Here is a 144,179-nt window from a genome sequence, read left to right as displayed (position 1 = left end):
GAGTACTTCAAAGTGCTTTACAGGCCAAAAGAAGTCATTATTGTTTTCTGTAGACGTCAGCGTTTCTGTAGAACACCTCGACGCATTTTACTGCCAATAGAAGACCCTTCAGTTTTTTGTTGTCCATGAATCACTCAGAGGTCCTCTATTGTCTATACTATTGTATATAATATAAAAATATTGTGTATAATATGCAGGCCGAGAAAAGTCCCTTAGGCCTGCTTTTGTTTATGGATGAAGGCCCTGAGATCTTAAATTGTCCGTTAAAAACTCTGAGCTCTTCAAGTGTCTAAAGAAGGCTCTGAGATTTTTTATTGCTCATTGATGGCCTTTGAGATTTGTTATTTTCTATAGACCATCGGGGATCCTTAAAGCCCTGAAGGAGCTGGGGTCTTCGATTGGTCTATCGGTACGTTAGGTCTTCTATTGTCTATAGAGGTGCCAAAGGGCTTCTATTGTCCATAGAAGGCCCTGAGGTATTTCTATTGTTCGTAGAATACCTTAAGGTCTTCTATTGGCCATAGAAGACTTTGATGTATTTTATTGTTCATAGAAGATCCTGAGGTCTCATATTTTCAATAGAAACTCTAAGAAGACTTTGATGTTTTTTATTGTCCATAAAAGATCCTGAGATCTCATATTTTCAATAGAAGCTCTGAGATCCACTCTTCATAGAAGACTCGAAGGTTCTATTGCCCATAGAAGACCTTGAGGTCTTATATTGCCTCTAGAAGACTCTGAGGTCTTCTATTGACCATAGAAGATCTTGAGGCCATCCATTGACCATAGAAGATCCTTAGATCTTCTATTATCCACATAAGACCCTAAGGTCTTCTTTTATTCGTAAAAGAACATGATGTCTTCTACTGACCATCGAAGACTTTGATGTCTTTTATTGTCCATAGAAGACCCTGATGCTTTCTAGGCTCCATGAAACACCTTGAATTCTCATATTTACAATAGAAGACGCTGAGGTCTTCTTGTGTCCATAGAATACCTTGAAGTCTTCTAGTATTCATAGAATATTCTAAGGTCTTCTATTCTCCATAGAAGGTTCTGTGGTCTTCTATTGACCTATGGCTCACTAAAGACCCAGAGGTCTTCTGGTATCCATAGAATACCCAGAGGTCGTCTACAGACTATAGATGACCCTGAGATCTTCCATTGATCTATTGATCACTAAAGACCCAGAGGTCTTCCGGTATCCATAGAAGACCCTGAGGTTTTCTAGTATCTATACAAGACCCTTAGGTCTTCTAGTATCCGTAGAAGACTCTGAGGACTTTTAGTGTTCATAGAAGACCTTGAGGTCTTCTATTCTCCAAGAAGACCCTGAGGACTTTTAGTGTTCATAGAAGACCTTGAGGTCTTCTATTCTCCAAGAAGACCCTGTGGAGATATAATGTCTATAGAAGACCCTGAGGTCTGAGATCTCCATATAAGGTCCTGAGGTCTTCTGTTGTCCATAGAAGGTCTTCTGAGGTCTTATATTGATCTATTGCTCACAAAAGACCGTGAGGTTCTATGGCATCCATAGAAGACGCTAAGGTCTTCTAGTATTAAAGAAGACCCTGAGGCCTTCTAGTATCCATAGAAGACCCTGAGGCCTTCTAGTATCCATAGAAGACCCTCAGTTCTCCTAGTATCCATAGAAGACCATAAAAGAGGCACTTATATTATTGACAGAAGAGATTGGGTCCTCCTAATGTCCGAGAAGTCCTTAAGTTTTCCAGAGTCCATAGAAGACTCTGTGGTCTTCGAGTGTAAAAACAAAATGTGTTCTTTTTAGTTGTCGGTAAATGACCCAAAGATCTTCTATTATCCATACCTAAAAAGATTCTGACGTCTTCCTTTTTCTATATGATTCTCAATTTTTGCAACCTCAAAGATCCATTTCTCTAGAGTAGAACTGCGCTGTATGGTTGCTACTTCTACAGGCCAGCTACCGTATGTTGTAACGACTTATCGAGGTTATCTACTCTATGTAGTTGTGACCTCTGCAGGACAGCTACTCTACAGCGTAATGACCTCGGAGATCAGTTTCTCTAGAGTAGAACTGCTCTGTGTGGTTACTACTTCTACAAGCCAGCTACTGTATGTTTTAACGACTTCACGAGGTCATCTACTCTATATAGCTGTGGTCTCTGCAGGACAGCAACTCTACAGCGTAATGACGTTAGGAGTCCAGCTACTGTGTTCAATAGTGACCTCTGAATTCTGAAGTCTTTTTACAGTAACTGCTTCGGGAGGCCAGGTTCTCTGTAAAGTAGTAGCGTTTGGAGGCCATCAACTGTATATAGCAGAGGACTCTGAGGACCACTTTCTCTAATATTAGTGGCGTTTGAAGGTCAGCATTGAGGTCGGGGGCACATGCTTTATTTAGAATTGGCCTATTAGGTCCGATACCCTTATATAGTCTTTTGAAGTCAATTATACTATACTGGTGGCCTCTGATGCCCCATAAGTCTGTAGGAGTTAACTCTAGGGCTAACTTATCTATGGAAAATGGCTTCTGAGGCCAGCTAATATATGTAAAATAGGTAGAGACATCTCAGGCCAGCTATTCTATATTGGAGGCCTCTGCGAAACCAAGTTCTTAAAATAATGGTCTTCATGGACCCCTTAAGACATTGTCACTAATAAAATGGGTTAAGAAAATCTCACTTGTTTTGGTAGCTTTTATCACTTACTGTAACAAAAAATACTATCAAAATGTAAAAGACAAATTTGTCGATAAGATTTGGTAAATTGAATTCCGTAAACAAACAACTTTCAACTCTTCACAATGCCAATCATGTTAACTGATTGGAAAATGAAAAACTTGTATCAGCTCCTGCTGCTGGTGTTGTTCTATTCCATGCCGATGGAACAACCACCGGCATAGATATCACCATAATCAGCAGCAGTAGTGTCGCACTACACGTCATCATTAGAGAACACAAAACATGAATATAATAAAAATCTGATATCTACCTACGTGAGATTAAAGTTAGACAAAAAAAATTCCACATACAACAACAACATATACTTGAAAGACCATCGAATAAGAAATAACCAAGAACAACAACAAACAGTTCAACAACTTTTACTTGGTAACCATATTATGGAAATGTTGTCAGATCACAATCTAAAGACACGATCCCCAATTGGCGCTGGTGGTGGCGGTTTTTCCCTCCAAACTGGTGTAAGCAAGCGGTTATGTGAAGGTGTGGGTGTATAATTTAATTTCATTCCGCCGTTGAGCACTTTTCAAGATTATAACTGACATATAAAAACTCATAAAAATTACGAAAATCACAAACATCTAAAAAAAAGACACACTAAATGTCCGCCCAAAAAAGCCGTATTTAGCTATTTTAAGTACTCAAAGCTGAATAAGGTGGGGGGAGATTGTCCAAATGTGTAGCATTAAAGAATTATGACTGGCTCGGATTTAATGAGAGCAGACAATGTTTGAAGTCGGAACTGCATTAAGGCGCTAATGTGAATATCTTGTGTCAGCAGACAAGATAGCTGACTACGGAGGGGTGGGGAGGGGAGCGGTGGTAATGGGTTTTCCTAGCTTGTCACTTTGTCATATTTAGTGTGGCGGAAGTCAATCATAAAAATAAACTTTATATTTTGACATTAATTGCACACGCACATAACGTAAAAGTGCATGTTGTAGCTGTTCGTTTTTTTGTTTTTGTTGTAGCAAAAATGTAATGCGCCGGCGCAAATGTTTAAATGGCGTTTAATGGATTGCAGGGATGCCATATTTGGAAAATTAAATGAAAAATGTTTTAAATATTAAAAGTTGGGATTGAGCAATTTAATCCGGTAATGAAAAGTCAAAAGTCGGACGGGGCCGACTATATGATACCCTACACCACTGTGCATGTTTGGTAGAGCTCCCGTAACAAAAGAATTTATTTGAAGCAGATCATACCATCTATCAAGATTTGGGTTTTAGAGCAGTTATAGTTTGGTTTCAGAGGGAATATGGAATATGGGAGGCATATCCAAATCTGAATTGATTTTCACTAAACTTGACGGAGACATTTTCATCTTTTATACCAAATAACATTTCTATAGAGTTCATGATATATATTAAAAAAGCATATATCGGAGCCGAGTTCCATAAAATGGAAACGTACTTCGCGAAATTCACTCCATTTTGGCTGATATTAGCCATTATTTGTACAATAAACCTCAAATGGGATTAATAATACATATGGGAGCTATATCGAAATCGTAGCCGTTTTCCATAAAATTTGGCAATGGTATTTCTGAGTTCGATAAGATATCTGGTACCAAAAATCATTGTTGTCGAATGCGCAACGAATGTGAGGGGCTTAAGGACCAAATCGGATGAAACATATATATGGGACCTATAGCAACATCCGAACCGATTTCCTCCGAATTCGATGCACATGCTTCTAGCCTGAATTCGGTCGGATGTATCAAATTTCACGACTTTTGGACAGATATGGGCCATTTGGTGCACAATTAATTCAAAATCGATTGAGGATATATATGGGAACTATACGTATATCTGAACCGATCTTGATAAAATTTGGCAGAGGTATTTCTGAGATGTATCTGATATCTGGTACCAAATATCATTGTTGTCGAATACATATTACGAAAATGAGAGACTTAAATACCAAATCGGATGAAACATATATACGGGAGCTATAGCTATATCTGAACCGATTTTCACCAAATTTGATGTATTTACTTCTCGACTGAATTCGGTCGGATGTGCCAAAACTCAAATCATTTAGACTGATCTTGGCTGTTTGGTGCACAATTAACGCGAAATGGGTTGAAGATACAGGGTGAGATAAAAAACTGCAACACAGTTAAACGCCATAGTTTTTACTTTTTTTCAATTTTTTTTGAATAAAAGCAAAAAAAGTCGGAAATAGCATCAAATTATTATGGTCACCTTTAGCACGAATTAAGGCCTTCCAACGGCCAATGAAACCATCACACCCGAATGTTGCTCTGCGGTATTTTGACCCATTTCCGGCGAAGCGTTTCCTTCAGTTGATCGACACTTTGTTATTTTTTAGTGCCAACCTTGCTTTCCAAAATACTTCAGACACAATAGTCCAACGGATTGTCATTCGGAGAATTTGGTGACCATTGTGCGCTGGAAATGAAGCGAGGAACCTCATTTTGTACCCATTCTTTGGTGGTGCGTGCTGTTGGAATGTCTAAGGTCTGTGGCCATAATGTTTGCGTGCTCAAGGCTTTAATACAACCTCCAGAATATTTTCGCGATAATATTCGGCATTTATTCTGATGCCACGGTCGATTAATGCGAGCGGAGAACGACCATCAGCTCTTATGGTGGCCCACACCATCACCATGGCCGGCGCTTGAGTTCTGGTGGCCAACCGAAGGTGCACATTTTCAGCTGACCTCTTTGGCAAGTAAATACGATCATTGTGTTTGTTTACAAACTGCTGGAAAATGAATGTTTTCTCATCGGAGAAAACCAAATTCGGCAGTTCACCACTTTCGGCCGAGCGAAGCAACTCTTTAGCTCTTTTGAGTCTATTTTCTTTCTGATGCGATGTAAGTTCTTGCACTTTTTGGAATTTTAATGGCTTTACCCCGAGCACATTTTTCAATGTTAGCGATATGTTCAACTTACGAGGCATTTTTCGGTCACTGCGACGCGGGCTTCAATCAAATTGCTTATTTACTTTTCGAACCATTTCTGCTGATGTTGCTGTTTTCTTTCGTCCACTTCCTTGACGTCGGGCTACGCTACCAGTATCCCGATAACGATCGATGGTACGAGACACACAGAAGATTTATTCACATTTAAATGCTGGAGTGCTCTATCGATAGCCGCTTGTGGTTTTCCAGCCAAATATAAAGAAATCACAATATCACGCTTGAATTCCATCACGAATAATTTTTTTTCTGGAAAATTCTCATTAAAATGCTTTTGTACACTTGTAAACAATATAATCAGCTGTCACTGGAATAATTTTAACAGCTGTCGGACTAGTGGCTTAGAAATGACAGCAGTCTGAAGTTGGTTGCAGTTTTTTCATCTCACACTGTAAATGCGACCTGCATTTTGTTCACAAGAATACATGGACGGACGGACAGACGGAAGAATTGACGCAGAAAGTGATTCTATGAAGATCCTCAAAAGTAACTATAGGCCTATCTCGCTTCCTACTCCTACTGACAGATATTAGCCATTTGGTGCACAATTAATACGAAATCGGTTGAAGATATATATGGGAGCTATATCTAAATGTAAACCGATTCTTACCAATTTCAACAGGGTTCGTCTTTGATATTTCATCCCAACCGGATAACAAATGCGACCTTCATTTTGTTCACAAAAATACATGGACGGACGGACAGACATGCAAGAATTGACGCAGAAAGTGATTCTATGAAGATCCTTAAAAGTAACTATGGGTCTATCTTGCTTCCTTCTCCATGTTACAATCTGATGCACAAAGACATAATACCTTTACCACCATGTGGAGTAGGGTATGAAAAGGTCTAACATAAATTGTTGGAATGAATCTAAAATATAAAGGAGGACTTTTCGCTAAAGAAGTAGCAGGAACTTCCTAGTCTTTAAATATCTCATTATGGAGTCCACAATTTAGTCCAAACTTTGAAAATATCGAAATATAAGCAATTGTCGTATTGAACATATGCAGAGGGAATATATTTGTCTTCCAACAGGTCAAAACTGATAACAAAAATAGGATCTGTTCTTGCCTTGAATAAAACATAACGCAAACAAAGATACTTGCTAATATCAAATCATTTCTTTAGAAGTGTTTCTTACCTAAAACTCCCTTCAAATCGGCTTCCCAACAGTGTCGCCATGGCAACCCATTTTGAAATAACAGCCAAACTTCATTTCTGGGTTTTATGCAAAAACCGAAAAAAACTAAACACCACAACGTACAAACTTTGTCTATTTACGATCACACTTCTTCGGTGAGTGCGCACTTGAGCACGGCCTACACGTAAATGCAATGTTGGCCCGGTTGGTGGTTTCTGCCCAGGTTGAACGCGGCGTTTTATCACGGTACCGCCATCAAATTCAAACTTCAAACAGATAAAAATATGCGCCACAAATAAATGTTAAGCGGTGTTATTTTGCGCTTTTTTTATAATTTTTGTATGGTTGTTGTTATTTTCAAATAACCAAAAACTTGAACTGAGAAAAAAAACACGAGTAACCAGAAATTCATAAAACAGCCAAGTTCAATTAACATCGAGCCAGCAACAACAACAAAAAGTACAAACATTTTTTTATGAAGTTTATTTTTAAATACTTCCCACATCATTGTAGAAAAGCCGCTTCGCTATTGACCATAAAAATGTGAACAATTTTTTTTTGTTTTTTGTTGACTTCGGTCGCCACAAATTGTTGAACCATAACCATCGGCGTCGTCACAGTTGATGTTGGAAAAAAAAAACGGGGAAGCATTTGGCAATTGAACACAAGAGGGAACAAATCCAACGAAAAAAAGGGGAAGTCATTGGCCAGAGGGAGCGATGGTGGTACATGGCCCGAAAATAATGTTAAGTGATCAAATTTGTGTGGCCTTATCTTGAATGGCTCTTAAAATTATCTGTGCCTTATTTTTTTAATGTACATAGGTATGTGTGTCCGTTTCGTTGGTATGCTGTTTGTAACAGAGAGGCAGCAAACAGCAACAGCACGAATGTATCTTTTTAAGCCATGTGTGAGTGCGTCTGATTATTGTTAGCAACATTCCATTCCTTTCGATGGGCAATTTGGTTGGTAAAGCTAGTTGCTGCTGCTGCTGCTGCCGTTGACTTTATCTCAATTGTTTTGTGCCAAATACTTGGTCATAATTATGTTGTTGTAGCTCTTTTTGTTTATTTTAGTTATTTTTGTGTGTGTGTGTGTGTGCATTTGCAAGCTTAAAGAACAATTCAACAAAGCCGTTCGAAGCATTCCAATATCGGTTGAGAACACAAAAAACGAAACTACTCCCATCTTTTTTATGCAATTGCGGTTAAGCATTCGGTTCACAGTTATCGGCATTTTTTAGTTGGCTTTTTTTGTTTTTATGGTATTCTCTTTTGTCTCTCCATTCGTGGTCCAAGCGAAATACGCACAGAAAGAGCAGAAGTCGTTAAAGCGGTATTCGTACAAAAAATTTGCATTAAATTGCAACCGCATAGCTGGCGAGCTAGTTTTCTACGAAATGGGATGGGCAGCTGGTGGTGTTTGGGTTAAAAAAAGTCCCAATTTTTTTTAGAGGTGTCTTCTAGTGTAGACATTGGTTAATAGCTTAACAATGTCGATATGTCATGTTATCTAGGGTATATATGTATGTAGGTCACAATAGTGGAATATTGATATATTGAAAATGGAAGTGGGGTTTGTGTCAGAATCGAAGCCTATTGTTTTTGGAGATGATCGCGAAATATTGAGGCGTTGAAATGGACCAAAAACAGAAAAATTTCCTGATTTTGCTGTTGCTCTACAGGCCATAATTATAAAGCAATGAAGCTACAGTTTAGGGCTGGGAAGTCTACCCAATTGGACGGTCATCGGGTAATATTTAGTGGTTAAAAAAAACATTAACTTTTATGTCAAAAAATATGAAAATTTCCACACAATAGTTTAAATACCGACCAAATCTCAAAAACATTAAGAGATCACTTCTGAACATTACAGTTATGTTGATAGGCAAGATAAAGGATATATAGCAAAATAGGTTCAATATACTATGTGAGATGAAAAAACTGCAACCAAGTTCAGACTGCTGTCATTTTTAAGCAACTCGTCCGACAGCTGTTAAAATTATTCCATTGACAGCCCATTACATTGGTCACAAGCGTACAAAAGCATTTTGGTGAGAATTTTCCAGAATAAAAGTTATTCGTGATAGAATTCCAGCGTCACAGTGTGATTTTCTTATATTTGGCTGAAAAACCACAAGTGGCTACCTTTAGAGCACTGTAGCATTTAAATGCGAATAAATCGTTTGTATCTCATACCATCGCTTGTTACCGTGATACTGGTAGCGTAGCCCAACGTCAAGGAAGTGGACGGTAGGAAACAGCAACATCAGCAGAAATAGTTCGAAAAGTAGCGAAACCCGTGTCGCAGTGGCCGAAAAATGGCTCGTGAGTTGAACATATCTCAATAATCCATTCGGCAAATATTGAACAATGAGCTCGGGGTAAAGCCATTGAAATTGCAAACACTGCAAGAACTTTCACCGCAACAGAAAGAAAACAGACTCAAAGGAGCTAAAGAGTTGCTTCGCTTGGGCGAAAGTGGTGAACTGCCGAAATTGGTTTTCTCCGGTGAGAAAACATTCGTTGTCCAGCAGTTTGTAAACAAACAAAATGACCGTGTTTACTTGCCAAAGAGGTCAGCTGTAAGTATGCACCTTCGGTTGGCCACCGGAACTCAAGCGCCGGCCATGGTGATGGTGTGGGCCGCCATAACAGCCGATGGACGCTCTCCACTCGTTTTAATTGACCGTGGCATCAGAATAAATGTCGAATATTATCGCGAAAATATTCTGGAGGGTGTATTAAAGCCTTGGCACGCAAACATTTTGGCCGCAGACCTTGGACATACCAACAGAACGCAGCACCATCGCAGTTAGCTCGCACCACCCAAGAATGGTTACGAAATGAGGTTCATCGCTTCATTTTCAGCGCACAATGGCCACCAAAATCTCCGGATACCAATCCGTTGGACCATTGTGTCTGGAGTATTTTGGAAAACAAGGTTGGCACTAAAAAATACCAAAATTTCGATCATCTCAAGCAAGCGCTTCTCCGTGAATGGGCAAAAATACCGCAGAGCAACATTCGGGCAGCGTGTGACGGTTTCATTGGCCGTTTGAAGGCCAAAGGTGACCAATTCGAACAAATCTAAACTTATTCTAATATTTGATGCTATTTCCGACATTTTTTGCTTTCATTAAATAAAATGTAAAAATTATGGCGTTTGACTTTGTTGCAGTTTTTTTATCTCACCCTCTCCTCCTTTATCCTCCTCCCATAATGGGTCAACTTTTCAGGTTTTTGGGGATTTTTTAAAGGGTTCCGGTACCAAATACCGAGTTTCTTTTAGTGCTCAGGAATTGGTTCATCACTTGATGGATGTATGGTATTTTCTTAAGCTATATATATATATATGTACGAATAACCGGGTAAGCGAGTATATCACCCCACTTAGGTGGGGTTTATGTCCGAAAAATTTTCCCATTTTGCAATTTCCCATATCCGTGCACCTAAGTTAGTAACCCCTCCAAATAATCAACTTAGACCCTAAAGAGTATATATATTCTTGATGAGCCAAAAATTAACCATGTTCTTCTGTCTAAATGCTGTAATCACGGTTACTTTAGGTATTTAATATTTTTATAATGTTAGACTTTTTGTTAACTAAAATTTATGAGATAATTTTATTTCATGTTCGGATCGGCCAATTGGCTGCCAAGATCGTGCGATTTAACGACTATACACTATTTTTTGGGGGACCTATGCTAATGTTTATGTCTATACAGATGAGTTCACTCCAACGGAATACGACACCATTGAAGAATTTATTCGTGAAGCACCGGCCGAAATGCCAGAATTTGACTAAGCGGAAGGACAATTATAATTGTTGAGGTGCAGTCGCGGTCAACATTTGTATAAAATATTTATATATACACCGTAATTTTTAAATGTTAATAATTTTTTATTTTAATTCCGCCAAATTTTGGTATTTTGACTTCTTATTATATAGAAATGCCATTAGCAAAAAATCAATAAAGATCCACGTTTTTGTACAGCTCTTCAAAATATTGGGGTCCCAGTGCATATTCTCATGGCTATATAAAAGCTTTAAAAAGTTTGGAATCTGAAACCTAATAACAACGCCGATACACTTGTCTTCTTCTGTTTTAGCTCTTCTTTTAAAAGGCATGAAGCATAATGTCAGCCAAATTACCACCACGAGAGCACTTATAGGACCATATGCTTTTAATGGAATTTTGCATGGTCAAATCAAATAGTGGCTGTACCATGTCCTTGATATCTTACGAATTTTATCTTTGGGGTCTTTAACTGACGCTGTGCTATTGACGAAGACCTGATCTTTGACATAGTCCTAAAGGAACGTTTAGGTATTATTAGAAAAACTTTTATATTTGAACAACCTTCAAAGGTACATCGTTTGAAGACCTTCCGATAGCCGGTTAATCTAAAATCACATACAAATTAACTAAATTCTCATTGACCTTAATTACGTTATCTAAGCCGCTGTAAAGTATATCAGATGATTTTGCGACTGCGTGTTACACATTTTTATAATTACTGATATCCACTTGAAAATTGGACATAAAACTCACACGTCAGTTTGTTGTTTGTTTTTAATAATTATATGACCGAAGCGGATAATTAACAAGACACCAGCAAGGTCAGGTGTAAATACATACAAATTGTTGACATTTGACCAAAACATGTCAGTTATTGATTGTAATTGTGCGATAACGTCATAAAACGACCGGCCCATCATGTTCAAAATACACTGTCTGCTATGACGGAAGGGTATTTGAGATTCGTTTATTTGGAGGCACAAACAACTTTGCCGCAAATACGTTTTAGCCTCGGTGCAGTGAAGCGAATTTTCCCCCAACCCACGTTGTTGTTGTTGTTGTCGTGATGTCGTTGGTGGAACCATATTTTACAGAAAATCACGTAAAAGCATTTATCACATTTTGTTCGTTGGCAGTTAGGTCGCCGCTAATGCCAGGGCATAAAATATAATTATACACAGTTTTTTTCTTTTTTTTGTGGAAAACGAATTGCCTTACAAAAATATGAAGAGGAAATTCCATAAATTAATTATTATGTAATGAGAGAAAAAAAAAATAACAAACTGTTGATATTCAGCACTTTGACTAATTTGGTCACAGCGGACTCCTCATTAGACCACAAAATGGATTGCCACAACATGTTTAAGTTTGTGAAGGCTAGAAGTAATGTTAGTTAAAATTTTGAATTAATTTAAAAATTACGGAGCATAGAAATGGAGTTCGATTGGGTGGTGATTAAAATGAAGTCACTTCATGAAAGTTAAAAAATATCATTCTTTTGTTATATCAGAAATTAATATAATTATGATTTTGGAAACAATTATTTCCCTTAAGTGACGTATGGAGACAATAAAGCGGATCTATGGTTGTGAAGCTAACTTCTACTTGCCCCTATATTTGTCATCCATGCATGAAGCTTGTTAATTAACATTTTTTTACTAACAAAAGCATGATTCAGTTTGACACATATTAGTTGTGTGTTTTTGAAAATAAGTCATGACTTCAAAAAAGTTCTAATTCTACTATGTGTGGTTTTGTATTTTAATCTATGTTTAAATTTGAGTCAATATTGTTGACTCAAATTTTTAAAAGCATAATTACGACATTTCAAAAAATATTCACTTGTTTATTTTTATCACTGGTAATCATTTAACGAGTATATAACATATAACCACATTTTAATTTGTAAAACAAGTAAAAAAAGCTGTAAGTTCGGCCGGGCCAAACTTTGAATACCCTCCACCATTTGGAACGAATGTGGCAATTTTCAAAAAAAATTAAATCCGTTAAAAATTCAATTAAAAACTTAAAAATACAGAATGAAGCCGTTAGGGCACATACGATGACGTGGACCTGCATAGGCAACTTTTGTCATAAGTCATTACAATATCCAAATGAGAAACTTGAAAAAATATAGGTGAATAATGTAGCTAAAATCATCAAATACCGGGAGGTACCGTTACATGGGGACTATACGAGTAGGTAAACCTGCACAGCCATTTTTCTGTCTTTGGCTTCAAATACCAAATTTGAAACAACTCCGGTGAATAATGTCGCTAAAATCATCAAAATACCGAATATAGGGAGTTTCCGTTATATGAGAGCTATACGAAGGCGTGGACCTGCACGGACAATTTTCTGTCATAGGCTGTAGCATCCATTTTGAACTTCAAATACCAAATTTAAAATATTTCCGGTAAATAATGTCACCTAAATCAGCAAAATACCGAAAATAGGGAGGTACCATTTTATTGGGGCTATACCAAAACGTGGACCTACATGGCCCAATACCAAAAGTCCTGAAGATATAATATACATAAGAGTAGAATTTTATCAACCTACTTCATTTCGATCGTAGACTTAGCTCACATTTCAAGAGAGGTACTATTTTTTAAAATGATGGCCCTTTGTGGTGGAGGTACCGGAAGGTGTAATGAAAAGTAATAATAGTTCCTTGCCCAAGTAAACATCCCTTAATTATTTCACATTTTATCATACTATTCAAAATTTTCGAGGTACCAGAAGGAGTCAACCGATTCCGTTCTCTTTCTCATCAGACCTGAGGTTGTTTAAAATGTCAGTACAAATATAACAATGTGCGAACTTTGAAAAGAATTGAGGCATAATATAAAATTTTGATCCTTTGTGGGGTATATACCAGAAGAAGTGGTCCGCAATATCCCGCCTTCATACTAGATTGGATGTTCATTTCTCATTTCTTCCCTTATGGATTTTCAAAAATTTTACTCGTTGTGGGGAAATTACGAGAAGGAGTGGTCCATGCTATCATATCTTCATACCAAAATTTGAGTCCGTTTGAAAATGTATGACAACCGATCCCCTATTTTACTTTTTATAATCCGATATTGCCCATATTCACACCTGAACTAGCATTAATACAAATATTACGATTTGTAAAGTTAGAACCTAATCGGATGATCTTTTCTCTTTGTATGAGGCCGTGCCAAATGAAAGTATACCATCTGTAGCCATATTATAGTCGAGGGTATAATTATTTTTTAATGTTTTGATTTTTTTTGGGAGAGTTACAAGAAGGAATCATCCCATATTGTCCATCCCTAAACATTACGTAAATCTGATAAATATGGACGAAATCGAATGCTCCCTTCAAGAGTTATCATGCGCTCGGACAAAAGAATAGACGGAGGGACATAGCTAGATCGATTTTTTCCAAAGACACTTAGAGTCTAAAACATTATTCCGATTAGGTACATTTTGTTTTTATAAAGTGATTTATACCTTCAGCCGCAATAAGGCTAAATTTATTGATATTGGAATAGACGAACTTGGAGAAAAATGGGATATTTTATGAGAAACATTATTTTGCAGAACTTGGTGGAACTTCCTGTACCGATATAAAATGAACATCCGATTATTTGTCTAAAAATATACACTTGTTTGTACCCTCCACCATATTATGTAGGGTATATTAACTTTGTCATTCCGTTTGTAACTCCTCGACCCAACAAAGTATATATATTCTTGATCAGCACAAAGTTCTAAGTCGATTTACCGTCTGTCTGTCTGTCCGTCTGCTGTAATCACGCTATCTTTCGAATGAATTGATATAGAAGGCTATGATTTTGCACACATGTTTATTTTTCCAGTAGGCAGGTTAAGTTCGTAAATGGGCCATATAGGTCCACGTTTTCATATAGCCCCCATATAACGGTACCTCCCGATATTCGGTATTTTGATGATTTTAGCGACATTATTCACCGGTATTGTTTCAAATTTGGCATTTGAAGTTCGAAATGGATACTACACCCTAAGACAGAAAATTGTTTGTGCAGGTCCACGTCTTCGTATAGCCCCCATATAACGGTACCTCCCAATATTCGGTATTTTGATGATTTTAGCATCATTATTCACCAGAATTGTTTCAAATTACGTATTTAGAGTTCGTTATGGGAACTACAGTCTGTGACAGAAAATTGTCTATGCAGGTCCAGGTCTTCGTATAGGCCCCATATATCAGTACCTCCCGATATTCGGTATTTTGACGATTTTAGGTAGAATACCCACCGAAATTGTTTGAGATGTGGTATTTGAAGTTCGTAATGGATGTTACAGCCTGTGACAGAAAATTGTCTATGCAGGTCCAGGTCTTCGCTACATTATTCATTATTCACCGTTTATTTCCAGTTTCCAGTTTGGAATTTGAATATTGTTATGACAAACAATGCCACGTCGTATAGACGCCAATATAACGGCTATATTATGTATTTTTAAAATTCTCTTAAATTTTTTAAGGATTTTATTTTTAGAAAATTTCCAAATTACTCCAAATGGTGGAGGGTGTTCGGGCCGGCCGAACTTACTGCTTTTTAACTTGTTCAATATTGAAATAATACATTTAATTAGAAACTTATCCACCTTAAGATGAAAGACGACTTCCTAAGAAAGACAGAAAGACATACTGTGTATTCTATCTATCGAAGATCTCTTTCAAGGAGTGTTCGCCAAACTACAATGTCAATGTTATTTGCACCTGTTAGAAAAATAAATAAGCTGGCGGGAACTTCAAAGTTTGCGACACAAGCAAAACTAAGTAAATACCCATCTTATAATGACAAAGATATACGAAAAGTGTAAACAAAATGATCCAAATAGAAAAAAATCGCAACAAAATACAAACAATTAAAATAAATTTTGTGTAAATCTTTTATTCCCCGTTAAACAAGTGGAAATAAATACGAAAATGCGTAACAAAATTAAGATATTTGCGGCGTCATTGATATGGGCCAATGAATACCAAAAAAATAAATAAATGGAAAAAACCTCAAAAATCTAAACAAAAAAAGAGGAAAAATAAAAAACAAACACTTGTTTCATATTAAGCGAACAAAGGCAATAACACAACCATATAAGACACACTGCATATGGACGAGCTATCGAACCGCAACAAAAGCTGTGGCCACCAAAAAGGGATAGACGCCGAACATCCATTTTTGATAATTGGAATTCGTATGACTGAAATAGGCGGTGTTGTGGTCCAAAAATAACCAAAACTAATGTGGGAACGCTTTGCTTTTGCTCCGCTGGTTGGGGTGGTGGCGTTTGGACGAATTTGGTTGGTATCAGAGACCTGCTCCAGTGAGAAAGTGGAATGCTCTATGAAAACATTTGGAGCATGTAATCTATCAAATGACTATTGAGACGAGTATTGATGTTAATGTTGTAATACGATTCGAAATGGAAAATTAGAAAGGCTCTCAACATTGTTGTTATTTTTTTCTTCTTCTTCTTCTTAGTTCGGTGATTAAATAGAAATTTCTCCTCGGATATTCCGCCAAATGCATTCAATCGAATGCTGGAGATTGGTAATTTGATGTGTTTGTAGTTCATAATGATGATAATGACGTTGCGAGGTTGTTGTTGTTGTTGTTGTGGCGGTGGCTACTGCAGCAACACACATACACACATGGCATATGGGGCGGATTTTAATGTTGTAGCTTTATGTAAATTACGATGTTAATGACATACAAAGCAGCAGCAACTAAAACAAACTGCTATTGTATGACTCATTTCAAACGCTAACAAAGGCTATTGTTGGAAATCGTAGTTGTGCTGGAATCCGGTTGGTCTGCAAATGACAGGAAATATATTGTGTGTGTGTGTGTTTCACATTTTATCTAGAGTCATCTCTGTAGATAAATATGAATCCATTCATCATCATCATTTTCTTAGTGCCACCTGTAGAGGCAAATGCCGTGACGTGATCAAAATAGTATTCGAACAAGTGTGATTGTGTGTGTGTAAGTCATAATGCAAATCATAAAATGATTTCATTGCAATCGGATATTTTTCTTTTTTTTAGAAATATGAGCCGTGAAAAAATCCACATAACGCTTTGCATTGATTTGTACTTAAAAGAGTTCATGTTTTTTGTGTTAACTCACGGTAATTAAGTTACCAATGAAATCGAAAGGGTGGGTTAAATTTAAACGTACAAATTTAGAAAAAAAAAAAAACAAGAAAAAAGGCAACTAAGCTCGGCCTTCACGAACTTTTAATACCCTCAACAATTTCGAAAGACCTTGCAACATTAAAAAAAAGTCCTGCTGAAGAAAACGTAGCGAAAAGTATTAAAATTCCGAATAACGAATAATGCAGTTATGTGGGGCCTATACGAAACTTGCCAAAGAAAGCGGTGCCTATTCCTAACTCCAAATATTAACTTTGAAATAGTACAGTTGAAAAATGTGGCTAAAATCAGCAAAGTACCGAAAATAAGGAAATACCTTTAATAGGGGGGTCATTGCGAGCTTCAAATACCGAATTTGAAGGCATCCCGGAATAAGTGTGACACAAATCCCCAAAATACCGAATATCTGGGGGTATTGTTATTTCGGGACTACAAGGATGTTTTCAACATACCGGGGACACAAATTGACTAAAACATCCACTTTAAATCTGCCGGTACAGTTATATGGGGATTTTGCCAAAATATGGACTTTTACGAATTGACCGTAAACATCATTTGTACTCCATTTTATGGATTTAAGTTCGAATCGGCAGAATGCCTTTCAACTTAAAATCAGTTGCCTTAAGTTCCCAAAAATGTGGGGGTTTATCATGAGCCAATACCTGCAAAAATACTGAATTTTAGTCCATTCAGTTAAGAATTGAGGTTAGATCCAAATTAAACAGAGACTATCAACATTTTTCTAATGTTTTGAACCGTTGAGGATATAGCACAAAAAGAACTGGACATAAATCGTTACTCAAATATAGCGATGAGATAAGTGTGGACTCGCCCTATTATTTGTTATACCCTCAGCCATATGGCTAGAGAGGGTTACAGGGTGAGATAAAAAATAAGTGCAACAAAGTCAAACGCCATTATTTTTAACTTTAGATTTGTTCGAATTGGTCACCTTTGGCACGAATTATGGCCTCCAAACGGCCAATGAAACCGTCACATGCTCCTCGAATGTTGATCTGCGGTATTTTGGCGCATTCCCGGCGAAGCGCTTGACACTTTGGTGTTTTTAGTGCCAACCTTGCTTTCCAAAATACTCCAGACAATATTCCAACGGATTGGTATCCGGAGGTATTGGTGGCCATTGTGCGCTGGAAATGAAGCGAGTAACCTCATCTTGTAAACATTCTTGGGTGGCGCGTGCTGAGTGCGATGGTGCTGAGTCCTGTTGGAATGTCCAAGGTCTACGTCCAAAATTTTTGCATGTCAGTCCGTCTGTACATGTATTTTAGTGAACAAAATGCAAGTTGCATTTATTATCCGATGCGATGAAATTTTCCAAAAAATATTTTTTGACCCAAGGACGAACCCTATTGAAATTGGCGATCAGATTTATATAGAGCTCCCATATATATCTTCAACCGATTTCGGGTTAATTGTGCACCAATATCAGTCCAAAAGTCTGAATTTTGGCACATCCGACAAGTGCCAAGTACAAAGCAAGTACATAAAATTTGGAGAACATCGGTTCAGATATAGCTATAGCTCCCATATATATGTTTCTTCCGATTTTTTGTTTAAGTCCCTCACATTCGTAATATGTGAGCCCAAAAACATCTCTGCCAAATTTTATCAAGATCGGTTCAGATTTTGATATAGTTCCCATATATATCTTCAACCGATTTCGGGTTAATTGTGCACCAAATGTCCAATATCAGTCCAAATTACCTGAATTTTGGCACACCCAACCGAGTTCGGCCTGGAAGCAAGTATATCATATATATAAATATAAAAGATTAAAATGTCTGCGTCAAGTTTAGTGAAAATCGTTTCAGAATTGGATATGCCTCCTATACATTAGTTCCCTCTGAAACCAAACTATAATTGCTCTAAAGCCAAATGTTGAAATAAATTCTTTTATTACGGGAGCTCTACTAAATATGCATAGTGGTGTAGGGTATCATATAGTCGGCCCCGCCCGACTTTTGACTTTCCCTTATTGGTTTAACATTCGACCTAAAAACCAATTTGCGGACGTCAGAAGACAAATAGAATCCAATGCATGTAAAATGTTATCCCCTATTTTAAAATTTGTACATTAATTGTTGCATTACCCTGTAAACGAGTGCTTTTAAGTTTAATATGTATTAAATTTCCTCAGTTTTTTTACAACAAATGTTTTTGATGTAAACTATATTTTTTTTGTTTGTTTGTTTGCTTCTTTTAATTCTGTTGCAGGTTTATTACGATTTTCCATTTGTTTTTGTTGCTTTTGTTTTCAATGAATTTTCTTGGGTGTCAGCATGCTAATTAAACAATACACAAACAGTTTATTAAAAATGCTCGACTTAATACTCGAAAACCTCAAATGCAAAAAGAGGTTACTAATTTGCCGGTAAGGCTAAATAAAAGTGGGCCCTATAATAAGCAACAGTTAAAACAGGACTCAAGTAAAAATGAAATATGTAAGGGCAAGAAGTCTTAGCACCAATAGTCTATTCAGTGCTAATTTTTAACAGTCTCATAAAAAACCAAAATTTCCACAAATAGCATTTTCTTCCCAAACCACTTTTGTGGCAATATTTCCCGTTTCAAGTTCTTAAGAACTCAGCTTGACCTTCAATTTACAAATGTTCGGGCAAATCTAATCTACTAAAAAAATATATACCTCTCGTTATAATAAGCACATTTGTATCAGGTTTATTAAAGAAGCTAGTATGAAATTAATGGACAACAATTATACAAAACTTAGTTATTATTAGATTAAGTCAACACCACCATGCTTGAAGAAGAAGAAAAAAATAATATGGCAAGAAAATATAATCACTTCAAGGGAAAAAAATTAAAGAAGCCAACAACAATTACTTGTTAATGGATTCTGAAGAAAACAAGTTAAAATTGCAAATGCCTGCGAACGGAATAAAAAATGTTTAACATTGAGAGTAATTAAATTTAATATTCACCACAATAAAAGTATGAATGAAATTCATGGAATTTGTAATTTTTAGTAACTAAATATATTTCTAGTTTTATTTTTTTTCAGGCATGTTAAATTATACACAAAAATTAACATTTACAGTCAGTGAAGACAGTCTTTGTCTAAAAATACAACAGGTATTGTGACCAAAGAAGGCACTTAAACGATCTTCTAAGAATCGTTGGCCTGCAAAAGGTATTCTACAAAGACCAGCAAAATGACATCTAGCCATAGAAGACCTGCAAAATATCTTCTAACCATATAAAAGGTATTTTAACAATAGAAATGTGATAGGTGTCATTTAGCCATAGGATATCTGTATAAGGGCTTCTAGAATACCTGTGAAAGGTCTTCTACCCACAGACCCCTAAAAATTCTTCAGAGTATGCAAGTAACTTTCAGGCCGTGACAACCTTTATGTCAGCCACAGAAGACCTGTAAAAGGTCTTCCGCCAATACGAGATCTGCAAAGAGACTTGTATCGACAGGAGACCTGTAAAAAAATATTATTTATAACCCATTGTAAGGTGGAACATTACACTGTTTAATATATTTTTATATGTGTTGGGGGTATTATAAGTTTGATTGGGCCAAAAATTATGTAACATCTCGAAATATTGGTTTCCCACATAGGAAAGTATATATGGATCTTCATATCTCGCCGAGCTGAGTCGAACTAGCTATGTATGTCCGTCCGTCCGTCTGTCCATGTTAATTTGTAATCACTCTACAGGTCGAAATTATGGCCCGATCTTCACGAAATTTAAAATGGAGATGGGGCTAGGACCAGAATAGAACCTATTGATTTTGGAGATGATAGAATAATATTTATGGGTCGAAATGGACCAAAAACTGAAAAAAATTCTGATTTTGCAGTTGCTGTACAGGTCGCAATTATAGACGAAGACGCCGAATTTAGCATGGGGCTAGAGCCTAAGGCTGGGCAGAAGTCTTCCAATTTTGGTGGTCATCGGGTAATATTTAGTGGATAAAATAGACCATAACATTTGTGTCAAATAAAATTCAAATTTTCCATTAAACCGCGAATATTTTTAATTCCGGCGAAATTACAAATAGAGGAACAGGTCAATCTTTACCGTTACGTAGATGCTGATAGTAAATATATCGAATATGTATAGCGAAATATATACAATGTATATATACAAAGGAAGGGGATGTTAGTTAGAATGCTTATATCTCAAGAATGGCTGGACCGATTTGGACAAATTTTGTTAATTCAGAATGCCCTCTTGGCATAAAAGCATAAAATCTAAAAAAATCGTATAAATTTTATTTTTATTATTTTTTCATATTTTTAATCGCATGCGAATGGATTTGGACATAAGGGGCTTCTAACATATTGTAATGTTGTAGGGTATCACATGGTCGGCCCCGCACGCCTATAGCCTTTGCTTACTTGTTCTAAATTACAGAAAAAATCCAGCAGATTATGAAAGTAGAGCTAAAAATAGATGTTACATGTATCGGAAGGGCAAGTTCTACTCACCTTGGCATATTTTAAAAATTTTGAATTTCTTGGAATCTGTTCATTATACCTTACACCACAAGGTGGTCAGGGTATTATGTCTTTGTGCATTTGTTTGTAACAGGCAAAAGGAAACGAGATAGACCCATAGTTCCTTTTAATGATCTGCATAGAATCACTTTCTGAGTTGATTTATGCATGTCAGTCCGTCTGTCCATGTATTCTTGTGAACAAAATGCAGGTCGCATTTATTATCCGATTGAGATGAAATTTTGCACAAATCATTTGTTTGGTCCAAGGACGAACCCTATTGAAATTGGAGATAATCGGTTAAAATTTATATATAGCTCCCATATATATATTCGTCCGATTTGCCTTTTATTGTGCACCAAACGTGTAATATCAGCCCTAATAGTATGGAATTTTGTACATACAACCAAATTAGGCCTGAAAATAAGTATGCCAAATTTGATCGAAATCGGTTCATATATAGCTATAGCTCCCATATATAATGTTCATCCGATTTGTTATTTTTGTCCTCCCAAGCCGTAATACGCACTCTGTAACAACAATATTTGGGGAAATATATCAAATACAGCTCAGAAATATATTTGATAAATTTTATCGAGATCGGTTCAGATTTGGATATAGCTCCCATATATATCTTTATCCGATTTCAAATTAATTGTGTACCAAATGGGCAATACAATTCCGAATTTAAAAATGCTTTGGCATATTTAGTCCCATTATAATCATAGCGTGTATGATTGAATTCTCCCATAAAAACTTGTAATTGTTATGCGGAGCTCTACTAAATTAGCAAGCGAAGGGTATCATAAAGTCGGCCCTCCCGACTTTAAGACTTTCTTTACTAGTTTTATTAAACGTTGTTTTCTTAGATTTTCATTTCTCTCATTTTAACCATCTCTAGTCTGACCATTAAAAAAAATTCTGATACATAAATTATATTTGGGAGTCTTCTCCTCGTTATGTTATGACTTCCAGATGAGGATACCAACCATTTTAAGGTATTTTGAATTTTTTTTGAAACATATTCCATCTAAGTTAGTTATAATTTGCTATTTGGGGTATTCATTAAAAATGTAAACTCTACATAAAAAATTTCGGTGTCGTCCGAAATTGGGTATTTTGAAGGGTTTTACCCCACTTCCCAAGTATATTAGTTTAAATTTAGCATTGGAGGTTCTTATTAAGAACGTCGGAAGAGATTTTTGAAATCAGTCCGCCATATATATACCCGAAGTCAGGTTCTTTCTAGATTTTGGACTCATTTTCCAACGGAATTAGCAATAACTTTATATTTGGGGTTCTCCGATTTTGGGTTTTTTAAATCGAGTAGCAAATTGTGCTCAACCAAATTTGTCTCATTGTAATATTTATATCAGACTCAGGTCAGGAGCGAAAATGAAAAATGTCGGCCATTTGAATAATATTATTTTGAATAATATCTCTCAAAAACGTGGAATTAGAGTTAGATTCTTTCAAAATATAAATATCTCGGTATCCCAGTCAATAGGGGATCTTTTGCGGAAATGACATATATCGACCCATTCTAAAGGAATATATATGTCCAAGGATGGTTTTGCATTTCGCACATGACATCTCATTCTGGTACCTCTCTCAGAAATGGTAAAAGTTTTTGATAATCATGACTTTTATGAAAGTCAAAAAAAAAAAAAGAAAAAAAAAAACCCTGATTTAAATCAGACTGCTACACAAATATTAAATCACTCTCCATGTCTGCGATCCTGTCCAAACTTGGTTGCATTTGAATAAAGCCAACTTTGGCCATTTTGAAAATGGAAAAAGCTGGTTTACTCCTCTTGAAAATATTTCTCAAAAATAATCTGAAGAGCCTATTTTTTATCCAACTTCAAATATATCTCATTACTGCCAATATGATGTTTAGTGTGAGCATGGGATATATCGGTCCACTTCCCCTGTTATCTTCTACAAAATAGACGAAATGCAGAATTAAAAATTTTATAAAAAATTGAAGGGAGTTTCGGATTTTGATGAAATTTTGCGGATCCTAATATTTGCAACAGACTTCTCAGTTGTAGGAATCGGTGATATCGACAAATTTTTACACAAATGGCTTTTGGAAAATAAATTAGTGGATCAATGTTAATAATATATTGGTCCACTTATAAGATTATTAAAACCAAATCATACCTGAGGGTCACATGTTGAGGGGACTTAAAACAAGTTAAAAAAAAATCTCGGATTTTTCAACACAAAAAATTTCGAAAAGGTAAAAAGGGGCACATTACGCAAAATGTAAATGAAAATTATAGCTGAATCCCAAACTTTGCCTAAATGCAGTGATATGAAGATTTAACTGTTTCTGTTTTGAAGAAAAAAAACATTAGTTCACTTAACCGGCGTTAGACATAACACAAATCTCAAAATATCAGATAATATCAAACTCCGTCCAAAGTCTTAAAATCGTAAAAAAAATCGAAAAACTATGGTTTGCTTAGCCGGTGTTGGATATACTCCAGAGGAAAAAATCTTAAGGTATAAATTAGGGAGGTTTTGTTATTTGTGGTCTAAATGAAGACGTGGACCTACATAGGTAATTTTCCGTGATAGGTGGTAATACCCATTACGAGCTTCTAAAGTGAAATTGGAAACAATTCCGGTCTATAATGTCTCTAAAATCGTTAAAATAGCGAATACCGAGGATATCGTTGTATGGGGGATATACCATATCTTGGACCTATATAAATAATTCTCTTCCAAGGTATACCGTACTCAGAAGGAACATCTGGTGCGGATTTTCAAAAAATTCCATTGGAAAATTTAGCTAAAATCATGAAAATATCGAATATTGGGAGTTAACTTTATATAGGGCCAGCGCTAAGACATAGACCTACATAATTTTTTGTCATAGGTTGTAGTACCCATTAGGACTTTCATATACGAAATTTAAAACAATTCCATTAAATGATGTCGCTAATATCATCAAAATATTGAAAAAGGGAGGTGTACGGAGGGAAGAATACGAAGACGTTGACCTGCATAGACAATTTTCTGTCATAGGTTGAAGTAATTGTGAAACAATTCAGGTCTATAGTGTCGCTTAAATCATCAAAATACCGAATATTGAGAGTTACTGTATGTATACGAAGACCTGCATACGCAATTTTTTGTCAGAGGCTAAAATAATCAAAATACCAAATATTGGGAGGTACGAAAACGAGGATCGACATTACCTATTTACGAACTTAACCTTCTTACTGCCAAAACACACATGTGTGCAAAATTTTATCTTTCTACCTCCATTCTTTCGAAAGAATACAACAAGGAGGCATACAGACGTCGCTAAATCGACTAAGAATTTTACGATGATCAAGAATATATCTACTTTGTTGGGTCTGACATAAGTATTTCGAGGAATTACAAATGGAATGACAAAATATACCCTCCATAGTATAGTGGAGGATTTAAAAATAGTTATTAGGAGGCAATATGTCAGCTATAACAAGGGCCTTTTGTCGATTTTTTGAAAAAAATAAATATTAGTTAGCTACAACCTCCGAACTTGTAAACCCCCCATCACATGACTTCATGTTGAAATGGTATTTCCACAAGCTTAAAATGAATTGAGTTTTTCATAAACTTCTTTAAATCAGGGTAAAAATTCTTTCATCTGGAAAAATATTTAAAAAACCCAAGACCGCAAACTGACTAATACTTTCTAAATTCTTACTTTTTTCTGATAATTTAGAGTTTAGAACATGACGAAGTTCAATATAGGCATAACGGCTTAAATTTATGCAAAATCCACCTCCATAATTAAATAATTTTGTATTCCAGCTTCATATTTACACAGCCATTGAAAACAACAAATCCAGTTAATTGATGACTTTTGAATATTTTTCGTTTGCCGTCTTCCAGCAACTGTTGACAACAAACAATACTCACCTATCCAACTTTGCTTTCTCAGCTTTGGCAAAAATCAAGCCATTATTATCCGCATACACACACACACCAGCGACAGACAGCGAACAAAACTACTACCGATTTCGAAATAACTTTAAAACTCGTCAGAAAGCGAAATGAGCGCACTTCCAGTAAGGCAGCAGCGTCGTAGTTACAAAAAAAATTTCCTCCTCCTTTATTGTTTTATAAATAATGGAGGTAGATGCGGACGCGTCGTTGTTTGATGAGGTGAGGAGGAGATGGGGTGGCGACCGCGACTATTAAGGAGACAAAAACAACAATAACTGGATTGTCGGCAAAAAAGTATCTTTCTTTGTTGTTGCGGTTGTGTTTTCGTATTTTCGGGAATTTCGTTAACACTCACACGCGATATATTCTGAGCTCACGTTTTGCAGATGTGACGACGCTATGTTCTGCTTTTCTACCTCAGAGAGCAACAATGCAACAGTAACAACAAAAAACCGACAACGTTTAATTGTTAATTTTATTTTTTTTTTCTTCAACGAATATTTACGGTTGAAGTTTATAATATTTTTTTTGTTTTACTTTTTTTCCAGATAGCCACAAAACTTGTTTTAATTCTCTTTAGTTTTACTCTTTACACTAGGTATTCGAATTGTTTATGGTTTTCGTATAGCGCAGTCCAACACGGTTCTTTTATTTATTTATGTTTTATTGTCCGCCGCACAAACTTTTTTCACTGAACTTCAAACTCGAACTCACGCAACGAAAAGTTAAACATCAACTGAATGAAAACACGGCAACAATTCAGCGTTTTTGCCAAGATCACCACCGCCAACAAACAATGCTCTCTCTGTCGTGGGGGATTCTCTTTTCACGACTCTCTCTGTTGGTGAGTGTTGCCAAAGCTCCCCTCCCCCTGAGCATCTTTCGTAGTGTTTTCTTTGAGTCGTGTGAGTTTATTATTGCTTGTTATCGTTGTTGTTGTCGTGTGGCTCCAAAGAAATGGAGAGTAAACAGGAAAAAAAGAGGCAATGATTTAAAGGTGCAAAATTTGGAAGTGTTGCTAACCCAATATTTCGTTATTCGAATTCGAAAAAAATTGAAACAAATTGAAATTGAACAAGCTGTTTTCATTTTGCCTATGGAATATAGAATTTGGTGAGGATATATTTAGATTCCCCATAATATGATGATAATAAATTAAATTTGCATCTTCTGTTCTATGACTCAACACAGACCTAATTGTTACAACCTTTAAAGAAATAGGCTCAAATCTATATATACCAAATCTGTCAAAAATTTTAAATTTTGAAAATTCAGCTGTGATTGCTTCGATTGGGCGTACATTTTGCAATATTAGGAAGGCCTGACATCCTTTACAAATGAATTTCGAATAATAGTCAAATTTGGATGGGCCTATATAGCCAACGAAAGCATGAAAATAAAATGGTCTTTAAAATCCAGTCATGGAGAAAAACATTGGGCGCCATAAGCATATATCCTGGATCTCTATAAAATGTGTGTGTTCGAGGTATACATTCATATGTATATCATTATATGGGGGCTAAACGAAGACGTGGATCTGTATGAGCAATTTTCTCTCATAGGATGTAGTACCTATTAGGAACTTCAAATTCCGAATTAGAAAAATTTTCGGTGAAAAGTGCTATCAAATCATCAAAAGAGCGAATATATTTAGATATAATATGACACTATACCAAAACTTAGACAGGGTGAGATGAAAAAACTGCAACCAACTTCAGACTGCCGTCATTTCCAAGCCACTCGTCCCCCAACTGGTAGAATTATTATATTTTATATTGTTTACAAGCGTACAAAACATTTTAATGAGAATTTTCCAAAAAAAAGTTATTCGTGATGGAATTCAAGCGAGATAGTGTGATTTCCTTATATTTGGCTGGAAAACCACAAGTGGCATTTAAATGTGAATAAATCTTTTGTTTCTCGTACCATCGCTCATTATCGTGATACTGGCAGCGTAGCCCCACGTCAAGGAAACCCGCGTAGCAGTACTTAGCACGCGCCACCCAAGAATGGTTACAAAATGATGTTCCTCGCTTTATTTCCAGCGCACAATGGCGACCAAAATCTCCGGTTACCAATCCGTTGGCCTATTGTGTCTGGAGTATTGTGGAAAACAAGGTTGGCTCTAAAAATACCAAAGTGTCGATCACCTCAAGCAAGCGCTTCACCGGGATTGGGCGGTTTCATTGGTCGTTTGAAGGCCATAATTCGTGCCAAAAGTGACCAATTTGAACAAATCTAGACTTATTCTAAAATTTGATCCTATTTCCGACATATTTTATCTTTCTTTCAATAACATTTAAAAAAAATGTTAAAATTATGGCGTTTGACTTTGTTGCAGTTTTTTTATCTCACCCTGTATTGACAGTTCTATGCAAGGATAATTTTCACATAGTGGAACACAACTCCAGCAAATTCTGGTAAAAATTGAGAAAAAACATCCATAAAAACTTTAATCTGTCGGTACAGTTAAATAGATGCTATACCAAAACTTGGACCTATATAGCCCATTTTCAATACCTAAAATCCAGCAAAACTTATACACATCTGAGTATAATTTTATCAATCTACTTCATATCGTTCGGAATATAGAGTGATCCTAATTTACAGCAAGTTCTGGTAAATATTGCGACTAAAACACCCAAAAAACCTAAAATCTGTCGGTACAGTTACATAGAGACTACACCAAAACTTGGACCTATATAGCCCAAAATATATGTACACCAAAAGTTTTGCATACTTTATACCCATCTGAGTATAATTTTATTAACCTACTTCATATTGTTCGGAAGCTAGAGTGATTTCCAAAGACAGACAGACGAACGAACCCTAAATCGACATAAAATTTTATGCTGATCAAGAATATATATCCTTTGTGAGGTCTAACATTTATATTTCGAGGTGTTACGAACAGAATGAAAAACTTAATATACCCTCCATACTATGGTGGAGGATATAAAAGGGACAATGCCAAACTGTATCATTTTCTGGATGCATTGGAAGCTTTTGCAATGTTTCTGGCTGATCTTCACTTCAAATTGTACAATTCTGCTTAGTTACGTAGTCATTGAGTCGATAAAGAGCTTCGTCTTTAAACACGAGAAGCGGCGATGAACATTCGTGACAGAGAACGCACTTTGATAGTAAAATTTTTTAATTTCGTTTTTAAGGCGACTCATGGTTAAATTATAGACAAAACTGAAGTGGTTTGACAGTGAAACAAAACACGAAACGTACTTGAGCTGTTTAAACCCGTGTTGCCAAAAAATAATATCTAAAAGTCATACTTTACAAATAGTGCCGACAAAGAACTAAGCCATGTCTACTTTGAGGGGAAACTAAGATGTCTTTTTAAATCCAGGCATGTTGTTGGGCGCCACGTTACAATATCAGATGGGGCAGATTGACGAAATTTGAAAAACACTTGAAGTTTTTTTCAAGTAGTTGTTCTGGATTCAAGAAAATGGTATTTGGGTGCCGATCAATCCTCTGTGTTGGTGCATATCTTTGAACTCTTCAAAATATGTACCGTTCCAAGGTGAATACAATATCGAGCCGCTTTTACAGTTAATGTCTTGTGGAACACTTTGTGCATCTTTTTCATTTATAAAATATCATTTAAAGGGGTTATTTTATGCCTTATATCTACAAAAGAACTTTTGAAGGCCTTTTATTTTTAGAAGATAAAACACTATACTGGGCTACTATCCGTAGGAGACCTTCTAAAAATGTTCATTATAACTACTTTAAGGATAAAATTAAATTAAATTTTAAATCTTCTGAACATTTTCATTATAACTCATTTAAGGATAACATTAAATTACATTTTAAACCCTGTCATGGAAATCATGTTAGGGCGCCACAAAAGGTATTCTCTAATAGAATACCTATAGAAGATCTTCTATCAATAAAACACTTGTAGAATATTTGAAACGATTTGTATGGATGGACAGCCAACGAAACCACAAATCTCTTTTTGGAGGAAATTAAATGGATATTTTATATCTAAATAAGAGATTGGGCGCCACAATCGTAGTTTTCGATTTCCACCATTCTATGCGCATCTCAGTAAAGGATCTAATGATTTTATAGAAACTAATGTCGCCTGAAATTTTTTTCTCATTTTGTATAGAGTTTGTATAAAGATTTTCTGCGGTGTTGACTTTATCTCTGAAAAACCCAAATTCCAAATCATAGTAAAGAATTTAAGAAAAGGTGGGTGAAAACTTACCAAGTTCCAGGTATAAGTCAAAAATTAGTATTCTAGGAAGATCTCTTCAAAAGCTTGATACGTCTGCGATTGACATATGCAAATCGTCTAAGCTTTTAATGTTATTTCGATTATGTAAAAACTAAATTTTAGGCATTACGGTCCTTAATAAAATATTTGGCTAAAATGCCAAAAAAGTCCTTAGATCGGGTGGTAAAGTCGTAAGGGCTCTATACAACAGGGCTCTATATACAATTTTGGTTATGAAATAAGATTTAGTTGACGTCTAAAGGGATTATTTCGAATAGAGACAACTGTAATAACAATCTCATACACAATATCTGTAAAATTATTTTTATAGTCACGGCGCCATCTTGTGGGGAATAGTATAACAAACATTAAACATTTTATTAACAGCTGTTAGATTACTTAACAGTCCTCATCTTTGTTTATTACAGCGGGAATTGAACTTCCGTTAAAGAAAAGTTCTTTTAAAATAATGTTCTGTTAAATGTAAATGTCTCCAAAAGTTTATTTAAAAGTTCAACTATAGAAGCTTTTATAAAAGCCACATTTATTAAAGAAAAAAGCACACTATTTACAACAGATTGTTAACTTTCAATAAAATCAAAAAGATGCTAGACATGTAGCCAACAATAAAGCACATCATAGAAAACAAAGCCAAATTAAGATTTAGCCAACCAATCATCCATTTAAAACTAAATGGCAAATTCATCTTCTTGGTCCCGGTAATTTTTTCATATTTTGTCCATGGTTAGTTCTGCATTTATGTATCGGCATCTATCTAACGTCCGAACGACCGCATTTTCTTGCAAGAAAAAAATGCAGGCCGGCTGACTTGAAGATGGGCATTTCTGGTAGTGGTTTGTTTGCAATACTCCCAGCTGTTTGCAATACGGTGTTGTTGTTGTGTGTCTATGTGTGCCCACAACCAGTGGCATTTGGCTTGTTTTGGTTCTTGTTAGTCGTCGTCGTCGTCTTCTTTTGGTCTGCAGCAAGAAGATGATTGGCGAGTTGTTATTCGTCTGCCAGCGAATTGGGATATATGTGTCAGAGCTAAATTCGAAGTATAAACAATTCAATGTAGTTTATGTGTGTTAAACGTTGTGGCACGAGTGACCCATTTTCCTTTTGTTTTTTTGCAAACGATAGCGAAATGAACGTCGACAGGGGGATAGCGATTTATAGATGCATGAGATTTTCATTAATAAATTTCATTGTGTACGCTAAATGAACTTTAAAAGGTAATATCAATGAATCATCAGCAATGTGATTAGAGTAAATGGGGATTTGAAAGGAATATTGCAGTGAATGCAAAACCCATCGAAAAGTTAATGGTAAAGTGGATACAAGGAAAATATAAAAGGATAAATTTGATTTTTACTTCATTTAGAGAACTTAATAATTTGTAACAAAACCGCCTATCATGCGAAATCTTAAATTAGGACAAAATCTCTAAACCATTTAAATTTTAATTTAAAAATTTAAATTTTTGGTATAATTTTTAATTTGAACTTATAGAAGAACTTATATGAAGGCGAAATTGGAAAATGCATGCGAGGGCATATCCTTCTCTTTAGAAGATCATATGAAGATCATATGTTTTATGAACGCGTCGCATAGTGGTGAGTGTGTGATAGTGTCTATCTGGCTTTCCTTTTCACTGCAAATTCCTGATCATTAAGCTCGTCTCGAAAGAGAAAACAAACACATAAATCATAAAACATATGATCTTCGCCTTAACAAGGCAAAACTCAAAAATTCAGCCGAGCCTGGCTGTGGGATTTGAACCGCGGACCTCTGTGTGCAGCCAACTCGAAGTTGCCGTCTCTACGTTCAGAGCCATTAACCCGTCTTCCTAAAGCAGCACTAAAACAAGTGTATGCATTGGAAGCAATGTAGTTGTTGTGGACAAAAAATCCATCACTACAAAAACAAAACTTTGCTGTGAAAAAGATCTGCCAATAGAACTTGAGTCGAACCTGGAGAGCTTCTAGTGTATAATTCGCATATGCTAATTTGCAATAAGTTCGAAATATATACTACTTTCCAGAGAACGGCCCTTGTAAGCCATCATCCACACCAAATATGCCTGATCAGCCGCTTAACCAACGGCGAAACGCGTCGCATAGTGGTGAGTGTGTGATAGTGTCTATCTGGCTTTCCTTTTCACCGCAAATTCCTGATCATTAAGCTCGTCTCGAAAGAGAAAACAAACACATAAATCATAAAACATATGATCTTCGCCTTAACAAGGCAAAACTCAAAAAATTTTTATACCCTCCACCATAGAATGGAGGGTATATTAAGTTTGTCATTCTGTTTGTAACACCTCGAAATGCATGCGAGGGCATATCCTTCTCTTTAAGATTTCAAAATATTGAATTAAAATTTTAAAAAAGCCAAAGGCACTACAATGATATTATCTTGAAAATGAAAATAAGCGGAAGGTATCGATGTATGAAGTACTATTTCAAAATCTAGACACATAAAAAAATTTTTTTTATACCCTCCACTATAGTATGGAGGGTATATTAAGTTTGTCATTCTGTTTGTAACACCTCGAAATACACATTTTAGACCCCACAAAGTATATATATTCTTGATCAGCATAAAATTCTGTAGCGATGTCCGTCCGTCTGTGGAAATCACTCTATCTTCCAAACGAATTGAAGTAGATTGATAAAATTTGACTCAAATGTATGTTATGTCTGCAGGTCTTCTGGTATTAAAAATGGGCCATGTAGGTTCACGTTTTGGTATAGCCCCCATATAACGGTACCTCCCGATATTCGGTATTTTAATGATTTTAGCGACACTATTTACCGGAATTGTTTCACATTTGCTATTTGAACTTCGTAATGGATACTACAGCTAGAACATTGTCTGTGCAGATCCACGTCTTCGTAGAGCTCCCAATTAACGGTACCTCCCGATATTCGGTATTTTGATGAATTTATCTACATTATTACTGATTTCTATCTTAAATGTTGTGAAATAAATCAGATTTCCAACAGTATACCTTCCCCAAATACTAAAGTTGTTATTGTTTAGTTATTTTCGTACTTTTTAGTAAGTATTTCCAAATCCCCTCAAGTGTCAAACCGCACAAAAATTCATTCTAATGCCAAATTTTAGATTTTCAACTAAAACCCTTACCCAAAAAACAAATTTATTACTTTTTAGTAAGTATTACCAAAACCTTTTCCAAATTGTAACCCTACATACAAACAGTGATCCTAATATCAAATTTATTCATACCTTTTTGCATATAAGTATGCATTTCCAAACAATTTTTCTGCATAACCCAATCCGACACTCAAACAGTAATCGTAATTCGAAATTTAAGGATTCTATCTCTATCTAAACATATAAGCACCAATTTTCAAAAGTACCTACATATCCCAATCCTATACTCTGACAGTAATCTTATTTCCTATTTTCAGGATACCAGCTCTATTGCTTCAGCCAAATCCAAATTGTACCAAATATAGTACACTTAAGTACAAATGTTCATAATTACGTACACCAATAGAAATCTTACTTTATAGCCCACTAAGAATCAGCCTTAAAACAGAATTTCCAGAAATACATACATTCCTCAGTCCTAGAATGCAATAATAATATTATTTCTAAATTTCAGAATTCTAGCTCTAACCTAGTTTCACCCAAATCGAAATTGTACCAAATTTAGTATTTTTTGTGCAAATTTTGAAAACTTCCTCCAAATCCAAATCTTACACTCCGCAAGAAATGCAAATTTTAAATTTCAGGTTTCCACCTCCATCCGTTCCTTCAAATTCAAATTTTACTAAATTTAGTATCGTTTTGTACTTTTGTACATCTATAATACACTCCATAAGTGACCCTCATTCCAAATTTAAGAGTTCTAGCTCAACTGATTCCTCAAATACAAAGGGTACCATATTGAGTACCTTTTGATCCGCACCGTTTTAGGAAGAATTTTCAAAAAAAAAAAAATAAATAAATAAATAAATAAATAAATAAAAAAAAACAGCCTTATCTGACCCTTTCGTACCATGAGAGACCATCACACAAAATTTCAAGATTCTAGCTTCAGTCGTTCCGTATGGTATCGGCTTGAAATACTATTGCCCAGTTTTTGGATATCAGTCCTGATTTCGATAAAGCCCTCAACTGCCCGGATCATATGATCAAACTTGAACTAGAATAAAGTCTGCCAAGTTTGAAAAAAAAACGATGCAAATTTATATATATCATCCGATTTTGAACTTGAGCTTACATAAGGTCATATGCACTCTATAGCAATGATATTAGATATAAGGGGTGATGCACAGCAGAAAAAAGTATATTCGTTAAATTTAGTTGACGTCGATTAAGATTAAGATATAACTCCATATGATTTCAAATTAAACCCGCTCTGGAGCTCTCTCCTTTTTATACTCTACACCAGGGTCAGGGTACTATGTCATTGTGCATTTGTTTGTAACGGGCAAAAGAAAACGAGATAGACCCATAGTTCCTTTTGATGATCTGCATAGAATCACATTCTGAGTCGATTTCTGCATGTCCGTTCGTCCGTCTGTCTATGTATTTTTGTAAACAAAGTACAGGTCACATTTATTGCCCGATTCAGATGCAATTTTGCACAAATCATTTGTTTGCTCCAAGGACGAACCCTATTGAAATTCGAGATAATTGATCAACATTTAGATATAGCTTCCATATATAACTTCGTCCGATTTGCCTTTTATTATGCACCAAACGCGAATATTAGCCCAAATGGGATGGAATTTGGCTCTTACGACCGAATTGAGTCTAGAAGCTAATATGTCAAGTTTGGTGAAGATCGGTTCCGATATAGCTATAACTCTCATATATATTTTTCTTCCGATTTGTTAAGCTTGTTCCCCACAGCCGTAATATGCACTCCGATATTCAGGGAAATATATCAAATACAGCTCAGAAATATCATTGGCAAATTTTGTCGAGATCGATTCAGATTTGGATATAGCTCCTATCTTATGTTATGTGCAGCTCTACTAAAGATTCAAAGTGGTGTAGGGTATCATAAAGTCGGCCCGCCCGACTTTAGGACTTTCTTTACTGGCTTAATATAATCCTTCTCGAAGTGATATCATGCACTCTATAGCAATGTTATTTGGTACGAAATATAAAAATGTCTTCGTCAAATTTAGAATTGGATATGTCTCCCACATATAAGTACCCTCTGAAACCAAATTATAACTGCTCTAAAGCCCAATGTTGATAGGTGGTATGATCTACTTAAAACAAAAATCTTTTGTTACGGGAGCTCTACTAAATTTGCATAGTGGTGTAGGGTATCATATAGTCGGCCCGCCCGACTTTTGATTTTTCCGTACTGTTTTTCTTGATTTTGGGCCGAAAGTGGCGCCCAATTTTATTGCAATCCCCTTATTTTTTAGTTGCAAATTTAGACAATTAAGCTTTTCCCCAAAGAGAAATAAACAAATGAGAAGCATGTTTTATTGGCTGTGGAGCTAGTTATATATCTTCCAGAACTACATCCTTATTCTCTGAACAGAAAAATAGATTAATATATAATAGGGTACATCCCACAATAAGTCAAATCCATGTGTAAATTCCTAGAAGTTATTGTTTATTTTATGTAGTTCTCATTAAGTTCACTTCCTTTATAAAGTGTTAAATAAAAAAAATAATTTAACATTAATAAAATATTTTCCACCGTTATAGTGTTTACAATGCTCTGGAATTTGTTCGGCATCTTTGAGTAAGAAAAAAAAAATAGTTGTACCTAACAAATTGCAACCGACGTTGCCTGTGTGAAGAAGATGCCCCATATTCGTTGCGTTGTCGGCACCATTAAATCTATGCCATCTCGACATGATGGATGTTGTTGGAAATGACCCTTTTTGTTGTTAATTTTTCCTGATTTATTTTCATTAGAAATGTGAAATGTTACAAGTTTATTTAATGTTCCATTGTCTGGGACCCTTTTCCAGCGCTCTCTCTCAAGAAAATTTCCTGTTTATTGTTTTGCTGGTGCGACAGAAGTGTGTGTGTGTGTTGCAATAGTTGTTCACCGGTTAGTAGATATTGTAGTGCAGGGCTTTGTCGTTCAGCTGCTCTTGTTTTTTGGTGTCTCATTGCTTTTATTTCGGTTGTAAGTTGCTGCTGTATTATTGTTAGACAATTGTTGTTGTTGCTGTTGTTGCATTACTGTGTGGCAAGTTGTTTTGTTGTTTTGCTTCACAATGAAACAAGTTTCCATTCTTATTCTTTGTTGTCGTCATAAACCCATGTAACTGTAGCTAAACAATGCGACGTGCATTATCGTGTTACTAACCCCATGCAGAGCTGTTGAGCTTGGCAACATTTTGGAAGTAAAGTTCTTGTTTATTTTTTTTTTTTTTTCATTTTGAAATTGTGTTTTTTTTCGGGGGTTAACTTACACTGCAACTGTTCATTTTGCTGTTGGCCAAGTTAAAACTGGTTTTAGGTTTTTCTCTCAACTGTCGCTTTGCAAATAACGAATTCCCTAGAATACGTCAATCAGCTAGTAAATTTGTATATGGATATGTGCAATACATATGCATATTCAGATTAGGGTGGATTGTATTGATATTTAAATATTAAATTCAAATAACGACTTACGGGAATAAAGCTACACGTTGTCCTATCCCGTGAATCTGCAACTTTTTTTTAACATTTTATGATAAATTGGAAGAGCGACTGTCTGAGAACGCAAACCTCTTTATTTTTTTTACCGACCAATTGGTCACTTGATTTTTTTACATATTTGCAATCTATATATTTATCAACGACTGAAGCCGGAATCTAGAATTTCATGTGGGTCAATGTTGGTAGATAGGTGTGAGATAAGGATGGGTTTTTGGATATTTGGACTATAAATGTATTACAAGTACTAAAAAGCACTATGTTTGGGAAAAGATTAAGTTTGGGAAGTAATGTTGATATAAGGTGTTTTTGGAAATGGGTTATTAATGAACCAATGGTACTAAATTTGGTAAAACTTCGAACGAAAGAAGCTGGTAATTTCAAATGTTGGTATTATTGGTCACTGCGGGTGGGGTAGGTTAAGATAAAGAGTTGGGGTTGGAAATTTGGTCAACAAACGTACGAAAGGTACTAAATGGTACGAAAAGTACTAAAATGTACCAAAATTGAGTACTTTGTTTTGGACAAACGGAATGAGTTAGAATTCTGAAATTTGGAATGAGAATTACTGATAGAGTGCAGGATAGATGTAAAAATAGAATTTTGGAAATTCCAAATTTGAGGTAACGAAAAGTTCTAAAATAGTACTAAACTTCCAAAATGGCACCATTTGGTATTATGTGAACGGAAAGAAGTAAAAACTTGAAATTTGATACGAGAATCGAGGATGGAAAGTAAATTTGATATATGAAGGCGGGTTTGGAAATATGTGCTAAGTGTAGGAACTGTACTAAATGGTACTACATTTGTAACATTTTGGTTTGGGGTGAACGGGTAAAGTTAGAATTTTAAAATTTTGTATTGGAGTCCCTGATAGTTTTAGGTTATTGATAAAGAGGTGACTTTGAAAATGTGTAGTACAAGTGCACGAAAAGTACTAAATAGTACTATATTTGGTATAATTTGGTATTGGGTAAACAGAATCTGGAATTCGGTGTTAGTGTTGCTAATCATGTGGACACATGGATGTGGCTTTGGAAGTGTGTACTGTTATTGAACGAAAAGTACTGAATCGTACTATATTTTGTAATGGGTGAATGGATTGAGATAAAATTCTGAAATTTGATATGTAGATTACTGATGGTATCAGTGTTTGAGATTTGGTGGTGGTTTGGAAATCTGTCCTATATTTTAACGAAAATGTATTAAATGGTACTAAATTTGGCACTGAGCGAAGGGATATGGCTGGAATCCTTAAATTATATATTGAGGACTTTGTTGGTATTTAGAATTGAGCTATGGAGGTGAATTTGAAAATTTGCACTATAATTATTCGAAATGTACTAAATGGTATTAATTTTGGATAACTATTTGCGGCTAGGATGATGAGATGTAGATTGTTTAGGATAAGTGTTATTAAATTTAGTTATTGTTATTAAATTTAGTATTCGATAAAAGAATAGAACTGATATTCTGGAATTTTATATCTAAGTCATTGTCCTTTGGGTTTACATATGGGGACATTGAAATAGTTTTGGGCAGAAAAATTGCATGTGGGTTCATTGTGCAATGGTTTTACTCATATTCAAAATTAAAGATTTGAAGACTAACACGAACTGTTGGAACGATTCTAAAAATTTGAGGCTGACTTTCGCTGACGAAGTAACTGGCACATGCTAGTCGTTTATGTATGTGTACATAAGAAGAAATAACTGCCACAACAGACTCATTATCTGAAATTGGCACTTTTTATAAGTTTTATTTTTAATATGAAAACCCCTCTACCCCTCGTATTGTTCTAGCATTGACCTATGTATTAGTGTGAATAACATGTCAGTGTAAAATTACAATTGCTTGACAGAGTGGAAAGGCAGCAGACAGGTCTGAAATGTAAAACAATTACCTTTCTTTTAATTTCAATTAACTGAAGCTTTTAGAATATTTCAGGTGAAGGTATGAAGAATGGTATTATATTACAGACAGGGTTGCAAATAATACATTTTATACATTTTTAAATTTTAAATAAGCAAAGAATATAGAAGACCGTGTCCGATCCTGTAATACCCTACAACACCATAATTTGCGGTAAAGTTTGTAGAACTGAAATCCTTCTGTCAATGGACGAAACCCTCAAGTTAAAGATAGCCCTATAACTACTACTTCTTCCAAATATAATTGCTCTTTTTTAATAAAGAGTCCATTTAATACTTGCAAATTGGTTCTCATGGTTTCTGATCGAATTCATGAAACAATGAACAATTTCAAGGCAATTGCTGTATATTTACGCCCTCTGTCGTTCTAACCGGAATGCAAAGAATGCTTTCAAAATTACTCCAGACACAATGGTCCAAGGGATTGGTATCCAGAGATTTTGGTGGCCATTGTGCGCTGGAATTGAAGCGAGAAACCTCATTTTGTAACCATTCTTGGGTGGCGCGTGCTGAGTCCTGTTGGAATGTCCAAAGTCTGCGGCCAAAATGTTTGCGTGCCCAAGGCTTTAATACACCCTCCAGAATATTTTCGCGATAATATTCGGCATTTATTCTGATGCCACGGTCGATTAATACGAGCGGAGAGCGACCATCGGCTATTATGGTGGTCCACACCATCATCATGGCCGGCGCTTGAGTTCTGGTGGCTAACCGAAGGTGCACATTTTCAGCTGACCTCTTTGGCAAGTAAACACTATTATTTTGTGTGTTTGCAAACTGCTGTATAACGGGGAATACCAAATTCGGCAAATACCAAATTCGGCAGTACACCACTTTCGGCCAAGCGAAGCAACTCTTCAGCTCTTTTGAGTCTATTTTCTTTCTGTTGCGGTGAAAGTTCTTGCACTTTTTGGAATTTCAATGGCTTTACCCCGAGCTTATTTTTCAATATTTTCCGAATGGAATATTGCGATATGTTCAGCTCACGAGCCATTTTTCGGCCACTGCGACGCAGGTTTCGATCAAGTCGTTTCTTTACTTTTCGAACCATTTCTGCTGAAGTTGCTGTTTCCACTTCCTTGACGTCGCGCTACGCTACCAGTATCACGGTAACGAGCGATGGTACGAGACACAAAAGATTTATTAACATTTAAATGCTGGAGTGCTCTAACTATAGCCACTTGTTGTTTTCCAGCCAAATATAAAGAAATCACACTATCACGCCAGAATTCCATCAGAAATAACTTTTTTTTCTGGAAAATGCTCACCAGAATGCTTTTGTACGCTTGTAAACAATATAATGAGCTGTCACTGAAATAATTTTAACAGCTGTCGGACGAGTGACAGCAGTCTTAAGTTGGTTGCAGTTTTTTCATCTTACGCTGTATATGAACATCCTTGAAAATCCTCGACTATGGAACTTGAGGGGTCCTAAGAAAATCTAGAAAAAATCCACACCTTCGTGTCCTGGGGAAGTCTAAAAAAAGTTTAGAAAAGTTTGGAGAAATATATAAAAATCTTTGAAAATACGCGCCTTCGAACCCTTCGGGGTTTGGAAATGTTTATAAAGTCCACGTTTTCAGGCCTAAGAGGAGTCTACATTTTTTGAAAAAGAAACACATATTCGAGCTCTAAAGTATTCTTGAAAATATATTCAAGAAGTCCACGCATTGAAGATATCTAGAAAAAAGCCTTTAAAAAATCCGCCACTTTGTGCCTTGAGGGAGTCTCCCTATTTTGGAGGAGTGTAGAAAACATTTAAATAAAAAGCCAACCCTTTGGGCCTTTTGGCCCGATAATATTATTATCAGACTAAGATCGAGTTAGGAGATGGGCAATATCGGTCCGCTCCTTCTGGTACCTCCCCCATTTTCGATTTTCTTGTAATTTTGGCCATACCAATATTTTTATCTGTATTGGATGAAGTATGAAAATTGAATACTTCAGTCGACTATATCTGGTAACTTACGCACATTTTAACATTTTCTAAAAATTATCACATATCGCATATAAAGTGAAGGAATTAGTCGATATAATCCAAACCTGACACGTCGCAATATTTATATTATATTTATTTAGGTCCTATAGGAAATCGTCAATATTGGCCCACTCCTTCGGAAGGAGGGTCGAAGGGTCGAAAATTTGAATAATCATAACAGACGTTAAAATATATTTAAAAAATCGAACATTGGCTGAAGGTATACATCTGTCGGTTAAACCCCCATCCCATAGTGTGGCGCTCAATTTTCCACTTCAGAATTTTAGCAATCGCAAAATAACCTTAAAGTAATCGCTTGTATTGTGTGGGAAAAATAAAACAAATTAAAACTGTAAAAAAAAAACAAACAATCACTCCTGATGCAGTGAATTTGTAGTTGTTGGTATGTTGTTCGGTGGGGGCAATTTATGTGGAGACAACGCCGCTAACCAACTCTACACTAGTGGCGCACAGCTAAAAACCATTCACACAAAACGGTAGCAATATTGAAAAAACCTAATGGGAGAAACAGAAAAGCTTTGCGATTGCGCACCGCTGAGAAATCTACACTAGCTATAGACGTGGAGACAAGCGGTACGCTGACTGACTGACATGCGCAAAACTTAAACCAGTTATGAGACAACTTTCATTACGTGCTGACGTTTCGAACGGATCACAACGTTTATTTGGCTGCGGGTCGTCGAGGTAAAAGCGGTTAAAATTCGGTTGTAAAGCGAATGAATATTTAACGAATTTTAGAGCGTTGTCGCCGTCGTTCTTGTAAACTGTGGCGATCTGTGTGCGTACGGGTGTGTGTCTGTGTGTGCGTTTTCAAAATTTGTGTGCTTTTCCAGCAGAGTCAGTCAGTGAGTGATTGCAACAAGAAGACATCGAAACACTTTGGCATTTGTACAAAAATTTGTTGGTGTGTTAATTGAATGTGACAGTGGCCAGTTTTCTTGTAACGTTTTTGTTGGTGTTGTTGTTGTAATTTGGGAAAGGTGTGAAAATGAAAATTTTGAAGAATTTATTTGCCTGACCGAAAACCCAAAATACTTAAAGCAGCAAACCATCGTAATTCTATTTTTGTGTGTTTTGTTGGCGTTTCCATGGGCTTTGGACCAGATAATAACGCTGCTTAAATTAAAATTAAAGCGAGGTCAGCCAGTTAAAGTTGTTGCCGCTCAGACATTGTGGTTATTGTCGTTCGGTGAATTTGTTGTTTGTTGCTGGTGGTGTTTGTCTTGTATCGCAGTGGTGTTGTTGCTGTTATTTTAATAAGCCCAGTTACTTTGTAGTTTGTACTGGTTGCTGTTGGCTATCGCCTAGTCCAGTCTATAATGCAATCGTGTTTGCAAGCTTCATGTTTTTTTACTTAAATTAATTTTTGTTTTTGTTTTGATTTTTTTTTGTGTTTGGCTAAAAAACAACACACACACGGCCGAGCCAAAAGTGAACCAACAGTGCGGTCAAGCTGTAGTAGCTGTGGCAGAAAATCGAAAAAAAAAAAACAAATACCGCCAATGTGTTGCCATATCCAGTGTCCGTGTGTAAAGAGAAAGGATTTTTATTGAATGGGTTTTCAATAACGTTTACGTTTATGGAGTCAATAATTTCTTTAAATAAAACCAAAAAACAACAACAAAAATAAAAGTTTTTGAATTCAAAATAAACCGTGTAAAAAATGTCTGTTCAACAATAATAAGCTCCAATGTGGGTTGCATTTAAAATTAATTCCATTAAATTCTCCAAAAAAAAAAAAAAACTACAGTGGAAAATATTGTGTTCTTATAAAACTCACTGTTATATAAATACTCAAAAAAAAAAAAAAACACCAAGTGCGAAATATTAAAATTCGGATTCCGGTTTGGCAGGCAAAAACAAAAAACACAGGCAAAAGTTAAACGAAATAATAATAATAAAAAAAGTTCTCGATAAATAAAAAACAAGCAAAGTGAAGTGAAGTCAACAAAATGTTACCAACTCAGCAATGAAACAAAAGACTTAAGACACAAACATGTTTGCAGTGCAATCATATGTTGGGCAAAAACAAAAGCAACCCGATCACAAACCCAAACAATAACAATAAAAAAATACAATTCACATATTTGGATATATTGCAATTTTTCAAAAATGTCCATTTCGTAACGAAGGAAAAAAACCAAACAATAAATGGATATTTTACAATTTTGTGAACCCCTAACATTATTTATGGCTATCACGGCGTGATCGCTTTATAACCAAAATTGAAGAAATTTGCATATCTCTGTTTTTTTTTTTCTGAAAAGTGTGTTTTGCGAAAAGGTCACTATTATTTTTTGTTAGATAATCTAGAAGCAACTTGGGAATGCATTAATTTAAGATTTAACATCCATTTATTAGAATGGAAGAAAGAGTTTACCCAAAAGACGCTAATAGCTTGACTTAAATATTATTTGCATATTTTTGTTGTGAGCAATTTGCTAATTAATTGCCATTTAAAAATGAAATTCCTGGAATAGAAAACCAAAATTTTTTTTGTTATTGATAAAATCATCAAAATAATTCATGGCGGGGGACACACATAACATTACCGATGGATGACTTTTGATAATTGAGGTGCCTGAAAATATTAGGGTATAAGAATCAGAAATTATCCAGTAAAGAAAGGAAAAAAAGGTGGACTATGCCAAGCATAATATAATCTAATCAAATGAAATTTAAACAGTTTTTGAATATTCAATGCATTTAAATTTAATAGAGGTAGCAATCTCTCTCCTCTTCCACGTTACTGAAATTTCGAATTACATTTTTTTTAAATTCTTGCATATAGGTACCATAGAAATATTAAATTGTAAAAACATTAATTAAAACAAGTAACCTAAGGTCGTGCGGGGCCGACCATGTGATAACCTACAACACTACAATATGTTAGAAGCCCCTTTATGGCCAAATCCATTTTGGAAGATTTCGCTTTTTAAATTATGTCACGGAGCACTGCCCAGATTCTACCCTTAGCATTTTGAATAGAGACAATTGCCCAATATTTTCCCACTCGTCGTGCTGTTAGTTGTTGTCGTTCATTTCATAGCAAAATATTATCCAATGGTCATCTAAAATGCTAGAATTCTTCCATGCCCTTAACTCTTTTCTAATGCAAAATTCCGTGTCGATTGGTTTCAATTGTAATATCAGGAAAATTGTTTTCTTTTTGATTCATTCGAACTTCTAAATATTTTGCGATTATCTCCAAAAGCAAGAGATCCCTCTGTATCTCCAAATTTAGACTCATCTATATGATTTTCTTGTCTACGATATTTGGCAATGTTCGTCAACGAAATCAGCATTAAAAAACCAGAAGTTCGCCTTTTGTGTATTTCGGATATCATCTGTAAGTAATCTTGGCATTTTTTTACACAAAAGTAGTGGCCAATTCTACCGGCTGTCCTAAACTCTAACTTCATGCGAGATTTTGTGTTCTTTGGCTTCAATTGGCGACGTGTATAACGGCTGCAAAATCAGGAACATTTTTAGTTGTTGGTCCAACCCCTAAATGTATTGCAGGCATCTTTGAAAATAATAGGCCTAGTCCTTCTGAACCTAACCCTACCCTTGTGAAATTTTTCGTGAGGATCGGACGATAATTGTAATCTGTATATAATAACCCCAACCTGTGTTGTAAGGTGAAAAAATATTACAAAATATACTGTTCAATATTATAAGTCAAACTGAAAAAATCGCATGCGATAAAAAAATATGAAAAAATAAAAAATGTCACAAAATACTACAAAATCTATATTAAACTACAAAATTATATATCTTTTATGGCAAGAAGGCATTCTGAATTGACAAAGTTTGTCAAAATCGTTCCAGCCATTCTTGAGATATAAGCATTCTAGCTAACATCCCTTTCCTTTATATATATATTATATATTCGAGTTCAACGTCTATTTGTGATTTTCACGATGACCATCCAAATAAGGAGGCTTCTGCCCAGCCCTAAGTTCTAACCCCATGCTAACTTCCGCGTCGATTGGTCAATAATTGCGACCTGTAGAGCAAATGCACATTTTTAAGTTTTTGGTCCATTTCAACCCTTATATATTATGTGATCATCTCCAAAAGCAATGGACTTCTATTCTGGCATTAGCTCCTTCTTCATTTTAAATGAAGATCGGGCCATAATTAAGACCTGTAGAGTGATTACAAATTAACATAGAGAGACGGACGGACGGACATTCATAGCTATGTCGACTCAGCTCAGCGATATAGGAAGATCCATATGTACTTTCCTATGTGGGAAACCAATATTTCGAGGTGTTACCCAATTTTTGGCCCAATCAAACTTATAATACTCCCAACGTATAGTGTTGTAAGGTATAATTAATTTGAAAACAAAATATTTTTATCCTTCTATTACCTCACCGATAAAAGGTCAACATTTCCAAAGCAAATAATTTGCCTTAAAGAAATAAAAAGGATCATCCCATTTTGTCTAAACTTTGCAAATTTGTATCGGTGCTAGGACAAGTCTGGCAAAATAGGCAATATCGGACCTCAGTTTCTCCACAAAAAGATAAATTTTGAACAAACTATACCCTTAGCCTATGTCCTTTTATTAAAATATATTTTGACTTGCATTATGATTTTTCAAATTGATGGCTCTTTATGGGTGATTTTCCGAGGAAGTGGAAAAACATGGTCGATTTCGTATCTTACCTAAGTCTGATATGAATATTACAACGTGCTATATTTGGACCATTGAGTACAGCCTTCACTTTGTATGAGATATGTGATATTTATACCCTACACCACATAGTGGTAAGGGTATTATGTTTTGGTGTATTTGTTTGTAACATGGAGAAGGAAGCGAGATAGACCCATAGTTACTTTTGAGGATCTTCATAAAACCACTTTCTGATTTGATTTATGCATTGAGCACCAAATGACCAATATCAAATGACCTCAATATTGGCACATCCGACCAATTCAGTCTAGAAGCAAAATCAAATTTGGTGAAAATCGGTCCAGATATAGCTACAGCTCCCATATACATGTTTCATCCGATTTCGGGTTAATTATGCACCAAATGGCCAATATCAAACCAAATTACCTGAATTTTGGCACATCAGACCGAATTTAGTCTAGAAGAAAGTAAATTAAATTTGGAGAGATTCGGTTCAGATATAGCTATAGCTCCCCTATATATTTGTTTTATTTGATTTGGTGTTTAAGTCCTCGCATTCGTAATATGCACTCCAAAAAAGTGATATTTGGTACCAAATATCATTTACAGCCCATAAATACTTCTGCCAAATTGTATCAAGATCAGTTCAGATTTGGATATAGCTCCCATATATATCTTAAACCGATTTCGATTTAATTGTGCACCAAACAGCCAATATCAGTGCAAATTATCTGAATTTTTGCACATCCTACCGAATTCAGTCTAGAAGCAAGTACATCAAATTTGGTGAAAATATGTTCAGATATAGCTTTAGGTCCTATATATATGTTTCATTTGATTTGGTATTTAAGTACCTGACATTCGTAATAATCATATTTGGTACCAGATATCTTATAGAGCTCGGAAATAACTTTGCAGAATTTTATCGAGATCGGCTAAGATTTGAATATAGCTCCCATATGCATCCTTAATCCGCTTTCGGGTTTATTGTGCAAATAATGGCGGGACGTACGTTTTCATTTGGTGGAAACCGGCTCCTACATATACAAGATGAGATAAAAAAACTGCAATAAAGTCAAACGCCATAATTTTTACATTTTTTTTTAAATTTTATTAAATAAGAGCAAAAATTTCGGAAATAGCATTAAATTTTAGAATAACCTTTGCCACGAATTATGGCCTTCAAACGGCCAATGAAGTGGAATTCGCTTTTGGTTTTTCATTAGGCACTTTTTCTCCGCGCCAAAAAATTCAATATAGGACCAGAATTTGCTATACCTCCATATACAAATTCCAACTTTTTTAATCGTTTGAAGCCACAATTTCCAACCAAATGAACTGAAACTTGACTTTTATAATGTGGTAAATTTTTATATAAGGAGATCTTTTTTAGAATTCTACAAGTTCTACAAGTTTGTTTGTCATTTTAAGATTTTCTCATTTTAAAAAACATTTCTACATAGTCTTGTCTATATGGTCCTATAGAAATGTCATTCATTATTTTTGATTTGTCTCATGTCCCAATACGAGTCTAATCCACATCATCACTGCAAACAGAACAAAATATAACATTGTTGTGACTTTATTACCATCATGAGATCTTCAAATACGATCTGTATGCAAATACTGTATTGTTTTTATGTTTATCAAACAATTCGAACTGTAACAAACGACAGATGTTTTTTTCTTTTTGGGTTTTGTGTTTGAAAACAAACCATTTGCGTTTGAGACATAAAATTTGAACATCTGTGTTTAATCTATTTTGTTGTTGTTTGAAATGACATGAAAGAGATATAGAAAATAATGAGTTTACAACAAGAAATGAGTTTCCAACAACAAGAGAAGAGTATGAGTGGCATAAACAAGCAAACGGTCGATACGATTTAGATATGTGAGGAAACAACTTCCAGAAGAGGTTGTAGAAGCGAAGTATGACTGTTAATAAAAAGTTAAAGGCATTTTCAACAAGAAAGAAAAGAAATAAATATGAAATAAATAAAAAAATAAATAAAAACCAACTAAAATAAAAAAAAAAAAAAATAAATAAAATAAAAAATATTGGGACTAAAAGCTTATCAAAAAAGTCTGAGATATTTAGTGAATATTTTTGGAAGTACATATTAGAAATACAAGAAACTCTATTTGTACAAAGTCATAGAACATTGTCGGTGATCTACCGACGTGAGCTAGAATTTGGAAATTTTTACATGAAGGTTACAAAAAGTAATAAAATGTGCAAATTATGTTACCCAGCGATCGGGAAAAGCTAGAACTTTTAAATTTTAGATTCTGAGTTTAAACAAGTTAAAATGCAGTTAATTTCGGCTGATCCAAAATTTGTATAACATTTGGAAGGAACTTTGAAAATTTCAAACAATTCTGTTGAAAAAATTCCTCTAAAATGATCAAAATATCGAATATACTATTTTATATGAAGTTCAGATAGAGTTTTTTCGAACGGATCCAGATGTAGCCAATTAAAACTATATGAAAGAGTTTAAAGTTCAATGTCTGAAGTATGCGAATTTCCACGTTAAATTGATGGTCGATCTAGATTATCAGGTCAAAAAAAAAAAAAAAAAAAACGCTTTACAAATAATCTTAGCCAACCATAAAATTAAGGTATTTGTACTTCTTTGGGTAGTCCCATATATTCGAAACTCCTGATTGTCTTACGTTTTTACCCTACAACACTATGTGTTTGGGGTATTATATGTTTAATTGGGCCAAAAATTATGTAACACCTCGAAGTGTTGGTCCCCGACATAGGAAACTATAATTGGATATTCATATCTCGCCGAGCTGAGTCGATCTAGCTATGTACGTCCGTCCATCAGCCCATGATAATTTGTAATTACACTACAGGTTGCAATTATGGAACGATTCTCACGAAATCGAAAATGGAGGTGGGGTTAGGGTCAGAATTGAAGCATATTGTTTTTGGAGATGATAGCAAACTATTTAGGGGTTAAAATGGACCAAAAACAGGAAAAATTCCTGCTTTTGCTGTTGATCTACAGGTAACAGATGTAGACCAAACGACGTGAAATTTAGCATGGGGCTAGATTAGGGCTGAGCAAAAGTATACCAATTTGGACAGTTGTCGGACAATATTTAGCGGGTGAAGCAGACGATAACTTTTATGTAAAAAACACAAATTTTCACCAAACAGTGAATATTTTTATCCCAGCGAAATCACAAAAAAGGGACACTTCTGACTATTGCAGTGATGCTGATAACCAATATATCGGATAATTGCAAAATAGTTACAATCTGAATGTAAAAGGAATTTATGTTAGTTATTCCGCTTATGAGTCATGAACCGCTGAACTGATTTTCAGAATACTCATCAATTTGGAATGGTCTCTTGCCAGAAAAGGATAAAATCTAAGAAAATCGCGGAAAAATAAGCCGATAAAAAAGTGAATATTTTTTGTTAATTTTTTTTTTCAATGTTTTGTCATATTTTTTTTATAGCATGCGATTTTTGCAATTTGACTTACAATTTTTAATTGTCAAATTTCTAAAGTTTTTCTACACCTCGCAACACAATGTTTTGAGGGTATTATATACAGATCGCAATTATGGTCCGATTTTGCATGGGGATAGGGTTAGGTTCAGCATTAAAACCCATTGTCTTTGAAGATTTAGGGGTTCAAATGGACCAAAAAAATTAAAAATTTCCTGATTTTGCTCTCGCTCTACAGTGATTGATTTTCACAATAGAAAACCAATCGACACAGAATTTTGCATGAGAAAAGAGCTAAGTACAGGGAAGGAGTCTAGCATTTTGGATGACCATCGGATCATATTTTGTTTTGTTTTGAATACACGACGGAGTGCGTAAATATTGGGCAAATGCCCCTGGTCAAAAAAAAAAAAAAAAAAAAACTAAGGGTAACATCTGGGCAGGGCTTTATGACATTATTTTAAAAAGGAAATCTCCAAAATGGATTTGGAAGTAAGGGGACTTCCAACATATAATAGTGTTGAAGGGTATCACATGGTGGCCTCGCCCTTACTTGTTTGTTGCTATACCCTGGAAAACAAAAGGGTATTAAAAGTTTGATTGGCCCATCAATGGTATTTGTCTCCGTCCGTCTGTTAATCTAAAAAAATTAAAGGAATAGGTTCACAATAGAAGAATATTTTATACCGAAAATTTTGCACCTCTAAAGTTAGCAATTATATGAGAATCAGACAATAATTGTAAACAAAATTAAGTTCTACAATAGATTGTAGCCAAACACTGATCACAGAGCTGAAATCTAGTTTCAACCCATGCTGAATGATATTAAACACAATGCAATTAAGCATTTCTAAAGAAAAACTTAAAACTTCCGTTTTTAATATTCCAGCCATTGTGGGACAACTAATGTTCTTTAAGAAGGAAATAAATGCTTCCACAAAATGCAGAAAAATAATAATCCGCTTAACATAGAAATATGTCCTCCAAATGTTATGTTTAATTTGCAAATTTACTTTATTTACAACTGACCGAGAGAGAGAGGGAGGGAGAGAAACGTGGAGAAAATCAAAAGACTTAAGACACAAACCTTATGTTCATTTATCACAAAAATATTCACTTCATTGGCACAGCTGCAGATTTAATAGAAAAATAATACATCATCAAGAAATAAACACGTGAGAAAATTGAAAATCAAGCCACAACAACAACAATAATTTTAAAATATTTATTTAAAGCTCCTTATGGGCATGGGGAATCTTAAATTGACTGGAAATTAATTGTATGTATGTGATGGCTATGAGATAAAAGTTAATAGAAAATTGAATGAACTTTGGGGATAAAGAGAGGGAGAGTGACAGAGAGCAAGAGAAAAGTGTTGAAAATTTGCAATTTGATGGAGATGATGGAGTAAAATCAACAAACAAATATTTGAATGCTCTCCAAAAAATAGCAACGTAAACAAACACCACCACCACCACCACAACAACATCTATAAAAACCCCATTTGTATTCAACATATATATTTATGTATGTGTGTGTTTCTTTTGCATTTGACAGATCTTTAGCTAACAACAAACAAACATATGGACTTTTGTGAAGTGTATTGTGATTATTCTCATAAACAACGAAAGAAAATAAATCTTCATTATTGTATGAAAAATCACGAATTCATCAACTGGTTACAGAGGTAAACCACAGAAAATAAAATAAAAAAATAAAAAAAAAATTAACCAAACAACAAAAAAAGAGAAGAAAAAACAACACAACCTAAAGAAAAACTGCGGGTTGTTGAAGTTTAAAATATATAAACCCAGGGCAACTGTAAACTTACTTGTCTACCAACGAAGCCAGTAATTGCATGTACCACAAACACAGCTCTATCAAACATCCAGCCAGCAGCGGATAAACACAGCTGTTATTGCAGCAGCAGCGGAGGCAACAGCAGCCATCGCTTACATAGTTCAACAACATTTGACGTGTTGCCGCGCAATATGTAGTACGTCGTCATTTGGCGCATTCAACTGAATTTACATAATTTAAAAAAAAGGAAAATAAAAACAACAATCGCCATCAACGAATATCAGCAGCAAATATTGAGGGAAGAGGAAAAATTTCACTCGATACTTTTTAATCAAAAATTTCGAATATTGAATACATTCACTGTAATCATATCATAATAACAATAGATAACGGCTCTGGGGCCCTTATGAATATGTTATTAACCCTCATATTGGCAACACTGGCACATGGTAAAAGAAAAATGTCACAAATGGTGAATAACCTTGAAATGAAGGGCAGCGAAAGAGTTGGAGGTGTATGGCTGTGGATGCTGTTGCTGATGGTCACATTGCGTGCCACAACGTGTCAAGGTAACTATTTTTCATTTTATTATTATTTATTTATTTATTTATTTTTTTTTTTTTTGAATTAAATAAGATGAAACAAACCATCTTTTCTTCAACGAAATCGGCTAAATGTTAGCGACGTTTAATTAATAATTTCTAATTTTTGTTTACATTGCTGAAATTCCTTTTTACAGATACAGGATATTTTTTATTGAGGAAATTTTAAAGACATGTAATTCTATTTTTAAAGCCCACAACACTATGTGTGGGGGTTATTATCAATTTGTTTCGATGATAAGAAAACAAACAAGTAAAAAAGCAGTAAGTACCCTCCACCATTTAGAAAGAATTTGAAATTTTTCGAAAAAGATAACATTAACATTTTAAAGATACCGAATATAGCCGTTATATTTGGGCCTGTACGACGTGCACCTACATAGGCATTGTTTGCCACAAGCCATTACCATATTCAAATTCGAAGCTTGAAATAAACGGTGAATAATGTAGCCAAAATCATCAAAATACCGTACATAGGGAGGTATCGTTAATTAGGAGCTATACGAAGACCTGGACCTGCATAGACAATTTTCTGTCACGGGCTGTAGTTTCCATTACGAACTTCAAGTATGACATCTCAAACAATTTCGTTGAGTATTGTACCTAAAATCGTCAAAATACCGAATATCGGGAGGTACTGATATATGGGGCCTATACGAAGACCTGGACCTGCAATGGCAATTTTCTGTCACAGACTGTAGTTCCCACTACGAACTCTAAATACGTAATTTGAAACTACTACGGTGAATAATGACGCTAAAATCATCAAAATACCGAATATTGGGAGGTACCGTTATATGGGGGCAAGACGTGGACCTGCATAGACAATTATCTGCCTTAGGCTATACTATCTATTTCGAACTTCAGACACCAAATTTGAAACAATTCCGGTGAATAATGTGGCTAAAATCATAAAAATACCGAATATAGGGGGGTACTGTTATATGGGGGCTATACGAAGACGTGGACTTGCACAGACAATTTTCTGTCTCAGGATGTAGTATCCATTTGAAACTTTAAACGCCAAACTTGAAGCAATTCCGGTGAACTTTTGATCCCCGGCATAGGAAACTATATTTGGATCTTCCTATCTCGACGAGCTGAGTCGATCTAGCTACGTATGTCCGTCTGTCCTTGTTATTTCCAATAAACAGCGAATATTTTTATTCCCGGCGAAATCATAAATACATTAAAATGTCATTTCTAACCGTTACATAGCGGGTACATAGAAAAATAGGTACAATCTATGTGTACAAGAAATTGGTGTAAGTTATTCCGCTTATAAGTCAAGAACGACTGATTGTGACAATTCTTACCAATTCGGAATTACCTCTTGCCAGAAAAAGATAAAATCTAAGAATATCACCCAAAAATATGGCAATAAAAAACTGAATATTTTTTGTAATTTTTTTTTCATATTTGACTGACAATTTTCAATTTCAACACTATGTTGTGGGGGTATTATATTCAGCTCGCAGTTATCGTCCGATTCTTGTGAAATTTCGCAAGCAGGTAGGTTGAAGGTCTGAAAAAAGCCAATTGTTTTAACGATGTATATTTAGGGGTCCACATGGACCATTAACATTTTCCTGATTTGGCAGTCGCTCTACGGGTCACAATTAAAAACCAATCGACGCAGAATTTTGCATGAACAACAATACGAACACGGCAGAAGTCTTGCATTTTGGAAATTGATTTTTTATGTGAAATTGCCTTGAATACCAATCTGCATGTCAGATATAGGGCAAAACAGGAGATAACATTTGTGCAGGACTATATAGCATTATGAAAAAATCGAATGAAATGGGTTCGGAATTAAGGATGTTTTCTAATATACAGGGTGAGATAAAAAAATTGCAACAAAGTCAAACGCCATAATATTTACATTTTTTTCTTAAATTTTATTGAATGAAAGCAAAAATGTCGGAAATAGCATACAATTTTAGAATAGATTTAGATTTGTTCGAATTGGTCATCTTTGGCACGAATTATGGCCTTCAAACGGCCCATGAAACCGACACACGCTGCCCGAATGTTGCTCTGCGGTATTTTGGCCCATTCCCGGTAAAGCGCTAGTTTGAGGTGATCGACACTTTGGTAATTTTTAGTGCCAACCTTGCTCTCCAAAATACTCCAGACGCAATAGTTCAACGGATTGGTATCCGGAGATTTTGGTGGCCATTGAGCGCTGGAAATGAAGCGAAGAACCCCATTTTGTAACCATCTTGGTGGCGCGTGCTGAGTGCGATGGTGCTGAGTTCTGTTGGAATATCCAAGGTCTGCGGCCAAAATGTTTGCGTATCCAAGGCTTTAATACACCCTCCAGAATATTTTCGCGATAATATTCGGAATTTATTATGATGTCTTGGTCGATTAATACGAACGGAGAGAGACCATCGGCTGTTGTGGCGGCCCACACCATCACCATAGCCGGAGCTTGAGTTTTGGTGGCCAACCGAAGGTGCACATTTTCAGCTGACCTCTTTGGCAAGTAAAAACGATCATTTTGTTTGTTTACAAACTGCTGGACAACGAATGTTTTCTCATCGGAGACAGAGAAAACCAAATTCGCCAGTTCACCAATTTCGGCCAAGCGAAACAACTCTGTAGCTCTCTTGAGTCTATTTTCTTTCTGTTGCGGTGTAAGTTCTTGCACTTTTTGGAATTTCAATGGCTTTATACCGAGCTCATTCTTCAATATATGCCGAATTGGATATTGCGACATGTTCAGCTCACGAGTCATTTTTTGGCCACTGCCACGCGGGTTTCGATCAAGTCGCTTCTTTACTTTTCCAACCCATTCTGCTGATGTTGCTGTTCACTTCTTTGACGTCAGGCTACGCTACCAATATCACGGTAATGAACGATGGTACGAGACACAAAAGATTTATTCACATTTAAATGCCGGAGTGCTCCAACGATAGCCACTTGTGGTTTTCCAGCCAAATATAAAGTGATAGTGTGATCACGTTTGAATTTCATCACGAATAACTTTTTTTCTGGAAAATTCTCACCAAAATGCTTTTGTACGCCTGTAAACAATATAATGATCTGTCACTGGAATTTTAACAGCTGTCGGACGAGTGGCTTAGAAATGACAGCAGCCTAAAGTTGGTTGCACTTTTTTCATCTCACCCTGTATGAGAAGAATATCCTCCTGTGAATCGATTTCTACTAAATTTCCCGAGGCATTTGTGCCTTTTTAATTCGGGTTTCTATTTCCCATTTACTGCACAATTAACTTGAAGTCGGATAAAGATATATATGAGAGCTATATCCAAATCTCGATTTCGGTAAAATTTGGCAAAGATATTTCTGAGCTGTATTTTATATATTTCTCTGAATATCGCAAGCAAACAAATATAACAAATCGGATGAACAATATATATGGGAGCTATAGCTATATCTGAACCGATCTTCAAATTTGGCTTACTAGTTTCTAGACTCAATTCGGTCGTAAGTGCCAAATTTCATCCCATTTGGGCAAATATTAGACATTTGGTGCACAATAAACGGTAAATCGGACGAAGTTATACATGGGAGATATATCCAAATCCGAACCGATCTCGATAAAATTTAGCAAAGGTATTTCTGAGCTGTATTTGATATATTTCTCCAAATATTGTTGTTACAGAGTGCTGCGGAGGACAAATTCAACAAATCAGATTAACAATATATATGGGAGCTATAGCTATATCTAAACCGATTTCAATCAAATTTTGCTTGCCTGTATTCAGGCCTAATCTAGTGCAAAATTTTATACAATTTGGGCTGACATTTCACGTTTGGTGCACAATATAAGGCAAATCGGAAGAAGATATTTATGGGAGCTATATCTAAATTTTGACCGATTATCCAAAATTTCATCTGGATCGGGAAAAAATGCGACCTATACCTTGTTTACAAAAATACATGGACAGACGGACGGACTCAGAATGTGATTCTATGCAGATCATCAAAAGGAACTATGGGTCTATCCCGTTTCCTCATGCCTGTTACAAACAAATGCACAAAGACATAATGACCACCTTGCGATGTAGGTTATAAATATAAATAAAGAAAAATGAAAAAGGTGAATAATTGTAATATACCAGGCTTAAGTTCTCAATTTGTACAATGAATAGCATTGATCCATTTCGATAACGGAGCGAACAGGGAAATATCAACATTTTGAAAAATACTAAATCACATAAAATGTGAATTTGGTGTCCTATTATTGTCAAACTTCGTAAACCTCTTACAAAAAATGTGATATATTGGTCCAACCTTTTGATTCCTCTTGAAAACAATCTCCTTCTTAAAGGATATATAAAATATAATCGGTTGCCCGGACTGATATTTTTTGTAAATTGTTTAAAAAATTAATTAAGACAAAAAAAAAAAAAAAAACATTTTAAAACTCCCCCACAAAATTTCTCCACACTGCATTATTTTTAAAACCATTAAAGAAGTATTTTTTGAAAATTATCATTTCATTTTCGTTTACTTTCAAAAATCGAGTCAATAAGTGTTTTAAAAGTATTCCACTTAATTTTTGCCAAACGTCTCGAAATTGAAAAGTAACACAACTTTAATGGTATATTAATTTACCAATTATAGGCAAAGCGTTCAACAATTTCGCTTTCATTATTTTGCGATACTTGTTTACTCCCCCTCCACTTATCGGCAATCTTCACACGTCACTGGGTGTAGGTTGTTGGTTGGTTTTCTTGTTTACATTGATTTTCGCATGTTCAGCAACAAAACAATTGGTTGCCAAAAAAAAAAAAAAAAAAAAAAAAAAATACATAATCTAGAAAAACACATTAAAGTATATCAGAATCAAACGGAAGTATTAACTCGTTTCACAATATCGGCTATTACTTCAGCCAACAACGAAAAAACCGCCGTAAAAAAGTTAATAAAATGAATTATAAAAACAGAAATATCTGTGATTGCCACCCTCTAATAAAAACGAGAATTGATTAGAATTTATTTATTTCATATTTCATCAAAGCAGATTGCCCCATCCGTTAATGGCTGGTGGTGTTGTTGTTTCAAAATGAAAGGAAATCCACAAATTTGTAGTTTTAATTTTTAATTGCCAAATACCGAAATCAGCTTGAAGATGATCTGGGAAAAAGAATCCACTAAAAAACCCTAAAAAAACTATTTAATCTTCAGCTGACCTTCATGGCTGGTTGAGCGGCGTTTTTTTTCGTTTTTCTTCTTCTTCTTCACAGAGAAGCCTCAAATACACCTCTTACAGCTCCCAAATTTTCACATGACGATCTCTGTGTTTTCATCGTGAATGTGCAAAAACGGAAATACATAATTTTGTCTGTTCGTTGTGTGTGCGAGCTTCTACAAAGAAGTATCAGCTACTTTATGCGTGTGTCTGTGTGTGTGTTTCCGTGCTTATTATAACCGTACCAAAAAATTATGAGAAATAGTTGTCGAAATTATTTCAAATATATTTTCATGTTTGACACATATAATTTAATTTGTAGGAAAATTATGTTTTGCCAGCAATTTAGTTAAAGCGAAACAAAAGACTTAAGACACAAGCGTGTTCTGGGCCAAACTAGTTTGGTTAGCACAATTAAGTATGGAACGTTGGGGTGTCGAAACAATGTTCGGACAGTTATGGTGGGAATACGCTTTAGAAATTTTTGTTTTTAAATGGTGAAGAAATGAATTGAAATATTCGACAAGATTCTAGCTCTAAAGACACAAAAGTCTACACCAAGGGTATAATTTTAAAGACTTTTGAGTTTCTATCAGTGACATATTCTGAGGTCCTACATTTTCCATTTTTTATATTTTATATTATAAAGCAAATTTTTCCTAGTTTTTTATACCTTCCACCATAGTATGGAGAGTATATTAAGTTTGTAATTCCGTTTGTAGCACCTCTTTATATTCTTGATCAGCATCAAATTCTATGTCGATTTAGAGATGTCTGTCCGTCTGTGTAAATCACTCAAGCTTCCAAACGAAATTAAATGAAATTTTACTTAAATGTATTATATATCTGTAGGACTTTTGGTATTGAAAATGGGCCATCTAGGTTCACTTTTTGCTATAGCCCCGATATAATGGTACCTCCCTATTTTCGGTATTTTGGTGATTTAAGCGACATAATTCACCGGAATGGTTTCAAATTTGGTATTTAGAATTCGTGATGGATACTACAGCCTATGACAAAAGTTGCGTATGCAGGCCCACGTCTTCGTATAGCCCCGATATAACGGTACCTCCTTATATTCGGTATTTTGATGATTTTAGCTACATTATTCACAGGTTTTTTTTTTCAAGTTTCGTATTTGAATATTGTAATTCGTATGGACCCCAATATAATGGCTATATTCGGCATTTTTAAGATTTTGATACAGTTTTTAAAAGATTTTAATTATTATTTTTTTTTTTGAGAATTTCCTAATTTGTTGAGGATTTCTAAATTTCCAAATTTGTTTTTGAGAATCTCCAAATGTTGGAGGCTATTTTTTCCTATTTTTTTTTTCATTTTTCATTTAGCCCCACTTCTCAACAGAATTGTTTGAAATTTGGTATTTGAGTTTCGGAATAAGACCCAAAACTGTCTAGTAAAATAATTTGGAACGGGTGCGTTTTCCACCCTCAGCCATATGAATAGAGAGGGTATATATCATTTGACACGGCCAAAACGTGTCCCATCGAATAAACGGTTTTAGACCCTAGCTCTCTTCGGACAAAATCCGTTTCAGGACATTTGCAGTCGATCTAGGGTGTCCGTCCGTCTGTCTGGCTAGTGCTCACGATAACTCTCGAAGGAAGTACCCGATTTGATAAAAACTTGTCAAACTTAGATTAAGTTCAGATATGAGCCAAATCGGCCCATTCCTTCTTGTACTTCCCTCACAAAATATCAAAATATTCAAAGAAAATAATTTACTTCATAAAAAGAGAAAAAATTATCCAATTTTAAACAGACTTTGCAAATCCCAATATTTTGGGCAGTTCTTGATCAGGGAAGAAACTGAACAATAGTCCACAATCGGTCAACATTTGGGATAATTATATCTCATATAATGTGAAATACAATTCCGATTGTCTTCAAATTTCACACATGCCAATATTTTCATAAACATAAGATCTGATGTGAAGATCGGATATACCGACCCACTTCTTCCGGTACTTCCCCCCCAAAGAGTTAAAATTTTGGATATCCATGAAGCCTATAAAAATCGAAATAAACGTCATGTTTCATTCAGACTAAGCACATCACAATATTTCCATCAACACAATATTTTTGTGAAAATTGTAGATATCGGTCCACACTCTCTGGAACCTCCCCCCCACAAAGGGTCAAAGTTTCAAAGTTTTGAATAATCATAAAATCCGAAATGAGCATCCGGTTCTCTTTATATTTCACACAACCCACTATTTCTGCTTACACAATATCTGCTATGAAAGTGGAATATATCGGTCCACTCCTTCCGGTATCTCACCCACAACAGGTCAAAATTTTGAATACCTATGAAGCTCATAAAATTCGAAATTTACATCCAATTCTATTCATACTTGGCACATTTCACTATTTCTATCAACATAAGATTTGTTATTAAAATGGTAGAGATCGGACCATTCCTTTTTGGTACCTTCCGCACAAAGGGTCAAAATTTTGAATAAAAAAATAAAATCCAAAACAAGCATCCGGTTCTCTTCATATTTCAGACATCAAATTATTTCTATTAAAACAAGATCGGCTGTGACGATAGAACACTCTTCTGGGACCTCCCCGACAACGCGAAATTAACATCCGATTCCATTCAGACTTCGTACATTTCAATATATTCACTAACACAAGATCTCTTGTAAAGATAGTTGAGATTGGACTATTTCTTCTGGTACCCCCACCCACAATGGGTCAATATTATGAATAGTTATGTCTCTCATAAAATGTGAAATAAGCATTATATTCTCTTCAAGCTTCACATATCCCAATATTTTTACTAACGAAAGTTCTGGTGTGAAAACGATAGATATCGGCCTACCTCTTCTGGTACCTCAACCACAAATGTTTACAATTTGCAACTATTATTCTCTCATAAATTGCGAAATAAGACGGTGATTCTGTTCAAACATGGTATAGCAATATATATCTCTTAGCCAGAGATCTGGTGTGAATATGAAATTTAACGGACCACTCCTTCTTGTACCTCCCCCACAAAATTTTCAAATTTTGGTTAACAATTATTTTCAAAAAAAAAAAAAAAAACTGGTTATAGATGTTTGATTTTCTTTATATTTTAAACATTCAGATATTTTTATAAGTATTAAATAAAGTGTGAAAATGAAATAATTCGGTCCACTATATCTGGTAACTCACTCACATTTCGATATTTTCCAAAAATTTACCACATTTATCATATAAATTAAAGGAAGTAGCCCATATAGTCCAAATGTGGCACGTTCTAATATTTACATTAGACTTAGATCAAATACGAAATGGAGAGTACTGGCTCACTCTCTCGGAACCACCGCTATAAAGGATTATCATAATGCAAGTCAAAATATATTTAAATAAATGAATATTGGTAGTTGGTATACATCTATCGACAAAACCGACTGTTACTTTTTAACTTATTCGTATTATCCCCATATATCGGTGCCTCTTGATATTTGGTGTTTTGATGATTTTACGACATTCTTAAATGAATTTGTTTGAAACTTGCTATTTGAAATTCGCTGGACCTAATTATAAAGCTCAACGATTTTCTTTATCCTTATATGACGATACAAACAGATATTCGGTATTTTGAGGGGTTTGAAGATATGTCATAACCTTATGGACATTCAAGATTGTTGGCAAGCAAAAAAGTAGTATAATTTGGAATGGGTACATTTTTATTACTTGTTTATATATAGTCCGTCTGTTACATTTTCCACTAAAAATCACAAGTCCAAGCTAATCAATACCTACACCCGAAGATGATTCCGTAACACTGCAATGAGTTGTAATAAAACCAAGTTTATCTGTCCACAGACACACACAAACATACAAACATACGTGATATTGCATTTCAATTTTAACGGTTGATTGCGTCAAGAAACGTACAGTTACTTTGAATGACTCGATTGACACAACCGGAGAGAAGGGAATTTAATACAAGAGGCTTGTGCTATAAATTAAAGAGAACGCTTACCGCAGCAATGAATTGTGTAATGGATGGTACGGGCTCCGATGCGGGATGATGATGATTGGTCTAATAGGAATGCTAAATAGAAAAAAGGTTTATTATTATTGGTGTCATATAACAAAATTGTAAAGCAAATACAATTGAGAAGAAGAGCAAATTGTGTTATAATTCCATAAGAAATTATTTTATGAAATAATTATACCCATATTTGAAAATACCTATGTTTATGGGCTTTTAAATTTGATTGATTTATTTTCAAAATATTGAGCAATTATTTCACAACATTTCTGCAATGTTGCGTAAAACTTTATGGCTCAACTTGATTGCGATTGCCTTTAATTGGCAATGGCGCCAATTGTATTTCCTTTTAGATCTAAAAATAAGCTGAAATGACATAATATATATTTTTTTTTGCTGGCAAACATTAATCGAAAAAAAAACTAAACCAGAAATTATTCCCATAACTACTTCAAATGTGATTTAATTGGCGTGGTTTACGATAAACGGGTGATTGTAAGGAAATGGATACAAGTTTTTGATTTTTTCATGTGAAGCCTGTGTGATTTTTATAGCCACCTTTTTGTTTGGGGAGAATATATTTAGATGTTTTGGTCCCAAAAGGGAGTAACATAACAAAATAATGGTCACCTTTTGTTATTATAATAATTGAGTTTTGTGTTTTAGAGGTGACTTAGGTATGATTGTCCATCCAAATTTTTTGGCGCATTTTTAGGTCTCTTATCAACAACAGCTGTTATTGATTTACGGGAGATTTTAATGTTTTGGGCATATTTCAAGTTCTGGTGGTATTTTCCGATAAAGTAGACCAATTTCGAAAAGATATTACATAGATGCCACTAATTTCAGTTTGCTACACAAATCACTTGGATAGGATGGTAGGTGTCAAAGTTCTCAAAAATATTTTCAAATATTTCCAAAGGTCCAAAAATTCTGTAGCAGCCTGTATACGTTCCATCCTTCTCTATAGAAATTATGGTATATTGAATTTGACATTTGTGAATATATAAATTTATGTTCAACATGAAATTCTATGTCAATACAATACAGTGCGATGAAAAAACTACAACCAACTTCAGACAGCTGTCATTTCTAAGCCACTCGTCCGACAGCTGTTAAAATTATTCCAGTGACAGCTCATTATAATGTTTACAAGCCTACAAAAGTATTTTGGTGAAATTTTTCCGGAAAAAGAGTTATTCGTGATGGAATTCAAGCGTGATAGTGTGATTTCTTTATATTTGGCTGGAAAACTGCAAGTGGCTTTCATTAGAGCACTTCAGCATTTAAATGTAAATAAATCTTTTGAGTCTCGTACCATCGCTCGTTATGGTGATACTGGTAACGTATCCCGACGTGAAGGAAGTGGACGGAAGAAAACAGCAACATCAGCAGAAATGGTTCGAAAAGTAAAGAAGCAACTTGATCGAAATGAGCGTCGCAGTGGCCAAAAAATGGCTCGTGAGCGGAACATATCGCAATATTCCATTCGGCAAATATTGAAAAATGAGCTCGGGGTAAAGCCATTGAAATTCAAAAAACTTCCACCGCAACTGAAAAAAAATAGACTCAAAAGAGCTAAAGAGTGGCTTCGCTTGGCCGAAAGTGGTGAATTGCCGAATTTGGACATTCCAACCACCATCGCACTCAACACGCGCCATCCAAGAATGGTTACAAAATGAGGGTTTTTCAGCGCAAAATGGCCACCAAAATCTCCGGATACCAATCCGTTGGACTATTGTGTCTCGAGTATTTTGGAAAGCAAGGTTGGCACTAAAAAGTACCAAAGTGTAGAGCACCTCAAGCAAGCGCTTCGCCGGGAATGGGCAAAAATACCGCACAGCAACATTCGTCTTGCGTGTGACTGTTTCATTGGCCATTTCAAGACCATAATTCGTGCCAAAGGTGAAAAGTTCGAACAAATCTAAGCTTATTCTAAATTTTGATGCTATTTCCGATTTTTTTTTGATTTCATTCAATAAAATTTAAAATAAATGTCAAAATTATGGTATTTGCTTTTGTTGCAGTTTTTTATCTCATCTCGTATAAATATATATTTGGGTGTCTAAAATGCGTATTTCAAGAAGTTTTAAACGGTATGATCAATTTAATATATGCCTCATATTTTTAAGATTCTTCACAGAAAATTTATTTTGAAGTGACTTAGAGTGACCTACCTATAAACTACCTGTTATTAAATTGGTTACAAATCCGAGTAGTTCACCAACATTAATTACAGCTGTAAGCTGGTATGCCTTGCTGCTGAGTAATGTGTAGCTTACTGATTACACAAAGGCTGAATCATTACTGCCCCGGTTAAATCGATGTTTACGAAATTCTTTTGTTTTGGGTACTGCAGTACTATCCTAATATTAAATTCTGCTGGAAAAACTGAGGAAAGATTTTTGATGTCACATCACCACTACTCGTACGTGGCAAAAATGGAAAATTGATTTTCTAATAAAATCTAATATCTTAATACTCTTATTATCACGATAGTGAAAATGGGGTAGACTGATCCAATCACTCAGGCAATTCCAGTACAAATGGTTAACATTTTGACAAAATCATAAATAACATATAAGTAAAGTGGTCTACGATGAAAGAAAATATGGTCAAACTATAATTTTGGGTAGCACATGGTATTGTGGACGTCAGTTACATTTAATCAAACAACTTCGAAAAAAAAAACCAAAACACTTAATACGTCATGTTATTCACACTTCAAAAGTTAAACACATTTTCCTTAATTACTTTCTAATACTTATCAAAATATGTTTATGAAATAAAAAAAAATGACGAAAACAATCACCAATTACACCAAAAAGTAGTTCATCCAGTTTTGCTTTCATTCAAAAAAAAAAAAAAAAATAAATAAATAAATTATCAATTGACTGTCATGTCTTTCTCTCGCTCATAAAAACGTAGCCAAAAAAAAAATACTGTTTGCGGATACGCAAAAGAAACTAACAGCCACAACACAACATTTTGAAAACATGCCACCAAATTATTGTTGTTTGAACGAAAAACAGGTTACACCACCGCTCATGGACGTCAATGACTGTAAATCCTTATGTCGCACTCGCATGCATGGGGACATACGGTGTGGAGAACATAAAAACAGAGTTTCAAAGTTTGCGAAATTTCCAGTGGGGTTGGGGGGCTCATTTGGCGAAATATACTATTGAACTTTAGATCTGGTTATTGATTCATAGTTTTCCGTTGAATGTCGAAATTTGTATTTACAGCGGGCGTTTGTCATTTTGTAAGTTATCCGAAATTCAGGTTTTGTAATTAATGTTATGAATATTAATATTTTTTGTTGGTGGTCGGAAAACCGTTGTCCAAAGGCATTGTTTGACAAGTATGGGATATGAAATGTTATGTTGTAAGTCAGTTACATTTTTATATCCTACACCATAGCATGGAGGGTATATTAAGTTTGTCATTCCGTTTGTAACACCTCGAAACTTAAATTTTAGACCCCATAAAGTATACACAGGGTGAAATGAAAAAACTCCAACCGACTTCAGACTGCTGTCATCTCCAAGCCACTCGTCCGACAGCTGTTAAAATTTTTCCAGTGACAGGTCATTATATTGTTTACAAGCGTACAAAAGCACTTTGGTGAGAATTTTCCAGAAACAAGTTATTCGTGGTGGAATTTAAGCATGGTAGTGGGATTTCTTTATATTTGGCTGTAAAACCACAGGTGGCTATCGTTAGAGAACTCCAGCATTTAAATTTGAATAAATCTTTTGTGTCTCGTACCATCGGTCTTAACTGTGATACTGGTACCATAACATATCGCAATATTCCATTCGGCAAATATTGAAAAATGAGCTCGGGGTAAAGCCATTGAAGTTCCAAAAAGTGCAAGAACTTACACAGCAACAGAAAGAAAATAGACTCAAAGGAGCTAAATAGTTGCTTCACTTGGCCGAATTTGGTTTTCTCCGATGAGAAAACAATCGTTGTCCAGCATTTTGTAAACAAACAAAATGATCGTGTTTACTTGCCAAAGAGGTCAGCTGAAAATGTGAACCTTCGGTTGGCCACCAGAACTCAAGTCAAGCCAGCCATGGTGATTGTGGGGGCCGCCATAATAACCGATGGTCGCTCTCCGTTCGTATTAAGCGACTGTGATCAGAATAAATGCCGAATATTATCGCGAGAATATTCTGTAGGGTGTATTAAAGCCTTGGGCACGCAAACATTTTGGTCGCAGACCTTGGACATTCCAACAGGACTCATCACCATCGCATTCAGCACGCGCCAACCAAGAATGGTTACAAACTAAGGTTCCTCGCTTCATTTCCAGCGCACAATGGCCACCAAAATCTCCGGATACCAATCCGTTAGACTATTGTTTCCGGAGTAGTTTGGAAAGCAAGGTTGGCACTAAAAAATACTAAAATGTCGATCACCTCAAGCAAGCGCTTCGCAGGGAATGGACTAAAATACCGCAGAGCAACATTCGGGCAGCGTGTGACGTGTTAATTGGCCGTTTGAAGGCCATAATAAAATTTAAAGAAAAATATAAAAATTGCGGCGTTTGACTTTGTTGCAGTTTTTTTATCCCTCCCTGTATAATGTTTCTATTCGAATGCAAGAGATATATAGATTTTCTATGAGAAGATTTCAGCTCTTATCGGAGTAGATCTTGAGATTTTATATGAGAGGATCTACATATCATTAATGAGAAGATCTAAAAAATTGTAAAAACTTTATAAGGAGATCCATCAATCTTCTATAAGAAAAACTACAGAATTGCTATTAGAAAACCCACAGATTTTCAAGAATTAATTAGATCCTCATATGTTTTAGAGAATATCTCCACATTTTTTGAGAAAAGATTCACAAATGAATTGATGGATATGAACTTCTCGAATATTTGCACGAATTTAAAACAACCACCAAAAATAATTCTTATTACATCAAAATATTGTTACCTGAAATCTACGAATGACCAATAACGGTAAAATCAAACAAATTTGCAATCCCGAAGTACATAAACCTGTTTGAGGGACAACATCTATCAGGTTGATGTATTAGGTTTATCTGTGTATTTATACCAGTACTCATTTGACTAATGCAAGCTTTTGTTTTTTTTTTTTGTTTTGAAAATAAAAGTTATAAAATTTAGAAGCATCCACAAACAAAACAGCGAAGGTTATTAATTAACATATTATTATGCATTTCGTTATTATGAAATACAAGTTCGAAATACAAACTTTGACATTTCTCCAAACGGGTTTTAATACCTATTTTTTCAAAATAAAACAATAGACTTTTACGTATGAATGAAGAAATGGCAAAAGAATATATTAAATTTCTTTTATGAGATGTTACACAATTTTTGGTTTATTTTTCAAAAATATTCTTTTGTTAATGTTTTTATTTATCACATAAATGCTTCCATTTAATATTGTTATAATTTTAAACAGTTGCCATTTTCATTTTTGTCATATCTTGGTTACGTTTATTTAGTTGTGGCTTTCATCCAACTTTCATGGCTTTTAAAAAGTTAAACAAATGTCTAATTACAAATTTGAAAGTATGCACAGAAAACAAAGAGCGAAAGAAAGTTGACAATGACAATGGGTTTTCGTTTAAAGCAAAAAATTAAATAATTTTATTTTATGCATTTTTTAATGTAAACTAAATAAGACTTAGTTTTGACAGTTTTTACGTCGCGAAAGAAAGAATTGCTTAAGTGTAGCTACCATGCAATAAGCATAATCTAAGGATAGAGAAAAATCAAGTATGTGAAATTGCAACTAGGGACTAGGACTGATTTCCGTCTGAATTGGCTAATATATTTGATTGAGGAATTCTGACTGGTACCATTTTTAAAGGTGATAAATATTTCTACAAAATTCTTCGTCTTCTCAAATCAGTTCCCGAACATTGAAATACAACAAGTGAAAAATCAGCAAGTTCGTACGGGTTGAAGTTTGAATACCCTCCAACTTTTGGAAATTTTCAAAAATAAAAAAATAAATTGAATAGAATAGTATTCGTTATAAATTCTGTTAAAATCTTACCGTTATTGTGGGGTTTTATACGAAGACGTGGACCTGTATTCTGTCACAGGCTATATTACCCATTTCGAAGTGCAAATACGAAATTTTCACAATTCCGGTAAATAATGTAGCTAAAATCATCATCACCGATAATTAGGGGTTCGTATAGCCCCTGCATAGAAAATTTTCTGTCACACCTGTTAGGAAACGCAAACATAAAATATGAAACAATTCCGGTGAATAATGTGGTTAAAATCATCAAAATATCGAATAAAGGGATGTCCGTTATATGGGGGCTATACGAAGACGTTGACCGACATAGCCAATTGTCAGTCACACGCTGTAGTACCCATTACGAATTATCATTACGAAATTTTAAACTATTCTGATGAACAATGTCGCCAAAAACATGAAAATAGCGAATAAAGGGAGGTATAGTTATATGGGGGCTATACCTAAACGTGGACCCATACAGCCTATTTTAATACCAAAAATCCTCAACCTACTTCAATTCGTTCGGAAACTAGATTGATTTCCACAGACAGATAGACATACGGACGGACCGTCATCGTTAAATTGACATAGAATTTTATGCTGATCAAGAATATACAGCATGATATAAAAAACTGTAACAAAGTCGAACGCCATAATTTTTACATTTTTTTAAATTTTATTGAATGAAAGCACAAAATGTCGGAAAAGCATCAAATTTTAGAATAAATTTAGGTTTGTTCGAATTGATCAGCTGTTGCACTAATTATTGCCTTCAAACGGCCAATGAAACCGTCACACGCTGCCCGAATGTTGCTCTGCGGTATTTTTGCCCTTGCGCTTGCTTGCGGTGATCGACATGTTGATATTTTTTAGTGCCAACCTTGCTTTCCAAAATACTTCAGACACAATAGTCCAACGGATTGGTATCCGGAGATTTTGGTGGCCATTGTGCTCTGGAAATGAAGCGAGGAACCTTATTTTGTAATCATTCTTGGATGGTGTGTGCTGAGTGCGATGGTGCTGAGTACTGTTGGAATGTCCAAGGTCTGCAGCCAAAATGTTTGTGTGCCCAAGGCTTTAATACAACCTCCGGAATATTTTCGCGATAATATTCGGCATTAATTCTGATGCCATGGTCGATTAATACGAGCGGAGAGCGGCCCGCACTATCACCATGGCCTGCGCTTGAGTTCTGATGGCCAACCGAGGGTGCACATTTTTAGCTGACCTCTTTGGCAAGTAAACACGATCATTTTGTTTGTTTACAAACAGCTGGACAACGAATGTTTTCTCATCGGAGAAAACCAAATTCGGCAGTTCACCACTTTCGGGTAAGCAAAGCAACTCTTTAGGTCTTTTGAGTTTATTTTCTTTCTGTCGTGGTAAGTTCTTGCATTTTTTGGAATTTCAATGACTTTACCCCGAGCTCATTTTTCAATATTTGCCGAATGGAATATTGCGATATGTTTGGCTCACGAACCATTTTCCGAACCATTTCTGCTTATGTTGCTATTTTCTTCCGTTCACTTTCTTGACGTCGGGCTACGCTACCTTTATCACGGTAACTAGCGATGGTACGAGACACGAAAGATTTATTCACATTTAAATGCTGGAGTGCTCTAACAATAGCCACTTGTGGTTTTCCAGCCAAATATCAAAAATCACACTATCACGCTTGAATTCCACCACGGATAACTTTTTTTCTGGAAAATTCTCAGCAAAATGCTTTTGTACGTTTGTAAACAATATAATGGGCTGTCAATGGAATGATTTTAAAAGCTGTCGGACGAGTGGCTAAGAAATGACAGCAGTCTGAATTTGGTTGCAGTTTTTTCATTTCACAATGTATATATGATCAAACAAGTAAAAAAGCTGTATGTTCGGCCGGGCCGATCATTGAATACCCTCCACCATTTGGAAGATTTTTGCAATTTTGCCAGAAATAAAATCCGTTAAAAATTCTGTTAAAATCTTAAAAATACCGAATATAGCCATTATATTAAAGTCTATACGACGACGTTGACCTGCACAGACAATTTTCTGTTTTAGGCTGTGGTATTCATTACGAACTCCAAATACCAAATTTGAAACAATTCCGGTGAATAATGTCGCTAAAATCATCAAAATACCGAATACTGGGAAGTACCATTATATGGGGGCTATATGAAAACGTGGACCTGCATAGACAATTTTCATTTATAGGTACCTATTACGAACTCTAAATACGTAATTTGAAACTACTCCGGTGAATAATGACGCTAAAATCATCAATATACCCAATATTGGGAGGTATCGTTATATGGGGCTATACGAAGACGTGGACCTGCACAGACAATTTTCTGTCTTAGGCCGTAGAATCCCTTTCGAACTTCAAATACCAAATTTGAAACAATTCCAGTGAATAATGTCGCTAAAATCATCAAAATACCGAATATCGGAAGGTACCGATATTTAGGGGCTATACGAAGACCTGGACCTGCATAGACAATTTTCTGTCATACACTGTAGTTCCTATTAGGAAATTCAAGCAAGAAATATAAAACAATTCCGGTAAATAATGTGGCTAAAATACCGAATATAGGGAGGTAGTGCTATTTTGGTACAATTTTCGGTTACAGGCTGTAGTACCCATTACGAATTATCATAACGAAATTTGAAACTATTCCGGTAAATATCAAAATACCGAATATAAGGAGGCACAGTTATATGGGGTATATACCCAAACGTGGACCTACATGCCCTATTTTCAATATCAAAAATCATGCAGACATAATAAAATTTGAGTAAAATTTTATCAATCTTCTGCAATTTGTTCGGAAGCCAGAGTGATTTCCACAGACGGACAGACAGACGGCTTTTGTACGCATATAAAGAATATAATGAGCTGTCACTAGAATAATTTTAACAGCTGACTAGTGGCTTAGAAATTACAGCAGTCTGAAGTTAGTTGCAGTTTTTTTCCTCGCACCCTGTATACAGGGTTGCCCATATTCGACGGACCCATCTGGCAACGCCATAACTTTTGACAGAGATGTCACATCGCTTAATGACATACCGCGTTTGAAGCGTCAGTCCAAGCAGATTTTTTCCATGAACCAATACACGCCGCGCAAGCGGCATTCATTTACATTCAACAGAAGAAGTCAATTGTGAAAACTCAACGTGCTTTTAAATCATTAAAAAATGTGAGAAGTGTGCCTTCTAAGAACACCATTAAGCGTTTATACGATAAATGTTCAACTAGTAAGGCTCTTTCTAATCCGAAGAGGCCATATAAAAGTCGACCAAGGCGATCGGCCGAGAATATCGCAGCCATACGAGCCAGTGTTGAGAGGTCCCCAAGAACATCCCAAAAACGCCGTTCTCAGCAGTTGGGCATGGCTCGGTCCACTTTACAAAGGATTATTCGCATTGATTTGCATTTGTTCCCGTACAAAATTCAATTGACGCAAAGAATGTTGCCTGCGGACAAGCCTCGTCGATTGGAATGGGCCCAAAGGGTCATGGATCCGTCGAATATGGGCAACCCTGTATTGTTACCTCCACATATTTTGATAACTTTAGCCAAATTTCTTTGCGAAAATTTTTGAATTTGATATTAAGAGTTTGTAATGGACCCTCAATAGCTATACGTGCATTTTTAGGATTTACGCCACAATTCTATCGTGTTTGTTTATAATTCAATATTTGTGTTGCATAATTCCATAAAGTGTCCCACAATCAGTGTTAATATTCTGCAGCAAATTTTATTGTTAGTATCTCAAGGAAAGAACATTTTATACTAACTATGTATCATCCCAAATTAATATAATCTAAATTTTTGGCCAGATTCCCTCGCAATAACTAAAGCTATATATTAAATTTTTCGATATATGTCTTAAAGTATTTGGGTCCCTTTGAATATGGTCAAGGCTATATAAATACCATGATCTATAGCTGAGCTAATAAATGTCATAAAATATATTAAATTTAAAAATGATGGTAGCCATTAATTTGAGTTATTTTGCTACAAAATTGGATAAAGTTTATTTTAAACTAAAGCTGTGATTTGAAAAAAAAAAAAATCGCAAAACTTTTTGCGAAATTTATGTATTAATCATGGAATCGCCTTATATGAAATATATGGATATGTAAAATAGTCTTAGTAATGGTGGCCTATCTGACGTGGGAGTTAACATTTTGATGGACAATACGTCAACAAATGAAACATTCAAATCTATTTTAAAACTCTCCAACTGTAACATGTCTGCCTCGTTTCGGACATTTTAACAATAAATTCACACCGGTTAGAAGCAAAAATTATACTTTACACAGTAATCTCCATTGTCTAGATTACTACTGAAAAAACAAACAAACACAAAAACAAATACAAATACAAAATAGAACATAAAGCTTTTGTGATTCCATCTATTCCAGAGTACAGGAAACCAGTTTTGAAAATATGAGTTATTTGCACTTCAGGTTCGCGTTGCTTTTGTTTAAATTTAATTTTTTTTCTATATTACCTAGAATCATGTGCGGAATGGAATATAAAGTGTTGTGTTTTATGCAAATAATAAAATTACCAAGAACAAAAACAAAAAGCGACTTTAATGGAAAACTGGCTTATGGCGAAAGCGCCAGCAGCTCTGTTTATTTAGAAATAAAATAAAACAAAGCACAGCAACAACAACAACAACAACAATCGCAAAACTTTGCCAACTCAAATCAGTTAGCACTTGAGTTAATTTACGTCATTGCCTGTTAAGACTTCTTACAGATATTTTATGTTTCAGATACAGCGAAATTCAGATAAATAGCAAACGATATGTGGCAGTCTGATGTTAAGCCGCTCAGACAGTTGTACTGTCATTATCGGTTTGTCAATACCCAGAACTGGATGACCTTTAAAAGTTAGTTTGAATTACATGGCATGCATGTGGAGCATTTGTATATGCATAGCACTGTGTATGTATGTGATATGATCATTTAGACCTACAGAGAGGTACTTGCAAGAAACCATTACAAAGAGTAGCATTGTAATCTTCAACGTCATCATCATTCAACTATCCATGAATATGTGCTTGCATTTCAATGTTGTAGACATTGACCAAGAATTTGAATTTGAAAATTGAAAAAAAATCCAAAAACCAAACCATGATGATGATGATCAGCTGAAATGAAACGGAAATTTGTTTACTTCGAAAAATCAATAAATCACCAATCACGTACATTTAGGTTATAGCCAAATTGTTTTTGTTGTGCTTTTGAAAAATAGATTCGGTTTTAGTGCAGATTTTTCGAATTTTGTTTTTTGGCGATTAAAACATTTTTATATACAAACTGGTTATAATCATTTGCATGGGTTTGATAATGATACTGGTTTCAGACCGATATTTATCGACTGCAGACTAATAAGTTGGTCACAGAATGAAGGTTTAAACTTGTTTGGATGATGGAGATATGATGGTTGTATTCATGCGAAATGAAAATCGCAGATTTTCTATGAGAATATCCAGAGATTTTCTATGAAAAAATTCAGAGATTTTCTACCGAGAAAATCTAGAGATTTCCTACCGAAAAAATCTAGAGATTTCCTACCGAAAAAATCCATAGATTTTTCTATCGAGAAGATCTAGAGATTTTTCTATCGAGAAGATCTGGAGATTTTCTATGAAAAAATCCAGAGATTATCTATTGAGAAAATCTGGAGATTTTCTATGAAAAAATGCAGAGATTATCTATTAAGAAAATCTAGAGATTTTCTATGAGAAAATCTACAGATTTACTGAGAAACTCAACAGTTTTTTATTGAGAAAATTTACAAATATTCTACTGAGAAACTCAACAGATTTTCTATTGAAAAATCGACGGATCTTCTATCGAAAAAAATTAACGAATTTTCTATTGAAAAAATCTAGAGATCTTCTATTGAGAAATCTTCAGATTTTCTATTGACAAAATCTAGAGAAAATCTAGATATTTGCTATGAGAAAACTACAGAGGATATCTATCATTTGATACGACTATAACGCTATTCTTCGAAATAATGGTTATAGACCCTAGGTCTGTTTGAACGAAATCCATTTCAGAGCATTTGGTGTCGATCCAGCGGTGATCGTCCATCTATCTGTCTGGTTGGTCCGAACATTAACTTTTAAACAGAGTTTTAAATTTGGTCTAAACATAATTCATCGTAATATTATCAATATTGCTCCATTCCTTGGTCCACCTTGTACCTCCCCCAAAATTACTTCAACGTCTCCATACGTAAACCCTATAAACCAACAGTGACCTTAATATCATGCTTCAGAATTTCAGCTCTATCCCTTCACCCAATACAAAATTTGTATTTGTATTTTTCAACAATTATAGTACGAATTTTCAGACCAGCTCCAACCAACAACAGAGGCCTAAATATCACATTTCGTGATTCCAGTTCAATTATTTCACCTAATACCCAATTTAGTACCACTTAGTACTTTTCGAACCATTATGGTACAAATTTTTAAAACCACCTTCATACTTTTTACACAAACACCAACAGTGACCTCAATATCAAATTTCAGTATTCGTTCACCCAATACAAAATTTTGTACATTTCGTGCAATTAAAGTACACATTTCCAAAACCACCACCATATCTGGATTTAAGATACCAACTCAAACCTTAATATCAAATTTGAGGATCCCAGCCCTACCCCTTCACCCAATTCCAAATTTAGTACCATTTAGTACTTTCCATGCAAACATAGAACGCATTTCCAAAACGACTTCTATATCTCCATTCCAGATACCAACAGATATATCTATATAAAACTTGAAAATTCCAGCCCTATCCCTTCACCCAATATCAAACTTAGTACCATTTAATATTTTGAGAAAAAAAATGGGACGCATTTCCAAACCACCGCCAAATCTCAAACGTAGATACCATCAGTAATCTTAATATGAAATTTCATTATTTTATCTTTATACCTTCACCCAATACAAAACATAGTACCATTCAGAACTTTTCGTAGAATTATAGTACACAAATCCCAACAACTTCCACGTGTAGTAAAAGACTACACATAAACAGCGACCCTAATACTAAAGTTCAGATTTTGCTCACTATCTGTTTATCCATTACCAAATTCCACTAAGTATAGTACTATTTAGTACTTTTTGTGCACTTGTAGTACACATTTCCAAAACAATCTCTTTATCACAAACCTGCCACCAACAGGGACCCCAATACAAAATTTCAAAATTCCAGCTTCATCCCCTTCAACTGTTCCAAATTTAGTACAATTTCCACATTTAGTACATACATCCTGCATTCCATCAGCGATTTTCTATTCAAATTTCAGAATTTTAGATTATTCCGTTTGTCCTATACAAATTATTCAACTTACTACGGTAGTACGAACTTCCAAAATCCAGCTTTATCAGTCTTTTCTCCATTTCATGCCACTATTATACCTAAAATTATTAAGGAAATGTCAAAAGTGGGGAGGTGTATAGTAATGTAGGGTATCATATAGTCCGCCCATAGAATACCCTACATCACTATGCCAATTTAGTAGAGCTCATGTAACAAAAAAGTTTATATTGGGAATTTATGTAAAGTAGATCATACCAACTACGAACCAACAAACATTGCTGTATAGGGCATGATATGACTTCGATAAGATTTTCGAGCAGTATCTGAGGCCGGGTATCAAATATCATTGCTATGGAGTGCATATTACGCATGTGAGGGAATTTAACTCCAAATCGGATGAAACATATATATGGCTATAGGAATATCTCAAACGATTTTCACCAAATTTGAAGTGCATGCTGATTTAGATCGGAAGTGTCACAATTCACTCCATTTGGGCTGATATTAGCCATTTGGTGTACAAAAATCTGAAATCGCATAAAGATGTATATGGGAGCTATATCCAAATCTGAACAGCTTATTTCTGAGCTGCATCTGATTTCTGGTACCAAAGATTTATATTTTGGAGTGCATATTACTCTCGTGAGGGTCTTTAGACCCCAAATCGGATATGGGAGCTATAGCTATATCAGAACCGATTTTCACCAAATTTGAAGTACTTGTTTCTTGGATAAATTCAGTTGGAATCGCCAAAATTCAGTCTATTTGAGTTGATATTAGCCATTTGGTGCACAATAAACCTGATAGCAGATAAACATGGGAGGTATATTCTGAACTGATCGGATCTCGATAAAATTTAACAGAGGTATTTTTGAGCTCCATATGTTATCTGGTACCAAATATTATTCTTGTGGAGTGCATATTTCGCATGTGAGGGACTTTAACACCAAGTCGGATGAAACATATATATGGGAACTATAGATATATCTGAGCCGATTTTTGCCCGAATTCAGGTCATTGGAATGTTATTGGCCATTTGGTGCACAAATAGCCCGATATCTGTTGAAGATATATATGGAAGCTATATCTAAATTTGAACCGATTCTCACCAATTTCAATAGGGTTCGTCTCTGGGTCAGTATAACTATAATTTCCGCTCAATCGGATAACAAATGCGACATAAATTTTGTTCACAAAATACGTGGACGGACGGACAGACGGACTGATATGCATAAACCTTCTCAGAAAGTGGTTCTATAAAGATCTTCTTCTCTATGATACAAAGAAATTCACAAAGACATATTACCCTTATCACTAGGCATGGGGCATAAAAGGTTCCTGTGCTGTACTGTGAAGATTCTGCAATTCCCGGTGGTTGGATTAAACCAAGACAGATATATTGGGTTATATTGGATTAAACCAAGACAGATATTCTAGTGAGTAAAATTACAAAAACAGATTCAGAAAATAGACTTGCTAAAAACCAAATTATTTATTTTCTTTTATTAGGAAATCACATTAGATTAAAAAAAATGTTTTCTACCTGTAGGGCTTATCATTAGTAAGCAATTTTGCTCCAATTTCGATTTAAAATTAAATCTAAGCCAGAATTTCATATAACCTGCCAAATGTATTAAACATTCTATAATTTTTTTGGCAATTCATTTCAAAAACCTCGAATCTGTTCAAATAAGTAACCAATTGAAACGAGCACATACAGATGTATGTATTTATAAAGATGTGAGCCAAAGCCTGTATTCAATAAACAATTAATACCTCCATTTCTTCTTTAGCTACCGATAAAGCTTCTAGCCTAAGGGCATTACCATTATTGAAAAGAAACTGTATAATCATTGAGCCAGATAACCAAAATAACACATCATCAACAACGACCCACATTCGTACTGACCTATACACGAATGTCTGTACTTTCGATTAATGCAGGCAGACGGAAAGACAGACAAAAAATAACAATAATTAAAATACTTTCATTTTTTACAATTTCCTTTCCAATTACTTTATTGGTTAGCGACTTCCTATAAAAGGTGGTTGGGTGTTGGTGCTCTGGGGTTCGTTGCAACCATTGCGGCAGTCTTTATATGAGGCTTGTTTCTTATTTTTTGTTGTTGTTGTAGAGAGTGAGAGTTATTTGTTATTGTTATGGCCATGCTGATATTTTACCGGTTTTTAAACTCTATCAATATTTTGTTGTAGTTGCTAATTTCCATGTGAAAAAAATATTTCACCTCAGCTCAACATAAAAGGCGACGATAATAATTTTCCACCATTAAACCGGGTGCTCACAAAAATTCTCATTGTAATGCGGGAAAATGTTGTGTTTTTTGGTTTTTTCAAACAACTCAAATAAATGTTTTAATTAAATGTTAGAGTATTTTTTTGTGTTGAAGTTGTTAAACAAGTTATTACTTAGCGCTGCCAGTGTAATTGTCGAAGACAATGTGCATTGTTTGTTGTTGTTGTAGCTGTTGGTGGTGTGTTGTAGATTTTTGTGGTTAGTATTACCAAATTGCATTTGAATGGCCGGCAAAGACAAACACAAACACCCATCTAAACAATGAAAGAAACAAACAAACATCGAATTCCAAGAACATTTTGTAACCAAGTGAGACTTAACCATGACCATTTCATGACGACTTCGGTGCGGGGTGTGAATAGTCGAAATTATGCATTGTTTGTTTCTTTTACGTGTATGCAGACATTATGAGGGTGATTTGGGAAGTGTTAGAAATTCCCGTACATAAAATGTGTTATCTGTTATATAGTCCATTTACTCAAAGAGTGTCATTGCTCAAAATGTATTTATACCCTACACCACAAGGTGGTCAGGGTATTATGTCTTTGTGCATTTGTTTGTAACAGGGAGAAGGAAGCGGGGTAGACCCATAGTTACTTTTGATGATCTTCATAGAATCGCTTTCTGAGTCGATTTATGCTTGTCAGTCAGTCAGTTCGTCCGTCCGTCTGTCCATGTATTTTTGTGAACAAAATGCAGGTCGCATTTATTATCCGCATCAGATGAATTTTTCCAAAAAATATTTTTTTGGTCCATGGACGAACCCAATTGGTGAGAATCGGTTCAAATTTAGATACAGGATTGCCCATATTCGACGGACCTTTGGGCCCTTTGGGCCCATTCCAATCGACGAGGCTTGTCCGCAGGCAACATTCTTTGCGTCAATTGAATTTCGTACGGGAACAAATGCAAATCAATGCGAATAATCCGTTGTAAAGTGGACCGAGCCATGCCCAACTGCTGAGAACGGCGTTTTTGAGATGTTCTTGGGGACCTCTCAACACTGGCTCGTACAGCAGCGATATTCTTGGCCGATCGCCTTGGTCGACTTTTATATGGCCTCTTCGGATTAGAAAGAGCCTTACCAGTCGAACATTTTTCGTATAAAAGTTTAATGTTGTTCTTAGAAGGCGCACTTCTCACATTTTTTAATGTTTTAAAAGCACGTTCAGTTTTCACAATTGACTTCTTCTGTTGAATGTAAATTTCAGAGCGCTCGCGTGGCGTGCATTGGTTCATGGAAAAAATCTGCTTGGACTAACGCTTCAAACGCGATATGTCATTAAGCGATGTGACATCTCTGTAAAAAGTTATGGTGTTGCCAGATGGGTCCGTCGAATATGGGCAACCCTGTATAGCTCCCATATATTTCCAACCAGAAAATCGTTTCACATACAGCTATAGCTCCCATATATTGGTACCAGATAACTTATGGAGCTAAAAAATACCTCTGTCCAATGTAATCGAGGTCGGATCATATTAGGATATAGCTTCCATGTATATAATTATCCGATATAAGTTTTATGTGCAAAAAATGGCTAATATCAGCCAAAATAGACTGAATTTTGGCGATTCCGACTGAATTCATCCTTGAAACAAGTACTTCAAATTTGGTGAAAATCGGTACAGATATCACTATAGCTCCCATATATATTCTTTAATCGATTTGGCCTTTAAAGTTTCTCACATGTGTAATATGCACTCCACATAAATGATATTTGTTACCGGACGTCAGATGCTCCTCGAAAATACCTCTGTAAAATGTCATCGAGATCGGATCTCATTAGTATATAACTCCCATATATATCATTATCAGATATCAAGTTTTTTGAGCAACAAATGGCTAATATCAGCCCAAATGGATTGAATTTCGGCATATTCGACCGAATTAAGTCTAGAAACAAGTACTTCAAATTTGGTGAAAATCGGTTCAGATATAGCTATAATTCCCATGTACATCTTTTATCCGATTTTGTATTACAGTCCCTCAAATGCGTAATATGCACTTCAAAACAATAATATGTGACACCGGGCATCAGATACTGCTCGGAAATACCTCTCCCAAATTTTACCGAGATCGATTCAGATTTAGATATAGCTATAAGTTATTCGTGATGGAATTCAAGCGTGAGATAGTGTGATTTCTTTATATTCGGCTGGAAAACCACAACGCTCGTTACCGTGATACTGATAGCGTAGCCCGACGTCAAGGAAGAGGACGGAAGGAAACAGCAACATCAGCAGAAATGGTTCGAAAAGTAAAGAAGCGACCTGATCGAAACCTGCGTCGCATTGGCCGAAAAATGGCTCGTGAGCTGAACATATTGCAATATTCCATTCGGCAAATATTGAAAATGAGCTCGGGGTAAAGCCATTGAAATTCCAAAAAATGCAAGAAAATTACACCACAACAGAAAGAAAATAGACTCAAAAGAGCTAAAGAGTTGCTTCGCTTGGTCGAAAGAAAATTGAGAAAACATGCGTTGCTGAAAATGTGCACCTTCGGTTGGTCACCAGAACTCAAGCGCCGGCCATGGTGATGGTGTGGGCCGCCATAACAGCCAATGGTCGCTCCCCGCTCGTATTAATCGACCGTGAAATCAGAATAAATGCCGAACATTATCGAGAAAATATTCTAGAGGGTGTATTAAAGCCCCCAGCATGCGCCATCCAAATGTGGTTCCTCGCTTCATTTTCAGCGCATAATGACCACCAAAATCTCCGGATACCAATCTGTTGGACTAATGTGTCTTGAGTATTTTGGAAAGTAAGGTTGGCACTAGAAATACCAAAGAGTCGGTCACCTCAAGCAAGCGCTTCGTAAGGAATGGGCCAAAATACCGCAGAGCAACATTCGGGCAGCGTAAGACTATTTCATTGGCCGTTTGAAGGCAATAATTCGTGCCAAAGGTTACCAATTCGAACAAATCTAAGCTTATTTTGTAACTTGATGCTATTTCCGACAGTTTTGGTTTTCTGTAAGCTGAAAGTTGGTATTTTGGGGTTTCGTAATCAATATTCATCAACTTTTAGGCATAGCTCACGTATAAGGATACTGGCATTTAAAAGGTTTCGGTTCGTTGAATTTGAGTTTTTGGGGGTCTTCATTATGTCCAGTATTTTCTTAAGCCCTCATAACCCTAATATGATTTTCGAAATTTTTAATTTTTATATTCTAATTGTAGAATATATTTCAAAGGTCTAGGTACAAATTTGTTACTCGAAGTGTTTTTTTAAACTTCTAATTAGTATAAAATATGCAGTCATAAATTGCTGATTATAGCACTCATTTAGGGTCTTCTGCAATTTAGGATCTCCAGAATGTCCTATCCACATAATTCAGCTAAATAGCCAAAAATTCAATATTTTACAGATTTTTACATATTAAGGAGTAAGGATAACTGATTTCATCATAATTTAAGTTATCGCGTGATGAAGGGCTTATAACCACCGGAGACTGTCGTAATTGTAATATCTTAAGTCGCACTGCAATTTTGGTCCAGTTTTCATATTACATCTTGGTTTCGTTTATTAAAAGATCCATGTTATTTATTTTCTAGAATCTGATTAATTTTTTTCTGCATTAAAATGTAAAAAATGAAAATATTTAAACTTGACATTGAACCAAACGCAATATTCGTTTAAATGTTACTGATTCAAATCAACAAAAACCTCGAATTTCTATCACTTTTGTCAATGAGAAGTTACCATTAACATTATCGAAAAAAAAATGAAACAACAAAGTTAATTAGACAATTAAACAATTCAATAGACTCGGTAATAAAATAAGAGTCTGAATTTATCGCAAATACATTTCAAAAGGTGATACATATTTCAGTTCGTATGACCAGAGCTGACAGTTTTGAAGGTTTCAATTTGTTGATTTTATTATGTTTTTAAATTACAGACAATTTGACCTATGTGCCCTGCCCCACTCACATGCCAGTGAATTTCATTTGAAAAAAAAATTGAATCCCATAACACCAGCATAATTAATAAAACAACGAATTTTCTTTTAATTTATATTCCAATATTTCATTTTCTTGTGAAAACACTTTTCAGAAAAAGAACACCATTTTCTTGGGAACAAATCATGGTATCATTTAAAACAAAAGATTTAAGACACAAACTCGAAATAACCTTTTGAATATTTTATTGTTAACACAACAATTTTCCAAGTGAAAGGCTGCCGCCCAAATCTAAAACGAAGACAAGTGTTTGGTTTTTTTCTTTCTACCCAAAAATAATTTATTCACAAAAGAGTTTGAGTTAAAAAGAAGCTAATTAGTTTTTCATTCCCATGACCAAGAATTCTATTTAAATCTCAATTTTTTATTTGTGTAAGAAAGAAAGGTAGGACAGTGTTGTCTTGGGAGAAAACAAAAATCAGAACGTAGCATGAATAATTAAGCTCAAGAATAGTTTTTTGGTATTGTTTCGTGTTATTCACCTAGAAGAACATGATAGCAATTTAACAAAAATTGTCACATAAATTCATTTATAATTGTCCGAAAAGCTTTCTTTTTTTGGGATATCTTTCAATTTCTAATAGGATTAATACTTGAGACACGGTAGCAAGTGAATGAGGAAAACAATACTTAAATAACTTGCTTTGTCTCAAGGTGATAGTGGTTGAGAATACACTTGGAGAAAAATAAATCTTAAATTTGTAAGTAATAAAATCGATTGGATTTGCGGAGAAAAATCGAATTAGTCAGATTTTTTTTCTTCCGTGTCATATAATACTAGCAGATATGTTATTTCTACTACGCTGACATCTGTATTGAACTTATTGATAATAGTGACAATTTCACTGGTTTCATATCACTCGACAACCCAAATAAGTGATTTAAGTACAGTCAAAGAAATCCAATTGGTATAAAAAATAGGCAATCAAACATTCGAGTAGTGATTTTAGAACACCTGTTGAACAGTTGTTAAAATTATATGAGATGTTATATACAGAGTGAGATGAAACAAAAAACTGCAACAAAGTCAAACGCTATAAGTTTTACATTTTTTTTTAAATTTTATTGAATGAAAGAATAAGTTTAGATTTGTTCGAATTGATCAAACGGCCAATGAAACCGTCACATGCTGCCCGAATGTTGCTCTGCAGTATTTTTGCCCATTACTGGCGAAACACTTGCTTGAGGTGATCGACACTTTGGTATTTTTTAGTGCCAACCTTGCATTCCAAAATACTCCAGACACAATAGTCCAACGGATTGGTATCCGGAGATTTTAGTTTGTACAGGGTGAGATGGAAAAACTGCAGCCAACTTCAGACTGCTGTCATTTCTAAGCCACTCGTCCGACAGCTGTTAAAATTATTCCAGTGACAGCTCATTATTTTATTTACAAGCGTACAAAAGCATTTTGGTGAGAATTTTCCAGGAAAAAAGTTATTCGTGATGGAATTTAAGCGTGATAGTGTGATTTCCTTATATTTGGCTGGAAAATTACTAGTGGGTATCGTTAGAGTCTCGTATCATCGCTCGTTACAGTGATACTGGTAGCGTAGCCCGACGTCAAGGAAGTGGACGGAAGAAAACAGCAACATCAGCAGAAATGGTTCGAAAAGTGAAGAAGCGACTTGATCGAAACCCGCGTTGCAGTGGCCAAAAATGGCTCGTAAGCTGAAAATATCGCAATATTCCATTCGGCAAACATTGAAAAATGTGCTCGGGGTGAGGCCATTGAAATTCCAAAAAGTGTGAGAACTTACACCGCAACAGAAATAAAATAGACTCAAAAGATCTTAAGAGTGGTGAACTGCCGAATTTGGTTTTGTTCGATGAGAAAACATTTATTGTCCAGCAGTTTATAAACAAACAAAGTGATCGTGTTTATTTACCAAAGAGGTCAGCTGAAAATGTGTACATTCGGTTCGCCTCCAGAACTCAAGCGCCGGCCATGGTGATGGTGTGGCCGCCATAAGGCCGCCATTTCCAGCTCACAATGACCAACAAAATCTCCGGATACCAATCCGTTGGACTATTGGGTTTGGAGTATTTTGGAAAGCAAGGTTGGCACTAAAAAATACCAAAGTGTCGATCACCTCTAGCAAGCGCTTTGCCGGGAATGGGCCAAAAATAATGGAGAGCAACATTAGGGCAGCGTGTGACTGTTTCATTGGCCGTGTGAAGGCCATAATTCGTGCCAAGGGTGACTAATTCGAACAAATCTAAACATATTCTAAAATTTGATGCTATTTGGACTTTCATGCAATAAATTTTAAAGAAAAAAAAAAATTAAAAATCATTTCGTTTTACTTTGTTGCAGATTTTATCTCACCCTGTATATTAGATGGTCCAAGAAAATTGGAAAAAAATGCTATGTGTCAGGCGGTGCTTAAAATTTTAAAAAAGGATTATTTCCCATTTTTTTAAAGCTAGCCATTTTATTCAGATTGATCTTTAAAAACTGTCACCAACTATCAACAAATAATGATCAGATGATCCTCCAAAGGGATATTTAAAAAAATATGGTATTGACAAAAATAGGCTTCCAAAAAAATTATTTTTAAAAATATTTTACGTTTATGGCTCAAATGGCGTCGAAGAAACTTTTTGCCATAAAACAGTTTCTGTGTCCGAAAAACTCTCTTATTTTGGGTTTGGTTTGTAATCACAGTTTTTATAAAAAACATTTTTGCATGATTTCCACCTTCAGTTTGATATGTCGATTTTGAACGATTTCTTTTTAATATTTTACCAGTTATCATTTCTCGTACTTTTTCATAGACCTAATTTCACCGTTCTCTCCTTAACTGTTTTTACCACAAACAAGTAAAAAGGCTAAATTTTCGTCCGGGCCGAACTTTGAATACCCTCCACCATTTGGAACGAATTTGTCAATTTTCAAAAAATAAAAACTGTTAAAAATTCTTTTAAAATCTAAAAAAATACCGAATGTAGCCTATATATCAGGGTCTATACTGCGACGTGGACCTGCATAGGCAACATTTATCGTAAGCCATTACAATATTCATATACGAAACTTAAAAAAAAAATCAGTGAATAATGTAGCTAAAATCGTAGGGAGGTATCCTTATATGGGGGCTACACGAAAAAGTGGACCTGCACAGGCAATTTTCTGCCATAGACTGTAGTATCCATTACTTTCTTCAAATATCAAATTGGAAACATTTCAGGTGAATAATGTAGTAAAATCATCAAAATACCGAATATCGGGAGGTTCCGTTATATGGGGGCTATACGAAAACGTGGACCTACATGGCCCATTTTCAATACCAAAAGTCCTGCAGACATAGTTCACATTTAGGTAAAATTTAATCAACCGACTTCATTTCGTTCGGAAGCTAGAGTGATTTCCACAGACGGACAGACGGATAGACGGACGGACATCGCTAAATCGACATAGAATAGAAATTATGCTGATCAAGAATATATATACTTTGTGGGGTCTAAAATGTATATTTCGAGGTGTTACAAACGGAATGACAAACTTAATATACCCTCCAAACTATGGTGGAAGGTGCAAAAAGTGCAGGAACACATCAATTAAATAACTCAGCTTTTGAAACCCTTTTTTCTCCGTGTATAGAAATTGAAAAAATAAAAATCTTAAATGAATATAATTTCAGTTGTGACCTACCATTTCCCTTTCATTTGCGTCTCAGCACCCGGTATTTTCTTTTCGTAATTTATCAACAGCTGGTCATCTTTGTATTCGTTAGACACCAAATACCACAACCAAAACAAATCAGCATCAACGTCATCGGCCTTCCTCCCCATCAAACCCATCATCATCATCAGCATCATCTTTCTTTCATAAACGATAAATGTTTTGGTGTCTCTCTCTCTATCTCTTGCCGCTTTATGATATTGAGTTTCTTTGTGCGTTTAGCATCATTTGTGTTTTGGTTGATGGTATCAATGCCGATGCCGGGCCGGTACCTTTACATGAATGGTCGAAGAAATCAAAAAACAACTTTCTCTAAATGGAAACTTAAATTGTTTGTTGTTGTTGCTATTGGTGTTTAAAACAACAGCAACGACAACATCATACATAGCCCAGCGGCATTGGTGAGTTCCAATAAAAACAGAAGACAAAGTAAAATTGACCAAAAAATTCACTTTTTGATCGTTTTTTTTTTCATTATTATATTCTTATCATTAATTATGTTAATTATATGCAATGCCATAAAAACACATAAATACATATGAAAAAAAAAATACACATTCAAACTTCCATGTAAGCTATATTATCTGGTATCTTTCCGAAGCCGCATGTGAGGAAGTTATGTGTGCCTTTTCAGTGAATGGCGATGGTACAACAAACTATTAGCTCATGTTTGCCTAGCTGGCTGGCTGACTGTCTGCTGGCTGGGAGTGATACAATAAAGTGATGTGATTGTGACGCCATTCTCATATATTTTGTTATTATTATTTTTTCTTCTTCTTCGGTTTTCAGTCACCATGAATCACGTGTTGGCAGGTGACTAACAATATTTTCTCAGCGTTTTTTTTTGGGAGAAACTAAATAGAATCTATAAGTTTATTTCTTATTGTGTGAATGTGAAAATAAGTGTTTCAGAATCGTTAGCTTGTATGTAGTTAGCAAATTGCTGAAAGTCGAAATTTCATGCTCAAAATAATCCTCTAATTTGCTTAACTCGTGCATGCAGTAGAAGTTTAATTATTCTTTTGTTGGGGTTTCGTTTTATACAAGAATGTTTAGCATAAATATTTCTCTTTAGAGTTATTTAGATTATTAGATTCAATTGTTGTTAACAGCAGGTTCTCTACTATCTGTACAAAGGATCTTATGCTGATAAAAATATCGATATGTGCCGATATGGAATCGGATGCTAATTTTGCGTTTTATGAGCTTCATTGTTAATCAAAATGCTGACACCTTTGTAGGGGAGGTAGCAGAAGGAGTAGACGTCAGATCTTGTGTTGATAGAAATATTGAGATGTGTCATGTTGGAAAATAATCGGATACTCATTTCGCTTTCTATGAGCTTCATAGTTAATTAAAATGTTGAGATTCTTTTGAGAGAAGTAGCAGAAGAAGTGAGCCGATATATTCCATCTTCACATCAGATCTTGCGTTGATAAAAATATTGAGATATGTAGAGTTTCAAGACAATCGGATGGTTATTTCACATATTACAGAAGTTATAATTATTCAAAATTTTAAGCCTCTGTGGGAAAGGTACTTGATGGAGTAGACTAATATTGTTCATTTTCGCACCTGACCTAGCACTGATACAAGTATTGGGATTTGCAAAATTTGAACAAAATTGGACGATTCTATCTCGTTATATACGGATAATTATTTTCAGTGAAAAATTTTATTTTTGAGGGGCAGACACCAGAAGTAGCGGACCGATATTGCCTATCTTCGAACTCCATCTATGTTTGACAATAATAGTATGATGTACCAAGTTTGAGCCTAATCGAATACTCCCTTTTGGGGAGCACCAGCTAGCCAGACAGGCAGAAGGACGGACGGATATCCCTAGATTGTCTCCAAATGTCCTGAAACGGATTTGGTCTCAAAACAGCTTGGGTATAGAAACGTGATATAGATGAGGCACATTTGGGCCGTATCAAATGATATATACCCTCGGTAGACATATGGCTGAGGGTATAATAAACCAAATAGCCATACCCATATTAATATCTAATTTTGTTGGAAATTGTGACAGATACTTTCAAAATGCCGAAAATCGGGCAGTGGATCTTAGCGAATACTTTTTTGCAGGGAGAGAACAGACCTATCCCTAACTGTCAAGTTTCATTTTATTTGATTGGAAATTGAAATTATACCGAATATCGGGAGGTGCGGTTATATGGGGACTATGGTAATTGGTGATCCTGTAGCGAATATTTTTTGCAGGGAGAGAATATACCTACCGAGAATCCCAAATATAAAGTTTCAGCTAATTTCGTTGAAAATTGTTGCAGAATGTCTTAAAATAACAGAAATCGGGAGTTAATATTATTTTAGGGGCTACACCAATTAGTGAACCTGTTTGGGACATTTTTTTTGCAAATTTGTGACAAGCTCTAGATTAAATTAGCAGGACTCTATAGGGATTTCAACAGACAGATAGATGGACATACAGACGGACAGATAGTCAGACGGACAGACAGACGGACAGACAGACGGACATCGCTGTCGTTACTATCTGTCTATAAATGCGGTTTGAAGTATAATTACTGCTGGCATGGTTATTATGACAATCGATATACTATACTGTGGGCCTGGGTCCAATATTTCGTGTTGTTAGGAATTTCTGGACCAGCAGAAACCTCACATTGTAATCTTGAGTACGAATGCTTGTTTTTATGAGCCCACTGCGCTTGCATTTTCAAAGATGTTGATCCAATTTAGATCCAACAAGTATCAAAACAAAAAAAAAAAAAAAAAAAAAAAAAAATACTGTGTTAAGCCATGCTATTCGAATTCTGATTTTAATTCTTAAAAAAAAAGAAGTAAAAAATAGCTAAGATCGGCTGCGCTGAACATGTAATTTCCTCCATCATTTTGAAGGAACTTGAAAATTTTCAAAAAAAAAGTAAAAAATACTTCTCAAATGAAACCCCTTATATGAGTGCTATAATTTCTAGCCATAGGTTGTAGTACCGATGCTGAATTTCAACTGCGAAATTTGAAACAATTACGGTGAATAATGTCGCTAAAATCATCAAAACACCGAATATTCGGAAGTACCGTTATATCGGGGCTATTTGAAAACGTGGACCTGCATAGACAATTTCAGTTATAGGCTTTAGTATCTATTACAAACTTCAAATACGAAATTTTAAACAATTCCGGTGAATAATGTCGCTAAAATAATCAAAATACCGAATATTGGAAAGTACGTTTATGTAGGTGCTATACGAAAACGTCTCCAGACATGGTCTATTTACGAAGTTAATCTGCCCGCTGGCAAAATACAAATGCGTGCGAATTAGCTTTCTATCTCAATTCGCTCCAAAGACAGCGGGATAACTACATACAGACAAACGGAATGACGAAGTTATATCAGGTAATAGTATAGTGGATGGTATAAAAAATCCATGACTTCATGACCACGACTTATGACTACAAATCTCTCTCTATAGACTCTCATTTTCCCCAATGTTTTTAATATCTCAATGTCAATATTATTTTGCATCGATCAAGAAGTATTTAAACAAAGCCTCTTATTTGATTTCTCCATGAATGTCTGAACCCAAAAATCTCACTTTCAATGAAGTTATATATACATATCAATTAGGTCCTAATGATGGTTATGTAACGCCTCCAGATTCTCGTTCCCTAATTAATTACCCATACCAGATTATTGGGTAATTAGTAAACTTGTTTTAAAGGTGGTCCCATTACTCCTTTCATTTTCGAAATAGTATTTCAATGGGTGATTCAAAGTGTGGAATCATTTTGCCTTAGTTCATTAACAAAAACACAGATATACATATAAATGTAGGCAATCTATTAATCACTATAAAGCGATTTGAGAAAAAAATAAACAATTTTTTAAATATGAAATACAAAAACCACAAAAAATACAAAAAAAAAATGAAATGATTGACCAATGGATCATGGGCGTAGCCATTATCTCGTTTTGGCGATTATAGCTAAAAGTTTCTAGAAAAATTGCTACTGCTCTGAAATTATTACAGCATTTATATAGAGTTTTCATTTTTAAGCACTGTCAAATCTTACCTCTTAGTAAAAATGTAACCTCTACTCGTATTTTTTAACAGGTAAGATAGTTAGAATTATTTACTTAGCTTGGCAACACCTAACACAGTGGCCCATATTCTTATTAGTATTTATCTGATATAACAGATACTAAAGGTTCTCTTTAGCGTATTCTCGTAATAACTGGCACAATGACATACCAACATCAGAATCTGGTCCACCAAACGTGACATCATGAATTACTTGTTGTATTTAAAATTCGAATGGCTACTACTGCTCCAGTTAAGGAAATGAAAAAACGACAACAATAGTACCTAAAATTCAATTGTTGTTACTGTTTTTATTATCTCGAGATGAGAAACTAGGCTAGGCGAAGAGTAAACGGTGAAACGATCTCTGACCTGTCTGAGACACTTACTGAGACTTAAGTATATTAATTATGAACGAAGCAACAACAACACTTGCCAAATGGGCGCTAAGAGGAAATACTGATGAAATAGTTGGGTACTTAACGTTTTAAGTGCTGTAATAACAAATTATAATGCGGTGCATGATAAACGAGGAACTATGAGGAAGTGAGTGTTTAAAAAGATATTTGTTCGCCCATTGCTTTGACGGCGGATGCTAGAAATATCACTTTCAATTTTGTACCAAAAATTAGAAAATAAATATTAGGCATCAAGTCGTTGTTGGTGTCAAATATTTTCCATATTTTTATACCTTCCACCATATGGAGTATGGAGGGTATATTAAGTTTGTCATTCTGTTTGTAAAACCACGAAATATACATTTTAGACACCACATAGTACATAGACACCATAAGTATATATCTGTAAGTGAAAATCACTCTCGCTTCCGAACGATAAGAGTAGGATGATCCAATTTTACTCAAATGTGTGTTTGACCTGCAGGACTTTTGGTATTGAAAATGGGCTATATAGGTCCACGTTTAGGTATAGTCCCTATATAACTGTACCTCCCTATATTCAGTATTTTGATAATTCTAGCGATATTGTTCACCGTAATTTTTTAAAATTTCGTAATGAAAGTTCGTAATGAATGTAATGTCCAGGTCTTCGTATAGTCTGATACCTCCCTATATTCAATACTTTAATGATTTAAGAGACATTAATCACCGGAATTGTTTCAAATTTCGTATTTGAAGTTCCTAATAGTACTACAGTCTATGACAGAAAATTTCTATGCAGGTTCAGGTCTTTGTATAGTCCCTGTATGTATCGTATCTCCCTATATTCTGTATTTTAGCGACATTATTTACCGGCATTGCATAAATCATAAAGCCATATCTGTTGACTTAACCGTGGTCTGATCCTATGACTCTCAAGTTTTGATCATATATCCTTATTTCAGAATTTCAGTTGTTATTCGGGCTATTTCCTTCACATTGTTACATTTGCAGTCCTTGTATGGTAAATTGTCTTAGTTTCTTCCAAATAAAGATTTTATCGGATAATTACGAGAAAAATCCGATAGATTTCGAAAATAGTGCTAAGCCAGAGCTGAAAGAGAACATACAGGGTGAGATGAAAAAATTACAACCAACTTCAGGCTGCTATTATTTCTAATCTACTCGTACGACAGCTGTTAAAATTATTCCAGTGACAGCTCACTATATTCTTTACAAGAGTACAAAAGCATTATGGTTAGAATTTTCCAGAAAAAAGTTTTTCGTGATTCGGAATTCAAGCGTGATTTCTTTATATATGGCTTGAAAACCACCAGTGGCTATCGTTAGAGCACTCCAGCATTTAAATGTGAATAAATCATTTGTGTCTCTTACCATCGCTCGTCGCCGTGATACTGGTAGCGTAGACCGACCTCAAAGATGTGGACGGAAGAAAACAGTAACATCAGTACAAATGGTTCGAAAAGTAAAGAAGCGACTTGATCGAAACCCCTGCCGCAGTGGAAGAAAAATGGCTCGTGAGCTGAAAATATCGCAATATTCCATTCCGCAAATATTGAAAAATGAGCTCGGGGTAAGCCATGGAAATTCCAAAAAGTGCAAGAACTTACATCGCAACAGAAAGAAAATAGACTCAAAAGAGCTAAAGACTTGCTTCGTTTGGCCGAAATTGGTGAACTCTCGAATTTAGTTTTCTCCGATGAGAAAGCATTCGTTGTCCAGCAGTTTGTAAACAAACAAAATGATTGTGTTTACTTGCCAAAGAGGTCAGCTGAAAATGTGCACCTTCGGTTGGCCATCAGCCACCAGAACTCAAGCGCCGGCCATGGTTATGGTGTGGGCCTCCATAACAGCCGAAGGTCGCTCTCCACTAGTACTAATTGACCGTGGCATCTGAAAAAAATGCCGAATATTATCGCGAAAATATTCTGGAGGGTGCATTAAAGCCTTGGGCACGCAAACATTTTGGCAGCATACTTTTGATATTCCAACAGGACTCAGCACAAGAATGGTTACAAAATGAGTTTCCTCGCTTCATTTACAGCGCATAATGGCCACCAAAATCTCCGAATACCAATTCGTTGGACTATTGTGTCTGGAGTATTTTGGAAAGCAAAGTCGGCACTAAAACTACCAAAGCCCCGGAATGGACCAAAATACCCCAGAGCAACATTCGGGAAGCGTGTGACGGTTTCATTGGCCGTTTGAAGGCAATAATTCGTGCCAATCGTGACCAATTCGAACAAATCTAAAAATTATGGCGTTTAACTTTGTTGCAGTTTTTTTATCTCACCCTGTATATCTGTCGATTCATCGAACCCAGACATAACGGCTGAAGCTAGAATGTAGAAATTTTGGGTAAGGGTCACTTTTGATCCAAAGGTTTTAGATAAGGCTGGGTTTTAGGAAATTTGTATAAGAATGGTGTGAGAAGTATTAAATATGGTACGCTCTGCATTTGAAAAACCAGTAGAGCTAGAACTCTTAAATTTGGAATTAGGTTCAGTGATGGAGTTAATGATGGATGCACCAAAGCATTTTTAGAAATTCGCACTTTAAGTGCAGGAAAAGTTGCATAATGTATCATATTTGGTACAATTTCGTATCATGTGAACGATTTTTGAGGAACGGATGGAGCTGGAATCCTGAAATTTGAAATTAACATTACTGGCAGAGAGTAGGGTTGGTATATGGAGATGCTTATGTACACTTAGAGTACTAAATTTGATACAATTTTGATTTTGGGTAAACCGAGAGAAATTTGGGAAATATTGATGTTGGTAGTTTTGTACTTTTGGAAATTTGTACTTTTGTGCACTAAATGTTACTAAATTCGGTACCATTTAGATATGGGTGAAGCAATAGAGTTAGTATTATGAAATTCGGAATAAAATGCTATTGGAGTGTAGGATTGAAATATGGAGGTAATTTTGGAAATTTGTACTTATATGTACTAAAATTTACTAAATTTGGTACAACTTCGATTTGGGTGAACCGATAGAGCAGGACTGCGGAAATAAAATTGCTAATTGTAGGATTGGGTTATGTAGGAACTTATGAAAATTCGTACTTATGTGTACTAAATGGTACTATATTTGGAATAAATGAGAATTGTGGTTAGAATTTGGAAATAGGGTTTCTATGCGATTGTATAACTGAGGTATGAATATAGTTTTGGAACGTTTTTTTTTTCACTTTTAACGAAAATTATTATTTGTAAAAATGTTGATCCCTTAGTGTGGGAGGAATCAAATGCTGTGTTCCGCCATTTTTCGTTTTCATATATGATGTAAGACTGATACAAATTTTATGATATGTGAAGTTCGGAATAAATTGCCGACTGCCTTTAAAGTAAGGGATCGATTTTTGAGATATTTAACCTCTATAACCGTAAGACTGGGGATATAAAAAATTCTTTATTTATAGGTAATAGTTTCACTACACACTTTCATTTGACATCAATTTATCAAATTCAACAATTACATATCTTACAAGTTTCTCATTTTTCTTCAATTTTCATTCCTTGCTTGTTCTTTGTGACCTTTTCTGTTCGAAACTGTCGCCTGGCTCCCAAAGTAACCTCACTCAATTGATTGACAGCTGTTGACTCAGCCATAGCTGCAGTTTTCGGTTTCTGTTTTTTTTTCTATTTTTTGTGTTAGATATTCATGAATTTAATGACGAAACGAAAGTTTCGTTGATAGCATTTTTTCAGCTTCATTACCTTCCTTTGCCGTGATCAACCTGTTGGCTGGCTGTAGTTAACGACAACTGATCGATTGGTAAATAACGTTTAAGACATGCAAGCCAACTCGGTGGGACGTTCCCCCAACAAAAATACAACAAAACAGACAACAAATATTTGTTAAATATCTAACGGCTTATGTTGTTAACTTTTGCACTTGACTTCAATCCGAAGAAATATCAAGGGAATATGTCAAGAATAGTAATTGAGGAGAGGTGTTGTGTTCGCTTATGCTTTTCAGAGGGAGAGTTGTTGGACACATTATTGATGTATATAAGTGCATTCCAATGCGATTAACAAGCCTTGTTTCAAAGAGGTCACACTATTAATTTTATTAGACAATAATAATTAATAATTCTAAACTTTTATAGCTTTAGATTATGTGCATAATTTAATTTGATTAATTTTAAGGGTATTGAGAAGAAACATACGAGGAGAATTGAAAATTAATGAATCCGAATTAACCGGTTTTTGGTGAAGTTTTTGCCTTGATGCATTTAATATTTTTTAACCATTTTGGCAAAATTTTTGCAAAACATAAAACTTTGAGGTCGAAAATATTAGCACTGATCGAATAGTGCTTCAAATGGTAATGACACAGAGAAAAACCAAGTTTTAGGAATATTAATGATAATGTGGATATTTTATTTTATCCATTGACATGGACTGGGCTGACAATCGTCCTATAGATAAAAAAAATGAAGTGCAAGCCAATAGCTCTTGCCTATCGGGTTGTCGCAAGGACATATTGCGACTAGACCTAGAACCTATTTATGTAGTTTTAAATTACAAAACTTTTTTCCCATAAATACAGAAAAAACCAGCTGATATAAAAATAAAACGGAGGAAACTTGTATTGGCGTTTTGAAACTTGCTGACATTTTTATATTAAGATCAGTTCGAACCGGTGCATAAATTGGGGGCCATTTACAAATGGTTAAGGCTATAAAAGGACCTTACAAAATTTAGCATATGGACCCAAAAGTCTTTGGGGGCTTGGGTCCACACTTAGTATTATCCAATCCACTTTCTACAACCCAGACTGGCTATCAGACAGTGAAGTTATAACATAAAATAAAAAGTATTTTTATGAACCAAATTTGATTTTATTTTTGCGTGGCAAATATTAAGTATTCGTGGACTCACATTGGAATTAGATCTAGAATATTTCCTACTTTTACATTTTGCCAGCAAATGAAATATTAAGGGAGATTTTGACTTATAATGGTAACGTATTAAGTTATCCGTAAAACATAAACCATAATTTTCATTCGAATATTATTTTATTATTTAATTATTCGGTAAAAAATTTTAAACCTAGATATATAGTTTATTTTTGTGACTTAAGGTGCAATTTAGCCTAAAATTAAATATGCCAAAGGCTAATTCTCTTGCATTTTTTTCAACATTGGTGCAAATATTTTTCTTGATATTAATAATATTAATGTGAAATATATTTTTTTCTTTTGTCACTGGAAGTAAATTTTGATGAAGGGTAATTTTGATTTGAATGACATCCTTCCAAAATGACACTTTATAATAGAAATTTTGCATTATATCACGAATAGTATGGCTTTAACCCTAAAATGTGTTTTTAATATATATGAACTAGCAAGTACCCGATACTTTGTTGGTGAAAAAAATCTGTTCATTGCAAGAGTTTGCTTTAGGCTTTTTGGTACTCAAAAAAAAAAAAAAAAAAAAAAAAACAATTTGTTTAGCTTGAATTTTTTTTTAAATTTTTATTTTTTTTTTTTAATTTTCCGACTTTTAATGTTTTATATATTATTCAAGTTTTTCCTTTTTCGGAAAGAATAATGGGGAAATGTTTATCCCATGTTTCTGTCCAAAACTAATTCAAGGTCTCCATATGTAAACCATAGAAACCAACGATGTTCTTAATATCAAATCTCAGAATTTCAGCACTATCCCTTCACATAATACCAAATTTAGTAACATTTAGAACACATATACATAACAATCCATATCTCTCCACCCTAGACAACAACAGTAACCCCTACATCAAATTTCAGAATTTCAGCTCTGTCCCCTCACTCAATACCAATTTTAGTAACATTTAGTACGAATATTCAAAACAATCTAAATTTCTCTATCCTAGACACCAACAGTGATCGAAAATCGGTATTATTTAGTACTTTTCGAAGAACTATAATTGGCATTTGCAAAACCCCTACCAGATCCAAACAGAGACCTCAAAATCGAATTCTAGCACCTAACATTCACTCAGTACCAAATTTAGTAACATTAAGTAATTTTCTTATATTTTAGTACTAATACTAAAATTTAGTACTCTTTAGTACAATTCGTACAATTATAGTACATATTTCCAAAACTACCTCCATATTTGAACCCCAGATAACAAGAGAGACCTCAATGTCAAACTTCGATATTCCAGCTCCATCCCCAATACCAAATTTAGTACATTTTCGAACAATTACAGTACACATTTCCAAAAGCACCTCCAGATCTTAACCACAGACACCAACAATTATCGCAATATAACATCCAAAAATCCTTCATCCAAAAATCAAAATTAGTACTATTAAGTACTTATCTTACAATTATAGTGCACATTTGCAAAACCTCCCCCATATCTAAATTCCAGATACCAACAGAGACCTCAATATGAAATTTCCATCCCTTTATCCAATACCAAATATAGTAACATTCAGTACTTTCCGTACAATTATAGTATGCATTTCCGAAACCACCTCTTTATCACAAAACCTACTACCAACGCGAACCCCAAATTCCAGCTCCCTTCACCCTAAACAACACTGTCATTTCACCTTCATGTACCAAGGTTGCTTAACATAATACCAAATTGTACCGATTTTGAAGTTAAGTACCATTTTAGAACTTTTCGTTACCTAAAAGTTTGAATTTCCAAAAACCCTTGGTACATCTATCCTGCACTCCATCGGTGACTCTTATTCCAGATTTGCTCCTTCTAGCTCCTTCGTTTTACCCAATACCAATAATTATTTTTTTTTACATTTTACTAGTTTTCGTACCCCTTTTGGTACATATTTCAAAAAACCCAACCTTATCACACGTCTACGTCCGTGCTAATTTTTTCTTCAGCCGTTTCGTTGGGGCGTTGATTCTCAGTCTGTTATTTTAATCTTTAATAAAAATAGATGACTGGCGTTGAGGTATGTTTTACGCCATACATGTTCTCTAAAACCTAGAATAGCATTTCATTGCAAATAAATTTGTGGAATATTTTGACTTGCTGCGATCCCATTGAAAGTGAGTTTTTAACCAAATTTTGAAAAATGGACCAAAAAGGCGCATTTGGTGATTTTCTGTTGGGTTATATTATTTGACCAAATTTTTTATCTGCTATACTACACGAGACCGAGTAATCTTAGGTCGAAAATATCAAAAAACTTGCCCCCTCTACATAAGTTACTTTGCGGTATAATCTTTCATAATGCTGGTAAAGGTGACTTCTATTTCAAGCCCTGTTTTCATTAGCTGCTGAATTTTTCCTGTCATTATTTGGAAAAAATTGTGGCACAGTGTAATTGAATACCAAGTCGGTCTTAATTTAGTGCTTCTGACCTGGTAAGCTTTTTCCTTCATGTTTTGAATATATAAAGGAAATGCTAATTTATGGAGCGATTTAAATTAAAACATTTTCTAAACTACAAAATTACACTAGATTTTATTTTATATTTCTATTTAAAATGCACAAACTAATGAAAACCACATTTCCTCTTTTCTGCTTTCAGGTGAGTGAATTAATGCGACAATAAGTGAGTAGTAAACTAGAGAAGAAATTTCAGATATCTTCTGGTCAAATTCTACTAGACCTTAATATTAAAATTTGCAAAAATTTGATTCTCCAAATGACATTTGCAAAAAATCATTAAAAAAATGTCAAACTGGTTGTTTTCAAAAAAAAAAAAAAAAATAAAACCAGCTCCGTTGAATTTTAAAAAGATTATTCAATGAATGATGACATAAGAGTTTTTTTGCATGTCATTCGGATCTGCATATGATATAAATCAAAAGACTTAAGACACAAACCTGAATATTTACAAAATGAAGAGAAAAGATATTAACATCGTTTGCGTAGTAACAATATCTGGCTTTGGTTGATAATTTATCTCTTAAGAATTATGGGAAAATCTAAAGAAAAATTAAGACTTGCAATAAACAATTTATCCAATCTTTTATAAGTTGTTAAATATTGTGCAAACAAGCGGCCAGTTGATTTTCTTGTAATCTTTAAAAAATTGATTGCGAGAGGAAATAATCATTTAATATGCAATCTCTTTGTGTTGCACTGCAGCTAATTTTCAATTGCATTTTTTTTTGCCTTTACATCATACCAGAAAACAACTTTCATGAAACCATTACACCTACTTAAAAAAAAAAAACGATTTTTTCCTACTTCTTATGCGATCACAATATAATTTAGTTTAACAACATTAAAACAATTTCTAGCTGCCACAAAGCAGGTTGGGGCGGGAGGGGGTTTCAACAATTGTTACTGCAATATGTTCGAGTCAAAAACCCATAATTTCCTTTTAAATTGATATGTAATCATAGAGGAAAAACCACAGAGTTTAGTTTGATTTAATTATAGCACATGGAAAGCATATAAAGCAAGCGTTAAACTACCTCATTGCGAGAGATTGACATCTTGGCGATGGGAGTAAAAACGTAGCGTTGTATTCAGGAAGCTTTAACTCACCGTCGTCTACTACTTAGTGGTGGTGGTGGCGGTGGTTGACAAATAGACCAATTGGCCTGTCTGTTTGTAACAGTATCGCATCAGCGAAGGTAATTTGTACGAATAAATATTGCATTTACTTTCATTTTTTACCGGTCTCCAGTGTCACGAAAAACCATGTGTCTTTGGAAAAAGTTCAAATGAAATTTAATAGTTTACAGTAAACTATTAACTGACAATAAGTCAATCAACCGTGACATTTTGATTTTTATTTGCAACATCATTGTGTCCAACTTCGGTGGTTTGGTGGTGTATCTACTATTAATCAAAAATATTTTGCTTATGTTAGGCCGAATTTTCGGAAGGTGTAAGTAAGACATACCCCTAGACGACTATTTTTATACTGCCCCACCATAGTATATATATATATTAAGTTTATCATTCTGTTTGTAACATCTCGAAACATAAATTGTAGACCCCATATAAAAAATATAATCCCGATCAGCATAAAATTCTATGTTGATTTAGCGATGTCCGTCTGTTTGTCTATTTGTGGAAATCACTCTAGCTTTCGAAAGAAATGAACAAGGTTGATCAAATTTTAATCTGATCTGTGTTAGGTCTGCAGGACTTTTGCTATTGAAAATGGGATCTACAAGACCAAGTTTTGGTATAGTCCCCATATAACTGTACCACCGGTGTTTTGACTGATCCCATATAACTGTATATTCGGTATTTTGATAATTTGTGTTTTCACCGGACATGTTTCAAATTTGGAATTTGAAGTTCCTAATGGGTACTACAGCCTATGACAAAAAATTGCATATACAAGTCCACGTCTTCGTATAGGATCCAATATAACGGCAACTCCCTATATTCTGTATAATTGTGATCTTTTTAACGGAATTTGTTTGAAATTTTGGAAATTCCTTTCAAATGGTGGAGGGTATTCAAAATTCGGTCCTGCTAAACTTACCGATTTCTCACCTGTTCTTATTTATATAAATACGAAAAATTGGGAAAATTTCGCCGAGCATCAAAAAAAAAAAAAAAAAAAAAAAAAAAAAAAACTGCAACCAATTTCAGACTGTTGTCATTTCTAAGCCACTCGTCCGACAGCTGTTAAAATTATTCCAATGACAGCTCAGTATATTGTTTACAAGCGTATCAGAACATTTTGGTGAGAATTTTCCACAAAAAAATTTATTCGTGATGGAATTCAAGCGTGATAGTGTGATTTCTTTATATTTGGCTGGAAAACCACAAGTGGCTATCGCTAGAGCACTCCAGCATGTAAATGTGAATAAATATTTTGTTACCGTGGTAGTGGAGCCCGAAGTCAAGGAAGCGAAAGGAAGAAAACAGCATCATGAACAGAAGTGGTTCGAAAAGTAAAGAAGCAACTTGATCGAAACCCGAGTCGCAGTGGCCGAAAAATGGCTCGTGAGCTGAACATATCGCAATATTCCATTCGGCAAATATTGAAAAATGAACTTGGGGTAAAGCTATTGAAATTCCAAAAAGTGCAAAGAAAATAGACTCGAAAGTGCTAAAGAGTTGCTTCGCTTGGTCGAAAGTGGTGAACTGTCGAATTTGGTTTTCTCCGATGAGAAAACATTCGTTGTCCGACAGTTTGTAAACAAATAAAATGATCACGTTTACTTGCCAAAGAGGTCAGCTCAAAATGTGCACCTTTGGTTGGACTCTAGATCTCAAGCGCAGGCCATGGTGATGGGGTGGTCCGCCATAACAGCCGATGGTCGCTCTCCGGTCGTATCACCGAATATTATCGCGAAAGTATTATGGAGGGTGTATTAAAGCCTTGGGCACGCAAACATTTTGACCGCAGACGTTGGACATTCCAACAGGAATCAGCACCATCGCACTCAGCACGCGCCACCCAAGAATGGTTACAATATTAGATTCTACGCTTCAATTCTTGCGGACTATTGTGTCCACAGTATTTTGGAAAGCAAGGTTGGCACTAAAAATATCAAAGTGTCGATCACCTCAAGCAAGCGCTTCGCCGGAAATGGGACAAAATACCGCAGAGCAACATTCGGGTATTATTTCCATTATTTCCAAAAACAACAGGTTTCTATTCTAACCCTATACATACCTCATTTTCAATTTCCTGATTATTGCGACCTGTAGCTTGAGTACAAATTAACATGGATAGACGGACGGACCTACATAGGCAAATCGACTCAGCTCGGCGAGATAGGAAGATCTATATATAGTTTCCAATGTCGGAACCAATATTTCGAGGTGTTGCATAACTTTTTGCCCAATCAAACTTATAATACCCCAACACACAGTGTTGTAGGGTATAATTACTTAAAAGAAAGAAAAAAAAAGGTGGGAACTCACCTTCTTAAGTTTTATTAATTTTCAGAGTACATTTTCAAAATAACCGATACACGTGTCTTCTATTATTAGCTCTACTTTCGTAATTTGCAGGTTATTTGCTATAATTTTGAAAAAAATGAAGATAATTGGATTCTTAATGCACATTTTATAAGTGGTATGATTTATAAAAATATTTATCCTTTGTGGAGGATTTACTTGGTGAAGTGAACTGATTTTTTCCATTTTCGCACCTGACCTAGAACTGATACAAATATTAGGATTTGCAAAGTTAGAGCAAAAACGGGTTATCCTTTCTCTTTCTGTGCAGTAAATTATTTTCTTTAAAAATGTTAACATTTTGTGGGGGAGGTGCCAGAAGGAGTGGTCCGATACATCCCGAACACGATCAAAGTTTGAGAATAAAATTACAATGTACTAAGTTTGAATCAAATCGGACGCTCCCTTCGAGAGTTATCGTGCTCACCAGCCAGTTAGAAAGACAGACGGACGGACGGACATCGCTAGATCGACTGCAAATGTCCTGAAACAAATTTGGTCTAAATGGACCTAGGGTCTAAAACCGTTATGTTGATGCGACGTTTTGGCCGTATCAAATGATATATACCGTCTCTAGCCATTTTTATGGTGAATGCTAGTGGCAAAATAGGTAACCTATATGTCTCTCATAGCACATTCTCTATTTAGCCTTTCATCTCAAGCATATTTTTATTTCCCTAGATCTGTTAATTTCTTCCAGTTGCCACTTTCGATTTCTACTTCCGTTGAAAGTTTCTTGTACTTAAAAACAATTTTAAATTAATTAACAACAAATTTCTAAATATCTAATATTTTTTACCAAAAGAAAGTACAACTAACATGCTAAGGGCACAGCGAAAGTAATTACGTGTCTAATCATTGCCAAAACTGCTGTAGTACCAACCACAACAACATTAGATGACAAGATGTTTGATGGTGATTTACATGTGATGTACAGCTGATAAAGTGACGTTTTTGTCTGGCTGCATAAATAATGGAATGGAAGGTACAGCCGGAGAAAAGGTAACATCTGAATGAACTCAAATCTTCCCCGTTGTTGGATTTACTTGGCATGCAAACATGGAAAAACACTCATCGGTATGTTTAAACTGAGATATACACGGGAGTTCATTGTGGGGTAATTTTTTCAAGTGTGCGGTTATTTTTCATGTACTTCAAGGAAGTGCAAATGGTGGTTACATGGTTACCACTTTTCTTTTTTGAGGGAAATTGCATATTTTCACAGAAGAAAATGCATTGTACGCTGCATTTTTGCCACACAGCTGCAGTTATGCATCGCCAGTATTCTTTTTGATTTATCGTCTTAAGTACAAGAGAAATAGACAATGCGTAGACATACATCACATGTCACAAGTGGATTTTTGTTTCTCATTTTTTGAATTCGTTTGTTTGGGTAGTTGTTTTTGCTGGGCCAAGTCGCTTATAAAACGTGACGTTTCAATTAGTGTCATCCATACAATAAAAATTGCTTATAAATTCATTTGCTTCGCTGATGAAACTGTGTCACGATTTAAAGTCAAAAAACGTTCACAAAACAAATAGTTACAACAATAACAAAGACAACGATAGCAACAACAACAGCGAAAGAAGACATAACTGAAAACTTGTTGATATTCATAGTCGAGCATCATTGGTATTATGTTGTGGTCTACACCTATGCACTTGTACCCACTTATGGGTATGTGTATGTTCTTTTAGTTGGCCATAAGACTCCATAAACTGTCCACTAAGACATTCCATTGTTAGGAAATATGAGAATTGTACGCTAACCCAATTCGTTGGCTTTTATTAGGATAGGCTTTTTAATGTTTGCTGCCTAAGTCTTTCGTTTTATTCCAAGAATGTTGGTGCCGCTTTATGAAAGTTTGTTTCTTAAGTCTTTTGATTTATTCGTATCAGTTTTTTTGGATTTCTTTGAATTTTTACTATTTTAAGCAGTACAAGAACAAGTGACACGTGTTGATGTGTAAAAGGCAGAGAACAATCTACACATGGACTGGGCTGTGAATGTAAAACTATACATCATTTGTCCGGAATAACTTTACTGGACTGCTATTGTAATCTGTAGAAACAGGAATTATTTTTATACCCTCCACCTTGAAAAAGAGAGTATATTAAATTTGTCATTCCGTTTGTAACACCTCTAAATATTCCTCATAGAACCCATAAAGTAACAAGTAAGAAAAGGCTATAGTCGTGCGGGGTCGACCATGTGATACCCTACAACACTACAATATGTTCGAAGTACCTTTATATGCAAATTCATTTTGGAAGATTTCGTTTTTGAAAAAATGCCAAAGAGCAAAATTACAAAATTACAAAAATTTAAAATTTTTTAGCCATTTAAACCTCTAAATGCACATCCTAAGAGGCTTCAATTCCGACCCACCCCCATGCAAAATTTCATGAGGATCGGACAATAATTGCGACATATATATAATACCCTCAAAACGTAGTGTTGGAGGGTGTAAAAATTTAGAAAATTCAAAATTGTAAGTCAAATTGAAAAAATCGCATGCGATAAAAAAATATGACAAAAATGGAAAAAAATGAAACAAAAGATATTATCCCGCGATTTTCTTAGATTTTATCCTTTTCTGGCAAGAGACCATTCCGAATTGATGTGAATTGTGAAAATCGGCCTAGCGGTTCTTGATTTAAAAGCAGAATAAATAAGATAAATTCTTTTTTACATATGTATTGTACCTATTTTGCAACATTTGTTAGTGGAAATTTTCCTATTTTCTAACATAAAAGTTGGGGTCTATTTTACCCGCTAATTATTGCCCGATGGCCGCTCAAATTGGTAGGTTTCTGCCCAGTCCCAAACTCTAACTCCATGTAAATTTTCGCGTCGATTAGTTCATAATTGTGACCTATAGAGCAACTGCAAAATCAGGAAAATTTTCCAAAAATCATCTCCAAATCATCTCCAAAAACAATACGGTTCTATTCTGACCCTAACCCCACCTCCATTTTCAATTTCGTGAGGATCGGTTCATAATTGCGACATGTAGCTTGATTACAAATTAACATGGACAGACGAACAGACGGACGGACGGACATACATAGCTAGATCGACTCAGCTCGGCGAGCTGGAAGACCCATATATACTTTTCTATGTGTGAAACCAATATTTCGAGGTGTTACATAATTTTTGGCCCAATCAAACTTATAATACCCCCAACACATAGTGTTGTAGAGTATAAATATATTCATAATCAGCATAAAATTCAAAAATTTAACGATGTCCGTCTGCCTGACTGTGTGTTGAAATCGCGATACAACCCACATTATTTGACATAGAGAGTACAAATTTAGAAGAACAATTTGTACTGCGTCTAGGATTGTTGATATGAAAAAAATTAGATATATCGGTCAAGGTTTTGGTAAGTCCCATATACCTTTCGATATTCCGTATTTTGATGATTTTTGCCACATTTTCTCACGGATTCGTCTAAAGTTTATAGGTGGTATGATCTACTTCAAATAAATTCTTTTGTTATGGCAACTCTACTAAATGTGCATAGTGGTGTAGGGTATCATATAGTCGACCCCGCCCGACTTTTGACTTTTCCTTAATGGTTTTTTACTTGTTGTACCTAATTCAGTCACACGTTCCAAATTTGAAGAATGTATCTATAATCGATCAAAATATATTTTCATACAAAGCTAATTTTTTTGGAGGTACCTGCGATTCTGATGTAATGCCCCCAGTTTCCAGTGGAAATTCAAAAATTTCTATGGTCAGACAATGCTATAATGTGTCGGAAAATTTTCAGGAAAGTTCAGCGGTTTTTGAGTCTATAAATTACAAAGAAACAAACAATCATACAAACCTTTTCTTCTTTATAGATATAGAGATAGCTTAGAGACATTACGTTTCTAAAAACGTCCAATTATTCGATTTGAAAAAATTGGTTCTGTATTTGTTTTTGGGTGACTTATGTGTCTTAAAAATAGCTTTACTATTGACATATATTCTCCTCTTCGGAGACCTTCTTTGTCCTTAAATCGATACAAGTATTTAATTGAATAACTTGACATCAAAGAGGACTTCATGTATCGTATATAATGCCACACCGTCGAGAAGATGTTCAACATCGGGTGTGTCTTTCCAACTTGGTATTATTACCTCAATAAAGATGGAGCTGATACATTTTTGCACAAAATCTTTGATCTGATCGTTTTTACTCAAGAAATGCCATATAACAGTTTGATAAATGTATGAACAAAATAAAACAAGTAAAAAAAGCTGTATGTTCGGCCGGCCCGAACTTTGCATACCCTTCACCATTTGGTACAAATTTGGAAATTTTCCAAAAAAATAAAATTCGTTAAAAATCCTGTTAAAATCTTTAAAATACCGAATGAAGTCGTATATTAGCGTCTATACGACGACGTGGGCCTGCATAGGCAATTTTTATCATAAGCTATTACAATATTTAAATGCTAAACTTGAAAAAAAATCTGTTTATAACGTAGCTAAAATCACCAAAATACCGAATATAGGGAGGTACCATGGGCGTTATAAAACGTGGACCAGTACAGACAATTTTCTGGCATAGGCTGTAGTATCCATTACGAACTTCAAATGCGGAATTTGAAACAATTCCGGTAAATAATGTCGCTAAAATCATCAAAATATCGAATATCGGGCGGTACCGTTATATGGGGGCTATACGAAGACCTGGACCTGCACAGAAAATTTTCTGTCATAGGCTGTAGTATATATTACGAGCTTCAAACACTAATTTTAAAACAATTCCTGTAAGAAAATGTCGGTAAAATCATCAAAATACCGAATATCGGGGGTACCGTTATTTGGGGGCTATACGAAGACCTGAACCTGCACAGACAGTTTTTTGTCGTAGGCTGTAGTATCCATTACGAACTTTAAATGCGGAATTTTAAAAAATTCCGGTAAATAATGTCTCTAAAATCATCAAAATACCGAATATAGGGGGTACCGTTATATGGGGGCTATACCAAAACGTGGACCTACATGGCCCATTTTCATTACCAAAAGTCCTGCGGACATAATATACATTTGAGTAAAATTTTATCAATCTACTTCAATTCGTTCAGAAGCTAGAGTGATTTCCACAGACGGATAGAAGGACAGACAACGCTAAATCGACATAGAATTTTATGCTGATCAAGAATATATACACTTTGTGGGGTCTAAAATGTATATTTCTTAATATACCCTCCATACTCTGGTGGAGGGTATAAAAAATCATATCTTGACTTGTTAAACCTGTTTGTAGTGTTTCCTACCGAAAATCTTGTTCAATTTCATCTGCCCAATTTTTCTGTTTTCAAGAGCAAACTACCAGAGGCGACATCCATAGTAAACCTAGGTAATACTTTAATTACTCACATCCAATGTATGACCTTTGGTCTATATCTCCAGATTTTAGTAAGCAAAGTCTTAATGTCAAAGCAAGTCTTAATGCCACGCTCCTCAAAGAGTATTATCTTTACTGATACGATTTTCTATCATTCAAAAACTTAAATATAAATCAACAGAACCTTTTTTTTTCACCCAACCTAAAAACAAACATGGTCTCTTCCTACATATTAAATTTCAATTGTTCTTTTACATTTTTTTACAATTACTTGTTTGGTGCTTCATCGTTAACCAGTTATCTATTGGATTTTCAATTTCAAATACGTTTTCGTGCCCAAGACAAAAATGTACAAATTTGTGGCAAAAATACGAATGAACACAACCCACTATCCATGAAGTTGCCCAAGCTTTTGTGGATTTGGACTTATGGCAGGTGGGGTCATTGTTCGCCATTGTTTTTCTTTTTTTACAAAATATTTACTTCAAAGCGATTATGCAAGGGAACAGACAAAAATATTAACAACAAAAATTAGTACAGATCTATAAAGGTGTGGTCGTGGTGATTTAGCATGAGCTTTAAACTAATGGCCTTAGAAAAAAATTGGGATTTTTACGGATTGCATGTGTTTGAATTGCAAAAATATATAAAATAATCAATTATGCATGAATGACTGCCGGTCATTCAAATAGTGCATTTTTTGTATGCCATTTTCTTTTGTGATCAATTTCCCACAGTATTTCCAACCATTTTTCCCTTTCCATTTTGAGATATTGTGCTAATTTCAAGTTTGAAAAAATGTTTTTTTTTATTTTCAAATGTAGCACAACATGCATGAAATTATGTAATAATGATGTTAGTAATGTGTTACACATTTATGGTTAAACCTGGTATAACCTCAAATAAATGAATGAATGAATCCAAACTTGACAGCTTGACTTGACTGAATGTTGCAGTGCTTGACTGACTGGCGTTAACATATTTTAAATGTTTTGAACCCTCCCCAATATTTATGGAACGCATTTGGAAAGTGTTGTTGTAATTACCTACCGTTTTGTAAACATATTCATATGGCGGTAAAGTTGATGTATACAGTGTCAGCAAAATGTATTAGTACGCTGTGTGTATATAAGCAATTTTTTATGTATGTTTTGGTTTGTGTTTCAAGGTTAAATAATTTGATATTAAGTATTTTCTAGAATAAGTACCGTTATTGCAAATTATTATTAATTCGAGTCTGTATTTAACAAGCAAAAAAGCTATAAGTTCGGCCGGGCCGAACTTTGAATACCCTCCACCATTTGGAACGAATTTAGCAATTCTCAAAAACAAAGAAATCTGTTGAAAATTCTGTTAAAATCTTAATAATACCCAATATAACAGGTAATATTAGGGTCATGAACCTGCATAGGTAACATTTGTCATAAGCCATTACAATATTCAAATGCGAAACTTAAAAAAAAAATCTAAAAATGTAGCTAAAATCATCAAAATACCGAATATCGTAGGCTGTAGTATCCATTACGAACTTCAAATACGACATCTCAAACAATTTCGGTGAATATTGTACCTAAACTTGTCAAAATACCGAATATAGGGTGGTTCTGGTATATGGGGCCCATACGAAGACCTGGACCTGCGTAGACAATTTTCTGTCACAGACTGTAGTTCCCATTACGAACTCTAAAAATGTAATTTGAAACAATTCCGGTGAATAATGACGCTAAAATCGCCAAAATACCGAATATCGGAAAGTACCGTTATATGAGGCCTATATGAAAACGTAAACCTACATGGGCCATTTACGAACTTAACCTGCCTACTTAAAAAATAAACATGTGTGCAAAATGGTAGCCTTCTATCTCAATTCGTTCGAAAGATAGCGTGATTACAAAAGACAGACAGACAGACGGACATCGCTAAATCGACTTAGAATTTTACGCTGATCAATAATATACATACTTTGTTGGGTCTGACATGAGTATTTCGAGGAGTTACAAACGGATTGACAAAGTTAATATACCCTCCATAGTATGGTGGAGGGTATAAAAATTGTAAAGTTACTGTCAATTTTTAAAAACAACCCTTTAAAGAATTTGAAATTTTGAAATTTCGAATGACTTTCACTGATGGACTGCAGGATATATGTATCAAAGCGTTTTTGGATATTCGAACTTTGAGGTAACGAAAAGATCTAAAATTATGGGTTTTTAGAAATGCCTACTAAAATGTACTAAAAATTAAATACTTTTTATTGGACAAATGGAATAAGCTAGAATTCTGAAATTTCGAATGACTTATACTGATGGACTGCAGGATAGATGTATAAAAGGGTTTTTAGATATTCGAACTTTGAGGTAACGAAATGTTCTAAAATTATACTAAATTTTTAAAATGATACAATTTCGTATTATGTGAGCTAAATTTGGTATGAGAAATAAGGTTGGAAAGTAAATTTGATATAAGAAGGGGGTTTCGGAAATATGTACAAGGTGTGCGAATTGTACTAAATGGTACTAAATGTGGAAAAGTTTGGTTTAAAGTGAACGGATAAAGCTGGAATTTTGAAATTTTGATGGTTACAGGTTTGTGATAAAGAGTTTGTTTTAAAATGCCTACTATAAGTGCGCAAAACGTACTAAATAGTACTATATTTGGTACAATTTGGTATTGCGCAAAATCTGAAATTTGATATTAGGGTAGCTGTTCATATGTAGCCTGGACATATTGAGGTGATATCCGAAATGTGTACTATAATTGTACGAAAAGTACTGAATGGCACCACATTTGGTATTGGGTGAAGGATACAATTCTGAAATATGATATTAATATTACACGGTATCCGCGTTTTGAGATTCGGTGGTGGTTTGGAAATACGACTTATTTTTGTAGGAATATCACTAAATGGTACTAAATTTGGTATTGGGTGAAGGGATATGACTGGAATCTTAAAATTTGATATTGAGGTCTCTATTGGTATCTGAAATTGAGTGAAGCGGGTGGTTTTGGAAACGTATACTATAATTGTACGAAAAGTGCTGTATGGTACTATATTTGGCAATGTGTGAGGTGATAGAGATAAAATTCATAAATTTGTACAAAATTCACAAATTTGAAGGAATATATTTGTATTAATTGGTAACAAATTCAGTATTGGGAGAAAAAAGAGAGCTGAAATCCTGACATGTAATATATATGTCGTTCTTAATGTCTGTGCTTAAAATATGGGGGTGGTTTTGGAAAGTTGTACTATAATTGTTCGAAAAGTACTAAGTGGTACCAAATTGTGCATTTGGTGGGGTGGAACTTCATATTAAATGTTAAGGCCTCTGTTGATATGTGGAATTGAAACATGGTGGTAGTTTTGTTAATATGTACAATAATTGTTCGAAAAATACTAAATGGTACTTATGGTTTTGTATTTGGGGAAGGGTTAGAGTTGGAATCCTCAAATTTGACATTCTGGTTACCTGTTGGTTTCTGGAATAGAGTTATGGAGGTGGTTTCGGAAATGTGTACTATAATTGTACTGAATGGTACTATATTTGGTATTCGGTTAAGGTATAAAGATATAGTTAAGTTTGAGATTGGCAATGCCACATATATTTGTACGAAAAATATTAATTGGTAGAACATTTGGTATTAAGTGAAGAAATAGATTTGAAATCCTGATATTTAATATATATGTCGCTATTTGTGTCTGAATTTAAGATAGGAAGGTTATTTAAGAAAGACGTACTATAATTGTTTGAAAGTACTACGTGGCACCAAATTGGGTATTTGGTAAAGGGGTGGGACTGGAATCTTTAAATTTAATATTAAGGTCTCTGTTGGTATCTGGAATTGAGGTTTCGGAAGTAATATAATTGTACGGAAAGTATTACAAGGAAAAGAACTGAAATCCTAAAATTTAATATGGATGTCACTGTTTGTGGCTAGGACATGGAGGTGGCATTTGAATTGTGTAAATTGTGTATTGTGTGAAAGAATAGACCTGGAATTCAGATATTGGGATGGGCAAAATTGCAGGAAAATCGAACATTTCCATATCTAAATTTTATGCGAAAAAAATTCCATTTTGATTTCAGGTTTCTGGTTTCAGAGAAATATTTACATATAGCAAATTGTATCGCTGACTTGTTTCGTAAGTTATGAGAGATAAAAGTGCGGAAAATTGTGAACCCTTGTGGTTGAGGTACCAGAAGAGGTTCGTAGATATATATTATTTTCATAACAGATATTGCGTTAGAAGAAATGCTTATATGTGAGAAATTTGAAGAGAGTTGGATGCTTATTTCGCTTTCTTTCAGCGTTTTATTTTTCAAAATCGTGAAACCTACGTGGGGGAGGTACCAGAAGAAATGGTCCGATCTCTACCATGTCTTTATCTAACAGATCTTGTGTTGATGGAAATATTCAGATTTGTCAAGCCTTGAATGGATATAATTTCGCGTTTTATGAATTCAAAATTTTGACCCTTTGTGGGGGAGGTACCAAAAGGAGTGGACCAATTTATCCAATCTTGACAACAGATTTTGTGTAGGCAGAAATACTGATATGTGTGAAAATTTAAGAGATCCGAATGTTTATTTCGGATTTAGTTATCGCTTTGGTTATTAAAAACTTTGATCCTATGTGGGGGAGGTACCAGAAGGAATAGCCCGATCTCTACTACCTTTATAACAGATCTTGTGTTGATAGAAACAATGAGATGTGCTAAGTTTGAATGCAATCGAATGTTAATTTCGCGTTTTATGAGCTTCATATGAGGTACCAAAAGGAGTGGACCGATATATTCCATCTTCACACCAGACCTTGGGCCAATAAAAATATTGTGATGTGTGATAATCTATTATATCACATTTTATAAGAGTTATAATTATTCCAAATGTTGACCCTTTTGGGGAGGTATAAGAAAGAGTTGACTGATGAAAAGAGCACTGATGAAAATATTCGGTTTTTTTAAAGTTGGAGCAAAATCGGATTATTTTTTCACTTTCTGTGCAGCAAAATATATTTCTTTTTTGAAAATTTCGACCATTTGTGGGGAGGTACCAGAAGGAGTGGACTAATATTGCCCATATCCGAATTTGATCAAAGTTTGATAATAATACTACGATGTAGCAAGTTTGGATCAAATCGGATACTCACTTCGGAAGTTGTCGTGCGCACCAGTCAGCTAGGCAGACAGACGGACATTGCTAGATCGACTCCAAATGTCCAGAAACGGATTTGGTACAAAGAGACCTAGGGTCTAAAACCGTGATTTCGATGAGGCACCTTCTGACCTATCAAATGACATATACCTTTTCTAGACATATGGATGAAGGTATAAAAACGTTTTATGCTTAAATAAGCTATCTATATGTAGAAAATTATATTAAAAAAAAAAAAAAAAATAATTGAGGCCCATGTTTTAATGTATTGCAAGTAGTTTTTCCGAAGATTGAAAGTTCATAGTGAGCCTGTAATTTTTTGGATATGTCCAAAACTTTTATGAATTATAATTTAGTTCAGTGCTAATTTCAATGGCTATAGTCTGTAGTGTATTGCACATATTCCGTCATATGTTGTAAAACATTGTACGCTCCCTCCTACATCTTTGTTTTGGCTTGTGTGTTTTGTACGTACGCATACATACATATGTATTGACTCCACAAGCAACGACGCTCCACAAGAAAAAAAACCAAAAGCATTTGCCTTTTGTTTGTCTTTTATTTTTTAACGCTTTTTTTAACTTTGTGTATTTACTAAATGATGTTATGATTTGCATCAAATTATGTTATGATTTTTGTTTTTGATGATATATTTAGGCTTACAACTGAACAATGCAATATTATACGGCTTATTAGGTAAACAAAAGACTTAGGAAACAAACGTGAAATGAAATAAAATGAGTAAAAATATAAAATACACATTTGTAGGTGTTGTTATTTCACGCTAATATTTTGACGTATTGGGAGGCGTATTATTTGCAATTATCATATCTTTGAATAAAAAGATTTTCTTCAAGAATAATATAAACAATTTGCATTTTTCTGATATTTCTTTAAATTAAATGCGATTTAATTTTTAGGTCAGGTTTTTTTTATAGAAAATCTAAATGTTTATTGTCATTTTTTTTAAATCGCATTGTCTCCTATGTTCCTTCATCTAAATTTTTTTTTTCAAAACGAATACTGCCAAGACGTTTATTTCTATGAAACACAAAATGGTTCACCATTTCCTAGACTCGCACAGATCATACCACTCATCAAAATATCATATCAATCAATTCCCGACAATTAAACAAATGAACCCATTATTACTGCACTATTTCTTACACCTTCGTCGTAGATAAAACTCAGTAACTGTTTACATTGTCATGTTTTTGTCAATGCTAAACAAAGTGTTTTTCATTTTCCCCATCCGTTTTTTTTCTGGATGTGCCATGATAGCGGAGGATTGTGTGTAGGTAGGAAATCCGTCAGCCAGCATAAAACAATACTGCTTGCCGAAAAACACCAACACTTGCTGTTGATCTCCACATGAAAAATCCATTATAAGGATAATGAATAATTTATAAATGCCTACAAATAGGTTGAAGTGACTGAAATGAACTGTAATGTACACACAACTTGACGGGATACGTGGTTACCGGGTATTTAATTGTATGTATGCAGGTGTATTCAATTGCTTGAAGTTTTTAGGTGTGGTACTTTTATGATTGTGGTGGAGTGGAGTTGATTAAATAGAATACTGGGTGTAGCGGTTTAAAATTAGACTGTTTTGTGTTACAAATATTTGAAAAAAGAAAAAAAACCTAATCGATACCTTTTAACATTTTTATCGAATTCATTTACTTTGGTAGTAAAATATGGTCAGAAATTCTTATATCCTCCATTATATAATGTAGGGTTCATTAGGTTTGCCATTCCGTTTGTCATTCTTAAGGAGAATATTTTATTTTCCAAAATCAACTCCACCAAGACTGTGTGGCTGTAGGGCACAAAATAGTGAAAGGAATTTAGGTCGCTTTGGGAATTTTGTGCGAATATTAAAATTCATTTGTGAATGTAATTATTTACCGGATATTTACAATTTCCCATGATAATCTATTGTTTAACTAACAACCGAAGCTGTGGAAAAGGGGTTAGCTGTTTAATAGACAAGTTAATAAATCTTATTACTAGGTATTTTAATATTCATTTTATTGTTGAAATAACTGATTATAAATTCACATTTATCGCATAAAAACGGAAATTTGCTTAATTTAAAATTAAATTTAATTACGAAATACAGTGATTAATAATTGAAAAAAAAAAAAAACAACACTATTCACTTTGATGTCCCAAATATATGTGATGTATTAGAAAAGGTTAAGTAGTAAAAGTTTCATATCAGGAATTCTATTGAATTGTATTAAATCATTACTCTGTACATCATATATTTCTTCCTAAGCAGAGGGAGCAAGTTCCATCAACTAAAACGTTTTTTTTTTTGAAAGTTTCGAATTAAAATTCCATGGAATCCGTTTATCTTTATGATGTGACATCTTCCACAATGTTACAGATTAACAAGAGCCAGCTGCTTCGCCAAATAAAAATCCGCCTTAAAATGTTCGATTCGTTCCAACAGTTCATGTTAAGCCTTTTTGGTACTCAAAATACACAATTTGTTCATTTTGACACAATTTTTTAAATCAAAACTTCATGCATCGTACTTAATTTTGAGACTGTCAAGGTTTTTTAAATTATTTAGTTATTTTCTTCTTCGGAAAGAAAAATATAAAAATGTTTTCTTTTTATAAAAAGTTTCATTTGAATTTTACCAAGAGGGATACTGGTAAGACCATTGCACAATGGACACACATCCAATTTTTCTGTCCAAATTCATTTCAACATTTCCATATGTAAGCCCAAGAAACAAACAGTGACCTCAATATCAAATTTCAGTTTCATCCTTTCAGCCATTACCAAATTAAAAATTATTTAGTATGTAGAACGATCTACATTTCTCTATCCTAGATAGCAACAGTACTTTTCGAACATTAATAGTATGCATTTGAAAAACCACGCTAGATACCAACAAAGATATCTATACCAAATTTCGCAATTCCAGCTCTATACATTTACTCAATACTAAATTTAGTAATATTTCAAAACCACATCAATATCTCAATTCCAGATACCAAGAAAGACCTCAACATCAAATGTTTGGATTGCAGCTCTATTTCCTTACCCAGTACCAAATTTAGTACTATTTAGTATTTTTCGTACAATAACAGTAAGCATTTCCAAAACGTCCTCCGTATCTCAATCCCAGATACCAATAAAGATCTCAATATCAAATTTGGGCATTCTAGCTGTATGCATTCACTCAATATACTCATTTGCAACACCGTTCCAAATCTCAATCCTTGACACTAACAGTTATCGCAATATATGTTTCACGGTTTTAGCTCTATTCCTTTACACAGTACCAAATTTAGTTCAAGTTAGTACTTTTCGTACTATTATAATACACAATTCCAAAATCACCTACATATCTCAATTCGAGATACCAACACAGACCTCCATATCAAATTTAAGGATGCCAGAGCTATCCCTTCACCCAATATGAAATTTATTACCATTTAGTACTTCTTGTAAAAATATAGGACTCATTTTCAAAACACCACAAACTCTCAAACACGGATACCATGAGTAATCTATCAAATCAAACTTCAGAATTTTATATCCATCCTTCCATTCAATTCCAAATATAGTACCGTTCGTACAATTATAGTACACATTTCCGAAACTACTTCCATATCTCCAGGCTACGCATCAAAAAGCGACACTTTATGAAATTTCAGATATCAAGCACTATCAGTTCACCCAATATTAAATTGTACCAAATATAGTACTATTTAATACTTTTCGTTCACTTGCAGTACACATTTCCAAAATCACCTCGTTACCACAAACCTGCCACCAACAGGGACCCCAATACAAAATTTCAAAATTCCAGCATTATCCGTTCACAATGAATCTGACTCTTCCAAATTTAGTACAATTCCGTGCAGTTTGCAAACTTAGCACACTGTTCAACCAAACTTATCTTCCAACCTTCATTCTTATACAATTTTTTAACTCTATCCGTTCACATAATACCAATTGGTACTATTTTATTAGTTAAGTACCATTTTAGAATTTTTCCCCACAACAGTTCAACATTTTGAAAATTAAAATGTTTATAAAATCTGAAATAAAAGTCAAATTGTCTGCAATTTTCGCACATCTGATACTAGATCTTGTGTAGGTAGAATAAGATCTAGTATGATGAACGGATATAACGAGACACTCCTTCCGCTACCTCTTCCACAAAGGGTTAATATGTTGAATACCCATGAAACACATAATGCACGAAATTAAAGTGATCGGATCACTTTTAGACTTGGTACATCTCAATACTTCTACTAACACAAGATCAGCTGTGAAGATGGGAGATATCGGTCCACTTCTTCTGATACCTCCCCCACAAAGGGTCAATATTTTGAATAATTGTAACTCTCAAAACATGCAATACAAGTCAACAATATTTTACAAACTCTTTTTTATCATAATGAATATATTGGACCACTTCTTCTGAATATTTACAACCCTTATACATGCGAAAAAAATCAGCGATTTTTTCAAATATCTCAATATTTTTTTTTATCAAAATAGAATATAGGATATGCCGGGCCACACTTTTTGGTAGATGCCCCACAACAGTTCAGCATTTTTACATAACTCATGTTAAGTGAGGTCCAAACTCAATATTTGTATCAGACTTAGGTCAGATGCGAAATGAACAATATTAGCAATCTCCTTCTGTACATCTGCTACAGGTGCTAAAGTGTATTTTAATAAACATAGGCTGGGGGTATACATCTGCCGGCAAAATCAATTTCAATTGATGATCAATTTTTTCTTGACTTCTTTGGATTGAAGGTAGCATAACATTTCGTTTTAGACAAAAAGTCTCAAGAGAAGAAAATTTTTGCTATAATAATAAATAATAAATAAGAATAAATTATATATCTATGTTTAATGGTTTATAAGAGAACTACATCGGAAATTTATACATTTTAAGTGGAGATTATGTGTTACCTTGCGATGTAAACCTTCAAAACTCCGATACACATGTTTTCTATTTTAGTTCTACTTTCATAAGGTAGATAGATTTTCCTTTATTTACTTTTTTTTGTTGCACAGTGTAATCATATACTTAATTAAACTCAAATTATCTCCAGAGAGTCTCACGTGAATTTTCAACATTTAGAATGTAGCTGAATGATAATTAAAGGGAAATGTGTTAAAGCAATTATAAGAAATACGCATCAAATATCCAAAAGAACAAACAATCCATTTGTACTTATATTGTATGTGTATGGGTGGGTATTTAATGTATAAAATAATTGAAATTAAAATAACATTTTACATAGTTATATACCAACACAATGAAACAAGCAAATTTCTGCGAAAAATTAAAACGTGTACGTTTAGCCGTATTTAATGAGTTCACATGAAAAGAAAGAAACAATTGTTCAAACTATGAGATTTAACTTTAACAATGGCAACAACAGAAAATTGTTGTTAGCTTAACATTCTTTGGTGTCAGCATACCTCAATGTTGCTGTCTACGTAAAATTGTTCTTTTTTTCTCAGGATTAAAAAATAATGTTGAAGAATTTTTCATCATAGGCCTAACAGAATAGAACTATCGAGAATAATTTGCAGTTGCATGAAATTTAGGTTTAGATTTTAGTCAAGGGGGGCAAAAATGGTTGGAACAATGGGGCAATTGTGGAAAAAGAAGAATAACACTGTGCAACACAATAAATAATTAATTATAAAAATCCAGCATGTCCATCAGCTAAAACTAGAATCGACGTGTATTGAAGGTTTACATCGCAAATTATTTCAAAGAAGATTGGGCAATTCCCCAATCTTTTGAAATGTTCGGACTGAGATTCCTCGATTTTTTACATTTAAAATAAATAGCGTCTTCGGAAATATTACAGACATAATATGAGGTTTATTTTTGTTAAAAAAATAACTCTCAGCGAGTCACCAAAGGGGTAATTTTCGTCCTATTTTCAAAATATGTTTGAAAACGCCCTTTAAATCGGATGATAGCAAATATAAATATTCTAAAAATTCACTTGTTATGAAATTCTATTATAGGTACTGGCAAATATCAAAAGTCATAATTTGATGCCGTACTTTTTTTCGAAGAGTTTTTACCTCCAAAAAAACCAAAATACAAATATTAAGCCAAATTGATTTCAAGTGTAACCAAAACCCTGGGAATAACTAAAAACAGATTATATCCTTATATTAGGGTTGTACTAAAACCAGGACCTATACATAATTTTTACATTTTTTTTAATTTTATTGAATGAAACCAAAAAATTTGGGAAATAGCATCAAATTTTACAATAAGTTTAGATTTGTTCGAATTCGTTACCTTTGGCACGAAATATGGCCTTCAAACGGCCAATGAAACCGTCACACGCTGCCCGAATATTGCTCTGCGGTATTTCGGCTCATTCCCGGAAAAGTGGTGATCTACATTTTGGTATTTTTTAGTGCCAACCATGCTTTCCAAGATACTCCAGACACAACAGTCCAACGAATTGGTATCCGGAGATTTTGCTGGCCATTGTGCGCTGGAAATGAAGCGAGGAACCTTATTTTGTAACCATTCTTCGGTGGCGCGTGCTGAATGCGATGGTGCTGAGACCTGTTGGAATGTCCAAGGTCTGCGGCCAAAATGTATGCATGCCCAAGGCTTTAATACACCCTCCAGAATATTCTAGCGATAATATTCGGCATTTGTTCTGATGCTAAGGCCGATTAATACGAACGAAGAGCGACCGTCACCTGTTATGGCGGCCCACACCATCATCATGGCCGGCGCTTGAGTTCTGGTGGCCAACCGAAAGTGCACATTTTCAGCTGACCTCTTTGGCAAGTTCATCTTGTTTGTTTAAAAACTGCTGGACAACGAAAGTTTTCTCATCGGAGAAAGCCAAATTCGGCAGTTCACCACTTTCGGCCAAACAGAGCAACTCTTTAGCTCTTTTGAGTCTATTTTCTTTCCGTTGCGGTGTAAGTTCTTGCACTCTTTGGAATTTCAATGGCTTTACCCTGAGCTCATTTTTCAATATTTGTCGAATGGAATATTGCGATATGTTCAGCCCACGAGCAATTTTTCCGCCACTGTAATGCGGATTTTGATTAAGTCACTTCTTTACTTTTCGAACCATTTTTGCTGATGTTGCCATTTTCTTCCATCCACTTCCTTGACGTCGGGCTACGCTACCAGTCTCACGGTAACGAGTGATAGTACGAGAAACAAAGGATTTATTCACATTTAAATGCTGGAGTGCTCTAACGATAGTCACTTGTGGTTTTCCAGGCAAATATAAAGAAATCACACCATCACGCTTAAATTCCATCACGAATAACTTTTTTTCTGGAAATTTCTCACCAGCTGTGAGCTGTCAGCTGTCACTGGAATAATTTTAACAGCTGTCGGACGAGTGGCTTAGAATTGACAGCAGTTGAAGTTGATTGCAGTTTTTTCATCACACCCTGTATATCCGTTATATTTATTTTCGGCATCAGCGTAATGGTCAGAATTGATCTTTTCGTCTATATGAGATTTCGCCGGGATTAAAAATATTCGCGGTCTAATGGAAAATTTGACTTTTATTTAACACACATGTTATGGTCTATTTCAACCCATAAATAGTAGCCGAGGACCATCAAAATCGGAACACTTCTACCCTTATATATAATGTGATCATCCCCAAAAGAAATAGGGTTCTACTCTGACCTTAACCCCACCTCCATTCTGAAATTCGTGAAGATTGGGCCATAATTGCGACCTGTAGAGTGATTACAAATTAACATGGACAGACGGACGGACGGACATACATAGCTAGATCAACTCAGCTCGGCGAGATAGGAAGATCCATATATACTTTTCTACGTGGGAAACCAATATTTCGAGGTGCTACATAATTTTTGGCCCAATCAAACGTATGATACTACCAAGACATAGTGTTTTAGGGTATTATGATATGTATCCTCTGTAGCCATATAGTTTAGACTATAAGAATTTTGTATTCGTGTTTTAGGTTTTTTTCTTTTCAAAAAATTCAGTTCCACACCATTACGTTTTTTTGTAAAGGTAACCCAAAAACTTAGGAAATGTTATATGGGCCAGTTGGCATTTTTCGACACTCTTTTTTAGTTCCATTGTTCGTGAAGTCATACTGGATTTTAATCAAAATTCAAACCTCAAGCTACATTATGTTGCACAGTGTAATTAAATGGTATCTTATTCTAACCTATTGCGGCATCCTATCATAAAAAATTTGCTCTCTTTATCTTTATGTCAAACAACGGGATTTATTTCCGACTGAAATTAAACCCCCACGTACAGTTTAATTCAATTTGTTTTCCATCAAAATAAACAAAACGAAAAAAATGAATATCCGCATGTTCTCATAAATAACGGTTGATCTCAAGTCATTAACCTAAGATTTATTTTGTCAGAGCGGTTTATGAGTCTCTGCAGACACGGCGGAATAGAATGCTATTCTGTAAAATCGGCGGCATTCGTATGTGGGTTATTTTGTGAAAATTATGTCAACATTTCAGAGCGAATGCGACGACAACGACGAGCAATGGTTTTCCGTTAAGCTCGTCTTGGCTGTAGATTCAATTGTGAATTAATTTATGTGTGGCCCATAATCATAGCTTTTGACTGCTGCTGATGTTGTTGTTGTAGTAGTAGAAACTTTGATGTACAAATATGGATCGATGTTCGCTTAAACGGCACAAAGAGTAGCGACAGATGATGCTTACCTTTTAGACAGCGACTGGGTAAATGAACCGAGTAGGTTCAATAACCCCTGTGACAACAATAGACAATCGAACAGTGTGAAAATAATACCATATTTGTACCATTTTAAAATGTTTTCCAAAAAACTATGACAGTGCTAAAAATATAAGTTGGGTAATTCTCTTTAATTAGCACCACTAAGTCAGAGCATTGTAAAGTTCTTAAAAAGTCAGATTTATGTTCTTAAATTTGTTAACAAAAAAACTAACCTCATTTTATTTTGTGTTTAATTCTAGTTTGTGGACCCCCTGCCGTTCCCCTGAATGCCAAGGTACAAACCGTTTCGGATGGCACTGCAATTCTGGAGGCCAAATATGAATGTGATCCTGGCTATGAACTATTTGGTTCTCCGACAATAAAATGCGATTCACGCACTGGCTGGGAAAAGGAGTTGCCATTTTGTGGCAGCAATGTGGCCTATCGCAAACCGGTCAATCAAAGTTCATATACCCGGGCTGGTCCGGCCCACTATGCCAATGACGGTGAACCGGGAAATAAAAATCCCGATGGCCAACAGTGTTCGGAGACACAAAAGGAACCATCACCCTGGTGGCGTGTAGATTTGTTGACACCCCAAGCGGTGCGTGTAGTGCGCATAACCACACGAGGCTGTTGCGGCCATCAACCCTTGCAAGATTTAGAAATTCGTGTGGGCAACAGTAGTGCCGATTTGCAGCGTAATCCATTGTGTGCCTGGTATCCCGGTACTCTGGATGAAGGCATAACGAAGACATTTACTTGTGCCCGTCCTCTTGTTGGTCAATATGTTGCAATTCAATTGGTCGGTGTTGAAGGCAGTCTGAGTTTGTGTGAAGTTGAGGTATTCACCAATGATGAATTTTCCGTCGATCGTTGTTTAAGTTCGAAACTGGGTGTTGATACTGTGCTGACCACTTTTTCGAAGACATGCTATGAATTCCATGTTACCAAGGGAGAAAATTTCGAAAAGGCCCAACAGACATGCAAAGTTACAGGTGAGTTCCATTCGTAGATGGGTGTTTTAAACCACCTAAAATAGCTTCTAGAAAAACCTCTTTCAATTTTTAAATTTTTATACCCTACAACACTATGTGTTAGGGGTATTATAAGTTTGATTGGACCAAAAACTATGTAACACCTCGAAATACTGGTCCTCTACATAGGAATCCATATATGGATCTTCCTATCTCGACGAGCTGAATCAGTCTAGCTATGAATGTCCGTCCGTTTGTTCATGTTAATTTGGACTGTTGGCATGTTTGTTCGGGATACCATAGTATTTTGTTGTTGCAAAATGGTCAGGTTCAATCCCATTATTGTTGTTTTCTAAAAACAACTTTTTTTTATTGGAGAATGATGGTAATGTTCACTAGGGGGTAAGACTGGGACTACATAGGTTTCGGAAGGAGCCACCAATCCTCATCATTTCCCTTGTTTTTAGTGTGGGATATTCTTCCCAGGGGTTATTTTAAAAATAACTCCTATGACAAAAAAAAATTACCCAAGTGACGAGATCGTAAGCTCAATAGAAGTGGAAACAAAGAATTACATAAAACTAAAAGTCTTTTTTAATTACGCCCGAATCTCACGAAATTGAAAATGGAGGTGGGGTTACGGTCAGAATAGAAGGCTATTTTTGGAGATGATCGCTAAATACTTAGAGGTTAAAATGGACGAAAAATAAAACAAATTCCTGATTTTGCTGTTGGTCTACTGCCTACAATTGTAAACCAATCGACGGAATTTTGCATGGAGTCATTAATTTGGACGATCATCTGAAAGTATTTAGCGGGTATTTTTAATCCAGGCCAAATCACAAATACATTAAAAGGTTACTTCTGACCATTACAGCGATGCTGATAGCCAAGATATCGGATGTATAGCAAAATAGGAACAATACATATGTAAAACCAATAAGGAAGGCTGAAAAGTCGGGCGGGGCCAACTATATGATACCCTACACCACTATGCATATTTAGTAGAACTCTCGTAAAAGGAAGGTTTATATTGCAATTTCTGATCTTTATGACATATCTGGAACAAAATATCATTACGGTAGCATATTCCGAAAGTTGGAGATTTAAAAACTAAATCGGATGAAACATATATGTATATGGAAGCAAATTTGAAATTCTTCCTTCTATGCTAAACACGGTTGAATTTCGAAAATTCACTCCATTTGGGCTAATATTAGCTAGTTGGTGCACAATAAACCTGTAATCGAATAATGATATATATGGAGGCTACATCCAAATCTGAGCCGATCTTCATAAAATTGAAAACAGCTATTTCTTGGCTGCATCTGATATCTGGTACCAAATATTATTCTTGTATCGTGCACCAAATTTGAAGTACTTATTTCTATACTAAATTCGGTTTGAAGTGTCAAAATTCACACCATTTGGACTGATAGTAGCCATTTGGAGCACAAGAAACCTAAAATCGGATGAAGATATATACGGGAGCCATATCTAAATTTGGACCGATTTTCACCAATTTCGTCCTTGAATCAAACAAATGTTATTTAGAAAATTTCATCTCAATCGAATAATTAATGCGACCTGCATTTTGTTTACGAAAATACATGGACAGACGGACAGACAGACGGACGGACGGACATTAGAAATTTTCAAATACGAAATTTCAAACAATTTCGGGGAATTTTGTACCTGAAATTGTCAAAATACCGAATATAGGGATTTCCTGATTTATGGAGTTTATACGAAGTCCTGTATAAACTCTAAATATGAAATTTGAAACATCTCCGGTGAATAATGTCGGTAAAATAATCAAAATACCCAATATTGGGAGGTTCCGTTACATGGAGGCTATACGAAGACGTGGGCCTGCATACACAATTTTTGTCATAGGATGTAGTAGCCATTACGAATTCTAAATACGAAATTGAAAACAACTCAGGTGAATTATGTTCCTAAGATCGTCAAAATACCGAATTTTGAGGGGTACAGTAGTATGTTGCCTATACGATATCGTGAACCTATATAGACATATCTTTTCCAGAGGGTAAAGTTCTTAGAAAAAATTCTAAAATGGATTTATAGGCAATTCCATTGAAAAGTGTAGCTAAAACTATCAAAATACCGAATACAGGGAGGTACCGTTAAATGGGGGATACACGATGTCGTGGACCTATATAGACAATACTCTTCCAGGAGGTAAAGTGCTCAGAAGGAACTACTTTTGTGGTTTTTCAGACAATATAAAAAATTGGCTACAATCATCAAAATACCGAATATCGGGGGGTACCGTTTTTGGGGGTAATGATATCGTGGTCTGATATAGCCCATCTTTGAACCTGACCTGACTACAGACAAAAGACAGATTTTTGCAAAACTTTAACTCCCTATCTTTATTCGTTTTGACTCTAGCGTGTTTACAATAGACGGACGAACGACAGCCGGAAGGACGGACAGGGCAAAATCGTCTTAGCATTTTATGCTGATCAGGAATATATATAGTATAGCGCAGAATTCAAGCAATTGTCCCGTTTTTATTGCTAATAACTTGGTCAATTCATAAAAAAATTAAACTAAATCAAGTAATTTTGAGCTTAGGTTAACCTCAGTTAACATTCTCACTTATATGGCACCTTATGCCACATATAACATTAAATATAACTAAAAGTATTTAAAATTAAAGTTTCTTCACAATTTTAATAATATTTATAACAAATAATGGAACAGAGATATAACAGGTTGCATAGTTCACAGAAATCAAGGTTAATTGTTCATACATTCGAAAACAATCCATAAAAAATGAGATATTGTCTTGACACTAGTTCATAATATTTGTCCTCGCAGGTAAATGCTATACATAATGCATTTCTCAATTAATTTTTTTAAGTCTTTTTTATTAAATTAAACATTCAAAATTGCTATGATAAGATTCATATTCCATGATAAGCTGACAAAATCATGATTCGCAGCTTAAATGAAAGAAACAGTGTAAGCATTTTAAACTTGTTCCACAAAAGAAATCTACATCACGAATTTTTGTTGTATTTCGAAGTTTAAGAATTTTCGTATTAATTTGTATCACTTTTCTTATTTATAGGTGGTGATTTGGTGCACGATTTCCGTGGAGCTGCAAACGATTACATACTCTCAGAGTTGGAAAGACGCAAATCGGAACTGAAAACGCAGCTCGTTTGGATAGGTGCACAAAAAGAACCCGGCATTACTTCACGCACCTGGAAGTGGGTAAATGGTGAGTACACGATGACCACACTTATTGCATTCGTTTTCATGTGTATGAGTACATAAAATCTGTATACAACATGCTGAAAATTCAATAAAAACTTAGTAAAAATAATATTAAGGTAGATATTAAAATTTCGTTTTTTACACCTTAAAAAAACCGGAAAATTTAAGTGATGTTTTTGTAGACAGGTAAATAACACAGGGCATTGAAAATATTCCGTATTTAAAATGGCGTCAACAACAACAGAGCTATCTCTTCGTTTTTGTTTTAAATTTGGCATTCTAAAAATACTTTTTTTTATTTCTTTGGTGAAATGAAAAGAAAGTGTGTAGTGTATTTTACGCTGTTTAAGGTTTGTAGCTTTGAGGCAGTGTGCTTTTATTCAGATAGGTCATGAGTCATGACAAATTAATAATTTAATGAAAATGTAGCTAAACACCAATCAATTAGTTTGTCATGACTCTTAATTTTAAGCGGTGATCGGAACATGCGTGCGTGTTCATAGAAATTTCTATTCAATGCTCAACTTTAACCCAAAGGTTCCACACTATTTCGTTTTGGTAGAAAAAAAAACGTGCGAAAGAGGTGGGTCAAAAAGTAAAAGTTTATTGCAACAAAAAGTTTGTAACACCTTAAATAGATCTACCATATCACCGAGATGAGTGGATCTAGCTATGTATGTTCGTTATTTCGCCTTTCCATGTTACATTAAAATCAAACGACGGCACACAATTATGGTCCGATTCTCACGAAATTTTACACGGCGTCAGGGTTAGGGATAGCATAAAAGACTATTTTTTCTGGACCTAAAAAAAATTTTTTTCCTGTTTACAATTATAGAGAAGTCGATGCGAATTTTGCATGGGGTTAGAGTTTAAAACAGACATGGCAGGATCATAGAATTGTGGATGGTCGCTGGATAATATTTGATGGGTGATATTGATTATAACTTTACTGAGAATAATTTCAAAATTTTTGTTTACAAAAGTCATTTCCATCCATTCCATCCATTTTTGATGATAAAAGTCACTTCCATCTAAAATCACATACTCATCGGTAGTAGCCACCGACCTCTATATTGATGTTTGTTTCGTTGACATATATAGTGAGATATCTGAGATATAGACATAAATACAGAAATATACATTTTCAGTTATTGTTTTAAAATCCCATTGGACATGACACCTGTCATGGCTCCTGTCAAAAACCAAAATAACGATGTGACATTATTTCGAGAATAAAATCGATTCAAACCATGCAAGAATGTGAAACACGTGAAATTTTAGCAAGTGGTCAAAGGCTATAATAGGTGCGGGGCCGATCACGTGATACCCTACAATACTACAATATGTTGAAAGCCTCCTTATATCCAAATCCACTTTGGAAAATTTCGTTTTTGAAATAATGTCAAAGAGCCCTGTCCAGATGTTACCCTTCGGTTTTTGGGCATTTGTTACACTACACCCATGCGAAATTTCGTGAGGATCAGACGATTATTGTGACCTTTATATAATACCCTAAACATATAGTGTACAAAAACTTTAGAAAATGTAAAATTAAGAATTTTAAGTCAAATATAAAAAAATCGCATGCGATAAAAATGTGACAAAAAATAAAAAAATATTAACTTTTTTATTGTTGTATTTTTATGCGATCCGAATTGATGAGAATTGTGAAAATCTGTCCACTGGTTCTTGACTTATAAGGAGAATAACTAAGATCTATTTCATTTACATATATATTGTACTTATTTTGCGATTTATCCGATATCTTGGCATCATTATAATAATCAGGAGTGACCTTTAAATATATTTGTGTTTTGACGGAATTCAAACTATTCGCTGTTCAGTGGGCATTTTCGTATTTTTTGACATAAAACTTATGGTTTATTTTACCCGCTAAATACTGTCCGATTACTATTTAAATTGATTAGCTTCTGCCCAGCCTTGAACTAAAACTCCATGCAAAATTCCGCCTCGATTGGTTAATAATTGTGGCCGGTAAAGCAACAGCAAAATCAGATTTTTTGGCTCATTTCAACCCCTAAATAATTTGCGATCTCCAAAAGCAATGGGCTTATATTTTAAACCTAACTCCACCTCCATTTTCAATTTCGTGAGGATAGGGCCATAATTGAAACCTGGAGAGTGATTACAAATTAACATGGAGAGACGGACGGACATACATATCCATATAGACTCAGCTTGGCGAGATAGAAAGATCCATATATACTTTCCTATGTGGGAAACCAATATTTCGAGGTGTTACATAATTTTTGGCCCAATCAAACTTATAGTACCTCAAACACATAGTGTTGTAGGGTATAACAAGTAAAAAAGCTGTAAGTTCGGCCGGGCCGAACTTTTAATACCCTCCACAATTTGGTACAAATTTGGCAATTTCCAAAAAAAAACCGTTAAAAATTCTGTTAAAATCTTAAAAATACCGAATGCTTATACGACGACGTGGGCCTGCATAGGCAACTTTTGTCATAAATTATTACAATATTTAAATGCCGAACGTGGGGGGTACCGTTATATGGGGGCTATACGAAGACGTGGACCTGTACAGACAATTTTCTGGCATGGGCTGAAGTATCCATTACGAACTTCACATGCGAAATTTGAAACAATCCCTGTAAATAATGTCGCTAAAATCATTAAAATACCGAATATTGGGGGTACCGTTATATGGGGGCTATATGAAGACGTGGACCTACATGTCTCATTTTTTGACTTTGGATGAAGTATCCATTACGAACTTCAAATACCAAATTTGAAACGATTCCGGTAAATAATGTCGCTAAAATCATCAAAATACCGAATATCGGGGGTACCGTTATATGGGGGCTATATGAAGACGTGGACCTGCACAGATAATTTTCTGTCATAGGCTTTAGTATCCATTACGAACTTCAAATACCAAAATTGAAATAATTCCGGTGAATAATGTCGCTAAAATCATCAAAATACCGAATATCGGGAGGTACCGTTATATGGGGGCTATATAATAACTTGGACCTACATGGCCCATTTACGTACTTAACCTGCCTACTGGGAAAATATACATGTGTGCAAAATTTTAGCCTTCTATCTCAATTTGTTCGAAAGATAGCGTGATTACAACAGACAGACAGACGGACAGACAGACAGACACACAGACAGACAGACGGACATGGCTAAATCGTCTTAGAATTTTACGCTGATCAAGAATATATGTATAGTATGTGGAGGGTATAAAAACACCGACAGTTCCTCTTGATGATCTCCATAGAACTACATTCTGAGTCGATTCAAAGGTCGCATTTTTAGTTCGATTGTGATTTGTTTGGCCTAATGATGCACCCTATTGAAATTTGTTTAACCGGTCCAAATATAGATATAGCTTCGAAATATATATAATTCCGATTTCACGTTTATTGCGTAATATAAGCCTGCATAGCCTCTATTTTGGCACATTCTACCGAATCCTGTCTAATAGGGGTTCAGATATCAAAATTTGTCAAAGTCGGTTCAGAATTGGATATAGCTCCCATATATAATTTCATCCGATTTCAGGTCTCTCGTGTACCAAATGTGCAATATCACCCCAAAATGATGAATTTTGGCATATGTGACCGAATTCAGTATATAATAAAATATTTCGAATTTGATTTGAATAAACATATTTTCAGGTATAAGAAGAGCTCACTTATAAAGGGAGTCCCAACTACAGGAAAGACAGGCCGGTTTGACAAAATCGCGGTTTAATGGAAAATTTGACTTTTATTTAACATAAATATTATGGTTTATTTCACCCTCTAAATATTAACCGATGACCATCCAAATTGGAAAGCTTCACCCCAGCTTTAAGCTCTAGCCCCATGCTAACTTCCACGTCGATTGTTCTATAATTGCGACCTGTGGAGCAACTACAATTTTTTTTAGTCCATTTCTAACCCTAAATAATATGCGATCATCTCCAAAGGCAATAGGCTTTTATTCTGACACTAACCCCACGCCCATGCAAAATTTCGTGTGGATCGGTCCACATGGACAGGCGGACGGACGGACATACATAGCTAGAATGACAGCTTGGCGAGATAGGAAGATCCATATACTCGTAAAAATTCAAAATATTATTTTACTACTCAAGCCGTAATTTTCGATATATCTTAATTAAAATTCATCTGCACCGAATTTTTATTAAAAAATTTTAAATTTCCGAATATCAGATGGTACACTTTTATGGCCCCATATGGTTCACTTTTATGACCTCCGAAAAATATTAATTTATTTCTATTCGTTAAAATGTACAGAGAAAAAAATTCTTAATTACTTATTGGGGCCTTTCAAGGAGATCTCCATAGCAATCGTCAAACAGCCACATTTGAACCTTTATTGGCAAGAAAAATATTACTTAGAGTGTTAATGATATACATGCCGGCAATAAGGACAGCTAAATTGGAAGCATGAGCTGGGCCATGGGCATTGCTGGAGGCTAGAAATGCCATTTCAGTTGTTACTTTGGGAATTTCTAACAAACAACTTCTACCATAACTAATATTCCCAGCAAGTATTTATAATTAGCGTAATAAATTATCAAAAAAAAAAAAGTGTACGATAGCTATTTGTGCACACGCCGATACACGTTCAACAGCACCTTATATGCCTTTCTCAATGTTTTTTTTTTTTTTTCAATAAAGGTTTCCCATTTAACAGATATTGTGTTGAAAAACGAAAGTTATTATTTTTTTTTTGTTTATTATATTTCCATTCATTACTGTTTTTTTTTTACCAAAAAAAAAAAATTATTTCTAATTATTGTTTACATTGATTAGCCGTTATGAATTCAAGAAACGCATGTCTATAGACTTGAAATTCATTTATTTTTTGGCTTTTAATTTAACCTTGATTATGACCATTTATTCAGTTGTCTGAATCACACTATTTTTCGTTTCTTTTTGATTTTTATTTTTTCTGAATTCCTTCTTTGTTTTGCAGGTGAAATAGTACAGAAACCAGCTTGGGGCAAAGATCAACCGAACAACTACAACGGCGAACAAAATTGCGTGGTATTGGATGGCGGTCGCAATTGGCTGTGGAATGATGTAGGCTGCAATCTGGATTATTTACATTTTATATGCCAGCATGGTAAGTGGTTTTTTTTAGTTTCGGTTTCGGTATAGTGTGAAAAGAATTCCATAATGAGAGTGGTTAGACAACGGGTTGTGGGAGAATAGAAAAAAACTAACGTTTTGATTAAACGATTTTTTGAAAGTTGTTTGGCCATTTAGTTTAAATAAGTTTAAGAGGAGATTTACTATAAATATTAGCAACTACAAATGAAAACAAGTAAAAAACATTAAGTTCGGCTGGACCGAACTTTTAATGCCGTCCACCTTAGAATATATAGAATATATATAGAAGTACCTGAATTCACGCGTGTTTCACTTTAAACTTTATATACCAGTGAGACCGTTTGGATAATGTAGTTAAACTTATCAAAAAACCCTAAAGGGAGGCAGGCCGTTGCGTGGGGTATACCAAAACGGGAACCTCTATAGACAATTTTATACATCTAGGATTGTCATCTATTAAATCTTTTAAGATACCAAATTTGCAACAATTATGTGAGTAAATGTGACTAGGATTATCAAAATACCGAATATGGGTGAATATCGTTATACGTGCGCTATAGGACTAAATATTCAATGTTCTGCCATAGGGCTAGAACAAATATCAATTTTTGGAAAAATGTGGCAAAAATCATGAAAGTATTGAATATCGGGATGTACCGTCGTATGGGGGTGTGGTGGCACTCAGTATAAAATAAACTGTGCTTATAAAATATAATAAGCATCAAGTAGGCTAAGAATTATACCTTCGTATAAAATGTCAACAAAAATATTTTCATAAAATAAAATTTAGTATTGAATTTGAAATAAAAAAGAACACTTGTATCCATACTACATTGGTTACCCCGAACGAAAGAAAATAACAAATTTCAAACATGACAACCGAAACAATACAATCTAAATATCCCGTGCTGCTTTACGTGTTCCACCATTTTGGCGACAAAATCCAAGGCTGTGGTTTATTCAATTGGAATCTCAATTCGTAACAGCAGGAATTTCTTCCGACGAAACGAAGTTCCACACGCTAGTTGGGTCCATGGAAAGCAACATCCTAAGCCATGTGAGCCATGTTTTGGAGAATCCTCCAGCGAATGGGAAATATGATACGCTTAAGAAGACATTGCTGAACGAATTTATGGAATCCGAAGAAAACACGAAACATTGTATGGGCAAATCCGTTAAAATATGTGGCAAACATTATCAAAATACCGAAAATCGGTAGGTACCGTTATATGGAGGCTATACCAAACATGGACCTACACATACAATGTTTCGCCACCGAAGCTAGAACCCGCTATAACCTGTTCAGCCACACAAGCTAGAACCGATTATGACATACAAATACCAATTTTTAGTCAAATTCGTGAAAAATGTGGCAAAAATCATAAAAATACCGAATATTGGGAGGTACCGGGAGGGCTATTCCAAAACGTTGACCGATATATTCTATTTTCAATACCAACCATCCTAGACACAATACAAATTGTTCCGCCAAATTTTGAAGCTCTTCGTCAAATAATGTGGGCTGTATCGTGATTTCAACAGACAGACAGTCATCGTTAAATCGACCTTGAATTTTGTGCTGATTATGAATATTTATATAGTTTGTGGTGTCTACGTCGAATATTTAGAGATGTTACAAACGGAATGACAAAGTTGATATACCTTCCTTTCCAAGGTGGAGAGTATAAAAATGTAGTTGGTAGCAAAATAATATTGGAACTATAGCCGGACTTTACAAAATTTTCTCGCTATTATATTCAGATATTCCTACTAGCCAATATCCCATTCAAATAATAAAGCTTTTTTATTGAAACCTTACTTTTTATGTGAAACTTTCCTTATTTTAAATAGTGTACTAGTCTCAAATTGTGTACTTTTATAAAACATTCTTAGGAAAAATTCATCTTTTGCAATTTTTCTCAAAAGTCTGTTTTACATCGTTGACTCATGCCAAATATTTTTGCCAGAAACCTGGTATTCCCTACTATCGAAGTCTTGCTCCCCATCCACTTGCTTACTATTCACAACTGAAATTGTTGTATTATATCGACAATATTTTATCAGAAGCTCTGCTTTCCACCCACATCTAAAATCAAGTTCTTTATCGAATTTTTTTGACAGTACTCCTTTTTTACATTCCATATCGTGGATTTAATCAACAAGTTTTGGATGGAGTCTTGAACCCTTTTCACACCACATATTGTGGACTTATATCCCTAACTAAAAAAATTGGACCCTTGGTGTGTAGGCGTCTGCTAAGCCTGAGGTTTTGGGAATTCGTAATAAATGGGTACAAAACGTACTAAAACGTACTAAAAATTTAATATTTTGTTTTGGACAACCGGAATGAAATACATTTCTGAAAATTGAAATGTTGGAGTGCAGTATAAATGTATGAAAGGGTTTTTCGAAATATGAACTTTAAGTTTACGAAAAGTTCAGAAAGGTTACTAAACTTCTAAAATAGTACAATTTAGAATTATGTGAACGGAGAGAGCTAAAACTTGAAAGTTTGATATATGAAGGTAGTTTTGGAAATGGGTACTAAGTGTTTGTGGCAGTTTGGTTTAAGCTGAACGGATGAAGTTGAAATTTTTAAATTTTGAATTGGGGTCGTTTTTTGTGGTAGGTTTGTGATAAAGAGAAGGTTTTTGAAATGTGTACTACAAACATAATTTTTAGTTTTTTTTTGTACATTTTATTCAATGAAAGCAAAAAATTTCGAAAATAGCATCAAATTTTAGAATAAGTTTAGATTTGTTCTGATCGGTCGCCTTTGACACGAATTATTGCCTTCAAACAGCCAATGAAAACGTCACACGCAGCCCGAATGTTGTTCTGTATTTTGTATTCGGTATTTTGGCCCATTCTTAGCGAAGCGCTTGTTTGAGGTGATCGAAACTTTGGAATTTTTTAGTGCCAACCTTGCTTTCCAAAATACTCCAGACACAGCAGTCTAACGAATTGGTATCCGGAGATTTTGGTGGCCATTGTGCGCTGGAAACGAAGCGTGGAACCTCATTTTGTAATCATTCTTGGGTGGCGCGTGCTGAGTACTGTTGGAATGCCCAAGGTCTGTAGCCAAAATGTTTGCGTGCTTTAATACACACTTCAGAATATTTTCGCGATAATATTCAGCATTTATTCTAATGCCACGGTCGATTAATACGAGCGAAGAGCGACCATCGGCTGTTATGGCGGCCCATACCATCACCATGGCCCACGCTTGAGTTCTGGTGGCCAACCGAAGGTGCACATTTTCAGCTGACCTCTTTGGCAAGTAAACACGTTGCTGGACAACAAATGTTTTCTCATCGGAGAAAATCAAATTCGGCAGTTCATCACTTTCCGCTAAGCGAAGCAACTCTTTAGCTCTTTTGAGTCTATTTCCTTTCTGTTGCAGTGTAAGTTCTTGCACTTTTCGGTATTTCAATGGCTTTACCCCGAACTCATTTTTCAATACTTGCCGAATGAAATATTGCGATATGTTCAGCTCACGAGCCATTTTTCGTCTACTGCGATGCGGGTTTCGATCAAGTCGCTTCTTTACTTTTCGAACCATTTCTGCTGATGTTGCTGTTTTCTTCCGTCCACTTCCTTGACGTCGGGCTACGCTACCAGTATCACGGTAACGAGAGATGGTACGAGACACAATCGATTTATTCACATTTAAATGCTGGAGTGCTTTAACGATAGCCACGTGTGGTTTTCCAGCCAAATAAAAAAAATCACGCTTGAATTCCATCACGAATAGCTTTTTTTCTGGAAATTCTCGCCATAATTCCTGTGTACTCTTGTAAACAATATAATGAGCTGTCACTGTAATAATTTTAACAGCTGTCGGACGAGTGTCTTAGAAATGATAGCAGTCTGAAGTTGTTTGCAGTTTTTTCATCTCACCCTGTATATATAGGTTCCGTCAATTATTTTTATTTTAAATCGAGTGTAGTTTCGGCTTTATAGTACGTATCGCCGTCCTGTTGAAACCAAATATCGTTCTCTCAATTCTTCTGAACAAAAAATTTTGTGGCCACTCCTTGCTCATTTTCGAAGAAAAATGGACCAAAAATGCATCTGGACCAAAATCCGCACCAAAAATTGGCTCGTTTTGGGTGCGTTAGCTTTTCACAATACTTCAAATTCGTCAACATGTAATTTTGGGGATGAATTAAAATTTCGGTATTTTTCAAACAAAATTTGTTGTCCATTTCGAACGCTAAATATTATCCGATGCTTATCCACAGTGGTAAGCTTCTAGCCTATGCTAAACTCTAATCACGTACAAAATTTCGCGTCGATCGGTCTATGATAATCCCTTTAGAGCGGTCATCTCCCCAAACCTAACTTCGTGCATGATTACAATTTAATATGGGCAGACGGACGGACACACATAGCTAAATCGACTCAGCTCAGAGAGTTAGGAAGATCTATATATAGATTGATGGATATTGGAACAATATGTCGAGGTATTACAAACTTTATGGGCTTTATGGGGTATAGGGTATAACAACACCTAAAAAGTCTATGCAGAAGTTATTGATTCCCAAAAATTCTGCCAGGCCGCACTGGCTCTTATTACCCCTTAAAAGCCGACTTCCATATAAAAAATATGTGTTGCAATATGTCAATTGTTCCGCTCCGACTTTCTTCGATGTCATAATTATGCAACCGGCATCTCAAATTTCTTTCCTCTTTTTCATCAAGTCACCGAGTCACACAATTTCCTCTACTAATACTCAACTGATTTTCCTCTTCCTATCTGTTTATTGCTTTCATCTTCTGTTACAGACAAGGCCTCATCAAATTAAGACCTTCATAGGAAACTATCAATTTTCAATTTCAACTTCATTTTTTTTCATTTCATGTTATTCAATTATTTGCTTGTTAAACGAAGTGTTAAAACTTTCCAAAAACAACAACAACAACCTCATTACATTTTTTCGATATTAACAATTTCCCTTTCGATTGAAAACCATTTTTCTTGCAGCTCCCCTATCTTGTGGTTCACCAGATTCACAGCAAAATACAACAATTGTTGGTAAAAACTTCACCATTGGCAACAAAATCCAGTACCAATGTCCCAAGGGTCATTCGTTAATCGGTGATGCAGAACGTACATGTCGCACCGATGGCACCTGGAGCGGAAAGGCACCCACTTGTAAATGTATGTGGAAAATGAAACAACAAAAAGTATTATATAGACAACAACAACAACAACGAAACGTACGGCAAAGCCCACAGCTTGTATGCAGGCATATGTAATCCGCATTCACTGCAATGCATTGTTTGGTGGACCCTTTGTTGTTAGTTTTGTCGGTTTTTGTTGTTGTTTATATGGTAAATTATTTCATATGGCCTTTTTTTGTGTTAATATTGCTTTTTGTTTGTTCGAATATATGCAGATGTCGATTGCGGTCCACTGCCGGAATTGGAACACGGCACAGTAAAGCTATCTGAACAGCGTACCAGTTATGGAGTACAGGCAACCTATTCATGCCACGAAAATTACACCCTGATCGGCAATGAGAATCGAACCTGTGAGTTGGATGGCTGGACTGGTAAACAACCCGAGTGTTTGGTTGATTGGTGTCCCGAACCGCCACAAATTCAGGGTGGTTCGGTTATAGTCAGCAACAAGAGAGCTGGGTCCACAGCAACCTATGAATGTGAAGCTGGCTATGTTCTGGTTGGAGAACCGGTAAGGACCAAGATTTTTCAATTTTGAACAAAGAAGAACATTTGAACCCTTAACTGGGATCTCGGAAACTTCTTTGAATTTTGAGATTAAAATTTTTTTCTTTATTTCTGATTTTAGATAATTTCCTGTGGTCTAGGCGGCGAATGGTCCAGCAAGGCACCTTCATGCCGTTTCGTGGATTGTGGTTCACCGGCCCGACCTGATCATGGTTTGGTTACATTGGTAAATGGTACAACAACTGTTGGCTCTGTGGTTAAATATGACTGTGAAGAAGACTACTGGTTAGATGGAAATTCAGAGTTCGTCTGTACCAAGGAAGGTAAATGGTCAGGCGATGCACCGGTCTGTGAATTAGTAACATGTGATACGCCAAATGTACCCACCGGATCCTTTGTTGTTGGCTATGATTATAATGTCCATTCAAAGATACAATATAATTGTGATCCAGGTTATGTCCTAAAGGGTGATCCCATACTGGAGTGTATGGACAATGGTGAATGGAGTGCTGAGGCACCGTTTTGTGATTGTAAGATATTTTGGAAACTTTAAACCTAATCAAATGAGTAATGTGAAATATTATCGAATTAGATATCGATTGTGGTGAAATTACACCCATACCCTATGGAAGCCTTAAGTACACCAACAGTACCACATATGTGGGTTCAGAAGTCACATTCAGCTGCTCCCCCTCGCATAAATTGAATGGTGTGCCAAAGAGAATTTGTTTGGAGTCAGGTATTTGGAGTGATGCCTCGCCCAGATGTGAGGGTAAGTAAAGGGAAACTGAATGAAAATCTAAATAAAATTAAATTAAATCGGATAATTGCAGAAATACGTTGTATGGAACCTGTATTGGCTGCCCATAGTATACTATCGGTTACCGGCAATGATCGCATGTATGGCAGAACTTTGATAAGGACCTCCGAAACATCATCCAATGCAGCACAGACTTATAGGTATGTACAACAACCTTTGAAGTCTATATTCCAGGTCAATGAATTGGAACAATTAGCCATGAAATTCCTGACTAAATAAAAAAAAACAAGTAAAAAAGCAGCTAGGTTCGGACGTGCCTAACTTTTTATACCCTCCACCATTTGAAAGAAACTTTAAATGAAACTTCAAGAAAATACCGCTCAAATGAAAACCGGGGCTGTAGTTACGATTCCGAACTTCAAATACGAAATTTGAAATAATTCCGCTGAATATCATCGAAATACCAAATAAAGGGAGGTAACGTTATACAGGGTTGTCCATATTCGACGGAGCCATCTGGCAACGCCATAACTTTTGACAGAGATGTCACATCGCTTAATGATATACCGCGTTTGAAGCGTCAGCCCAAGCAGATTTTTACCATGAACACGTCACGCGAGCGCTCTGAAATTTACATTCAACAGAAGAAGTCAATTGTGAAAACACAACGTGCTTTTAAAACATTAAAAAATGTGAGAAGTGCGCCTTCTAAGAACACCATTAAGCGTTTATACGAAAAATTTTCGACTGGTAAGGCTCTTTCGAATTCGAAGAGGCCATATAAAAGTAGACCAAGACGATCGGCCGAGAATATCGCTGCCGTACGAGCCAGTGTTGAGAGGTCCCCAAGAACATCCCAAAAACGCCGTTCTCAGCAGTTGGGCGTACAAAATTCAATTGACGCAAAGAATGTTGCCTGCGGACAAGCCTCGTCGATTGGAATGGGCCCAAAGAGTCATGGGCCCGTCGAATATGGGCAACCCTGTATGTGGGCTATACAAAGACGTGGTGGACCTGCACAGACAATTTTCTGTCATAAGTTGTAGTACCTATTGCGAACTTTAAATAGAAAATTTAAAAAAATCCAGTTAGTAATGTATCTAAAATCATCAAAATACCGAATATCGGGAGGAATCGTTATATCGGGAGGTATACGATATCGTGAACCTATCTAGACAATTCTCTTCCTGGGGATAAAGTACTCATAAGGAACTCCTTGCGTGGATTTTCATACAATTTCATTGAAAATTCTGGCTACAATTTTCAAAATACCCAATATCGGGAGCACCGTTATATGGGGACCCATATAGCCCATCTTCGAACTTGATCTGCTTGCATATAAAAAGACTGATCTGTGTAAAATTTTAGCTTCCTATCTTAATTTGTTTTGACTCTAGAGTGATTACAACAGACTGACAGACGGACGGACGGGCAGAAATATTAGGATGTGCTGAATTTCAAAATAATTGAATGCTCATTTCGCGTTTTTTTGCATAGTTGTTATTCCTCTTTGTGAGAGAGGTACTAGAAGGAGTGGATCGACAGATCTTGTGTTTATAAATATTGGTATTTAACCCTTTGTGGGGAGGTAAATTTTGGAGTGTACCGCTGTCCATTTTCCCACCTGACATAGCACTCATGCAAATATTGGGATTTGCAAAGTTTGCACAAAATTGGATGATGCTTTCTTGTTTTATGAAGTAAATTATTTTCTGTGAAAATGTGGGCAGATATACTAATAGGTGGACCGCTATTGCCCATCTCCGAACTTGATATAAGTTTGAAAATAATATTAGGATTTACCAAGTTTTAAAACAAACCAGATACTCTCTTCCAGAGCTATCGTGCGCACCAGCCAGACCGACCGACTCCCCTAAATCGACTCCAAATGTCCTGAAACGGATTTGGTCAAAAGAGAGATACGTTCCGAAATCGTTATTTCAATGACGCACGTCTAGACCGTATCAAATGTACCCATATGGCTGAGGGTATAATCACTGATGGAAGGGACCAAATGTATAATTATCCACAATTTGTATACCCTTCACCGTTTGTAACACCTCGAAATGCACATTTTAGACCCTACAAAGTTTATATATTCTTGATCAGCATAAAATTCTATGTCGATTTAGCGATGTCCCTCTGTCTGTCCGTCTGTGGAAATCACTCTAGCTTCCGAACGAATTGAAGTAGATTGATAAAATTTTACTCAAATGTATGTTATGTCTGCAGAATTTTTGGTATTGAAAATGGGCTATGTAGGTCGACGTTTTGGTATAGCCCCTATATAACGGTACCTCCCGATATTCGGTATTTTGATGATTTTAGCGACATTATTCAACGGAATTGTTTCAAATTTGGTATTTGAAGTTGTAATGGATACTACAGCCTAAGACAGAAAATTCTCTGTGCAGGCCCACGTCTTCGTATAGCCCCCATATAACGTTACTCCCTATATTCGCTATTTTTATGATTTTATCTACATTATTACCGATTTTTTTAAGTTTCGCATTTGAATATTGTAATGGCTTTTGACAAATGTTACCTATGTAGGTCCATGTTGTCGTATAGACCCTAATATGACAGCTACATTTGGTATTTTTAAGATTTTAATAGAATTTTTAACGGATTTAATTGTTTTTGAGAATTGCCAAACACGTTCCAAATGGTGGAGGGTATTGAAAGTTCGACCCGGCCGAACTTACAGCATTTTTACTTCTTTTTTTGTGGATCGTGTGTTGGAATTCACACTCAAGCAAAACGTTATATGAACATATTTATTTCTTTTATCCTTAGAATTGGAGCATTGGCCAAATACCGATGCGAACGTGGTTACAAGATGGTGGGTGAGGCATTGGTTACCTGTGAAGATAACGGCCAGTGGAGTGGTAATGTACCAGAGTGTGTATGTAAGTATTTCACAGACAGAAAAAAAAACAATATCTAGGGATATATTTTATTTATATATTTTAAATTTAAATCATTTACCATTTGTAGATGTCGAATGCGGTCCACCACAAAATATCACCAATGGCAAAATGACACTGGCCACCAATGCCACATATTATGGTGCGGCGGCCCTTTATGAATGTAGTGAGAATTTCAAGCTGGATGGTGTATCACGTCGCCTCTGTACAGAAGATGGAACATGGAGTCATGAGGCACCACAGTGTGTTGAGATAACATGTGATGAGCCAGAGCTGAGTGAAAGTGTCATTGTTGAGGCTGGTGAACGTTCAGTGGGCTCTCTGGCCAAATTCAGGTGTCAGCGCGGTCGTATTATGACCGGAAATGATACAAGAACTTGTCAAAAGAATGGCAAATGGTCTGGCAAGAGTCCGACATGTAAACGTAAGTAGAAAATATTAAAAACAGAAATGAATTGGATAATCAGAACGGGATTCTATACATAATTTTTAAAAGAAAATTTAATAATAGAGAACATTGTAAAAAGAAGACTACTTTTTAAATTCCCATTGCCTTGTGGAATATTTTTTTAATATTATTCTCATCACTGATAGGTGGAGGGTCATCTTGGAGTTTCTATGGACAATGTGGACCATTCCATGTTTTCTGTAGACAAGAAGTACCTATTGATCTTCACTCTATTCTATTGTGAGTTTTCACAAGCCTTTACCTAAGCTTTCTATTGTAAATAGAACATCTCTAGGACGACAACAGATGACTTCTAAGTACTGTATGGACAAGGAAAGGTGCCAAGACTCATATGCGTCTTTTAGGTTTTTTATATGCAATAAAATAGTTCTAGGTCTTCTAAGGGAAATAGGTATTCTATAGGGCCTAGAAAGTCCTCTCCATAAATGAAACCCCTCTAGATCTACTTTAGACCACAGAGGACCTCTAAGTATTCTATAGGTAATGGAAGATTTCAAGTTCTTATGACGACAGTTAACATAGGGCTCTGGTTCTCCACAGGCAACAGAATGTCTGAAGGTCTTCTGTGGACAATAAGAAAAAAGTCCTCTGAATAGAAGAAGACCTTCTTCTCCGGACAGAAAGAGACAACTGGCTCTATTCGGTCTTCTCTGGAAAAAAAGTCAGAAGAAATCCTCCGGGTATTTTAAGAACGAATAAGAATATCAGTGTTTTTTTCAGAATAGAAAGTGACTTATGGCTCTATTCGGTCTTCTCTGAAAGAAAGGTCTATTAGGTTCCTCTGGGTAGAAAGACACCTATGAGTCTTCTCTAAACAAAAAAAGGAAAAAAAAAATTGAAATGAACGAGACTTTGCGAACATCTATAGACAAAAAAGTTACTTGGGGTCTTCTCAGGACAGAACAAGTCATGTGGGTTCAGGAGAGACGAAGTCTTCTGGTTTTTCTCCGGTTAGAATGACAAGAAGAAAGCCTCTCGACCATATATGGATAGAAAAACACCTTTAGTTATGTCTTGTGGTCGGTCTTCCTGAACAGAAGGTCTTCTCTGGATAGAAAGACAGCTATGGGTCTTCTCTGAATAACAAGAGGAACAGAGGTTCTTACTCGGGAAAGAAAAAGTCTTTACGAACTTCTATAGACAGAAAAATTTTTCGTGGTCTTCTCAAGACAGAAGAAATCTTTCCTGAGCTTCTGTCTCTTCTGTTTTGTTTCTGGACAAAATGAAACTTCGGGTTATACTCGGTCTGCTTTGAACATAAGAAAGCGTTCTCGGCCATATCTGGATCGAAAGACATATTTAGTTCTTCTCTGCACAGGAAGACATATTTGGGCTTTCTCAGGACTGAAATAGGACTCTGATTCTATTCTGGAAAGAAAGAGACTTCAGGGACTTCTGTGGACAGGTGGAGATTTCGGGAACTTCTATGGACTGAAAAATACTTCAGGGTCTTCTATGAACATCAAAAAAAAAAAAAAAATATCTTTGAGACTTCCCTGGACAGAAAAAGGCCTCTTGGTTTTTTCTGGACAAAAAAAATGTGGGGCTATTTAAGGACCCAAAAGGGGCCTTGGGATCTCCTGTACATAACAGGCGACCTCTGTATCAGCGGTGGAGAACAAAAAACTATAGTTTTTTATTTTAATATATTCTATGAGTAACAGAAGTCTTTATATGAGTTAGTAGCCTTTTGGGTCTTCTATAGAGACTTTATGACTTCTGCCCCATATATCCAAACAACAACGAACGAACAAACGGTATAAGTAATACTTTCCAAATCAAATTTCATTTTTCAGAAAATGTTCAAAATTTATTTTTTCTACATCAAATGTTGGCTATCGATTTTTTTTAACAATTTTGAAATCGATATTGTCGAAAAATGGGATTTTTTGTCCATTTATGTCGAAGACGGGCGACCTATGATTACAGAGATTTGAAATATGCTCCCTTTAAAAAAGCTGTATATTTATTCCAAAATTCCATTTCAGCCGTTGACTGTGGTCGCCCTCTGCCCATTGAAAACGGGCGCGTCATTGTGGTGAATGAGACAACCATATATGGTGGCTCAGCTGAATATCACTGCATACCCGGTTTCAATCGTATCGGTCAGTATTTGCGCAAATGTACCGAAGATGGTACCTGGAGTGGTGATGAGCCCCGCTGTGAATTGACAGCCACAGAAGCTCAGGAAAGTTCTGGACTTGGAACGGGCATTGCAATTGGAGCTACGGTCATTATAGCTCTACTATTTCTGATTGGTCTCATTTTTATACATCGCAATAAGGCCAGGCCAGTAAAGAATACGGAAAATGTTCAAGCAGCAGAGACCAAAGATGAGAGGAGTGCAGCGGTTATGTCATATTCCACGCTGGAGGCCAACACACGTATGTCCATGGATCATGGACCACCGGCCACATTCAATACATTCCATGGTGCGGGAAGGGGATTGGCCAATGGTAATGGTTCAACGGGAAGGGGTAAGTGAAACAATTATTTTTTTGTGGTACTCATATTTATATAATTTTTTATTTCTTTAGAAAACATTTACGACCAAATACCAAACGAACAGTTCTACGATGCCCCCTATGAGATGCGCAACAACGATGAGGTCTATGAGCCTGAACCCTCAGCGGGCAATGTCATAACTATCAATGGTATATCTGTGAGATAAACACTTTTGTTAGATAGGAGCCGGAGAAAAAACAAAACGCAATTGTTTTCAAAAGTTTTACATCGAACAGCTATAATCCAAAAGTGTGTGTTGAAATAGTTTTTTTTTTTAATTTTATAACAAATTCGAAAAAAGTTTTACTCTATGTTGTCTGTGTAATTTAGTGTTTTATTTTTGTTTAAGAGACTTGACTGTATTATTTCAAATAATTGGTTTTATTATTGTAATTAGTTTGTAAGTGTAACTATATAGACTAGAATGTATACCCACTAGGACGTCCCTTGTATGGATGTCATAAAGATTTGCATAACTCAAAAATCAAGCAAATGGCAATATAATAAATATATTTTGTAGATTTGTGTAAAAAAGAAGATGTAGACGGACTACTGTTATGTTTTTTATATTATTATATCGTAGAGAGTAGCTGTATATTTTAAAAATCGATTTAGCTATAAGACCTATTGTATATATGTATTTTATAAATAGTATGTGATTTCTTATAACTGTACGACATATATATTTATTTTGGCATGCTACTAATTTTCTTATTCTCATGTTTAAGATCGTAAGCGATTGTAAAGCATATTCAAATAGAGAATAAAGATATTGATATTTGAAAGTAAAAAAATGGTTTAGTTTTGTTGACACAAAAATATGTATTGAATATTTTTATACCCTCCACCATAGTATATACCCTCCATACTATGGTGGAGGGTAAGAAAGTTTGCCATTCCGTTTGTAACACCTAGAAATACACATTTTAGACCCCACAAAGTATATATATTCTTGATCAGCATAAAATCCTATGTCGATTTAGCGATATCCGTTAGCCTGTCCGTCTGTGGAAATCACTCTAGCTTCCGAACGTAGAAGTAGATTGAAAAATTTTTACTCAAATGTATGTTATGTGTGCAGGACTTTTGGTATTGAAAATAGACCCTGTAGGTCCACGTTTTGATATAGCCACCATATAACGTTACCCCCCGATATTCGGTATTTTGGTGATTTAAGCGACATTATTCACCGGAATTGTTTCAAATTTGATATTTGATATCCGTAATGGATGCTACATCCTATGACAGGAGATTGCCTGTGCAGGTCCACGTCTTCGGATAGCCCCCATATAACGGTACCTCCCTATATTCGGTATTTTGATGATTTTATTTACATTATTAACGACTTTTTTAAGTTTCACATTTGAATATTGTAATGGCTTGTGACAAATGTTACCTATGCAGGTCCACGTCGTCGTATAGACCCTAATAAGCTACATTTGGTATTTTTAAGATTTTAACAGAATTTTAACGGATTATATTGTTTTTGAGAATTGCCAAATTCGGCCAAATGGCGCGGCCGAACTTACAGCTTTTTTACTTGTTACATAAAACATTTAGTTGATGAAGTTTTCAACGTACAGCAACCCGTGGTGGGTGTGGGAGCATATTATCATTTGGAAAAGCCAAATCGGCAAGTGGAGGAAGTGAGATTGTATTATGATTTAAGTTTCACATGAAAAGGGTTTCCGTAATAGACATATTACGCCAATTAATTGAAACTTAAATTATACTTTAGAAGTTTATTGAATATCAGGGAAACAGTTCGGATTTTATGAGAGTTATGTAATTCAAAATATCAACTCAATATTACGATATTTCAAGATGCAACCAACCGCATTCTCCCAAGGTTTTATATAAGGCTTATATTTTTTATACACCACAACACACTGTGGTACAGGGTATTTTGTCTTTGTAAATTTGTTTGTGACAGCAGAAGGAAACGGGAAACTATGTTTCTAGTTTCTTTTCATTGAATCACATTCTGAATCGATTTATGCATGTCCGTCCGTCTGTCTCTCCATGTATTTTTGTAACCAAAGAACAGGTCGGATTTATTGTCTGATTGAGATGAAATTTTCCACAAATAATTTTTTGACCCTAGCACGAATAATTCAGCCAAGAAGCAGAATTCACCAAATTCGGTTCAGATATAGATATAGTTCCCATAAGTATGTTTTATTCGATTTGGTGTTTAAGTCACCCATACCCTTGATATGCACTCCACAACAATGATATTTGGTACCAGATATCAGTCATAACTCTGAAATACCTGTGCCAAATTTTATTGAGATCGATTCATATTCTGATATAGCTTCCATATATAACTTCGTTCGTTTTCAAGTATATTGTTCGCCAAATGTAAAATATTAGCCCGAATGTGATGAATTTTGACAACCAAATTTAGCTTAGAATAAAGTGTGTTGAATTCCGGCTCAGATATAGCTATGGCTCCCATTTATATTTTTCATCCAATTGTATTTATATGTCACCCATATCCGTATGATACACTCCATAACAAGAATTTCCGCTACAAGTGTAGCCTAAAAAAGTCTCATATTTATATATTTCCCCATAATCTGATGCAAATAATACATTTTATATGTAGATATTCTGAAAGTCATAACATACATTCCATAGCACTGATATTTGGTTCGAGGGGTCACATACAACATAAATTTACCTCTGTCAACTTAAATGGAAATCGATGAAGATATAGCTTCTATAGTGCTTTAGAGCATTAATACGCAAATAACACCTGAGGTCGATCTAGCGGTGCCCGTTCCTCTATCTTTCTGACTGGCTCTTGTACATGATAATTATCAAGGGAGTATCCGATTTATTCCAACCTTAGGACATTATAATTTTACAGGGTTGCCCATATACGACGGACCTTTGGGCCCTTTGGGCCCATTCCAATCGACGAGGCTTGTCCGCAGGCAACATTCTTTGCGTCAATTGAATTTTGTACGAAACAAATGCAAACCTATGCGAATAATCCGTTGTAAAGTGGACCGAGCCATGCCCAACTGCTGAGAACGGCGTTTTTGGGATGTTCTTGGGGACCTCTCAATACTGGCTCGTACGGCAGCAATATTCTCTGCCGATCGCCTTGGTCGAATTTTATATGGCCTCTTCGGATTAGAAAGAGCCTTACCAGTCGATAATTTTTCGTATAAACGCTTAATGGTGTTCTTAGAAGGCGCACTTCTCACATTTTTTTCACAATTGACTTCTTCTGTTGAATGTAAATTTCAACTATTTCAGAGCGCTGCGTGGCGTGTATTGGTTCATGGTAAAAATCTGCTTGGACTGACGCTTCAAACGCGGTATGTCATTAAGCGATATGACATCTCTGTCAAAAGTTATGGCGTTGCCAGATGGGTCCGTCGAGTTAGGAAATATCGGCCCATTGTTTCTGGTACTTCTCCATCAAGAGATTAGAGCTTTCACAGAAAATAACTAACCTAATAGAACAAAAATTATTATTCAAACTTTGCAATTCCTAATATTGCTATCAGTGCTATGCCAGGTGATTAAACGGGCAATATCGGACCCCTATATCAAGTACATCCCACAAAAAGATCAATATTTTAAATAATCATAAGTTTTATTAATGTGAACTTAGAGTCCGATTCCCTTCAAATCACATCCCAATATTGTTATAAACACAAGATCTGGTGGGATATAGCGCACCACTTCTTCAGGTACCTCCACAAGGTTCAAAATTGTGAATAATTATTATAAAGTTATTTTGGCACTTCGTTAATCTCAATATTTTCACCAATCATAGCTATAATGTGGATATATCAGCCCACTCCTTCTATTCCTCCCACAAACTGTCAACATTTTGAATAATTATAACCCTCTAATATACGAATTAATTTAATGAATTTCGTCTATCTCAATATTTTCACCAATCATATATTTATTGTGAATATCAGATATTTTGGTCCACTCCTTTTGGTTCCTCCCCCCGCACAGGGTCAAAGTTTTGAATAATTATATATCTCATAAAATGCTAAATAATTCACCGATATTACTAATGCTATGCTTTCACCAACATTATATCTAGTGTAACAGATCGGCCCATTACTTATGGTACCTTTTTGACAAAGGGCAATATATTGAATATTGTAACTCTCATGAAAGGTGAAAGTATTTTCCAGTTCTCTTCAAAATTCACACATTACAATATTTGTGCTAACATTTGTAGATCCAATCTCTGTTGTACGTTCCAAACAAGGTGTACATAAAAAAGAGTGAAAAGCTGACGTCGATAAAATGGCTAACTTTTTTAAAATTATCAATTTCACAGCACTTTATGTTTATACTCTCATCCTTAGGTTGAAAAATTCGTCGGAGACCCCATAATTCAATTTAACAGGGTCCGTCCATTTGTTGAAATCAAGTTGGATGTTAACATTTTAAAGATGCTTTAATTAAATTTTGCCTAAAATATTTATTGTTAAAAATGGACTGTACCGGCCCATATTTAGGTATTGCGTAGGATGTGATTCTTATCTCCAACCGAACCAGCTGTAATTTAATTCTTCTATCAGGGGAAGTTTTGATCGTTGTTAAAGGTTGACTGTCGCATATTTTTCCCTTCAACGGTCAATATTCTCATTCAAAGATAATCCAAATCACCGGTCTCCAATATACTTTTATTTAAGTAAAGTACCGACTTTACCTTCTACAGATTTGGGTGCTACAGAGAGCAGAATTGAATTTCCCAATCATTGTCGCCTTTGCAGTCAATGCTAAATTTTTGAGCATGCATTTGCGCGTAATACTATTCTCTAATAACTTTTTTTGTAGATCCTTGATAGGACAAGGGCCA

General features: G+C 35.2%; 2 protein-coding genes across 5 annotated transcripts in view; one reads left to right on the top strand and one right to left on the bottom strand.

The window, feature by feature from the left end:
• Positions 1 to 25,954, bottom strand: part of LOC101890871 (mucin-2) — a 54,763-nt gene extending 28,809 nt beyond the window's left edge. For all 4 annotated transcript variants that reach the window (XM_011291887.3, XM_005177813.4, XM_005177814.4 and 1 more), the window contains exon 1: positions 25,197 to 25,954. The gene's annotated coding sequence lies outside the window, so the exon portion shown is untranslated. The remainder of the gene's footprint in view (positions 1 to 25,196) is intronic.
• A 23,764-nt stretch (positions 25,955 to 49,718) lies between these two features.
• LOC101890697 (sushi, von Willebrand factor type A, EGF and pentraxin domain-containing protein 1) lies at positions 49,719 to 139,522 on the top strand. The gene is made up of 13 exons (XM_020034777.2): positions 49,719 to 50,530; positions 117,899 to 118,636; positions 121,716 to 121,868; positions 126,845 to 126,994; positions 131,969 to 132,145; positions 132,384 to 132,679; positions 132,797 to 133,205; positions 133,268 to 133,447; positions 133,509 to 133,635; positions 136,232 to 136,344; positions 136,433 to 136,786; positions 138,820 to 139,308; positions 139,369 to 139,522. The coding sequence occupies exons 1-13, from the start codon at positions 50,368 to 50,370 to the stop codon at positions 139,500 to 139,502; spliced, it is 3,483 nt and encodes a 1,160-aa protein (XP_019890336.1). The 5' UTR covers positions 49,719 to 50,367; the 3' UTR covers positions 139,503 to 139,522.
• Positions 139,523 to 144,179: the final 4,657 nt, after the last annotated feature.

The sequence above is a fragment of the Musca domestica genome, unplaced genomic scaffold (genome assembly GCF_030504385.1).
Source record: "Musca domestica strain aabys unplaced genomic scaffold, Musca_domestica.polishedcontigs.V.1.1 18, whole genome shotgun sequence".
In the NCBI taxonomy this organism is placed as follows: Eukaryota; Metazoa; Arthropoda; class Insecta; order Diptera; family Muscidae; genus Musca; species Musca domestica.
Note: the sequence above shows the minus strand (reverse complement) of the source record. Positions and strands in the feature narration are given on the sequence as shown.

Coding starts and splice junctions, on each gene's coding strand:
- LOC101890697 (XM_020034777.2), top strand. CDS start 50,368: ATGAATATGTTATTAACCCTCATATTGGCAACACTGGCACATGGTAAA. Junction 118,637..121,715: donor ACAGACATGCAAAGTTACAG/GTGAGTTCCATT, acceptor TCTTATTTATAG/GTGGTGATTTGGTGCACGAT. Junction 126,995..131,968: donor ACATTTTATATGCCAGCATG/GTAAGTGGTTTT, acceptor TTTTTCTTGCAG/CTCCCCTATCTTGTGGTTCA.